At 39.2% G+C, this 132,645-nt stretch overlaps 9 protein-coding genes, 2 long non-coding RNA genes and 2 pseudogenes across 21 annotated transcripts; 4 read left to right on the top strand and 9 right to left on the bottom strand.

Annotated features, from left to right (window-relative positions):
• Positions 1–3,653: 3,653 nt before the first annotated feature.
• On the bottom strand, positions 3,654–7,809 carry LOC143885059 (proline-rich receptor-like protein kinase PERK9). Its single transcript, XM_077389014.1, has 4 exons — positions 7,068–7,809; positions 6,499–6,759; positions 5,046–5,918; positions 3,654–4,473 (listed from the first exon to the last, which is right to left on the bottom strand). The coding sequence occupies exons 1-4, from the start codon at positions 7,492–7,494 to the stop codon at positions 3,992–3,994; spliced, it is 2,043 nt and encodes a 680-aa protein (XP_077245129.1). The 5' UTR covers positions 7,495–7,809; the 3' UTR covers positions 3,654–3,991.
• A 16,573-nt stretch (positions 7,810–24,382) lies between these two features.
• LOC143883533 (putative calcium-binding protein CML13) lies at positions 24,383–25,249 on the bottom strand. Its single transcript, XM_077386872.1, has one exon. It carries the CDS (start codon positions 25,099–25,101, stop codon positions 24,658–24,660), a length of 444 nt encoding a protein of 147 aa, XP_077242987.1. The 5' UTR covers positions 25,102–25,249; the 3' UTR covers positions 24,383–24,657.
• Positions 25,250–26,969: 1,720 nt separating this feature from the next.
• Positions 26,970–33,837, top strand: LOC143885058 (small ribosomal subunit protein uS15). The gene is made up of 5 exons (XM_077389013.1): positions 26,970–27,129; positions 27,233–27,305; positions 27,397–27,535; positions 27,607–27,793; positions 33,502–33,837. The coding sequence occupies exons 1-5, from the start codon at positions 27,107–27,109 to the stop codon at positions 33,533–33,535; spliced, it is 456 nt and encodes a 151-aa protein (XP_077245128.1). The 5' UTR covers positions 26,970–27,106; the 3' UTR covers positions 33,536–33,837.
• A 2,498-nt stretch (positions 33,838–36,335) lies between these two features.
• On the top strand, positions 36,336–41,657 carry LOC143885056 (small ribosomal subunit protein uS10y-like). Of its 3 annotated transcripts, none has more exons than XM_077389010.1 (4): positions 36,336–36,487; positions 36,717–36,858; positions 36,992–37,105; positions 41,245–41,657. In XM_077389010.1, exons 2-4 carry the CDS (start codon positions 36,747–36,749, stop codon positions 41,385–41,387), a joined length of 369 nt encoding a protein of 122 aa, XP_077245125.1. In that variant the 5' UTR covers positions 36,336–36,487; positions 36,717–36,746; the 3' UTR covers positions 41,388–41,657. The 3 variants fall into 3 exon arrangements, with proteins under 3 accessions (XP_077245125.1, XP_077245127.1, XP_077245126.1); XM_077389012.1 differs by having other exon boundaries at positions 36,440–36,487; positions 36,740–36,858; XM_077389011.1 differs by having other exon boundaries at positions 36,455–36,541.
• Positions 41,658–43,149: 1,492 nt separating this feature from the next.
• LOC143885055 (UDP-glucuronate 4-epimerase 3 pseudogene) lies at positions 43,150–53,729 on the bottom strand (annotated as a pseudogene). 6 transcript variants are annotated; one of them, XR_013253128.1, is made up of 2 exons: positions 52,092–53,729; positions 43,150–43,445 (listed from the first exon to the last, which is right to left on the bottom strand). The product of XR_013253128.1 is annotated as a UDP-glucuronate 4-epimerase 3 pseudogene, transcript variant X2 (transcript). The 6 variants fall into 6 exon arrangements; XR_013253132.1 differs by having other exon boundaries at positions 43,150–43,494; positions 52,125–53,729; XR_013253131.1 differs by having other exon boundaries at positions 52,125–53,729.
• A 2,496-nt stretch (positions 53,730–56,225) lies between these two features.
• On the bottom strand, positions 56,226–63,432 carry LOC143885054 (3-phosphoshikimate 1-carboxyvinyltransferase 2-like). Its single transcript, XM_077389009.1, has 8 exons — positions 62,923–63,432; positions 60,292–60,536; positions 59,995–60,148; positions 57,896–58,110; positions 57,669–57,786; positions 57,231–57,441; positions 56,744–56,805; positions 56,226–56,653 (listed from the first exon to the last, which is right to left on the bottom strand). Exons 1-8 carry the CDS (start codon positions 63,256–63,258, stop codon positions 56,435–56,437), a joined length of 1,560 nt encoding a protein of 519 aa, XP_077245124.1. The 5' UTR covers positions 63,259–63,432; the 3' UTR covers positions 56,226–56,434.
• Positions 63,433–70,741: 7,309 nt separating this feature from the next.
• On the bottom strand, positions 70,742–74,521 carry LOC143883532 (geraniol 8-hydroxylase-like; annotated as a pseudogene). Its single transcript, XR_013252418.1, has 3 exons — positions 73,921–74,521; positions 72,047–72,552; positions 70,742–71,514 (listed from the first exon to the last, which is right to left on the bottom strand). The product of XR_013252418.1 is annotated as a geraniol 8-hydroxylase-like (transcript).
• Positions 74,522–76,341: 1,820 nt separating this feature from the next.
• LOC143885053 (uncharacterized) lies at positions 76,342–93,268 on the top strand. Its single transcript, XR_013253126.1, has 3 exons — positions 76,342–76,501; positions 86,253–86,363; positions 92,807–93,268. It is a non-coding gene; the product is annotated as an uncharacterized LOC143885053 (long non-coding RNA).
• Positions 84,917–93,414, bottom strand: LOC143885051 (geraniol 8-hydroxylase-like). Its single transcript, XM_077389007.1, has 3 exons — positions 92,812–93,414; positions 92,208–92,705; positions 84,917–85,684 (listed from the first exon to the last, which is right to left on the bottom strand). Exons 1-3 carry the CDS (start codon positions 93,328–93,330, stop codon positions 85,046–85,048), a joined length of 1,656 nt encoding a protein of 551 aa, XP_077245122.1. The 5' UTR covers positions 93,331–93,414; the 3' UTR covers positions 84,917–85,045.
• A 1,901-nt stretch (positions 93,415–95,315) lies between these two features.
• Positions 95,316–98,713, bottom strand: LOC143885052 (cytochrome P450 76M5-like). The gene is made up of 3 exons (XM_077389008.1): positions 98,134–98,713; positions 97,164–97,658; positions 95,316–96,082 (listed from the first exon to the last, which is right to left on the bottom strand). Exons 1-3 carry the CDS (start codon positions 98,608–98,610, stop codon positions 95,456–95,458), a joined length of 1,599 nt encoding a protein of 532 aa, XP_077245123.1. The 5' UTR covers positions 98,611–98,713; the 3' UTR covers positions 95,316–95,455.
• A 3,706-nt stretch (positions 98,714–102,419) lies between these two features.
• On the bottom strand, positions 102,420–106,404 carry LOC143885047 (cytochrome P450 76M5-like). The gene is made up of 3 exons (XM_077389005.1): positions 105,901–106,404; positions 103,580–104,083; positions 102,420–103,146 (listed from the first exon to the last, which is right to left on the bottom strand). The coding sequence occupies exons 1-3, from the start codon at positions 106,348–106,350 to the stop codon at positions 102,427–102,429; spliced, it is 1,674 nt and encodes a 557-aa protein (XP_077245120.1). The 5' UTR covers positions 106,351–106,404; the 3' UTR covers positions 102,420–102,426.
• LOC143885049 (uncharacterized) lies at positions 105,915–117,587 on the top strand. 2 transcript variants are annotated; one of them, XR_013253125.1, is made up of 4 exons: positions 105,915–106,190; positions 106,364–106,738; positions 114,957–115,053; positions 117,322–117,587. It is a non-coding gene; the product is annotated as an uncharacterized LOC143885049 (long non-coding RNA). The 2 variants fall into 2 exon arrangements; XR_013253124.1 differs by lacking the exon at positions 117,322–117,587 and adding an exon at positions 116,065–116,425 and having other exon boundaries at positions 105,916–106,190.
• An 8,782-nt stretch (positions 117,588–126,369) lies between these two features.
• LOC143885048 (labd-13Z-ene-9,15,16-triol synthase, chloroplastic-like) lies at positions 126,370–129,395 on the bottom strand. Its single transcript, XM_077389006.1, has 3 exons — positions 128,843–129,395; positions 128,100–128,594; positions 126,370–127,208 (listed from the first exon to the last, which is right to left on the bottom strand). Exons 1-3 carry the CDS (start codon positions 129,293–129,295, stop codon positions 126,582–126,584), a joined length of 1,575 nt encoding a protein of 524 aa, XP_077245121.1. The 5' UTR covers positions 129,296–129,395; the 3' UTR covers positions 126,370–126,581.
• Between the last annotated feature and the right edge of the window lie 3,250 nt (positions 129,396–132,645).

The following is a 132,645-nucleotide window of genomic DNA, read 5'->3' as shown; positions in this document are numbered from 1 at the left end:
TTCATAATTACCATTAGTACAGTTTTGTCCCTCAAATAGCATTTTATATTTTCTTTTACCCATAACCCATTTGGCATTGGCCCTCATTATATTAGTATATTACCAGAAATCCCTAAAATCTCTCCAAAGAACCATCACTGAAAGGCAAAATTAAATCCTTTGAAAATCTCCTTCCCTCAAATAAAAGCAACATCTCTCTATTGAGTGATGAGATTTTATATGGTATACGCTCATACAGTCCATTATTTTTCAAAAAGTAATGTATGGGCTACGGCTTAGGATGATCCAAACCGCAGTGGGTAGGAGAAGGGGAGGGGATGGGGATTAGATATTCCCCGCGGGGAAGGGAGGGAGATTCCCAACCATCCCCGCAGTGGGGAGGGGGGAAATTTCCCGCAGAGGAGAAAGGGTAGGGGACCCCAACATCCGGCCCCGACCCGCCCCGTTGCCAGCCCTAATTTTATCCGTGAGAGTGGGAAAAAATCAGTTCCCCAAAAAAAAAAAAAAAAAGCTCCTATTAAATATCGGAGTGACAATGTAGTGACGGCCTCAGTGTGTGGCATGACCGCATGAGTGACAATGTAGTGACGTCATTAGTGTGTGGCAGGGCGATTGGTAGCAAATCATTATGAATGCGAGCAGCTCCAAATCGATATAAAAATTGGGTAGGGGGTTTTGGGTATGGGTCCAAATTTCCCAAAACAAAACAAAAAACAAAAAAAAAATCAACCCATACGGGCAGGTCCACGGGTCATCCAAAACATTTTTGTCATTTATCTTGTGGCCATTTCTGGGTCCAGATACACAAATTTTACGTTCAGGCAGAGGGGCCTCTGTCTGTCTCACATGTTGCACACCAAGCCTTTTTGCTGTTTTGCAGCAAGAATCGATTTTAAACAAAACTGATCCCCTTGGGAATCCGTAGTTGCTTTGGCTGATAGTGTTTTCTCCCCTTAATCTCATCCAAAATTGGAAAGACAACTACTGAAAGTTTAACAAGAGTAGACCCAATCTTTCTACAAGAAAAAATAAGGGCTAGTGGTGTTGAAGTTTAAATGACAAACAGACATTCCACGTGTAAGCTAAACTGTAAAAATCAATGGTTTAGCTTTTCTTGGCAGAACCCTATATGTAAACATGGTTTAAAATTTCGACCGAAATCCGAAATTTCGGATACCGGTGGGGACCGAAAGCAGAATTTTCCGAAATTCCATTTTTCGCCCTTTACATTTCGGATTTCGGTCCGAAATTTTGGTTTAATGACATTATTTATTAAAAAAAAAAAGTGATACAAAATTTCGGAATTTGGGTCTGGAATTTCGAAATTTGGGTCCGGAATTTAGAACCAAATTACCAAATTCAGGATTGGTGGGGTCCGAAACAATTACCGAAACCGAAATTTTAAACCTTGTATGTAAATGCCCCTTGTGATCACAGTACAACGTGCATCACAAGCACAACAAGAACGAGTTCTCGTAAAAGGACATAATGCAAAAAAGAATCAAACATAGTTTCAGCTGCATCAGATTGTTAGTGATGATTCCATGGCCTTTTTCTCCATTGCCCATTTGCCTTGAAAAAAACTCGGCCATGGAGTCAAAGTCAGGAAAAATGCAACATAATATATAGAAATCATCAGTCAAAATGTGCCATGTGTGCAAAAAGTCACCCTTTGAGTAATTTTCTTAAACAAAAGTACTGGTTGTGATGTGGTGACAATAAACCATTCGTTCCTCCTCATCGTAAAACCAGCTTACCTAACATTAGTTTAGTTTGAGAAAATGCCAGCCAATTGTGAGTCCAAAACCAATTCATGGACTCAATGTAAAACGTAAATCTGAGTCAAATAATTGGTTTTTAACTCACAATCGGTTGGCATAATATTAAACTACCTCTTCGTTTGAGAGAATAACCAATGGGGAGCCCCAAACCGATTATTGGAATGTCCAATAATCGGTTTGGGGCTCCCCATTGGTAGGCATAATCTCAAACAAACAGGGCCTTAGTAATTTACTAGTACAACTATGATTTACGCCTAGTGATTAAAACCAAGCGGGTCCTATATTAATGAGTTGTCTAATAGTGGGGTCCAATGGCCAAGGAAATTAATGTATCCTACCTGTCTTCCATATCATTTCCCTTCGAGATTCTAAAAAACAAAAGTGATACTCTCTTTTAGGCGCCTTAAAAGGTCTTTCGTACTTTAAAAAAAATCCATTTTTCCATTACAACCAAACAGAAGAGTAGAAATTTGAAAATGGTTTTCATTTCCATCTACCAACCAAACAACTCCATGGTAAATAATCTAGTGTGAGGTTAGGTTGAATGATCTAGCTTCATAACTTCTTTTGGTCAATCATCTGTCGTCAATTTTATAAATATTTTGGGTATTGTATTCTTGTTCAATGTTGAATTGCTATTTTTGGAAAACTACACAAGAAATAAAATGGCCACCGACATCCGTACAACCATGTTTTCATAATGAGACAAAGTCACTTTGTCTTATACGCTTTAAGCACCTGGTTACAATACCAAAAAAATATAGAGGAGTGATAAATCGACTCCCCAAATTGATAAATCGACTCCCCATGTGTCTGTCTCTCTCTTCTAGGTTAGAGGAGAGAGACAGACACATGGGGAGTCGATTTATCACTGCCCAAAATATATTGTTTATTGGCAAGATCTAATTTAGAGAGAATTGGGCAATTTTTAATTGTATTCTTATAAAAGGTAACTCGATCATTAGTTTAGTGTAAAAGCAACAGAGAACTGTAATTATTTTTGGGGTAGGTAAACTGGGATTCAACAGCCGAGTTGAAGTGCAAAGTTTTGACCATTGAGCTGAGGATTAATCCAGCATATACCGTGAAGATCACAACTTGTGAGAAATGTAACTTTCCCAAGAAAGTCCACGGAGGAGTTTCTCATTACCATTAGTCAAGATCCGACGGCCGTAGGTGGACCCCAATCGATCCTATCCTCATCATTTTTTCAATATTTTCCAATTTACATGGAAATAAATGATAGTGTTCTAAATGCTCCAGCATCACCTGTAAATAGTACCGAAGAGAAATAATAAATAAAGACACCTCTAACCAGAAATTGTTATAACACAGTCCTGCCCACATGATTCAAATTCCAAAAATCTTGGTAAAAATAGCGAGGTCTACTGGTGTAACTGTCCATATTAGTGCAATTGGTAATAGGGAAATGATATCGCACGCCAGAAAATCCATAGATTGACCATTCCACATGGCGTAAAGACTCATGCAAAGAGCACTTGAATGAAAGATTACACATCAAGAGGTACCTGACCTCTTGGCATGATTGATGCTCATTTTAAGATACGGTATCAGTATGCAATGACCCTGTGTATCCATTGTCTCCAAATCCTGCAACTTCACTGAATGCTAGGGCCTTAACACCTAAGAGCCCAAAGAACCTCAACGGGTTGAGGATTTTTCCATGTCAAAAATGCAAAAAAGAAAACTGGTATTTTATTTCGGCCGACCGAAATTTAATATTGAATAAAATATTAGTTTCGTTTTTGTACCAGAATTTTGGAATATCATGGGTCCGAAACCAGTACCGAAACCAAAATTTTAAACCATGGTTATAACACAGCCCTGGCCACATGATTCAAATTCCAAATATCTAGGCAAAAATAGTAAGGGACACATATTAGTAAGTGTACCCCCACGTTCATTGATTGGAAATGCTCATTCTGATCACGTGAGAGCACAAGATTTGGTGCTCCCAGAACAAAATGCATCACATGCACAACAAGAACAAGTTCTCGTAAAAGTACATATTGCATAAGAAAATCAAAACTGGTGTCAGCTGCATCAGTAGTTGTTAGTGATGATTCCATGGCCTGTTTCTCTATTACCCATTTTCCTTAGGAAAAAACATAGCCAAAGAATCAAAGAAAAGAAAAAACAACTTTTTATGTAGAAATAGGAAAATAAAACAGCTAAAAAGAAGCAACTTATTAGCAACTGATGCTACATTTGCTTAGTTCTTGAATCACAACCTCCATTGTCGGCCTCAGATTTGGACTTTCATTAGTACAAATCAATGCGATCTTTGCCAATTTCAATGCCTCTGATTCGGAGAACTTCCCGTGAAGATTTTCATCAATGATGTCCTCAAATATGCCAGATTCAGCCCCGAGTCGGATTGAATGAGTGATTCTCCTCTTCCCACTGAGGATCTGAAAGAGGATCACTCCGAAAGAATAAACATCGCTCTTCTCTGTAAACCGGCCAGTCGTAGTGTATTCGGGAGCGAGGTAGCCCATAGCGGCACTGGCCTTGAGTGTTGAGAAGACCACATCATCGGCCAAGAGCTTGTGAAGGCCAGAATCAGAGAGCAAGGGATTGCAATGCTGGTCGATTAGGACCTTCTCCGCTGATAAGCTTTGATGAACCAGGGCGGCTTTATTCAATTTGTTGCTATGTAAATATTCAATGCCTGTATGAGAGTAAACATAATTGTTAAGATAAATTAAAAATTAAAAAAACCCAGTTAGTTCTCTACTCTGAAAACACCTTTAAGTTCCCTTGAAACCAAGATTAGTTTTTGAACACTGGATCCCAATACTTAAAGTTGGGTTCTTTTCATCTATTTGACTGAAATAGTAAATTCTCAGAAATCATTATCAGTATTCATGGAGAATACAACTGATGAAAACAAAAACACCAATAAGAACAAGTGAAAGAAACCATAAATGCTAAATAAAACGAAATCAAAATTAAAAACACCCAGTTGGTTCTCTGCTCTGAAAACACATAGGTCTTCCTAATAAGCTGCCTTCAAACCAGGATTTGATTTTGAAAAATGGATCCCATTACTTAAAGTTTGGTTCGTTTCATCTATTGACTGAGATGTAAATTCTCAGAAATCATTATCAGCATTCATGAAGAAAAAACTGATGAAAACAAGAACAAGTGAAAGAAACCATAAAAATATATTTTTAATTAAGCTTAAGCATATTCACACTCAGAAACAGAGAAATTGGATGAATAAGAAGAAAACAAATTGACCTTTGGCAATGCCATTGATGATGGATACTCTAGTAGACCAGTCGAGAACCCGATCCTTCTCAATACTCACATCTAAATACTGCAACAAACTCCCATTCGAGACGAAATCATAGATAAGGAAACATTCCCCCCTGTCTCTTGAACAGCAAAACCCCCTCAATCTGATTAGATTTTCATGTCGCAACGAAGTTAGTATCTGCAGCCCCTTCAAGAACTCAACCTCCTCCAACTTACAACTCGTATTGTTAATGCTCTTAACAGCAACCACAGAGCCATCTCTAAGAATCCCTCTATACACCGCAGAAAAATTACTCTTCCCCAACAAATTCACCGCCGAAAAGTACTGTGTCGCAGACTCCACCTCTTCTAGATTAAATCTAAAGCTCTGCAAAATCGCTTGAGAGAACCCAATGCCACTCCGTCCAACAGCCAATGGGTCCCATCCATTTGAGTACTCGAGACTGACTAATGGGGAAGAGCTCTTCCTACATAAGTCCTTGGCCTGATCAGTGCTTAAACGACTATCGGAAAGTTCGAACGCGCTACCAATCCTTTGTTTCCGGCGTCTGTACATTGTAAAAGCAAGAAGACCCGCCACGGTTCCTCCGACCAAAAATGCGATAATTCCACCTACAACAGCAACTTTTGGGGAATTTGAGGAATTGGAGCAATGGGTTTTATTGCAATGTGTCCCAATATTCGCAGACTCTGGAATTTCCTTCGGAGCGAAGCCAGTTGCTTCAGGTCCATAGGGTTCGGGTCTGTTAGGTTTCAGCTGATCAGAAGAGGTACAAACTCTTAAAGAAGAAAAGCCAGTTCCGCACAAACCCGAATTGCCTTCATACAGAAACCCTTCGGTCAATCGCTTCAAAGCTTCATCCAAGTAAAATAAAATAAAAATTCCATCAGTGCTGAACTATAAATGATTAAAGAACACCAAAACAGCTTAAGCTTTTGGAATAATTGGTTGTTTCACATGGCATCAGAGCCAGACACCATGATAAACAATGGAAATCTTCACTAATATTCTTGTAAAATAAAACTTTGTTCTGTAAATGTTGAACTATAAATGATTAATTAACACCAACTCAAACAGCTTAAGGTTTTGGACATGGCTCTGATACCATGATAAATAATGGAAATCTTCACTAATCTTACTTGTAATACAATTAGCCGCAAAGTGTGTTTAAATAGAACACTCAAGGGAGTAAACATAGAAAGAGATTAACATAATCAAGGGAGTTGATAAAGATAGAAACCCTAATCTAACCTAACTACCCCATCCAGCCTAGTTGTCTAATCTAGCACGATCTAAGATCAAATTTCATCAAATCTAATCTCACAAATCTAACATATTCTAATAGTCAGTTCATCATAGCAAATCAAAGTGGGTTTTTCACATCATCTCAAAAAAAGTAACAAAATAAAACACAGATTTAATAGAAAAGATTACCTGGAGGAACATAGCCGGAAAGGGTATTGTTTCTAACATCCAAGACTTTCAAATTAGGAACCCTTGACAGCTTTCCCGGAATCGAACCAAAGAGCTTATTGCTGCTCAAATCCACCCTCTCTAACATACCCAAATCTCCCAAACTCGCTGGAATCGCCCCATTTAATCCGTTATGTTGCAAAGCAAGAACACTCAGCTTCTTCAAAGACCCTATCTGAGTAGGTATGCCCCCATTCAAATTATTGTAGCAAAGCTGCAAAACTACAAAACCCCAGCAAAAAAAAAAAAAAGATAACCCAGAATAATACAAAGAGAGAAACTGATAGAACAACACTACTCTATCAAAACAAAAAATAGTGAAAAAAAAGATGTTAAAAATGAGGAGAATTGAGAAAACAGTGAGTTAATTCAAGGAAACTCACTCCTCCAATGTGCTAATAGCACTCTGTGTGACAATTCTCTTAAGAAATCAGTAAAATAAGATACATAAAGATGGAAACCTATTGCAACATAGAAACATATTCATAAGGAAACCAATCTAAATAACAAGAACCCAAAATCTATCTTACCCTGTAGACTAGCCATGTGGCTGATTTCAGGAGGGATGGTTCCAGAAAGGTTATTAAAACTGAGATAGAGGTCAGTAAGCTCGGTGAGATTTGAGATTTCTCTGGGAATTTGTCCGGTGAGAGAGTTGAAATGGAGGTAGAGAGCAGATAGGCATTTGAGTCCAGAAATAGCTGGAGGGACAGACCCTGAAAGCCCTTTGGCTTGGAGTGAGATGTTAGCTACTTTACCATACTGGTTGCATGATATTCCTTCAAATGAGCCGCTACAAGGGTTTCCATCAGTTGTCCATGAGGAGAGGAACTGGTTTTGGGGGTCTAAAGCTGATTTTATATCCATAAGTGCTTTCAGCTCGGCATTTCCACAAACAGGTATGAAAAGAGTAAGTGAAAGGATGGTTAAGAAGGAGAAGAGATGAATAAAACCCATGTTTTTTTCAAAAGCTCAGAGCAGATCTCTCTCTCTCTCTCTCTCTCTCTCTCTCCCTCTCTCTCTCTCTCTCTCTCTGTGTAAAATAACTAGTGTTTGAAAGAGAGGAGGGAGAAGAGAAATGAAGATAGACTAGGAAAAATGAGAATGGGGATATTTTCAATTTTCAAAAGAAGAAATTAAAAAGAGAAAAGTATGGGTTTTTCTTGGTAGGTGTTGCTCCCACAGAAGAAGGAGTGGAGGAGGGGATTTTGTTCCTTTCTCCTCTCTGTTTCAGTGTACTATTGACAGTAAAAACACATACAATTTGCCTCTATTTTTTTAAGTATGGATCTAATTCTACCCCCTTCTCCTTTCTCTAAAGTTAGATAAAATAAATCCCAACAGACCTTTAACCCTATGTGTCCTAAATATTACGAAAATGGTTTTTTTTTTTTTTTTTTCAAATTTTGAACAGAAGAGTCTGAAAGAGACAAATGCCTAATTTCTCGTAGACTTTTTCAGTGTTGATTTGAGAAATTAATCGTGAGTAGCGACCTTAATTGCCACGTGGCACTTTGATTTAAGTATTTTAGTTGTTGGTGGACTACTATTTTGACAGTTTTCTAACTTCTAAGCCTGATAAGTTAAGAAATAAGAAGTACATGGTTGAGAGTCTTTGGATTGGAAGAATTTTTTAGGAGAAGTTTGATAAGTAAAAAGGGGAAGTAAAGGGGGGCGAATTTATCACTTCGCATGGAAAAAATATTTCTAAAAGATCCTGGACTTTATAACGAAGTAGATAGAGAATGCGAGGCAAAGCTAAGCCAGCTAAGGTCTTAAAAGCCCATATGAAGCACACCTGCACTCCAGATAGCTACGGAGAGTGAAAGGCTTGGGTCTAAATCAAAGTACTCCCCTGTAGAAGAATCGGAACATGAAGATGGTGAAGAAGACAGAATTGGACAGTGCTCTTATTCATGCTATTGTATCATCTTAATTTCTTTATTTAATAATACACTGGTAGGGGTACGCTAAACCTCAGCTTACCCTTAAAAAAAATATTTCTAAAAAGTTGTAACTTATTTTTACACACACACACAAAAGATAACTTGAACCAACCCTACTAGGGACCTCTTATTTATGAAAATATCCCTCTAAATTAACCATAATCATATCATTTTTCCTCTAAATTGTGGGAAGAAATTTTTTCCCAAGAGAAAATTTTCCATCATAAATATTTTTCTTGCAATCCAGACAGCAACTTAGGGTGAGGATTATGTTGACCATGTTTGAAGTTTCTTGTGTGAAACAAACCAATTACTCCAAAAGCTTAAGCTGTGGAGTTGGTGTTATTTAATCATTTAAATTTGAGTCCTTTGCCATTCACAATCCGCTGTCATAATCTTAAATGAAAAAGGCCTCGTACTTCAACATTTCCCCTCAAGTGTGGCCCTCTTTTTTTAAATGGCCATACATGTGAATTTTTAACATCAAGGAGTTTGTTAGGTTTTGAACCTAGGACCTGCCGTGAGGCAAGATACCATGGGAAAATATGTACCAATTACTCCAAAAGCTTAAGTTGTCGGAGTTGGTATTATTTAATCATTTATACTTCAATATCTTGATTCTCTGATGACGGCCTATTCGTTAGAGTTGAGATCATTGACAAGTGTTATGTGACTCATAACCATGAGCAATGCCTCCAATTGGATGAGAAGATGGTTTATACAGCAAGTTTCAGTGTAAACTTTTGGGGTATGTGGAGGAGAGCTTGAAGAGAGATTGAAGAACACCATATTCAACATCGAACAAAATATATGAATCAATAAGGAGAACTTATATAGTGAATTCAAGCTCAAGCTCATTTCTCAGTTGGAAGGTGCTTTGTGTTGTAATTATAAGACTGTGGGTTTAATCTAGCTTACATCCAAAAAAATTTAGAGAATTCCTAAAAATCTCAAAATATATTACAAAAAATTTGAACTAGTGTTTGTAGAACGTATTATTTAGACTTGAGACTACAAAACCATAACTTACCCGAAATAGTAACCAAAAGAAATAATAAAATTATTAAAAATGGGAAAAAATAGTAGTTCGTTTAAAGCTCTCAATAAACACAATTCAGATAATCAAACATGGCCCTCCTCAATGAATCTGGACACAAAAGCCCAAAATTGTTTTACAAAAATTACTCAAAAAAGAAAGTTTGACTAAAAAAATTTAGAATTGGCCATCAAAATCACTTTTGTAATCACCAGGAAGCCTAATTGACTCTGTTGGTAGGGATGCAACTTGGGGCCGAACCCAAGCCCTATATGTTTAACCCAATTCTGGTTCAGGTTGGGTTGGTCTTCCTTCGAGTTGGGCAAAGCCAATCCAATTTAATTCTGGGTTTGGTTAGAGTTGAGGCCGTCCTTACCCGACTCGAATTAACCTATCAGGTCCCCTAATTTTATTGTGATTTTATTGCAACTTGAACCCAAACGAACCCAACTTGAAACAAAATATCCATTTTTTGTATTTGTTTTTCTCTTTTTGAATTGGGCCAACCTGAACCCAACCCGACCTGGTTGGAAAAATGAGTTAGACATGTTGGGTTAGGGTTGAGAGACTTAAAGGCAGGGTTAGGGTTGAGGTAATGCTACCTCGGGTTAGGTTAGGTAATTCAATTTATTTTCAAAAAAACAACTAAAATAATGAACTGGAAGTGATATTGACACTCTTAAAATTAGGGAGGGCACCATGTCAATGTAATTGTCCTGTCTAGAAAAATAAAAGCAAATAGAAAAAGACAAATAAGGTCGTTGGTAAATGCGTAATAATTAAATAATGGGTGATGCCACTTTTGTTTTTTTATGGGTGATGCCCTTCAGACTTGGCCCTTGGGGCTTTTGGAATAATCATTTCTCATCTTTGGTAGCCATAAAGAAAGTTTTTCGTACATCCAATATTATCATTATTTTGCCAACCAGGTTCTAATTCAATTTATTTTATAAAAAACAACTAAAATAATCAAATGGAAGTGATATTGACACTCTTAAAATTAGGTAGGGCACCATGTCAATGTAATTGTCCTGTCTAGAAAAATCAAAGCAAATAGAAAAAGACAAATAAGGTCGTTGGCAAATGCGTAGTAATTAAATGATGGGCGATGCCACTTTTCTTGGTGGTGAGAGGAAGGAAAAGAGAAAAGGGTGTTGGGGTGGGCCCCACTTGAGGAAAGAGAATGAGTTGGGGCAGGATTTCCATCAATGTTCGATACAAAAATTCAAAACTAATGAATGGTGTGTGCATGGCTAAAGGAGTTGATTTCGCCTCCATTTGAAATGTTGTGATAATCAAACGGTCATGATTGAATTCATGAATAAATGGAATGGGGTGATATATATTCTTCTTTGAATGAGAATGATGGATAACAAAAGTCTTTATTGAGAAGAACCTACCCTTGAAAGAGACTCCTCTTTCTTCTCAATTTTTTTCCCTTCTTTTTTTTGTTCTTCGGACACACTGGAGGCTAGTCTTTGGCCCAACTCTCACTACACTCTAGTGATGGAAATATGGGCAGATGAATCAGAATTTTAATGATATATATTCCCACTCCTTTTTCAGTTTTTCCATTTCCTAAAAGAGAAATTATATGATGCCTGACCGTGAGAATGTATAGGGCGGGTAGAGACAAAACCTGCTGCCTTGGTTTTTAAACCAAGGAAAAGTCAGAAAAAGGGCTTTCTCTTAGATTAAAAATCAAGGGAGAGATGGTTTTCTCTCTCCGTCCTTTATAATCTCACGGTCGGGCATCATATAAGTTCTCTTCTTAAAAATAGGCTCATTGCCACCACTTTTTGTTTGTCTTTTCCTTAAGATTAAGACGATTTAGGCCATGTTTGGCAACCATGAAATACTTTTCAAAGAATATTAGTTTACAAAGTGACAAGAGAGGAGTGGGAGATGGTCGCAAGAAGAGAGTAGGAGAGACTTGAGAGGGCACGAGTGAGGAGATGGTCCCTAATGGTTGAAAAAATAGGAGAAAACTGCTACTTTGATTAGAGTTTTTCTTGTCTATGTTTTTGAGCTACTTCTAACCCTCTCCCAACTAACCACGTCTCAATTCTCTTCATGTCCTGCCCTCCTGGCCCCTTTCAATCCGCTGGATAAACTAATACTCCTCTGCAACAATTTTCATGGCTGCCGAACGTGTCCTTCCAGAAAATTAAAACCAGGAGGAGTGGAAATATCATTTCACAAGTCAGAAACATCCGCTCATTAATTGCATGTAATTTTGTCGTAGTTGTTAATCTCCATTGACAACTTTTTCTAAATTTAAAAATCTTATCGACTATAGATCATCTTAGCTACTGTAACATGCTTATCACATACAATTGCGCCCTTTGTGGGGATGCGGGAGACTCAGTGGCCCACATGCTCTACTAATATTGCAAGTACACTCAGAGGCATGGAGCAATAATTTGACCCTCTTTAGATTATCTTGGGTCATTCTAGCTCGCTAGTTTTATCTTCAGGATAGTTTGACTTATGCGCCATGGCCTAAAAGGAGGAAGTTCTTATGGAGCTTAGCAATGTTAGTTTCCATCTGGGTCATTTGGAAAGAAAGAAATGCTTCCACATTTAAGAATGTGGTCAAAAGTGTCTCCTCCTCCTTCAGACATATCACTCTAGTGGTTTCTTGGGCAAAAGCCTTTCTTAAATTCTCAATATATTCAGCTTCCGGCATTAAAAGATATTGGAAAGAGATTTGCAATAGCAGGGAAAGCGAAGAGGTGGTAGCCTCTAGGTGGACTCCCCTGACAGGTTAAAGTTAAAGTTTGATGGATCTAGTTTGGAAAATCCTAAGCCCTCGAGTACAAGAGGTCTTCTAAGAGATGAGAATAATGTCATGGAGTGGGCTTTCTTAGGACTGATAGGCAATAAAATCTCCAATGAAGTAGAAGTGAGGTCCTTCCTTCAAGTCTTAGACTGATTTTGGTAAGAGATATGGAAAATCACATAGGGGCTGTTTGGATATGTGGATTTTAGAATTCAGGTTTTAGTTTGAAAGCGGTTCTGGAGTTTACAATCCATTATCATGGATTTTATGTAAGAAATCTAGGTTTTAGAAATCTTCCCCCAACCTGAGATTTCCAAAACCTGGAAACAAGAGACAATCTCCTCCTCTCTTGCTCAACAGAAAGAAGGGCGAGAAATCAAAAAAGGACGGACAGTCTCCTTCTCTCGTCTCCCACCAGGATTTTAACGAAATCTAGGATTCTAACATCCGCATATCCAAATGGCCTCATAGTGGAAGGAGATTCCCTAAACGCCAATAGGTGGTTGGAAGGCCGATCTCCTCACCCATATATGGAGATTTTCTGAGCTCTTTGATGAGATCACAGAAAGGGTTGAGGGCCACATGATGCGCTATCATCATGTTAGAAGGGGGCAAACGAAAAGGCGGATCGTCTTGCTCTCACAGGAGTCATAAGATCCGAGTTAGAGTTTTTCGATTTTCTTCCTCCCTGAGGAGATCTTTCTTATATTCATTTGTCTTTTATTATACTATTTTTGAGCTAAGCCCCATGACTACCTTGGTAATGGGCGTTGTTTAGTAATAAAAATTCCCCGGTTCAAAATAATAATAATAATTCATCGGCTAATATTAGAGATAAATCTGAGAGGAATGCTAAACTGTAGGGGGGCAGAAGAAAAACCAGCTAAAAGGGTGTCCCAATTGGACTATCTAGGTTTAAGCTGCTCATTTGGTTAAACTAGCTACAAGGCTGTTCCTTTGGTCGGGCACTGCTCAGCTAGGCTTAAGCAACGATGAGCATGACGCTTTTTTTTTTTTTTATAGCCCACATAGGTTACCACCAAAATGTTCTGTAAGCATTTAGAAATTATATACTTTAAATGCCTAAATCGTTATAAACTTTTTATATTCATCTTTGTCAATTCATGGCTACTCTGGCATATAAGTGTACGTTGGTTTGCTTGTTTTCAGACTTTTGCCAATGCCTTTGGAAGTGATAAGGCATCTCTACTTTCACACGTATTCCATACGCTTAGCACGCATGCTTTTAGAATCCAATGTCATCCATACAAAAGAGTCTCACCAGTGACATTTATTAATTTGTTAGAAACGTTTCCAAAAGGTGGCCCACATTTGCTTCCTCTACTTCATTGGGTTTAGTTGTTTTTCCAAACATGGTTTATGGCTAATTACCTTAATCCCTAATTAAGGTTTATCATTAGCAAGAGTTTTAATGTATGTGGGCGACCAACCTAGTCTCCTAATATATATAGACAAATGTTTATTTAATTGGAGCAACACTTGTATTAAAATGGCCCTTGAATCCACAAAGGAAAAAGAAGAAATCCTTGAATCCTCAAGGAAAAGATACAAACTGAAATTTTATTCCATAAAAGATCTGATCTTCAGTATACACATACACCCATACTTATAGAACTTCTTGTTTACTAATTTCTCACTATTATTACTATTTAATCCTAAGATTCTAACTTATCTAGAGTTAGAAATTCCAACTAAAAATGAAATCTACAAATATTAGAAAGTGTCCTACATCATATGGCTTCTCATCCACAAGGCAAAGCTCCATATTCCATTGATATGAGCATTCAGACATTGGTGGATTGGAAGATCTCTCCACTAATTGAAGAACGATATTCATGGGGAACTTCTTCAATGGTAAGATCGTATGCATCACCTGATATCACTCTAAGTCACAAATATCGTACTCGGGAATTTCTCAGCAAGGGTAATCCTCATAATATATTAATTTTTCTTTATTTTTTTGGCTTTATGTCGGAAAATGATAAACATAAAATTAGGGCAGTGATAAATCGACCCCCAAATATCTTAAATCAACCCCTATGTCTCTTTCTCTCTCCTTTGGGTTAGAGTGAGACAGAAGAGAGAAAAAGACACATATGGGATCGATTTATCACTCCGCTAAAATTATATCAACTCAACTCAACTAAGCCTTTGTCCCAAACTAGTTGGGGTCGGCATAAAAAAAAAATTTATATATTTTAAAAATATAATTAAGAAAAACATAAAGTAAAAATTATCATAAAACTTTCATAGAAAAATAATGATATTATAGCAGAAAATGAAAACATCCCTATATTTCTTACTCTCGGGATTATTTTAAGATTCTGTTGTTTTATCAAAATGTCCCGGTAAAATCACTATATTTTTAAACTTTGGGAGATATTTGTGACATAGGTTATAAGTATCACTGTAATGACAAATTGACAATTCGCTCTCGGCCTTAAAATTAAAGTTTTTTTTTTTTTTTTTTGACAGGAATGCTTCCTTTGTGCTATCAAATCAGTCATCTCACTTGAATGGACTATTCCTAAAAAGGCTTATCTAACAACTCACTATCCAAAAAAGTGAATAAAAAAGGTTTATCACACGCACACGCACACGCACACAGACACAAACTTAACTTTTCTTTTGCAACATCCAGTAATCTCTTAATTTGGTACATGGATGTGTCTCTGTCTCTTCTCTATTCTTGTAGTTTGTATTGTAGTGCAGCCTCTCCGTGTATCTTACTAGTTCCAATTCAGGGAAAACGACTTTTTGGGTCCTCTGAAAACCTCTGTTTGTATTGCAAGAGTTTTCTGAAAAAGTCTTCTTTATGCATATGGGGAAATCTAACTTGAGCCCACCCTATCATCTCTTTACTTAGAGAGTCCTTTCCTTTATGATAATATCCCTCTAAATTGAACATAATCAGATCATTTCTCTATAAATCATGGAAAGATAAAATTTTCAAGAGAAAATATTTTTCTTGCTCCAAACATGGCCTAAAGCTGCTTAGGGCCCTCGCAAGCATAGGATTCCATTGGAATAGGAAGGGTCGGGAGTCTTCTCTTGCCTAGCAGTGGACTAAAACAAGAATTCAACAAAATGAGCAAATTGGAAGGAGTTGGATTGTAGCAAAAAACACATGAGTTTATAGTCAAGGCTGTAGTTTGCATAGGTTGTATATGAACGGACTTCTTGGGCGTGCACTTGCAGAAAAATACAATAGGGCCCACATTGTTAGTGATCTAAACCATTCACTTGTTGAACCATGATATAGATTTTCCGTGCCCTGGAAATCTTCTCAGTAGGATGTTTCTAACCCTTCAATTTGTAGAGGTTTAAAATAGTCAAACAGTATATAAAGAACCACAGATCGGAGCGTAGGGTTGGGATCATCCTAGGGAGGATATTTTTGGGACACAGCCTATCTACACCAGGGGCACACCAATTGTATGGTTTAGATCACCTAATAATGTGGGCCACGCTATATTTTTATGCTGGACGCGCATGTAGGGCCCATTTACCATATAAAACCAAGTAGTTAGTGTTCTTTGTAGGACTTATATATTGGATTATGACACTGTCCACTCCTGGTCATCCGAAAATGCTATTACTCTTATTTAAAAACTATTACCGCATGTATTTTCTTATTATTTAACGAATGCCTGTATTTTTATTTATAACAAGATCATCGTATTTTCTAGTTAAAGTATAAATGATTAAATAACACCGACTCAAACAGCTTAAGCTTTTGGAGTAATTTGTTTTTCCACATGGTATTAATTAGAGCTATTTCTCCACGGCAGGTAATCATGGGTTCAATACCCAACAACTCCTTGATATTAAAATTCCACATGTATGTACGGCCAACCCAAAAAAGGTGACACATGTGCCAAATGTATGGTCAACACAAAAGAGGAGTCATATGTGCCACATGTACGGCTAACCCAAAAGGGAGGGGCCACATGTGATGGGGAGTGTTAAAGTATAAATGATTAAATCAAACCAACTCTAACAGCTTAAGCTTTGACACGCATTGCTATGTGAGGCGAGGATAAAGTCATGTACTTATTTTTTAATAGTTACAATAGGAGTGCAGATACCAATTCCACAAAAAAGTGACATTTGTCACATTTATATTGGTACCTTATATACCTTCTTATCTTCTTTTCCCTCCTGCCCTGTGAAAAAGTGACACGTGTCAGCTACCTCATACCAAGAAACCCAATTTGAGTTTGAGAATGGTGAGAGGCGTTTGGGGAGGTAAAAGGTCCTCTGCCACATGCTATAAATCTATAATATAGGTGGTTTATTGGCTAATGGGAAGAGATTTTCATTATAACTTTTGGGGAAGGTAAAAGACGTTTGAGAATGCTCAAAACAGTTGGCGCCTGTATCTATGACTTTACAATAAAAACAATTTTCATTTTCACACGCGGGTCAACCCGGCCCGGCCCAGTTTTTATGGGCCAGGTGGACCCGCGGGCCATTATAAAACGGGTCATGATTTAGTGACCCGGACCCAGAAATTACAGGCGGTCCGGGTCACTTTTTGCCGGTTCTGCTTTTCACTAAAGCTGCCGAGGGCCATCCTTTGATTGTGACCCATCATCATGTTAGGAGAGAATTCCAATGGAACAGGAAGAGTAGAGAATCTTTGCCTAACAGCGGGCTTACACAAGATTACAGCAAGGTTAGAGAATCTTTGCTGGAAATGACTGCCATTGTTAAATTATTCACTGTAATTAACATTGGAAAGACTTTCATACAAGTTGCTATGTGAGTTACTTTGTATAGTGTAAATATGATATCAAATGATATGCAAGAGGATTTTGATATAAAAGAGAAACATCTTATAAACTTGAATTCAAAAAACATTGCCAGTTGAGGACATCAAAATACGAGAATTTCCAATTGGGACACACTTTTGAAACATTGTTAGAGAGGGACAATATGGGGGTTATCAAGTCTCTAAAAAGGAGTTATCAACCCTCTAAATGGGGTTATCAAGCTCTCAAAAAGGGGGGTTATCAACCCTCTTTAACAATTTTTCAAAAAGTGAGTCCACCACCCCCCCCCCCCCCCCTCGGCAATTCTCGTATTTTGATGTCCCCCATTGGCAATTTTTCCTTTCCTTTAAGTTGGTCATTTTGTCTTTTCCGAATTTGACACTAGTTGCTCTGGGATGCGAGTAGGGATGGGAGTAATGATGACAAAGCCTCTAAGGCAAGCTCATCTTAACAGAGCATCTAAGGCAAGCTCAAATTGGTAAGTCGCTTTCTGGTCCTCGCTCTGGATGGGTTTTCTGTTAGGGCCCGTTTGGATGCCAAGACTATTTTGATATGGATTTCTCACATTTGCAGCCCTTTTTGCTTTATAATTTGGTTCAGATCAAATTCTTAGATTTCCAATTCAGCGACTAACAGTGGAAAAAATTACATTTCCAAATAAGTTGTGCAAATAAGAAATTGGAAATCCACAGATCTGGCAGTGTCCTTCACCCTCTTTGCTCCTCAACCTCTCCCCTCCACTAGGAGGTACCCTCTTCCCTCTGTGTCTCCCTCTACATGAGCTGCCGGATCTATTCAATTTGTATTCAAAACTCAATTCCAAATCCAAATACAATATATGAGGTATCCAAACGGGCCCTTCGGTTATTTGAAAGATGATATGATGGGATTGTATAAAGATCGTGTTTTTTTAACGTTTTTCTTTGCCTTTAAAACTTAACAAATGACGTTGGGGTGTGGAGGGAATATCATTCCCCTAAAATAACTATGAATAACTCGAGTAAAACCAAAATATAACCCCTATGAACAGGTAAGTAATCCTATAATAGGAGACACGAGCCAACCTTGAGGATATCTCTAAAGATGGACATGCCAGAGACCAGGACAATAGGTGTAGCCAGAAGCGTGACGAACGAGTCGAGGTTGAACAACGCCGACACCAATCGAAATAACCTTCATATCCACGAAGGTTGCTTTAGGAATCCACAAAGAACAAAGCAAACTAAGAAAGAAGTCGTTTCTTTCTTTTGAATTCACAAAATAATGTCAAAACATGCAAAACAACCCTTAGTCAGGGGCGGGGTGTCCCTGGTGATCAAAAGGGGCGTAAATATCACTTCCCTTTATAAACTATTAACTTTCTTCTCTAACTAGAACTCAATCCTTCACCATTGATTTGATCTAACGGTTGGTATTAACTCCTGACCAAATTAGACTTCCCTATATTCTAAAACTCTTAAACAGCAAATAAAAGTAAAAGCATATTTGGACTCTTCCTATGAAGCACAACGTTAAAAAAAGTAAAGGACGTGAGAGTATAAAGAAATGTTTGGATGCTTTATGCAAGGACGTGTAGTATTAAGAAATGTTTGGAAGTTTTATGCAAGAGACGTGCTGCTTGCTAATGTTTCTATGATTTGTTTCCTTTTTAGCATCAAATAGGAAAGATCCATGAACTACGTCAAGTACGAATATCTACATCAAGTACAAGGATAAACAGCAGCCAAGTTTACTAACAGTAGTCCAACACTCAAACTTATGCGTCATTAAGAATCATGCATTATCTACAAACCATTAAACGACTCTCACCATAGGGTAATATGATTTCAGTAGAAAGTTAAAGGCACTTGAAGCCACAAAGTAACAACATGGACTTCCATTCTTGCCTAATAATGATATTTGGGACAGTTCTATCAGGAAGCATGATAGATGTATGGTTGCCTGTAAAGGGTAAAAAGCTCTTATCTCATCAACTCTACCTGAATCTCAAGCTTAGGAGCACATTCAACTGCTGGAACATACCGATGCAGAGTAAATTATAAAGAACCCAAACAATTAGCAGGCCCAAGATTTTTTTCTATTTCCATTGAAGTTCAAATGACAACCACCATAATTGAAGGACTCTAAGCATCTTGTGACCTAGGTGCCTGTTAAAGGTTGCAAACCTCCTTATCCCAAAAAATGAAAAGGCACACCATTGAAGCAACAAAATAAAATAGTTTTCTCCTCGTGTCAAAGTGAATCAAAGTATTTCAAGATGACTCTTACCCCAAATAAAACAGATAAATCCACATCCCATCAATTGCATAAAGATTCAACGGCAGCCAAATTCCAGTAAACTGGCGAGAAAAGGAAATCCTCAAGACAGAAATGATAAGGTGGACGACTGTACATGCACGTGCAACCCCAAAATACAGTGGGCTCCACATTGTTTGGGTGATCCAAACCATTCATTTGTTGGGGCCTGACGTAGATAGGGTGTGCCCCGAAAATCTTCTCCATAGGATGATCCTATAGAGATCAATGAAGACCCAAAATATCCAGGAAGGAAGGGAAGAGAAAAAGCTGCGCAGAGTGCACAGTAGTGTTTCTTTCCCTATGCCATACACATGACACATCTATCCACCTCTTGGATCCATTTACTAGTTTACAATGAAGAAGCTTTTCCACCAATATGGCATACTTAGCCAATGACTAAGTGAATGATGGAGAACCTAACCAATCAATCCTCTACCACACTTGCCGAGTGCGAAGCCTACGCTGCTTTGCCTCAACAAGCAACACGACAAAGAAGCACGGTACATTGAAGTATTGAACAATACATCCATTCAAATCAACAAACCTGACCAAGGAATTACCGCCTACGGATATATGTCCTTGAAGCAAGGGGCATTTTTTTTGAAACATAACAGCTCCATTGATATGCTATAACTATATTACATCATGGAGATAAGGCGTCCCACTGGTGTATAAATAGTTACAACATCCCATGAGAGCAACGATATTTACTGGCCAAGGCGAAACCTCCACAAGATGGCAGACTGTTATCATCCCATGCACCACTTTAGCCTCCGTCTCCCCTCATTCTTCCTTTGCTACCGAGCTATTCCTTCCTTTTTTATAAAGATAACAAAGAAACTTTTATCAATATATAAAACCACCAGTTTGTAGCTGTCACCTTCTAGGGAACAAGGAGTTCCCCAAGTGGACTGTGGCATACAGGTTTACAGGTCACTGGAAATAACAATATGGACAGCATAAGCTCTAGCCATCAGCAGTACAGTAAACAATAACAGTGACAGCAGACCATGTAGTACTCCATCCCTTATCCTTCAACTTAAATAATCTGCATCTCGGCCCTTTCCGCTCCATTGCTAACTTGTCCGCATCTTCATTGGCTGATCTTCATTTGTGTTTGGAAATTAGGTGCAATCTGAGTAACCAGGTCCATTTATCTCATCAATAATATTCGACAGCTTCCATAGTCCTGAGGCTTTATTTGTTTCCCATGTTATGACTTTGGAAGTCATCTTCAATCATCAGCTGCCTGGAACCATGTGTCGCAAACCATTTCAGCCCCATAACAACACTCTTGATTCGGCCTCATTCACATCACAAACCCCAGCCGACCTTGAATATGAGAGGCGTGTTCGGCCATCTGGATTCCGAAACAATCCGCCTATGCCCACCGTACCACGGGTTTCATTTTGAGCTCCCGTATTCGATGCCTGATCGAGACTTGGAACCGCCTCATCCAATGGCCCAAGCATCATCTCGTTCCTCTGGAGCTGTTCTAGCCGCCAAACTTAAGATTCCGCCCTGGAAGCCAACGCTATACTCCTACGATCTGCCGCTTTCACCAGTTCCTCCCCTCTCTTTCCCCAACCACCATGTCTGCCTTTCCTTTTACAATTGTTTTAAAAGGGGCTGCAAAAGCGGAGTTCATTGACGAGATCTTGGACCACCCAGAGGGTCTTCCCGTTTGCTACCATCACATTCAGAGGTCGGCTAATGAAAAGGGCGGACCATCTAGCTCGCATTGTGGAGTTGGAGTGACTAGACTGGTTATAGAGATTTTTTATTGATGTTCTAGTAGTGGTGCTACTCTTGTTCTTGTTCTCTTTGTTTCCACGACCGAGAAGGTCGTGGCCTTGGCATTTTAATAAAATTGCATCATTTCACTAGCATATTTCATTCTGCTTCGTATTTGGGATTCATCTCAACCTTCAACACCGTTCACAGTATCTACTCAGCCCTTCAACAGTAGATTTGGCCCACACGTGAACGGTATGGAATCTCACCCAAATCGACCCAACGCCCATTATAAATGCAGTAATCCATGGTTTAACCTTAACAATCGATCATTGCATGCCCAAATTCCTTCCCTACTAACAGAGTTAGCTTGAGCTTCAAAAATAAAAAATGACTTTATTACTAATAAGTTTCCACAGTAAGGGAGATTTGGAATATCTTCTTCCACCTCCAAGCATTCCTTTATCACTCTTCCAATAAAATGGGATTTCAGAGTCCGAAACCGATCATCCACCTCTTTCCCAGAGAATGACGCCACATAGAAGTCTCTCTCCTCAACTTTCACAATTCCTTCATGAGGTCATTCCTCTAAAGCTCCTGATACTGGATTTCTTACTTCTTTCTTTGGATCTTTCCTAAGATTTTGCTTTCTCAGACACCATCATACAGAATTTCTTGCTTCTTTCTTTGGATCTTTCCTAAGACTTCGCTTTCTAAGACACCATCGCCATTCATGTCTTCTTCTGAAGTTAGGATATCCACAAATCTCACAAAACCAGTAAGATCTGGTTTCTACTTGGAGGCTTATAGATTCCACGGTTCCCTCTTCTTCTTTGACTCCATTTCCCATCTTCCTCCATATTTCATTCTTACGCTTTCTTCTGGTTCTTGTTGTCTCTCTTACTGTCTGCTTCCATTGATTTCTCCCCCATTTATGCTGTCGACCCTCCAAGCTCCATGATCATTCAACAACAACAACTCCTTGCACCGCAATGGAATCCAGTGCAACCTTCTCACTGTAATACGCATTTACGAGATCCTGAGAAAAGGGATGTAGGATACATTTAATAGTATATGAGATACCATGTTGCATGCTATAGTATATGAGATCACCAGATCTCACTATTGAATCATCAATGTAGGCAACAAAGTTAGATTACACAACTGGCTTAGATTAGGATAATCTCCTATCATACTTATAATTATATCTTTCTATGTTTATCGTTTAAGTTCCCTATATAAGCATTGCTTATTATTGAATTCAAATTCTAACATAGCATCATGTAGTTTGACTGGACCTACCCTCACACATCTCCCTGCTCTCTTCAAGATATCAAAACCTTCATCAACGAAAAGCTCTCCTTCCTCATTAAACTTCTTCTCTCAATTAGTCAAACCCCAATATAAACACCTCATCCACAATCCTTTCTTGTGGTGTCGTTCAACATGACACAAGCCTTCACGATGTTCATGCACCCATGTCACCTCCTCATCCTCCCGATCGATGATCATCAAATGATCGACCCTACAGCACTCGCAATCGAGTGTCCTCACTCCGCCATCGCCACTCTACATTGTTTGGGTCCATCAATATTCATGTCCCATTGAAACAGGTAGTTTCAATCTCTAATCTTTTTTACGTTTGCAGGAGAACAAAAAAATAACACATCCTCGTCTCAATCACGAGTCACGACCACACACTAATCTTCTCTGACGACGTATCTTCCAAAGATCACTTTCTGAAAGAGCTGCAATGAATCTTGCTCGAAGATTTCATTCCCCTGCACAACCGGACCGAAATGCCCACCTAGCCCCCTCATCTCCTCAATGCACATCTGCGAGGAGCTACACAAGCAATTTGGAGACGGAAATCTAGGAGAAGGCACAGGTTTCGTAGACGGTGTAGCTTTTGAAGAGATGAATCCATGTTGTGATAGTTTTGGCCGCGACTAGATCACAAAAGGAGAGAGGGGATGGTGACCCAAGATTAGTGAATTCAATTTCTACCACTTTCCAAATCCAAATTCAGAGACATATTTTTATTCTTCATTAGGGGGTATGCATGATAATTTCCATTTAAGTTATGAATGAAGCATCTCTCAAATTTCCTTCAGAAAAGAACATTTGAAGCCTATTAACTCACCTTCTTTGCTGATATGCTAAGAAACGAAAGTGAGAGCAACAACAATACCTCCTTTTGTGGAGACATAGCATGCACACACCTCATGGTCTAAGTCACTAAACAACAAAAACAAATGTCCCTGATCAAACCACTTTTTGGAGATCTTTTAAGAATAAACTATCATTGTTTTGATATTGACTGGAGCAACTCATATACAAATAGGGTCACTATTTCATCATTGAATGGATTATATAATGTTGAACTTAGGCTCGTGTGTATAGATTGGGGGTTGGGTCTACGAAAAAACCAGTAACCAGTTTACAAATGGCTTATACAAAAAGGGTCACTATTTCATTATTGAATGGTTAACTTATTGTTGAGCTTAGGCTCTTGGGCATAGATGGGGGCTGGGTCTACAAAAACACCAGTAACCAATTTACAAATATCATAAAGAATTAAACACATTAAAGTGCACATAATTAGGTAAGATAAGCCTGACTACATATATCTATTTTAATGCTAATAGAACAATAAAAGCCTGCCTAAGCATGTATCCATGCAACTCCAAACCTGCTATAACATCCAATTCAAACAAGGCGACTAGCACCATCTTCAACTAGCCCCAAAATTCCTTATTGGGTAGGAGCCCATCCTACCACCTAGAAAATCCATAAGCCATTGGGGTTGGCTTATGAGAATTTCACTCCAGATAGAAAAACCTTGGGTAAGAGTTCTTCTTTTATTAGCTAAATGATACTAATGCAATTCGGTTCACCATTGGAAACTTACAATTTCTTCTCTTAAATTCGACAAGGGCACTGTCAACCAATCCACCGTTCCAGATTTGTTTGAGCTTATAACATCTAGCAGTCCAACAGTTATCGAATAATCCATCACCATTTGGAGTAAAAATAAATAATAAAAGCTAACTAATAATTACATTTCTCAACAATATCAAGTTCAATGGCATCTGGAAAGTTATCAATACTGAATTCGTTGGTTTAAAGAAGGAACAGTAAACTCCATTTTACCAAAAGAGGAAAGAAAAAACACCCTTTAGATTTCCCAACTTCATCAACATCAACACATCCACAAAATTCTCAAATACTCTCAGAAAGATACCAATCAAAATCAAGAGAAAATCGCAGAAATTAGATAATAATACCATCATTCCATCAGAACAAAAGAAAAACAAAACACATGGATTCAAATGACATATATATGCACACAAACCCTAATAGAAGAAGAAATAACAACAAAAGAAAACCCCCAAAATTCAGACTAGTTCATCACCAAAACAACCAAATTCAACATCCATCAAACACAATCAAACCCTAAAAATTAGAGAAACAAAAAAAAAAGAAAAAGGATTAGGGTTCGATTTAGATATATGCCTTCTTTTTTTTTCATTTGGCGACCATCCTGAGAATGAAATCCTCATAACGAATCCTCCCATCGGATCCAACCTCAACCTCTCGGATCCACTCATCAAATTCAGAAGGTTCAAGCTTTTCCCCAATACTAGTGAGGACGTGGCGGAGATCAGAAACTGACACGTAGCCAGAAGATTCCTTATCAAGGACTTTGAAGGCGTCACGGAGCTGACGATCAAAGGGTTCGATTTTCATGTGTTTTTTCATAAGATCAACGAATCGAGGGAAATCAAAGGGGGTTGTGAGATTTTCTAGGGTTACGATCTCTTTGAGCTGGGCCTGGGTCGGATTCCCGCCCAGAGATCTCATTAGGATCCCCAGCTCCGATGCCGCGATCCGCCCATCTCCGTCAGAATCGAAGAGGGTGAAGGCTTCCTTCATGGATGATACCTGATCGTCCGTCAGATCTTTTCCCATCTCTTTTTTTTTTTTTCTTCTGTCTGGAGGCTTGAGAGAACCTCTGGTTTGGGCCTTGGGGCGTGATATGCAGCCCGATAATAAAATAAGCTCTACTCTCACCAATGAGGCCAAAATTTATAAAACGAAGGTAAAAAAGCCTTGGCTAGAGGCAGACGACGATAAGTACTAAGGCTCCATTTCTTTCGGTATAAAATGGGCTTAAAACAAATTTTAGGCCCATTTTGTAATTCAAGGAAAGAAATACGCCAAATAGATGTGTGGATGATGAAATATGCTCCCTAAGCTCTGTGTAAATGTTTATTAAGTATTTGTTATAATGTTTGATTAAGCACGAGAGCAAGCTTTTGCAACCAATTGAGATTAAAAAGTGGATGGCTCAGATCAATCTAATAAATAACTTATTATTGGATGTGTCCTATCACATTTGGTCGGTAGGACCTAGATTTAGATATTTTAGTAGGGCCCACAAATCCATGGGATCATAGTAAAAATTGATTATTAAAGCACTAGGCCTTCAAATTCATGTATTTGTTGATGACTAATGGGTGATTTCAATGTCTGCATGACTCTAAGAAGTCCCCGCTGGAGTCTCGAAAGTCCCAAGTGTCCGCACATTAAAGTCCAAGCCCCAGAGTGTCATGGACAATATAGAGAAGTCTGCACATTAATGTCCGCACGTTAAAATCCCGCACGACTAACCCCCCTTGAAGAGCTTTCCCATGGCGATACAAAATTGGGAAGCGGGGGCGCGGTCACCTTGCCTGAGATCGTTGGTGAGGAGAAATAATCATGAGGGACTCCGTTGATTAGAATAGAAAAGGAAGGACTACGTATACACTCTTTGTGCCATCCGCACCGTACTTCATTGAAGCCTATCTTTTGCACGAATTTGACTAGATTATCCCTATACAAAATGCGAAAGGCTTCTGCAAGATCCATATTGATGTACATTTTTGCCTTTGAGTCCCAATGGTGAAACTTGTGCAGGTCATGAGTTAGAAGATATTGTCTTGGATCAAGAGCCCATGAAGCTGACTGAGTAGGGCTAATGATTTTTCCTAACTACTTTTTTCAATCGCGTCTCCACAATCTTTGCGATCATTTTGTAGAAGGAGATACCCCTAAAAGCCAGTCATATCTGGAGTGTTCTTCAGATCCTACTTCCCGTGGCTCGGTCATGATCCATTTCAAATCGAACTATGCATCGGAGTGTCTTAGTAGGTCCTACTTACATCATTCAAGGATGAAATCCTAATAAATGGGTGCAGACAAGAGTGATTGGTAACTGCACAGTAGGTTAGGGATTTAGGGTCATGGTTAGAGAAGAAACAGAAGACGGTTACTTGAGAGAGATGAATGACAAAATACTAAAAATAGGAATCATTCAGAAAAAATGCATATGGTTTATTTAAACTAAAATACACTTCAAATAACACTTAAAGTTAAAACTAATTGGAATTTATATTCGTAAAATAGTATAATAAAATCAGATTTAGAACTGTCCTACGGGCTTTTGTTACTTGTTCGGATCCAATTGAAATAATTTAGGATCCTATGATAAGGATCCGAAACATGTCCATGGATCATGGTAATGTGTCTAGATCCTGTCTTTTAAGTTCGGATTCAAATAGTCCATCGGATCCTCCGGTCCATTGACATCCCTGAGTTTTGTATTCAAAATCATTTCTCAAAATCCAAGTCCAAGAAGGAAAAATCATATATTGATCCCTTTTGATCACCAAAAAAAAATACCCTACATGGGGGTGGCCCAGTGAGGAGAAGGGTGTGGACGTATCACTTCCCCAACTTAAAAGGACGGAAAAAACAAATAAAAAGGGTGAAGGAAGTAAAATTGGAGTTGGAAATTTCAGCCCCCTCCACAAAGAAAACAAAACCCTAATCAGGTTTGCATAACAGAGAGACGAGAAACCCTCACAAAAAAGAGAGTCGATAGAGGCGGATACATTAGAGAGAAGTAGAACCTCATTTATCCTAAGCTACAATGGGGCGAATGCACAGTCGTGGGTAATCTCTGCTCTCTCTCTCTCTCTCTCTTATCTGCTCTCTCTCTCTCTCTTATCTGCTCTCTCTCTCTCTCTCTCACTAACCCTTACTTTGTTGTATTCAGTAAGGGTATTTCCTCTTCGGCTCTACCCTACAAGAGGACACCTCCTAGCTGGCTCAAGATCTCATCTCAGGACGTTAGAACTCTCCCTCTTCTATACATCGTCTCATTTATATAAACACTCTTCAAACCCTAACTCTCTCCGATTTATATGGGCTTTGTTGTAGGTCGAGGAGAATATCTGCAAATTTGCGAAGAAGGGTTTGACTCCATCTCAGATCGGTGTTATTCTCCGTGATTCTCACGGTATTGCTCAAGTCAAGAGCGTCACCGGGAGCAAGATCTTACGTATTTTGAAGGCCCACGGTAAAATCAAGATCTAGTCCTTTCATTTTTTTTTCTCTCTTGTAAAACTTAGGGTATGGATTTTTTTTTAGCGCTTGCTCCTGAGATTCCGGAGGATTTGTACCATCTGATCAAGACGGCAGTGGCTATCCGAAAACATCTGGAGAGAAACAGGAAGGACAAGGATTCAAAGTTTAGGTTGATCCTTGTTGAGAGCAGGATCCATCGCTTGGCTCGATACTACAAGAGGACCAAGAAACTTCCTCCTGTCTGGAAATAGTCAGTTTTCTGATCTTATATTCATCGTCATTTTTATCTGCAAGTGCTTAGTTTTTTTTAATCTTTTTTCATTCTTCGGTGATAGTTTTTTATGGGTATTTAATGGAGTGAGCTTTATGTTATTAATAGTTGGTTTACCTTATGATTGTTCTCACCTGATTTTTCATGGATGCTTTGCTTCTTATGCTTAAAATTTAGTGGGTTACTATGCTTTACATATTTGTGGGTATTGTTTTCATTGTGGCTACGTTTCTTTTGACTTAAAATGGATGTAAAACAAATTTTATGCTCATTTTTAAGTGTAGAAATGGGCTTAAAATGTGTTTTTTCACCCATTTTACGTCGAAAGAAAAAGAGCCTAGTGGGAAAACGGTGTAAAATTTGTTTTATGCCCTTTTTACATCTAAAAGAATGGAGCCTGTGCCTAATTTCATCATGCTATATAATGTGGTTCCAACGTGTCTGTATATCTAGTATCCAGCTTGGTATCCGTGTAGCCAAAAAGTTATCAGGATAAAAGTTCGTAGCAAGTGAGTGATAATAGGATGGTTCATCTTCTTCTTCTTTTTATTGGATGTAGTGTTACTGTGCTAATTTGCTTCTTATAGATTCCATCTAAAGATGCTTGGATTATCAATTATTAGATGAGGTGGTCCGGTGGTTGACTCCGTCTCCCTGTTCACAAACACTGATTCAAGTTGTTTGGTGGCCTATGAAGATTTTTTTGTCCCCTTCCATTCTCAGTTTCGTCTAGCAACACTCTCTGAATCACAGCTTCAACGTATACCGTTTCCAGCCTTTTGTGAACAATTTCTTTGAATTAGATTGAGTCAAATATCTGTAGAGGAATGTTGAAGAGATGCATATGTATAGGACTGTGTGAAAATTCCATGTGTTGTCCTTTTGTGAGTAGAGGATGAGGACAAGTATTTCGATATGCCATTGGTATTGAAGTGAAGTTAATCTTCATGTTGAGTTCAAATTACTCTTCCCTCACATTTCCTCTACTTTATTTAGAGTATTTCTGCCTCCTGCATCACTTCTTTCATTCATTTCTCACTCTAGCTATTATAGTTGGGCTTACAAGCTAGCAGGCAGCAAGACCTTTTATCTTTGCCATGACTCGGCCACATGGGGCATAAACATAAATTAAGGTTGTCACAACCTATGTAATCCAAAGTTTGAGCGTTTTTGAAAAAAAAATTGTTTTCTGTACTTCATCCCCCCTCCAAATATATATATATATATATATATATATATATATATATATATATATATATGAGAGAGAGAGAGAGAGAGAGTTTCTACTCTATAAAGAAGATAACATATCTACTCCGTCGGCCCAAAATACAGGGGCCCACATTTTTCGGATGATCCAAACCATTCATTTGATAGGCCCTGACATTGCAGGAAAAAAAACAGAAGTTGAAAAAAAAAGAAGGTGCCGTTCTTGCTGTTCTTGGGGGCTTTTGTGACGCAAATAGAGGAAAGAAATTAGGGTTATGATGTTTTTTTGTGGACTTCGTTACCTTTCCTTTGAAATCATTGCTGGAAATCTCTTTTAGCCATTTTTTTAACCAGAAGAAAATAAATTGAACAAGTCGATGAAATGAAACTAGGTTCGGGTTGTATACAGAAGAGTCCTCTCAAAATGGTCGCATCAAAGACAAAAAAAGCAGAATATGCCTTACAAAAAGGTAAAGAGTAATTAATGGAGAAAGGACAAGTGGCTTGTTGATGAAAAGAAAATAAGAAGGGAAATATATTCGCCCCTCCTTTTTTAATTAAGGACATCCCCTTCTAGTGTAAATGAGTAGTCATAAAAACCCTAGTGGGGCTGTACTAAGTTAAAAAAGGTGACTATGTAACTTCCCAAGAGCAATTAATGCAGGGAATAGCTACTACGTGACGCTCGAGATGGTTTGGGGGTGCCATGCATGATTTGATCTGCCATCCTCTAGCTTTTAGTAAAAAACATTAAAAATCTGGGTTTTTTTGTCTTGGATCAGGTTGCCCTAAGCTCAACCTGAACCCGATCCGAAAGTTTCTCGGGTTCCCATTTCTTGACCTGAGCAGTCGCCAACCCAACCCAAGAAAAAATTAGGTTGAACCCAATGGGTTCAGGTTGAGCCCGACCCAAGTTGCACCCCTAACAAGATCAAGGGAAACAAGTGTCTTAAATCATCAAGTCACCATGAGTTCTTTTGTGAAATTTGAGAGGAGCTGAGCTGGGAGGGTCTAGTGTTGGATGTAGCAATGTTTCAAAATGTGTCTTGTGGGTCAAAATGCGGCCAAAGAAAATCCCAGTTGACTCGTTACGATGCGGTTGACTACTCTACTGATGTAGCTGAGTGCTCAGTTGGCACGGTCATAACTAGGGCAAGTTAAAGAGTTCTGATCGACTTTATAGGGCAAAATGTGGATTCTGACAAGGACACGACCAAGGTAAAAAGTAGTCGACTCAGGGAAGTCGGCAGTGACGAAAAAGCGAGGGGGGAGGGGGGGGGGGTTGAAGCTACGGGTTGTAGAATAGATATGCTGCTAGATGTTATGAGCTAGTGGTTGCTTACAAAAATAATCTAATTTTTTATCTATAAGCTCTAAGTGCATAAATTGGGTTATTTCTCTGCCGAATGTTGTGAAGCGTCAACATCAAGTTGTAAAGCTATAGATATGTGGCTGGATGATATGGGTTGGTGTCTGCCTACAAAAAAGATCTACTTTTTTTTGCCTATAAGCTCTAAAAGCCTAATTTGGGTTCTTTCTTAGCCCTCTGTAGCAAAGAGCCAACATTGAGGCGTGAAGCCTTCTCATCAATGTGGCATCTGTGCGATGCTTTCAAACTAATAGGTTTTATGTTAGGTCAATTTCAACCTACTCAAATTGTTTAATTATCCCAAAAATAAATGATTGATGTCATCAATAATATCAATGCAAAAAATATATATTTATTTCAAATGTAATTAGAAGTTAGAACACTTACTAATAATAACAATGACCCACACAAAACTACCCAAACCCAAAAACTAAAAACCAGAAAAATGGTCGATTCCATGCTTCTACTGTTTCCCCTGTGTTTCTTTGTGAATCACATTGGACAGAACTTTGAAGTGTGTCTTAGTAATATAACTCGTCAGTACTTTCCTCTTGCTTATGGCAACTTGTGTAGCCCTCAATTGCTTGATGTCTATGAACAGCAGCAACTCTGTGCAAAAGGTTTTAACAATTCCAAAATAACTGACTGGGCATATTTATCACTTAGCAGCCAGTTGTTGTGTAGGCTTTATTATCCGTGCTGCATCACAGCAAATTCTCCTTTCCAACTGCCACCACTATTTCAAATAACTTTGAAACAAACCATGCATGTGTGCTATTCAGTGCATCTAAAGTTTTTAATGAATGCCCTAGTGCAGTTCACCAAGTAAAAAACGCCCGTTTCCTCTTTGAACTGTCTAGTTATTTGACATGATAGCGCATGCGCATTTCTTTCTTTTTTTGGATGCCATCCATTTTCTTAGAAAAATAGAAAAGGAGACCACCTGTATTTCTTTCATTTTTGTTTTTTGACATTTAAGAGTTTTCGTCTATGTGATTCACTTTTGACAAAGGCTTTCTTAACTCGTGATAATTGGTAGGTCATATCTTGGGCTAAGTTTCTCATACCTTCTAGAAATATTCTATTTTTGTGGTATTCATGTTATCAGAAATAATCACTAAGCTAATCGATTAACTTAAAATGTTTGTTTTGTACTTGTTTGTCTGGCATCATTTCACTAGCAGGTCTAGCTCTTGGGCCCTTTTTGTTTTGGGTTTGAGAATAGATTTTGAATCCAAAACTGATGCTTGGCAAAACGAGGCGTTTGGTTCACCGTGTTGAATCAGTTTTGGACTCAAATTTATTCTACAACCAAGTAATATCTATATTTTTGCTGGGATTTAGAATTGATTTGAGTCTAAAATCAAATCTAGAGCTGCGAACCAAACACCCTATTTTGTGAAGAATCCTTTTTATCTCAAAATCAATTCTCAAAATCCAGGTGGGGTAGTGTTTTGAAGAGGTTTGGCATCTCTTGGGTTTTTCCTCAAGATTTTTTATAGCTGGTGAAGGGTTGGTTCTTTTCTCCTTGGTGGAGGAAGGGCAAAATTTTACGGCTCATTTCTTTCCTAGCGGTGATTTGGGTGCTTTGGAAGGAAAGAAATGCTATAATTTTAAAGTGAGTGAGGAAAAACACACTTTATTAATCTTCTAAGGTGACGGCGCTCACGATTTTTTGGTTAAATCCCTTCCAAGTTTCAATTTCGTCTCCGCCTTTTATCTTTGGAATGGGTGGATGGAAGTTTGCTCTAGTGCCGAATTTTCTATCCCTATTGTTCAAGTTTGGGAGCCGCCGGAGAAGGGATGAGGATGGAGTGGTTAGGTGCCTATGAGGGTGGACGGAAGTGTGCTCTAGTGCCGAATTTTGTTTCCCTATTCAAGTTTGGGAGCCGCGGGAGAAAGGATTTCTCGAGCTAAATTTCGATGGTTCTTGGCAACCCGGGGCCGGCTGGTATTGAGGGAGTGCTTAGGGATGATGATGGAGTGGTTAGGTGGGCCTATGAGGGTCCTTTGGGAGTTGCAGACTCTAGTGAGGCAGAAGTTCCGGTAGTTCATCATGGTGTTAAGCTATTCGAGGGGGAGGATCTCAACTGTGCTGTGATGGAAGGTGACTCTATCAATGTTATTCTGTGGGTTGTCTGGATCCCATAATTTTCCTTGGCGTTTTGCGGACCTCTTTAATGAGATTAATGACATTGTCAGCCCCTCTTCTATTTCTTTTCGCCATATTAGAAGATCGGCAAACGGAGTGGCGGACAAGTTAGCCAAAAGTGGAGTTCACTTGGAATCTTTGGAGCAATATGATTTCCTTCCTTGCTCTTTGTGTGGCTGTTTGTATTTTCTGTTCTTGTATTCTTTGTTCTTTTGACCATCTCAGTCCGTTCAATGAAATTTTACCTTTCAAAAAAAAAAAATCAATTCTCAAAATCCAAAACAAAACAGGGCTTTAGTGTATCCGCTTCTTAATCAGTGGGATGTGTTTCTCCAGAAGTACATGCTTCAAGCTCTTTTCTCGGTGCATTTCAACTCACATTTCTGAAAGTTTGCAACGATATTTCCTGGTTGAGTAAACTCTTTTGAGGCTTTGATTCTGAAGGTTGTGTTATTCTCCAGTTGGATTGACGATATTGATTTGGTCTCTAGTCTTCTGGGGTCTTGGTCACAACCACCAAATTAGATTAAATTTTGGCTTTTGAATTCATTTTAGAATGAATGCGTGCATGTTTTGGCATTTTGATGGAATGAAGTATCACAATGAGTGCATTTCCAGTTCTCTTTACTACATCTAAATAAAATGAATGTAAAAGGTCTGGATTTCCAGTTATCGTGATGGTCCTTTAGCACACTTACTCATATTGATTCATTCTATTGTTTATGCATCTCTAACATTTTTAGAATGCCATCTTTCTTTGTTAGGTTATCCATAATCACACATTAATTTGTTTGGTATCAATGTTTCTCTCTTGACGCAGTTCCCTGCTGCTGAATATATAACAATTACCTTTATTACGTATTATCATTTACAATGTGGTTAGAATTTAGTTGGTTGAGCGGAATTTGAACTGTGATGCTAACAACTTTTTTTTTTTTTTTTTTTTTTCAACTTGTGCAGCGAGTCTACCACCGCCAGCACTCTTGTGGCTTAGGTTAGTTTAAATCTCCTCTTAATTTTTGGTCACTCTGAAAGGGGGCATGGGAATGTTGAATTTTGAAGCTACATTGCAACTTTTTGATATTTCTTGATTTACTGGGAGCAAGTAATCTTTGAATTGAAATTTGATGAGGGTGTGGAAGAAAGTATAAACTGGTAGGAAATGAATGGTAGTGATGCCAATGACTGTCTTCTACATTGATGATGATTTGCTATTTCTAGAAGTCTATGTCAAGGGTAAAATTTGTTTAGATGGTAATTTTTAAGAGATTAAAGCTACATTGCAACTTTTTGATATTTCTTGATTTACTGGGAGCAAGTAATCTTTGAATTGAAATTTGATGGGGTGTGGAAGAAAGTATAAACTGGCAGGGAATGAATGGTAGTGATGCCAATGACTGTCCTCTACATTGATGATGATTTGCTATTTCTAGAAGTCTAAGTCAAGGGTAAAATTTGTTTAGATGGTAATTTTTAAGAGATTGAAAATAATCTTGCCCTTAATATGGTATTTACATGAGATTTCTCTTAATATTAACCCTGCCCTCCAGAGGACTTGGTTGATCCATGAGGAATGCTCAAGTAATGTGATGAGGCGAGTTCTTTTGTTCTTGGCTTGATTACTCCTATCGGAGTTTGTTTTGTACTTTGTTTTTCTGAATAATGAAGCCGATGCTATTGAAAAATAAAATAAAAATACAATGAAGCAGGCATGCGCCTTTTGAATACAATTTCTGATTAATCTGAACTGTTCACTTGATAGGCCATGCTGAGTATGTCGTATGCCCCAAACATCTAATCACCCAAAATTAACATCCTCTGGAAAAATATTGAATGATGAGAACTGATGAAATATTAGTCTCACTCACAAGCCAATTTATCTTCTCTCATTCAATTAGATCTACATCCAACCTTTGTTAAGGGAAGGTGATGTGGTGTAGAACTGGAAATAGGTCACAAGTGTTGCCTAGGGAGTTGAGATTAAGTTTCACAGAGCAAACAGTACATGCTTTTTTCTTTTAACCAGTCTCCCTCTCTCTCTCTCTCTCTCTCTCTCTCTGTTTTTGGAAATGGAGCGGCTTTATTAGAAAGGAGCACCCATGACCAAGATGATCTTGAGAAAATATGAGAACAGAACAGAGGAGGAAAAGGAACAAAAAGGAATGTTACTTAAGGTGGAAGATATGGCTCGATCCACCCTGCGCTGACCTCCAAACGTGATGAAAATAATGACCCCCTGCTCTGTCCAAGATCTCATCTAGGAGCTTTGAAAACCTCCAAGGATGTGAAGATTGGCCTTCCAACCATCTGAAGACGTTTAGTGAACATCGATTTGTGAATCAAACCCTTGCTTGGCTATAAAAAGAAGTAAAAAATGAAATAAAGAGAAAAAAATTCTCCCAAATCTCGTAATAGGACAAATTGGGAGCACGCCAATGAGCTTAAGAGAGAAAACAGGAATAGAAAGTTGCATTTAGGGATTTGCTAGCGTCCATTGCAAAAGGCATTTTGCGGATGGGCTGTTGCATGTGAGAGCAGTCACATTGGCTCACTTTCCAGCAGATTCTGTCTTCATTCACGAGGTGGCTGCTCTGACATGCAACAGCCCATCCACGAACTGCATTCTGCGAACAATGGAATTATTAGCAACAATCAGCAACCAAAAATTTACCCATTCCACACCTTTCTTGCGTTATTCTTTTTTGGTAACATGGGTTAAAATGGGGCACATGGTAATACTAACAGAGCCGTTCTCTGTGGCCAGAGTTTATTTTATCCTTGGGTAGACTTGCTATCCTCCGTTTTGAGAACAGCCTCATTGGGTAAGGTATATGCAAGCAAGGTAGTCAATCCTAGGGGTTTAATCAAGATAAAATTATCTAAGCGTGGTAGCCAATCCTAAGAACAGCTTATCAAAGGATTCTTGAACTCGTGGAGAACATCGTAATATGTCAGCCTCCATTGATCTTGGGGCGACTCCCTTAAACACCCGACATCTCTCTTGAAGGAACTTGGCAAAATAGCACGGTGACTTTGTGAGAAGGGGTGCCTCCTCACAAATGGGGTCATAGTGACCCAAAAACTCAAGTCTCTGCAAAGTTGTTAGACCATGTATGGGGCTGACGCTTGCCTAACGACGGAGAAGGTCAATCTTAAGAACAACTTATCTGAGGATTTTTATCTCCACGAAGAACAGCCTAATATGTTGATAAGCTCCATTGATCTTCGTACATAATAAGGTCGAGTATAGCAATCAACATTGGGTCTCACATGGGGGCCGTGGGTAATTTGGAACATTGATCCAGCCAACTACCTTAGTGGGTGCAACTTGGGTCAACATTGGGTCTCCATGGTTGAGCTTTTGCTGAAAAATGAATTGGAATCAACACAAACCTGACCTGTTTTTATGGTGAAAGCTCAACCCGAATTACAAAAAATGACCCTGGGTTGCGCCCCTAACTGGTCCTGGATATCCCATCCCCAAGTTTGAGGCCTAAAAAATCAACAGTTTTAGCTTCTCTTGATAGAACAGCCAAAAGCAAGGCGTAATATTTGGGCTAACATATAAATAATGGACTTCTCTACGCAAAGTACTGTGATTAAATAAGCCATTTCGTGTTAGCTACTGGAATTGGCACTTACCATGTTTTGATAATTGCCTTAACCCTTCTTGTCTTTTATTATTTAGACTTTGTTCTCTAACCTTCAGGTGAGAGGTTCGATCAATCTTACATTCTTACCTAAGGCCAAAAAAAAAAAGGGGGGTTATTACAGTCCCAGAAAGCTATTAAAAGCAAATTAAAAAAAATAAAAGACAAGCTGAGTTTGTGCCATTATAAAAACTTGGTAGTGCTAATATCCTTACCCTTTGGCTTTCCAGTTTCCACCAAACCCTAATCTCTCTCTCTCTCAAAAACAGAAGCAGCAGAGCCCATTCGCCGCTTAGGTTAATCTTTCTTCCTCTTCTTTCTAAGCTCTCTTCATTTCTTGAAATCTCCAAGTAGGGTTTTCGTTTTCTCTCTTATATTTCCGCTTTTTCTTTATATATGTTGGTACTAGGGTTAGGGTTTAGAGAGACAAACCACTACTACATCAATCTCTAATTTAGAGTTTTCTAATAAATGGACATTTTACTGGAAAAGCCTTTAAAATCTTGTGAATTTGATTCGAAACAGGTTCTTCAATTTTGCATTCACAGCTAAATCATGGCGTATGCTGCAATGAAACCCACTAAGCCTGGTTTGGAAGAAAGCCAGGAACAGTTACATCGCATTAGAATCACTCTCTCCTCTAAGAACGTCAAGAATCTAGAGAAAGGTGGGTTTTTTTTTTTCCAACTTTTTTGGTTCTCCATCCATTGTACAATACTACTTTTTTTTTTTTTTTTTGCAATTGACTATAGCATTTGATCTCTTTTTTTTTTTTTGTATACTATCTTTATAAACAACAGTGTGTGCGGATCTTGTCCGTGGCGCTAAGGATAAGCATCTCACGGTTAAGGGACCGGTGAGGATGCCGACCAAGGTCCTTCACATCACTACCAGGAAGTCCCCTTGTGGCGAAGGTAAAATTGTCCTTTATTCATTACTGGGTTTTGATTATTTTATGTGTTTTATCTGCTATTTTCAATTGCACCAAAGAGCATCACTATAAATTGAAGCCATGACACAATATGTAGGAATTATAGTGTTTTGTTAAGTGGGTAGAATGATTAAGTTGGTTCTTAGGAAGTGCATGAATTTACATGAATGATTTCAGACGCAAAATGAGACATTTTTTTCCCTTCTGTCACGATCTTGAGGATACCCTTGAACCCCATATTCGATCAGAAACTCTGTTCCTGCATTTTTGAAATCGTCTGACTCCCAAATTGTCATGAAAGGCTTTTTTTTTTTTTTGGGAACTTTGAAATTTTAAAGTCTTTTGAAGTGTAAATGCTGTACCCATGCGTAGCCGGGTAGACATCCGCCCTTGTCTGCTATTCTTTGCATTACCCCTCTCCTCTTTCCATTCTACGTTTATTGCTGATTGCGGGTCCCTATTCTGTTGCTTTGGTGTTGTACAGTGCAGATGTGCTAACTTTTACTATTGTTTTATCTTTGTTTCATTGTCATTAATGTGCTAGTTGTCATGCCTAGATCCATTGCATTATATAGCCCTACACAATACAAAATGTTTAGCCGACCCCAACTAGTTTGGGACAAAGGCGTAGTTGAGTTGAGTTGAGTTGACACAATACAAAACGTTTATCATGTTGCAACTTACACGAGATCTGTTAGGTCATTGACTACAGAGCTTTGCATGATTTCTGTGCAGATATAGTAGTTGTTATTGATGTTGAGAGCTGTTGCATCTATATTCAAACAAATAGAAAATAAAATTTTATAATAGTTACCATTCAAATTTTTTTTTTTTATAATAGTTATTATTGATGTTGAGATTTTTAGTTCTAAATGCTGACAGATTTTTAGTTGTGAAATATCTTCCGAGTATAGAGCTTCTCAGGAAGATGTGAACGTGTTTTTGCTAGTATATTGACAATAGCAATAGGTACCGAATTTTTGGACAATCTAAGAATTATAAGGGCATGTTTGGCAGACATGAAAAAAATTAACGGAATCCCTGCTGATCTAGTGTGAGAAATAGGGGTGCAACTCGGGTCGGGTTGAGGCCAAGTGGCCAACCCTAACCCAACCCGAGCCTCGGGTTGAGGTCAACCCCATGGTTTTAAATTTCGGCCGAAACGTTTTGTTTCGGCCGAAATATTTCGGTTTCGGTGGAAACCGAAACGAAATTCACTGTGAGTCGGAAAAGTACCAAACTTCGCCGAAACGTTTCGGAAATTTCGGTGAAACGTTTCGGAAATTTCGGTGAAACGTTTCGGTGAAGTACAAAATTTCGGTGAAATTTCGGAAATTTCGGTGAAACGTTTCGGAAATTTCCAAAATTTCACCGAAATTTCGGTGAAATTTTTACAAGATTTCGTCCGAAATTTCGTTCCGAAACCGAAACCGAGATTTAAAACCTTGGTCAACCCTAACCCAACCCACCTCCAAATCGGGTCGGGTCGAGTTGGGTTGGGTTCAGGTTCATCTAGGGCCGAACAGAAAAATAGAAGAAAAAAACATAACCCTAAGAAAGTCATGATAAAATTAGAGGACGGAGGTCGGGTCAGGTTGCCATTGCTCAACCCTAACCCAACCCGAAATTAAATCGGGTACTCTTTTCCCAACCCTAACCCAACCCAACCCAACCCAAGAAAATGCCAACGCAACCCAAGCCAAAATCGGGTTGAATTCGTCAGGTTCAGGTTGAGCCCGACCCAAGTTGCACGCCTATTGAGAAAGGGGCAAACAAGGCGAGTGAAAGAGAGATTTTTACTTCAAAATACTGTCAATTCTTAGTGCCATTTGTACATAATAGATAAATAGGAATTCCTTGGATATTTTTTCCAATTTCCAATGGTGCCCAAGTCTTCAGTGAGTTGTATTTGGCTCGTTTAAAAAACATTAAGGGGCTGCTTTTTAGGAAGTCTTGACCAGGGTTCATGCTATAACTTGAGATTGATAATATGTTGCTTAGTACACTGTCATTTCTGATTAACTTGGGCTTATGTGTGGTTATTTTGGTAAAACCAGTTGCTTGTTATCACTATTACATGAATTCTTCTAAATGGGCAAAGAATCTGTCGGACACGTCTCGTATTCCATTACTTCAAGATTCTCTGAGACACACTACCTTTTTTTTTTTGAGAAGTTCTCTGAGACACTACTAGATCTCTTTTTATGTTAATTCTGAATACTAGTACCACAACTTTACAATTACCGTATGTTTGACTTTTACCCATCCTAATATCAAGTTTCTTAAATTGAAATAAAGTATTATATCTACTTCAACTCAACTCAACTCAACTCAACTAAGCCTTTGTCCCAAACTAGTTGGGATCGGCTAATGAATCCTTTAGAAAATTTTCATGAAGAAGGTGAAAGAATCTACCTGGCTCAAATTGACCAAGTCTAATCTTGACACTAGTTGGGTTCGTCTACATGGATCATTTTCTTCCATTCTATGCTATCCAAGTTCATGTTTTCTGTTATGTTCCTAGCCCACCCAAGTTGTTTTCGGTCTACCCCTACCTCTTTTTACTCCATCAACTTGGCACGAGTCACTTCTTCTCACTGGAGCATCCAAAGGCCAAAGTTGGATATGCCCAAACCATCTTAAGCGGTGCTCTCTCATCTTCTCCTCAATTGGTGCCATGCCCACCTTTTTACGGTGTCTTCATTTTTAATTCAATCTAACCTTTTGTGGCTGCACATCCATCTAATCATTCACATCTCCGCTGTACTCATCTTATGCACGTGCTGCTTCTTAGTGGCCCAACATTGTGAGCCGTACAGCATGGCTAGCCTCACAATTGTCTTATAAAATATTATATCTACTTAAGCTATTAAAATATTCAATATATAATAACCATATTATTATGTAAGAGAATAAAATTTGAGAATTGATAAATATATTTTGGTGAATCCACGAATCATTCTTTCTGAGGTTTGCCAAAACCGACATTCGACGCCCGTGCCAGATTCCGGCGCATAGCTTGTTGTTAAAGAAAAGTGCCATTTTAGCACTTTGTCTTCTTCTGGTACCCTATACAGTGAAACTTTTGGGTCTTTCTAACTTGACTCTTCTGTTGTTTCCTGAATATTGTAGCTTCGTGGCCCAATTTTTTTTTATTAAAGAGCTCTTCATTGATAAATGGAAAATGGATAGTGTTGTTTCTGGTCCTATATAGAGTTATGTTCATGCCATCATTGCCCAGTAACCTTTAGTCTCTTTTGTTTAGTGAAGGTTATCTGTGTTACGATTATTCTGTGGCATGCTGCAACCTTTCTGAAAATGACAACTCTTGTCGTCAATGATCAGAACCAGATGCCAAAGGTGCCTGCTCTTTATTGGTAAATTCTTTGATTGAGCGTTGATACATGCCAGGGGCGGAGCTACATGTAGCAGAAGGGGGGCAGCTGCCCCTGTTAAGTTGGGCCAAACTCCTTGATAGGCCACACTCAATTGGGCCCAACCCCCTTTAAAATTTGAAGCCTGCTCCCCTTATATATAAATCCTGGCTCCGCCACTGTACGTGGCTATGACTAAACGATCATACCGTGGCATATAAGACTTATATACGGATAGAGGGAACGGTTCTGGAAAGCAGTTTGACTAAACCAGCTCCAATGTAAACGGTAATTAGGAATTCTCTTGAACCCGAGTTCTTTCTCAAGCAATACAAATCGTGGTCTGGTTCACACTCTTTGCTCCCTCATTTGCATTTGTACTCATAAGACGGGGACTCTTTAGTAGGAACTCATTTTAATTTCAGTAGTATTACTTAGAAGATGGAAATCCTTAATACGCAGGAATTCTCTTTTGTTAGTCAATGGCTGTATATGCCCCGGTTACTTAGCCGGCTTATCAATTTGTAAGGTGGGTTTGATCCTTTCACCTCTCAAGGTCTTTATGTCCTCACCACTTTGGCCCAGGTATCAACCAAACTACAACATATTCTTATCAAAACAAGATATACTATAGTTTCCATGATTGAATTCTTTGTGGGTCGTAGAAATATTTGTGCCATGCTGAATTTCGCACTGAATGTAGAAGTTCATTGTTGTGATGGCAAGCTTTTTTTTTGTCTTAATTCAGGAACAAATACCTGGGATCGGTTTGAGCTTCGTGTGCACAAGCGGGTAATAGATCTTGTTAGCTCTTCAGAGGTGGTGAAGCAGATTACCTCCATCACCATCGAACCCGGTGTGGAGGTTGAGGTTACAATTGCAGATCCATGATTTATCTTCCTTTTTCTTTCCCGCAATTTAGTGGTTTGTCTTCAGCAATGAAGAACTCCGAGGGGAATGCTATCATTTTTATTTTATTTTTTTGAAATGGGGGAATGCTACCATTCTTATGTGCAATCGGAGAAGGATGTGTGTTTTTATGTACAACTGGTATGACAGAAGAATAATTTTGCAGGTCATGTTATTATGGTAACTCTCCGTAAGTTTTAACTGCCAATTTAGACTTCTGATTATTATATTTTCGGGACGCCTTCTCTGTTACAGATTGAGTTCGTGTGTGATTATTGTGTGTGTACTTTCTCTCAACTTGCACAAATCTGTGATCTCTGCATGACTCTCCCGCACCCACAAGACGCTATGAATACAGTCTTCTTGTGGAAATTGTTGCCCATTTTAGTGGGAAATGATGTTAAATTTGTGGGAAGGGGGACGATATATCATTTCCTTTATTAGTGATGTTTCACAATTCTGACTGGAATCAGGAATTAGAATCGGCATCCTATACTGATTCCCTACAAACAGAGTGGAAAAATTTTAATTCTAAAAAATTCTAATAAAAAAATTCATTCTGATCCGGACGGAATCAGAAAACCACTTACCATTCCTGCATTTCCCCTTTTAATTCTGTCTTGCTGTTTCGTCTGCCTCTCCTGATTCTGTTTATGTTTTTTTTTCCTGAATCAAATGCTGGAATCGGGCAGTATCAGAGGATGTCGATGACTTAAGAATTGGAATCGGTATTCTAATCCAATTCTCTGGTAAACTGAATGGAATTAAATTTAAAATAAATATTAATTCATGAAACTCCAATGAAATTTCATTTCGAAGGGCAGAATCAGAATACCATCTCTTACGGTGGGAAACACATTTTGGCATTTCACCCCTTTAATTTATGTGTGGGGTAACCATTTATATGTGCTAGTCAATGGAAGTCTATTCCAGAATCGGAAAATGATTTGGGGACACTACAAGGGGATGCCATGGCCGGGGTGGCTTCTCGCCGAGCGCCCCTGCAGGTAGGGCCAGACTATCTGCTCACCTGTAGCACTATCGCCATCCCTGCACTGGCCTTCCACTACTGCGCCCAACTAGCACTTCTCTACGAAGTAATGGGACTCTTCTCTTAAGCCGCATTCAGTATGATTTGGTGGATCAAACTATGGGCAAGTCTCCATTTGAGATTTTCCAAGGAAAAAACCGAACCATAAGACCATGCCTGGCAGCCAGGATTTTTTTTTTTTTCATGCGTTGGGCGGGTGGGAGGAGGAAAGAGATTTGAGAGGCCACGATTGAGGTGAGGGTGAGAAGTAGCTAAAATTCAAGAAAAAGTCAATACTGAGTATAGTTTTTTGTTTCTTGATTTTTATCCACTTCTCACCACTTGGAGACACTAGTTTCCTGATTATTGTTTCTTGATTTTTAGCCACTTCTCACCCCTTGGAGACACTAGTTTCCTGATTTTTAGTAGGGGTGCAACTCCGGTCGATTTTTCGGAATTCGGGTTGAGCTTGTACCTTAAAATCAGGTCAGGTTCGGGTTGATTCCAATTCATTTTTTAGCAAAAGCTCAACCCAACCCGACCCAAGTTGCACCCCTAATTTTTAGCCACCTCACTTGCTCTACGCCCCTCTCACACCACTTGAAGACACTAGTTTATCATGGGGAAAAAAAAATCATGATAGGCAAACATGCCCTAACATTGGTCACAGAACTGAAAATTGATAACGTTTGAAAAGAAAACAGCAGCGCCATGAGCATTTGGGTGGTTTTTCATAACTCGGATAGACAAAAACTATTCTCCTATTCAAGTACATGTATCTGAAGCAAACGGGGCTAAAGCAAGAGCTTTGTTGTGGGGCCTTAGATGGTAAATATTGTACACAAGTAGATTTTGTTCTGTTGAATGTATGGTCTCTCTAATAACAACTAGGTGAATATCTCCAAGGCAGCAGCATTGTCGCTCAGCTAGCACTATTGCTACAAACATGGAACATAAAGACCATGACCACAGCTTCAATGTCCACGTCATAAATAAGTCCACAATGATTTCTGAACATGCAAATCATTTTCCACCTCAGAAATAATTCCACAATGATTTCTGAACATGCAAAAGCACATAGTAATTCGATAGTTTCAGAAGTTGGGTGAGCATCCAATCAATCAAGAACCTAATACAGTTGGTAAAGGATTCATTTAACTCGAGCATGATGAAGGGCAAAAAAAAAAAAACATTCTTATAAGCATAGGGAGATTTTTATAGTTTCACCCACAATAGCTGTCTAGCTTTAGCCCATTTTTTACCAAGTCCAATACCTGCAGGAGCTGTAAATAAGGTTAGAGCTTCAAATAATTAGAAGTTTCAGGTATGCACAATGGATTGGAGAGGTCTTCGCGAGTTATCAAAAGGCAATGAGTAAATTCTTACCCAACAAGTTCCTAAAACAGTATGCACTTATAATTTAAAAATTGGACGCTTGCCAAATTTATAAAACGGTAGGAAAATTTAGATTTTCAAGGATGTTAGAAGCGCATTATAACAGGAACAAATATTTTCAGAAATTAAGTTCTAAGCCAATGTAAGAATGGATAGATAAGTAATTAACTGGAAGCATATCAAACTAGTCAAGATGGGCGCTCAACCTTACAAAGAATACGTGTTCATATCATGACTACTGCTTCGAGTAATCCACCATTGCGCATCAAAAACTAGTTAAACATACAAGAAGTTGTGAATCACTTTATGAGGAGACTACACATTCAACAACTGGACCTTATCCAAATAGTTACTTCCCTCCCATGTTCTAACCGCTGCTATGATAAATATTTTTTTTTTAAAGGACAAAAGCTTCGACATTCGATGCAACTCTAAAGTGGTCAGGAAAAACATGCATTAGCGGCTCCTTACTGCTATGGTAATTTTTTTTTAAAGGACAAAAGCTTCAACATTCGATGCAACTCTAAAGAGGCCGGGAAAAACATGCATTAGTGGCTCTTACTGTTAATGGTAATTCAAGCAAGAAACAATCATTGAGATTTACCTTATTGTCTCCCAATCAGAAAATAACCCAACCAATCAAATAATCACTCACTTCAAGAATCAAACAATGTACTATACACCAATAATGCAGCAAGTTCATCTCCTTTCCATGAGGTCGATACATCATTCAAGTTTGGAAGGCAGACTAGATTGGAGTTGAAGATGTCATGCAGATATCCAGGAAAAATTTCTCCATTCAGGTGATAGGAATGCACCAGCAGGTCCCCCCCTAACCCCAACCTCTTATAATCAACTGAACACTGAAGAAAACCCGCAATCCCCCAGCAACCCCAACCTCACAGTATTTTTATGCTTTTATTTCAGAATTGGGTAGTTACTTTCTGTTTTCTTCCATTTAAAATTGAGAATGCAATACATGTTGGTACTTAATTTAGTGATATTTGAAGATCTTCAAGTTTTATATAGGGAAATGATATTTGCGCCAGAGTGTTTTGATAAACATGCGCTCCACTTGTCTGTTGTATAGTATTTAAAGAGCTTTAAGAGCTTTTTGAGAACCGTAATATCCTCTGACATCTCTTTAAGTACTACACGATAGACAAGTGGAGCGCATGTTTATCAAAACACTCTGGCACTGATATCATTTCCCTCTATATATTATGGATTGGAACTGGAATTTTTTATTTTAAATAGATATGAATGGCATACATGAGGTTTTTTTTATTTTCTTTACTAAATATATGTAGTATGGACCATAATTGCCAAGGTGGGAAATGGATACGGGAAGTGAAATAGGAAACATGAATGGGAAACGCAAGAAGAAAAAAAAGGGGAGGGGGGGGGAGGTGTGGGAACATGAAAACAATAAAATCATACGAGAAACATCTTAAGAAACACATTAGAAACGTTTCAAAAATGATAGAAAAACGTTAATGAAAATGCATGTGAAACACAAGGAAAACATAAAATATATGGTTTTGTAGATTTAAAGTTTGTTAAGTTCAAATTCCTATTTGGATATTTCTTACTTTTAGTTTTTATTGCGGTATATGTTGTTGTTGTCCTTTTTAATATCTATTCCACGGTTTTTTTTTTTCTATGTTTTTTTTTAAAATGATTTTCGTAAGTTTCACACATTTTCCACATGTTTCACATACGTTTTCTACTAGTTTTCCATTCGTTTCTCACGTGTTTCATATAAGTTTATTATATGTTTCCCATGCATTTCGGAAACAAGTTTCCCACCTTTCCGAAATGCGTTTTTTGTTTGGAGGTGTTTCTCATGCATTTCGGAAACGAGTTTCCCACCTTTCCGAAACACGTTTTCTGTTTGGGGGTACGTATGAGGATAACAAGCTTTATTTTCTGGGTAAGAAGAATATATGATGTCCAACGACCCATCATTCAGAGTCTGTTGATCATACCATTCAGGTGTACTTGTGACATTGTCACCTAGGACACATCTAGTTATAGTCTAAGAAGATGTTATTTCCAAATAAATTTGCTTTGAATAGTCAGTCAACGTTAGGTTGTGAGACACGCCAATTTTCTATGCATTATAGAACTCCCAATCCCTATAGCACCAACAGAAGTTCTACACCATTTTATTTATTTTTTTGAAAATTAAAATATATCTGAAATTGAAGAAGTTCTACTACATTTTAATTAATTAATTCAAATATAAGGGTTCCTTCCCCGCAGTGTCTGCTTCTGGCTTTCATTATTTTATATCTTTTATTGATGATTATTCTCGTGTTACTCGAATATATTGGATGAAACATCGTGATGAAATAAGCATTGTGATGAACTCAAACATAGAGTTAGGGCATTTCATAAAATGTTGCAAACTCAATTTGATGCTAAAGTTCGAGGTTTTTTTACTTAGACCAAGGCTGTGATTATCTATAGTTCTATACTATGGTTTGAGTGATATTTCCTCGACAAATGTACCAAAACTCAACTTTCTTGTGCATACATACAGCAACAAAATGGCGTATTTGAGCGACAAAACCACCACCTTTAGGAAGTGACTCAATCCCTTCTTATTGGGATAAAGAATCGAAAAATCTATTGGGATAAAGCAGTTTTAATTTGCTTCTTGATGATTAGCCTACTCTTGTACTGGATGGAATTATCTTCTAAAACTCCTCAGATATGATACTGAATATTCTCTCTTCCACCAAAGATCTCTGATTGTGTTTGCTTCATTCATATTATGGGTCCCACGAGAAACATGATAGATCCCCAATCCATTAAATGTGTATTCTTGGGATATTCCAATGGACCAATACTCATATGGGATACAAATGTTTTGTGTGGTCACTCGAAAATGATTTGTAAAAAAAGGAGTCAATTCTCCGAAGATGTTCTATATTTTTCTCTTTGAGTGATACTGTTGCAACTACTTCTTTAGAGGCTCACAAGCCTCTTCTAATTAGTGTTACAATTCAGCAAAATGTCCTCCTAACAAACTTAATAGATTTCACTTTCAAAAAGAAAAAACACACAAACTTAATAGATTTACATCAGGAGAATATCTCGAGTCCAGATAGCAGACTGATCCAAAGAATGCCTACAGTCACCTGATTCACCAGGCATTACTCTTGCTCCACCTTCGCTATTGCTCTCCATAAAGAAAAGAGTCATACTCGTCATCCAATAAATCGCTTTGTTTCCAATAGTTCATTGTCTCCTTCCTTTCGAGCATATCTTGCTTCTAATTCTTTTGTTTTTATTTCTACGAGGCTTGTAGATGCTCTGGCTCATCCCAAGTGGAAAAATGCTATGTCAGAGGAGATAAGACACTTTGAGAAACAGAGAACATAGGATCTAGTTGACTTACCAACGGGAAAACATGTTAGATGCAAGTGGGAGCACATATTGAAGTACAAACTAGATGGTGAACATTGATGGAGATAAGGCACACCTTGGGTCAAAAGATTTCATGCATTTGAGTGGTTACTGATTAGTTTCTCTCTATGGCTGCCAACTAGATCTTGATCTTTGCATCAATTAGATGTGAAGAATACCTTTCTTCGATGAGATCTCCAAGAGGAAATCTATATGGAATTACCTCCAAAGTTTCGTCCTCAGGCCGAGCAAGGAAGGGTGTGTATACTCTTCTCAAAGACCATTTACGGTTGGAAACAATCACCACGAGCATGGTTGCAACATCTTAGTACTACTCTTTCTCAAATGGTATTCGACAAACTGCTTATTGGCAATTCAGTTTTCATCAGAAATACATTAGGTACCACTACAATTTCAATAGTATATGCAGCTGCCATTGTCCTTACTAGGGATTTGGTCTTTGAATGGTGATGAATAGGGGTGTAAACGAGACGAGCCGAGCTTGGCCAGGCTCGGCTCGGCTCGTTAAGCTCAAAAGCTCGGCTCGGGCTAGAACCAGGCTCGGCTCGGCTCGGTCAGGCTTGGCCATGCTCGCGAGTCGCTCGCAAGCCTTACCGAGCTTGGGTTATATTAAGTTCACACCCCTCATCTTCCCTGGACAGACCTATATAGTGTAATTTCACTACTTGTTTTACACTATGGGGGGTGGTCCAACTAACAAATGGGGTTCCTAACAAACACAGAAACTCTACCACAAAAACCCCATTCAAACAAGTACAAAACAATAGATAGGGTTTTAAAAAATAAAAAAATAGCAGCCTTCATCTTCTCTGCTTAAAAACTCCTTCAAAAACCCATTCGAATAATCTCCACAGCAAACACTATAAAAAAACCAAAAGTGATGAATGAACTTACACAAATCTGGAGATTACGTCGTCAAAATCGCATGGGAGAGAGCTCTGCTTGAACAAGAAACCCTCCCGTGGAGAACAAGCCCTCGATCGGTGGTGAAGGAACCCTTGAAACCCTAGATTCTTTCGTTAGTGCAGAGGAGAAACCCTCGAGAGAAACCCTCGAAACCCTAGGTCTCTCTGTTTTGCCCAAATTTTCAAAAATGAATGTGTTTCGAGTTTCGACCTCTTTTCTATAGCATCTCAATCGACGGTCCAGATCACCACTATTGAACGACGCTCCTCTATTATGCGTTAACTGCTCACTAGTGCGGAGATAACTTGTCTACACCTGTGCATAAAAAGTAATATGATTTCGTTGGACTACTAGATTTAATATACATATATTAATACGATTTAATATATTTATTTAAATATATTAAATTCTTAACGAGCCTTAACGAGCCGAGCCGAGCCGAGCCGAGCCTGGCCTAAATCGGGCTCGGTTCGTTAAGCTTAACGAGCCTGGCGAGCCAGCTCGGCTCGGCTCATTAAGGATTCGAGCCGAGCTCGAGCGAGCTTCCGAGCCCGAGCAAAAATTGACACCCTTAGTGACGAATTTATTAATAACCTACATGGCAGAGATGGTCAAGCTACACAAAAATTGAAAAAAAAAAAAAAAAACAAAAAAAAATCAAGGAGGAAGGTAATCAAACATCTTCACCCTCAACTCCGGATCGAACAAGATGATTCACCTCACCTTTGGCTGAAAAAAAAAGCATGCTGAAAAATTGGGCCATGCACCTCAATAGCGCCACTGAATCTCCAAGGTTAAGGAGTGCCATCTCTAATTCCACCAGATCATGATCAACGATTCTGCCCCCCACCACCACCACCACCGCAGAGCCAAGCATGAACCTTCACCCCATTAAAATGGTAAACTCCAATCAGCCCCGAGTAAGCCCAACTAATCACAGGCCCCGCATTGCAAAGAAGACCGTCAACACCCGTAGGACCAATATTCCCTAAGCTCGACCGATTGAAATTCAACTTCAGGAATCTACCCCTGGGGGAGGGGGGCACCTATGGGTGGGACACTCCACCCAAATCAGGCCGTCTATTCTCCTCCCACTATCGACGAATGGTAGATTCACATGCACCTCTAAAAATGGAAAAGACCATTGCCCGATGCACTATAGAAGAGAAGATATGCTGCCTAACGACCCGAACCCCTTTTGGCACCCCTTTAAAAACCCTTCAAACTAGAAAATGAGAGGTCAAATCCCAAAGAGTGTGGCCCTGAGTAGACCAAGTCGCAAAGGCAGCGAGGTCAAACCCCAAAGAGTGTGGCCTTAGGAGACGAAGTTGCAGAGGCCCAAGAATCAAACAACTCAACAATGTGACCAGGAAGAAAAAATAAAAAAACAATGTGACCAGGAACAACTCGACTCACTCCAAACAATCTGAAATTTAAACCCCAAACCTCATGAAAGAAACTACAGTGGAGAGGCAAATGATCAATCGTTTCTCTCAAAGCAAGACACATGGTGCAATGATTAAATTTTATGCAAACAAGTGTACCAGCAAAGGCAATCATTCTGCGTAGAGTAGGCACCCCCATACCCTCCTAGCAGAGGAGATGGAAGAGCACGAGGGAAAGCTGGCGGTAAAAATGATCGCACTGAAAACACACCCTCCAACTTCCTTTTCTAAACCCATCTATTTTCATCTGGCATCTAATGAAAATCGAATTCAATCTGTCCATAAGAGAGGCAATCAAATCAATGTCCCAACTGAAAAAGGCATACAGAATTGCACCTTCCAATCGACTCTCCCATCCGACGATTGAAAAAGGCACTCATGTTCATCTCGTTTTTAGAGGCTACAAAGAAAAGTGAAGGAAAATCATCACTGAAAGACTTATTCCTGCAGCAAATGTCCTGTCAGAATTTGACTCACTGATAACAGCTTTGAATCAAATGTCTTTTTGAAGCAGGGCAAACACAGATAGAGTTGTGCCACAAGTTGTGATGCCCTACAACTTGTACCTATCCATAGAATACTATCCCCAAAACTAGAACCATAATTTTCATTGATGATAAGAGGTCATAAACGATACCTATCTTCACCAAACCACCGAATCCACTTGTTGAGAAGAGCGCTATTCATCTTCATCAAACCTCCAAATCCACTTGATTTTTTTATGACTTGGAGAGGTAAGAACATTGATACAGAGCTCATGAAAAATTGATCCAGTTCAAGCAAAACCCATAAAAAGAGAAGTTAAGTTCTAGATGGATGAAAAGAAGACCCCTAAACATCTCCATTGTAGATGGAAAAACCAAGAAGGAAAGAGCAACGCAAACTAGAGCTTGAACAAAAGAAAAGAGAAGATGAAGGCAGGCAGAGATACTTCTATGAGGACGATTTTAATAACACATGCTCCCATAACTTATGCATAGATGTTCATACCACTCAATATTTTTGTATTTTACATTTTTTTTTTTTTAAAAGACGAATATTTTTGTAAAATAATCTTTGACAATTCATTATTTCTGAATAAGCAATATCACCACCGATATTTTCAGCAGGAGTCAGGAGTGCATGTCCAATCTCTCACCAATTCAAGCTTGAAGAATTTGAATTGTACATCTAACAATGAAAATATAAGCAATGGCCTTTGTGACAAAACTAGAATAGCAAATTCATTTAATAGTCTACAATGAATATAATAGTTCAACAGCAAGCTCGCCACATGAACAGGGAAAAAGTACTCAACTCAACTAAGCTCAACAAAGCCTTTGTCCGAAACTAGTTGGGGTCGGCTAAATGAATCCTTTAGAAAAATTTCATGAAGAAGGTGAAAGGAATCTACCTGGCTCTAATCCTGGATGAACAGGGAAAAAGTAAAAAAAAAAAGTGTTTACTTTGTTCTCTATTTTTTTTTAATGGCTACTTTGTTCTATATTTTACTCACCAAATCACACATTAGACAGGAAACCACATCTAATATTGAACATTGAAACAACAAGTTATGGTGTAAACTAGAATGTCATGTTAGTTCAGCATGAGACATAACCACATATAGGTTTATTTTCTATACTAGTAAATGCATTATTAAAATAAACATTTACTTCAAAACTGGATTCTAAAGCATTTTGACATCTTGCAACTTTCTGCTTGCAATTGTGAAGCTGAAATCCAACTTCAACAGATAACCAAGTAGCCACTTCATTCTTATACAAATGCAATTGCTATGGAATAGATACCCACCCTCTCAACAGTACTGATGCCAGGCCTCAAAGAACAAAACTCGGAAATTACCCAAGAGTTCCAAAGCTCCACTACGATCTTGAAAAAATGGTAAATACCATCTAGATTAGCAGATTTTCACTCAACACGCAAATAGGAAAATGAGGAATATGTTGCCTTGGAGTTAGAAGTGAAATTTGACACCTGAATTCCCCTGTCCATCAAACTTTTGGTCAAAGACCCCTAAATTAACCAATTTCTATCAGGCTTATCAATGGCCACCAACATATCATATTAAACCTCATTGAAAATGATATAAATTTTTGTAGCCGGCCAGCTCGACATCCAAGAGCAAACAACATTCGCAATGAAATAAAATCAAATTGTTGCACAAAAAACAATTGTGAACTCAAAATACCAAGATATGTTTATTGAAATTGTGTCACGATAACAAGGTCCATCAACCAACATATGCTTCTAACAGTTTGCTGTGAATTATACAAAGCCGAAACTATGAATAAAACCACTAGAAGGGAAAAGAAACAGATGGAAGAGTATGAGAAAAAAGAGGCTTCTAGTTTTTGATATGGATCAAGGAAAGTATCAACAACGAAAACAATTCTTCCAGGACACAAATTTCATTCTTATATGACAATATAAAGATTTAAAAGAACATGCAAAAGGTAAATGAGAAAAAATCTTAACAAATAAAATGAAGAAGAATTCGACTGGGTCTACCAAACGATGTGTGACCGCCCACAATTCAGCTACTACTCGCCTTCTCAGAATCAGAATAGAATCCACGATACCACCTAACAAATCTCTCTAGCCCCGTTTGCAAATCAGTTGTGGGCTTGTATCCAAGCTCTCTCTGCGCCAAGCTTATGTTAGCGTGCGTGAATGGCACATCCCCATTTCTCGGCATCTTAAGTACCATCCTATTAGCTTTCTTACTTAACAACCTCTCCAATATACTAACAAGATCAGACACTGGCACCGGCGAGGTGTTCCCCAAATTAAAGACCCTCAATTGAGCATTCCCTTTCTTTTTCCCACCACTCCCAGTACTCTTCTCAGCCGTATCCAACGCCGCCAAACAACCCTTCACTATATCATCAATGTAAGTAAAATCCCTGGCAACAGTCTCATGATCAGCCCCTTCAAAAATTTTAACCTTCTTACCCTTCAATATATCTTTAGTAAAGAAAAAATACGCCATATCAGGCCTACCCCAAGGACCATAAACAGTAAAAAACCGCAACCCAGTAATCGAAAGACCATGAATATGATTATAAGTATGGGCAATCGCTTCCCCTGCCTTCTTAGTCGCCGCATAAAGACTCGCGGGTTGGTCAGTACGGTCAGTTTCCGAAAAGGGTACTTTAGAATTCAATCCATAAACAGAACTAGAACTAGCCCAAACAATAGAAGGCTGTGGATTCGCAGATTTACATACTTCTAACACACTAACAAGTCCAGCTATATTACTTTGAACATAAGAGGTAGGGTTCTGCATTGCATACCGAACTCCGGCCTGGGCCGCGAGGTGCATTACGTGGGTGAAGGGGACAATCTTGAAGAGCTTTCTGAGGAGCGTTTTGTCGTTAATGTCGCCCTCGACGATGAAGACTCCGGTGCGTTCTAGAAGTTTTTGGCGGGCGCGTTTTAGGGTGGGGTCATAGTAATGGTTGAAATTGTCTAGGCCAAGGACTCCATCCCCTCTATGTTTGAGGGCGGCGGAGACGTGGGTCCCGACGAAGCCGGCTGCGCCGGTGACGAGGACGGAGTGGGCGTGGTGGGACCGGGGACGGGCGGAGGAGCGGACGTTTTTTTCCCAGGCGGAGCCACCGTAGCCTATGCGGTGGGTGGTTTTGGTGCGCCGGGGGGAGGGGGGAGAGCGGAGGAGGACGAGGATGATAATGCCAAGAAAGAGAAAGGACCAGAAGGCAAGTTTTGGGAAGGAGGTTGGCCAGCGGGGGCGTGATTTTTCCACCTTGGATTTGCCTGTGGAGGGGTTGTTATCCATCATTGAGAAACAAAGACTGTATTGAAATTAGGGTTAGGGTTTTTGGAACAGAATGAGAGGAAAGGGAGGAGGAGATGTTACTGCTTTTCTGGTTTGGGGGAATCTTTGTGGGGTTTCTTGCAAGGGTTTTATTCTGCAACTTTTGATCTGTAAAAGATGGTGGGTATAAAAGAAAAGAAAGATCCGATTGAGTGGTGTTGTAGTGAGAAAATGAGATAAAAAGGAGGAGGGGAAAGATAAGAACAAAAGAGAGAGAGAGATAGAGATAGAGACGTTGAGAAACAGAAAAAATGGAAGAAGATGAGAATGGGAACGCTTTGGTTTCCAAGAAGAGTATAATAAATGAGGGGAAATGTTATCAGCACTACTATATTTTAATGAGGACACCCCTCACTTTATTAAATGTACGGTATTGCCCGCAACATAGGATGATCCAAACCGTCCATTAGAACCGTCTAACATTCAGATCGGAGTGTTAGGATCAACCTATAGAAATATTTTTTGGGGCACAACCTATTTAGGCTGTGACCCATCTAATGGACGGTTTAGATCATCCTACGGTGGGGGCATACCGCACTTCTAATAAAGCGAGGAGTACTCTCATCAAAATAAGTGCTGATAACATTTCCCTAGATGAGATGCTTTTTTTTTTTTGGTTGTATTCTTCATATCATATAGTTTAAAAATTTTGTTCATATCTTGATTTGATTTGAGTGATGGAAGGAGAGTGTGATTGGTCGGATGCCCCTTGAATATCAGCCCTTGATTTCACCCCCTCTGATTTTATGGGGCTTTATATGGCGCAAGAGGTGCTTAACCACTTGAAATATAAAATAAAATTTATGTGGATGAGACTGAGGTTTGAGAGAATTTTTGAAAAGATGGGAGTCTTTTGATTTTGGGTATGTATGAGAAAGATTTGAGGAACTCAATATTATATGTTGGTATTAGGGTAAGGTTTTTAATGTTTACAAGGGAGAGTGAGTGTTAAAATAGGGAGTGTGGGTATCATAATGTGTGTATGTGGTAAACACATCTGTATGGGTGTTGGATTGGGATGATGAATTGGTGATGGTTATGGAAGTTTGTTATTTGTTTTATGAGATTTTGTACTGGGTAACTCTATTTATCTACAAATAGACAAGTTGCAGGTGATGTGAGACACGCGGGTTTGGTGAGATTCATAAAAAGGGTATTACATAAACTAATTTAGTGCTGCTTTGGATAGTTTAAAACATTATTTGCACATAATTTTATATACATGTAGTCTGATTTGCATACAATCTTATGCAAATATGACTGTGTGATCAATATGCTTCTATCTTCGGATTAGTATATTCCAAACTATAATAGTGAAAGATTAGTGCTTTACATTTATAAGGTTTAAAATAACCTCGGGAGCCACTCATGTTTTTCAATTATGTATACAAAAGAAGCTAATCAAGACATTGTCACATGATCTGAATTGGAATTGCCTAGTCTGTGGCTAGCAACTACATTATCACTAGTCCAATCCCAAGCAATACTCCCCTAAACATGCAATAATTTCAAGGCCACTTGAAATAATAATTTTGTCTACTCTTTAATAATAATTAAAAAAAAAACCCTCTCCTTTAGACACTGGAGTCTTTAGAAAGTAAGAAGGCTGCAGTTTAAATTCTTCACTTAGCCCTGTTTGTTCTCAAAATCCAAAACAAACAAGGTCTGAAAGACACTTATTCGTAATGAGTTTCTTAACCAGTGCGACAAATTAAAAAAAACAATCTGCCCATGTGACAAAGTTAGACTCGAGACGGACCCAATTAGAATTCAAATGGACTCAATTACAATTGAGTCCGATGATAGCCCTACTATTTAGAAAGGCTCTTTTTGCTACACCCACCACATTGATTTAAGTCTTTACACCATGAAGCATGGGCCCCACTGACCCCTCCTGTACCCTTTGTAGCATGAAGCTAGTGGGCAATCTTGACCATCCATCTCACGTGCAGATTTTGCCCCTTGAACTTAGACCACCCTGCACTGTTTGGTCTAACCCTTTTGTTTTTTCACTCACTTAAGGTCACTGGTCAGATGGCTAAGATAGTCTGACCACTGACTATTTTCAAGGCTCATCAAACTCATGGTCACACAAAGAGAAATGATATTTGCTATTCCATTTTTTTGATAATGACACTCCTCACTTCATTCAACAAATTTCACATTGTCCTTCCATGACTTTTAGCTATATACAGAAAAAACGCAGAGAAAGAGAGCAGTGCCATTTTTAAAGCAAATGAAGGCAGATTTCATATTTTCCAGTAAGGGTAAATATAAGAGGGTGGGCAGTTTTGGAGGAATCTACTTTCCTTGCATAGTTAACTAATTACCGTTGTTGGGTATTTGATTTCCAATGTTACAGTGATCACAAATGTATAAATTTTCTGAACCACCCATTTTAAACCAAATAGATCAGAGTGCTATGATCATTTTCCTGAAAAGATTTTTGGGCCACAATCTATCTACAGGGAGGACCACTAAATAAATGGCTTAGATCATTGAACTAAGCAAGCCCCGTTGCATGATGTATGTGCCCCATTTTCAATTACTTCTCCAAAGATGTGATTTGGGCTGCTTTGAGTTACGACCACTACAACAACTACTTTTTCACAGGGGGATAAATGAATATTTTACCCCCCATTTAGACCCTAATTAAAATATCAACTATATAGTAATTAAACAAAAAGGATATTATTTCAGATTATGAGATTTCTAAACCAAACATGTCTGCGCATTTCCATGAATGCTTTCAGATTGTCATGCAACAAGGAGGATCATTTGCAAGTTTCAGTAACAAAGTAGATGATAATCGGATACATAAAACACAAAACAACTCCACAATAAAATTATTTAGTGTTCAAAATAATAGCCTTAATGGCAATGCTCAGCACATAATTGTACAAATGTAACAGAACGCTCTCCACCAAAGGTTACCTTCCTTTAAAATACTCAAACCTTTTTTTTTCGAAAAATTCGGAATCTCTCAGTGCTTTGTAAAGCGTTGGAGGACATCAAAGTAGTCGGGGAAGGTTTTTCGGGTGCAACCTGGATCCTTAATGGTGACCGGAACACCTGCGCAGGCAGCGAGTGAAAATGCCATGGCCATTCTGTGATCATCATATGTGTCGATTGCCGTTACATTCAATTTCTCTGGCGGGGTGATAATACAGTAGTCTGGGCCTTCTTCCACCGTTGCGCCGAGCTAAAAAATGGCAAAAGAAAGCAAGAGCAAACGTCAATAGTAAGCAAAACTAAACTGTTTGCAAATGTGGAAGAGATCACCAATACCAACCTTTCTTAGTTCCGTGCAAATGGCAATCATTCGTTCAGTCTCCTTCACTCTCCAACTTGCCACTGATAATAAATCAAGTTTCAGTCAGAGTGGTTATTGAGAAATCATAGGAGACTTGTGAAACAACCAATTACTCGAAAAGCTTAAGCTGTTGAGTCGGTCTTATTTAGTCATTTATACTTCAACACTACCCCTCACGTGTGGCCCCTCTTCTTTTTTGTTTGGGTTAGCCATACATGAATTTTTTTTAATATCAAGGAGTTGTTGGGTTTTGAACCCAGGACCTGACCTGGGGCAATAGTTCTGATACCATGTGAAACAGCCAATTACTCCAAAAGCTTAACCTCTTAGAGTTGGTGTTATTTAGTCATTTATACTTCAACAGGACTGGTGAAGATTACTCAGATAGAAGATGTGGGTACCAAAAGAGAGTTAGCAATGATGCAATTGATTTTAGAAACATATTTTCTCACAACACCAGACTCACCATCTCTTATGGATGTTGGGCCATCAGCAAAAAGCGCGACAACAGCCAGAGTCATGGCAACATCAGGCATTTTGTTCATGTCGACATCAACGGCACGCAAGCGTTTCTTCTTGGAAGGATCTAGTGATGGACCCGTAACCGTTACACTGTTCTCAGTCCATGCAACTGTAGCCCCCATCTTCTCAAGTACTTCTGCAAATTTCACATCCCCCTGCAATTCAGGTAATGATATTACATGGCTCAGTTCACGAAATTACTAAAATTGATAATAGTGGTGCAACTTGGGTCAGGCTGGGTTGAGCTTTTGTTAAAAAAATGAATTGGAATCAACTCGAACCCGACCCAATTTTATGGTAAAAGCTCAACCCAAATTTCCAAATATCGACGTGAGTTGCACCCCTAATTGATAAGGCTTCAGAAATGGCTATCTATTGTTACCTGTAAACTGCTAGTCCCACAACCTTCCACGGTAATGGTGCCACCTGTGACTGCAGCACCGGCTAGGAAATAGCTAGCGCTTGATGCATCGCCTTCTACGTAAGCTTTACCAGGTGACCTGTTAGAATTGTTCATTTTTATTACGGAGATTAGATTTGTCAAGAAATTCCTTTCCTGGTTCACCAAACATGCAGAGAGTGATGAAATTGTTATCATATCAAGCTTACTTGTACTTCTGACCACCCCTAATCAAGAATCTGTCCCAGCCACCATCATGCTCCACGGAAACCCCATAGCGTTCCATCAATTTGAGCGTCATCTCAACATAAGGAATAGAAATTAGCTTGTCGGCTATCACGATTTCCACATCTCCTAGAGCCAAAGGAGCTGACATGAGCAACGCGGTCAGGTATTGACTACTGACAGATCCAGAGAGTGTTACCTGCAAACAGAAATGAGAAGTGTGCATTAAGAATCATCAAGTGATTAGATGAACTTGGATGGCATTCCAAATTACTTGGCAATTCATAGATATAAGCAGCAATTTTTTTAGAAAGAATCTAATAAAGAAGTTTTCAACATATCACAGAGGAAAAGCTTAAGCAAAATGCAAGAAATAGATTTGCAAAAAAAATCATATGGAGAAAGATGAACTTCACTTTCTTTGGATCTGATTTTATTTTATTTTTTGATGACGTAGGGTATCCCCACCCCATTTAGGGCAGGACTAATCCCTACGGATGTACGCAAACCACGTCCATCGGGTAAGCCCGTGAGATTTGAACTCACGTTTATGTCTATAGGGAGCAAACCCATGACACCAGCCGACATGCCAGGGATGCGGAAATCGGTCTTCCAACCATCTGATGACGTTTAGGGAATCCCCCTTCACTATGAGAGATCATGGTCCTTGAGCCAAATTTACCATACAAGTGAAATTCCAAGTTCCAACTAGACTTTTGATGTGTTTTTTGGAAGAAAGCATGCCTTTTAGGCAGACTTAGTCAACTTTTATACAAAGAAGCAAAATATGAAAGCATAAATTAAATTAACCATTCAGAAAAAGAAAGAAAGCATAAATTAAACCTAAGAAGAGTTTATTACTCAATAAAAATGCATGTGATAGACCATGTGAATTGGGACGGCAAAGCCATGACAAAAAGCTAATCAAATCATCACAGAGAAATTTACTGCAACAAACAACCTCATGTTGACGGTAACGGAGTGACCCTTAAAAGAGGGGCACAACTACTGGTAGAAGTTTGATTCCTTGTGCCTAACATATCCTGTTGCCACCTCCCAAGCCTTTCGGAGAGAGTTGCAGATGGATGAAACGTGCTTCACCGAGTTTCCTAAGTTGTGGCAAAGATAGGCACGCATGATCAAAATATTGCTAAGACGAGATCATCTACCACTAGTCTTCAGCCAAAGGGATCAGTTTGACCTGGGCTCAAATCAGACTTCGCGGAGCAATGCATGGTTGTATGAACTTTTGAAGGTCAATAGGTGAATAACAGACAATTTCCAAAACATCTAGGATATAACCATAAACATTCAGGAAGAAAGCTTCGGCATTGCTCCCTGTAGCTCCCAGGTCCAGCAAGAAACTCAACTCCTAAGTCCTAATTCAGGCAACTCTACTGAAGAGTAGGTTAGCGACAGAAGAATAGTTGGGGGAACCGAGGCAATAATAAGAGTGGAACAAAAGGTGTAAGAGGTTAGACCATCTTCAAAAAAAAATATTCTTTCATTTTCTGCTAGGTAAGTTGGGATTGAACTGAACATACAACCTCAAGGTTCTTCCAATAGATTGACCTATGTGCTCAAATCCCAATCTCCAATGTTGCCTTCTAAAGGAAAATAGTCAAAGTAACCATTCAAAAGTAACCATTCAAAAAAAAAATATCAAAGTAAAAGTGGCATGCTGGTTGTAAGGCATTCCAAACTGTGGTAAGCGAAAGCATAAGACTCAAGGTTGTGAAACGTAAGGTCCGATATTTAATTGGACCATACCCGGTTGCCAGTACCTATAGCTAAAGTGAAAGGAGATTGCATTCATTTAACTCAGCTACTATATATATCACTAGTTAATTTTCAACCTTATGTGAAAATATTTCTTTTCGTTTCAAGTACAGAATAGAGGTCAAAGTGGTGTATATGGAAGCAATAATTTAATGAAAGAAAAACATTAGTTTAATGAAGAATTCAACAAGGCAAGACAACAACACTACCTACAAGTAATAGAAAAACCAAAAGGATATATCATCTTCATGATTTCCCGCCATTCAAAACAAAAGTAAAAGTAGCACTTCAACATAAGGCTCACCTTTCCCCCGGGAAGGCCTCCATTTGCATTTACACGAACAGGAGGGCAATTAGTGCCCAGGAAACAATCAACATCAGCACCAAGCTGCTTCAAACCAGCAACCAAGTCCCCTATTGGCCGTTCTCTCATCCTTGGAACCCCATCAAGTATATAGCTAATACAAATAAGACATAAATGATTCAGTTTAAAGAGTATGACAAGATATGAAATAAATTTGTCAGCATTTCTTTGTTTACAAAACTATAGAATAGAAGACCATTCACCAAAAAAAAAAAAGAAGCTATAGCATAGAAGGACCTTGATTTTCCACCAGCAGCAGTCACAGCAGCGGTCAATGGACGCATAGCAGTCCCGGCATTCCCTAGGAAAAGTTGAATTTCCCCACTCGAATCCTTTCCCACTGGGAACTGTCCGCCACAACCTTGTACAATTGCTCTTTTCATTGCAACCTCTTCGTCCACATGTAGTCCAAGTGTTCTCAGTGCACCAAGCATATAATGGACATCCTCACTACTTAACAAGTTGTCAACAACTGTAGTTCCCTAATAAAATATTGAAAGAACCTTCAATGTCTATTCAGATTGTCTAAAAGTAATATCGTGAAAATAGAGATATAAAGATATGAAAAATGAATACACGAGGCATATACTATAAATAAAAGAAACACCAGTGCTTGGTTCATGGAATGCGACGTCTCCTTAAAGATCTTTGAAGAAGCTTTAGTGGAAAAACATGACTATGACGCAGAGATTCAAATCGTCATAAGATCAAGAAACAGAAACCATAATTCAAAATCTAATGTTTTTGGAAATGCACCATTATATACACCTTAAAAGATAATAGGAAGAAATTAAAAAAAGTAGAAAAATAAATAATTGTTTCTGAAATTATTCAGCTTAATAGACACTTGTTCAAGGTATACATTACAGATCAAGCATTGGCAGCATGTGCACCAGCTGGGAAAGTGTGATATGATAGAGTCAAGGAGTGTAACTAAAATCACACAAAAGGGCGACCAATAAGCCTAACCACTAACGTCAGTCAATAAGAAGTATGATCATCCAGGATGTACAAACTCATAAGAAAATGACCAAATTAATCAAATCAGTCATCTGTTACACAAGAAATAACATTAGATCCACATGCCCTATTGAATTCAATGGGCAAAATGCTTTTCAGATTGTAGTAACTTCTTTTATTACTTCATAACGAATATAAAAGCGTCAACTTTCACCTACACCTATTGATGAGCTTCGTGCCATCTAAGGTTTATGCTTACAATCTATGATTTGTGGACACAGACACAAGTCTCGTGTGTCGACACGGACACGGAGTGTTGGACACGGCAAACCCCCAAAATTTAGAAACGGGGACACGGCTAAACCACAGAAAAACCGGTAGGATACAATGAATATAATATTGAAGAGTTTGTTTAGAGGTTTTAGGTTTAGGAGAGGGAATATACCAATAAATATTAGTCAAAGAAGAGCTAAAAGAAGAGTCTATAATAAAAGAAGAATTAATGATAAAAGAAGTAAACACAATATTTAATAATAAAACAGAATATCACACTTGAAATGGTACAAAAATGTGTCGACACACCTACGTTAAATCAGACACTTATAGCAGTGCATTTACAAGTGTCGAAAGGAGTGCAACACGTGTGGACATGGGTGTCATGTCGGACACGGCATGACACGTGTATCGGCAATAAATTCAAAGTGTTGGCTAAATCATAGCTTACAATGCTAAAAAAGGGCACCAAAACTGCCACTTTTATTCGTATCAGTAATACAGTTCCAAGAAATTAGTTGCAAGCACAATTACTTGTATTTCCATCAACTAAAAAATATATTGGTATAATGAAAAGAACCACTACGAGATGTTTCAAGTCCAGATGCACTTGGCGACAGAGCAGTGCTCTGATGGAACTTAAAAGTTCTGAACCGGTCTTGGGAGATTCTATATCACTGCAAAAGCAGGAAGGATATGGCAGAAAGACCCCTCACTGACATTTAAAATCAAGTTAAAGCAAATATCGGAAAAGCCCACGAAGTCATTCAGTTTTATGAGTTAAAAACCCCACAAATCATTATGAACAAATTCCGAAAAATTACTCTAGAAAGGTTTTAAGAAATTCCAAAATTGGGTTCAGTTACAAGGTAAACTTTTAATTTTCCAACATTAACCAACTCAACTATCAAACTTGATTATACTAAAAATAAACTATCAAACTTGATTCTACTAAAAATGCCAAAATTCACCAGTCGCATTCTATCAATCTTTGTCAGAATAATATCTGAATTACATGCATGCAAAATCAACTAACAACCCAAAACGTGCAATTCCATATAATCCACATATTATAAGAAAAAGAAAAGAAAACAGTGTAGATCTGGTTGAGCAAGCAAAGTAAAAGGAAAACCATTTTCCCTAGGCCCTGTTTGGATTGCAAGAAAAACGTTTCTGATAGAATTTTTTTCTAGGAATTTTTTTTTTTCTTTCCACAATTTCGAAGGAAATGATAAGGAAAACCATTTTCCCTGGGCCCTGTTTGGATTGCAAGAAAAACGTTTCTGATAAAAAAAATTTCTAGGAATTTTTTCTTTCTTTCCACAATTTCGAGGGAAATGATATGATTATGGTTAGTTTACAATGGGATTATCATAAACTGAAGGCAGCACTAAGTAAAATATATATATGGTTGGTCCAAATGATATTTTCAACATGTAAAGTAGGAACTTTTAGAAATATTTTTCCTTTCCAAACTTCTCCAGAAAATTCCTGCAACCCAAACAGGGCCTAATATGCCCAAAAAAAAAAACATATGAATTCCAAAAACAACCCAATTTACCCAACACAATTTATGAATCCTGATCAAATTCGAAAATAAAAAAGATAGAACAATCAAGGGAAAGCAAAATTCACCTCGGATAATGCTGCAAGAAGGAGAATTCGATTGGAAAGAGACTTAGAACCAGGAAGCTTAACAGTTCCTGAGATCTCCTTGATTGGTTGCAACACGATCTCCGGCACGGCCCGCGGCTTTTCGGCGGTGGCTAGAGAACCCAAAACCCTAACAGATATCTGAGAAAGAGAATGCCCATGAATTCTCCTTTCAGTCCTCAGACCCCCAAAACCCACAACTTTAGCTTCTGATCCTACCCACAAAGAAGAAAAGGGTTTGGGTTTGTTCTGGGTTTTGCTATGGTGTGCTGGGAAATGGCCGTTATTCAGGCCCTTGGCCATGCTAACTTGCGCCATCTCTGTTCTCTCTGAAATAAAACGTGTTTCAGAGAATAGGAAAAAGTTGGGGGGAGAATGAAGGGGGTTGAGTTTTGGGGGTTGGTTAGTTATCAATTTGCTCTTCTTACCAAACCCACCAGCCAAAAAAAAAGAGGGATGCGCACGTTAAGGGTTTGAAAATAAAAGAGAAGAATGCTCTGCTCCTAGTGCCGTCGTTCAAACTTGAAAGTTCCCAACAACCCGGGTGCGCAGGTTAGTGAAGAGGGTAAAGAAGTCTTTTGGAATTTAGATGGATCCTCACCTAACCCCCATTTTTGGGGTTTGGTGGGTTTGGACTTGAGAATGATTTGCCTTTTGTTTGGCTACTGTTATGCTCACCTTGATTTTTTTTACCGATCCTCACCTGATTTTTGAACTTGGTTAAACCCCATTTTTTGACTTCTCACTTAGATAGAAAATCAAAAGTCAGAGTTTACTCTGGCCTTGTTGTTTTCATAGTTGGCCACCATATAATTTCTCTATGTTCACCTACATGAAAAAAGATTTTGTTTCTTGGTGGTTTTGTTTTCACTGAAGTAAAATAAATTTTACACCCTTTTTTTCCACATAAAATTTGGTGGAAATTGGAAAAAATGGGTACACTCCTTGGATTCCCACATATTTCTGCAAAGGGAATTGCTACATGTCTCCATTCACGAGGTGGTTGGTCTGACATGCGACAGACCAGCTGCGAAATGCCTTTTGAGATGGACCCTAGCAAATCCCTTCTGCAAATTATTTTTCTCCACAAAGTTTCCTTCCCAAAATGCCATAGTCACTTGCCTGCGAGGGATTAGTTCTTTGTCGCAAAATTTTCCATCCCTGCTTGGTTGCCAAAAGTCTAGAAGAAAGGTAGGGTTTTGATGGAATTTGGAATCATTCCATGTTGGAATGGCTTTTAAGGGTAGAAAATGGCAATTGACCTGTTTTCAGATACAATAATTGCTTTTTTGCCCATGTGCCACTCATCTGGCACTCATGTCCCTCATTTGAGATTTTATTAATCTTGGTTACAATTCAATTAGCCTTAATGAGTGATTTTATATAACACTCAAAGGTTAAACATAGAAAGAGATAAACATAACCAAGGCAAGACATAAATCTAGAAATCCTACCTACTAAGATTAGCCTAATTGCTAATTTAATCTAGCTACCTAATATAGCTAGGTTACCCCATTCAAGCCACTTGCCTAATCTACTATAAAGATGATCCAATAGTGAGATCTACACTAAATTCAACGATTGGATCTTACAAATTCTAACACCTCATTCTCAAATCCAAATCAAATTCTACCAAAAACAGGTAGATTTTTTGTAGAAGAATAGTGGAAAAGGTCTTTTTTTTTTGGGCGCTGATTACCCCCCCACACACACACGACTGGCTAACGTTTTCCCACCATTTGACCTCTCTCTCTCTCTCCACACACACACACACACAACAGGAACAGTTAGTGGGCCCAACAGAAACCGTTGGTGGAATGGTGGGCCCATCTTTGAACAACGTAGGACCCGCCCATACCACATCATAGGATAATCCAAACCGTCCATTATGGGCCAAAAACATAAATAGGTTGCGTCCCAAAATTTTATTTCCATAGGCTAATCCTAGCCCTTCGATCTAAATAGAAACTACATCTTATGCAACCTCTATAGATTGTAGGGTTGTGATCATCCCACGTAAATGATTTTTGGGGCACAACCTATTTACATTGTGGCCCATCAAATGGACGGCTCGGATCATCCTATGGTCTGGACGGCACACTTCATTTTCAAAAATATGGGTGGGGCCTAAATTGGTATGAACCACACCATAGGATGATCCAAACCATGGACGGCTTGGATCATCCTATGTTGTGGACGGTACTCTTCAATTTGAAAAATATCGGTGGGGCCTACGATTGGGCCTTAATGTTAGTGTACGACCAACTCCATAGGATTATCCAAACCATGGACGGCTTGGATCATCCTATGTTGTGGACGGGCCTTAATGTTACTGTACGACCACAGGATGATCCAAACCATTCATTTGATGGGCCAACCCCTTTGGGGGCACAACCCATTTACGTTATGGCCCATCAAATGGACGGCTCAGATCATCATATGGTCTGGACGGTACACTTCATTTTCAAAAATATGGGTGGGGCCTAAATTGTGCCTTAATGTTACTGTACGAACCACACCATAGGATGATCCAAACCATGGACGGCTTGGATCATCCTATGTTGTGGACGGTACGCTTCAATTTGAAAAATATCGGTGGGGCCTATGATTGGGCCTTAATGTTACTGTACGACCAACTCCACAGGATTATCCAAACCATGAACGGCTTGGATCGTCCTATGTTGTGGACGGGCCTTAATGTTACTTTACGACCAACGCCATAGAATGATCCAAACCATTCATTTGATGGGCCACAATGTAAATAGGTTGTGCCCCAAAAATCATTTCCATAGGATGATCACAACCCTACAATCTATAGAGGTTGCATAAGATGTAGTTTCTATTTAGATCGGAGGGCTAGGATCAACCTATGGAAATGATATTTTGGGACGCAACCTATTTACGTTTATGGCCCATCAAATGGACGGTTTGGATTATCCTATGGTGTGGTATGGGTGGGGCCTACGTTGTTCAAAGATGGGCCCACCATTCCACCAACGGTTTCTGTTGGGCCCACCAACTGTTCCTATTGTGTGTGTGGAGAGAGAGAGAGAGAGAGAGAGAGAGAGAGAGAGAGAGAGAGAGAGAGAGAGAGAGAGAGAGAGAGGTCAAATGGTGGGAAAGTGACATATACGTTAAATCCTAACGTTTAACGTTAGCCAGCCGTCAAGGGGGGGAAAATAGCCGTCAAGGGGGGGGGGGGGAGAATATCAGCGCCCTTTTTTTATTTTATGATTAGTGGTGGAAAAGGTCCTGTCTTTTCTGTCTCTCCTATTTATCTTTTCACTCTCTATATTGGTAATGACACCCTTACCTTTTCTACTACTCTTCGAGAGGACTGGTGTTCAACCGAACAATACTTACCACTATTCCCTAATCGGTAATTCTACACAAATCAAATGCTTGTCGCATCCCCTTTGACTTCTTATTCTACTACTCTCGAGCCATCCCCGCACAATCAAACATAGCCATTTCACCAAGTACTTGAGCCTTTTACTTTCCAACTTCTGTTCTCACACAAGACAGGCTCTATTAATACCAAACTTGCGACTCCCTTTTATTCCTTAAATAAGTGGTATACCCTCTCTGTCATGTGTATCACACCTGCATCGCTTGTACCATGCACTAGTTGCGAGGATAGGCATGCTCAACGTTACTGAGCCCTACTAGATTAATTTAACTAAAAAATTGCAATTATCAATGCAAGTAAAGGGTGCCTTTCTCTTTTAGTTTTCCCTTTCTTCATGTTTCTATTGGTTTTTTTAACCCATCCTTTCGCGCTGCCGATGTGGAATTGCAAAATCCCCCAGTATATTATGAACTGCGGTTTGATTAAAAACTATTTGAAATGGGCCCAAGCCCAATTAAAACTACAGTTACCCGTGAAAGATAACACATGCATATAAATTAGAAGGAAGACATTGATAAAATCTCTGACTTACATCCACCTCCTCGAGTCTAAGACAATGTGGACAGAGAAGATGAGCTTCACCCATCATACTCATCTTCTCACGAGGAAGAGGCCATGGTTGAAAGGAGCAGGGAGTGCACAGGGTAAAAGGACACCCTACTAATTGTTGTTTGTGAGAGATGAAAAGGAGCGTTTTTCTGTCTCACTTTCTTGTCTTCCTCCTCTTCTTCCACAGTTCTACAAGAAAGTGAAAGGAGAGTGTCAAGACCCAATCAACTTCATCTTTCATTCTACCGTACACACGATGTCTGAGGTTCTGATCTGACAATTACTGCAGCACGACTTCTCCAAAAGCTTAAGCTATTGGAGTAATGTGTTATTTATCTTTTACACTTTAACACTCCCCCGCACGTGTCACGTGTGGCTCACTTGGCAAACACGTGATACATGTGGTCAAACTTTAGTCGGACCATCGCATGTGGATTTTTGCTATCCGGGAGGTTTTGAACTCGGGACCTTTGGCTCTGATACCATGTTAACTTACCAACTTCTCCAAAAGCTAGAAAGGCGTTATTTATATTTTACACTTTAACATGTGAAACGACCAATTACTCCAAAGCTTAAGCCATTGGAGGAGTTATTAAATCTTTTTATACTTTTAACACTCCCTCTCACGTGTGGCCCCCTTTCTAGGGTTGGCCTACACATGGAACATGTGGCTCGTCTTTCCCGGAAAAAAAGTCGGGTCAGGTTGAGTTGTCCCAACCTGGGTTGGGTTAGGTTTGGCCTCAACCGGGTCCAATCCGACCCGAGTTGCACCCCTAGATAAATCATATCAATACGTGCATGCTTTTCACTTTCAACAGCCTGAAAGAACGACGATCCATAACGAATCCCTGATCTTATTGTTGAGATCAAAGAATTATGTTTGAAGACTCTTTTTACATGGTGCAATCTAGGGTTGCAAATTGGGTCGGGTCGGATTGAGTTTTTGGTAAAAAAGTGAATTGGATTCAACCCGAGTTTGACCCAAATTTAAGGTAAAACCACAACCCGAATATCTTTTCAGAAAAATGATAATAAAAAACTTGATGGAGATGATTCATTAGGTGGTTCATGGTTGACACATATCCTAACAAGTCAGAGGAGGCGGTTACCTTAGGTGAGAGTGTGGTCGGTGGAGACTGGGGTATTAAATCTCAACCATTGATCCTGAAATTAATTGACCTAACTAACATTAATTCCACTAACCTCCTTTTTCCTCATTAAATCTCTCTCTCTCTCTCTCTCTCTCTCTCTCTCTTGATCATCTACAACCCTATTTTGAAAGGTAATCTTAAAAATTCTTAGTAAAAGTTAAAATGCTTGTAACATACCTCGCAAAGCATGTGCCAATGTGGACCGTAAGGAGACCACCCCACACTCTCACCACCATACGTTAGAACTCGGGGTGCAACCAGCACGTCACGGTTGGCAAAGGTGGTGTCATGGTCTTTGAGCACCTCTTTTGCCACTGTTGATGAACTCACTACCACACAGGGGTGATGCCAGAAATTTTGCACAAGGGGGGCAAAAATTATAGTAATTTTTTTATCTATCTTAAACTTAAGATAGAAAAAATTTCTATCTGAAATTTTGCACGGGGGGCAAAAATTATAGTAAATTTTGCACAAAAAAGGGAGATAAAAATGGTAAAATTAAAATTTTAAACTTATTTTCTATCTTAGGGATGATTGGAAAGGGGGCATATTTTTTTAAAAAAGGGGTAAAGATAAAAAAATATTAAAACATGAAGGTATATTTTTTTTTTCCAAAAAATTAAGGGGGGCAATTGCCCCCCTTTCCTCTCATGTGGCATCGCCCCTGGAGTACCACACAGAGCTTACTTCCAACTCGGAGGCTCATTATTGGACCATAGATTCGAGCTAATTTGGCAAAGTAGCGATGAAGTTCCTAGTCCATAAACAAAAGGTTCCCAACCAAGGGCAAGCCTCGAGGCCCTGGTGGTAATTCTACGCTTCCCTGCTTCCCTCTTTCCATTTCTTGATTAAACTAATATGCCAGGCAATTACTAGCACTGCAATTGAAACTGTGAGAATTGCTACTGCTAATTCGTCTTTAGGATTAAGGATCACCCACCACCATGAATAGTACCCTTGGAAATGGAGCCAATAATTTTATCAAAAGGATCAGAGTTAGCCATTTTTTTTTCTTTTTGCGGGAATTACGAAGAAAAGAGGATAGAAAGGGATCAGAAGGAAAGGGATAAGACAAAGAGGTAGTTCGATATGGGGTCAAGAAAGTATCATTACAAAGCTCAGACAGTCAAGAGATATTATTCAATTGGGAAATGATTTCTGCGCTCAAGTGTTTTGATAAACATGCGCTCCACTTGTATGTATGTCGTGTAGTATTTAAAGGGATGTAAGAGGATATTACGGTTCTCAAAAAGCTCTTAAAGCCCTTTAAATACTACACGACAAACAAGTGGAGCGCATGTTTATCAAAACACTTGAGCGTAAATAGAATCGAAAAAGCCAAACATCACCTACCCGACAGTCCATTTCATAAAGGTGTCGCAGCTGGAGCTGTTGGGGGTTCCACCCAAAAGCAAAGATCCCACATAGGAAATGTGGGGAGATGTGGATGGGCTTATAGGGGCTTAGACACCCTCTCCTTAAAGAGGGTGAAGCCAAGAATTTACACTTGGGGCTTGGGGGGCTAATTTACACTTGGCTGATGTATTCATCGAGTAATAGTCCTATAATTCTGATGGGTTACCAAAAGGGCCTAATTGGAAGGTGCCGTTTGGATACACGGGGTTTTTAGTTTGAAAACAGTGTAGAAGAGGGGTCATCATCAAGCTGTTGTATGCTGTCCTAACATCGTTTCTTGGATTTTAAGTGAGAAATTCAGGTTTTAAAAATCTCTCCTGCATCCTAAGATTTCTAAAACCTGAAAATATGAGAGGATCAGCTACTCTGGCGGAAAGAAGGGCGAGAAGTAAAAAACGATGGCTGGTCTGCTGCTTCTCTTGTCTCTTAGCTACAATTTTGAAGAAATCCCTGATTCTAAAATCTACGTATTAACGGCCCCGAAGTGTTTTTCCAAATCAAAGGCGAAAGGTTTCGAGTCTTTGTATTAAGATGGATGAATTTGGCGGTGCAAGTTGGAGGCCAACTCAATGGACACGTTATTGCAGCTGAATCAATGAACAAGATCGGATTGGAATGGTCATCTGATCGACACAACCATCCATTAGAAGTGGTCGTCCGATTGGAACAACCATCCATTAGATGTTATATTCTCTCCTAAATTAGTCCCAACTTTGATAGCCTAACTAATTCAAGTGGCTTAAAAGAACGGGGACAAGGAAAACGGAACCCAACCAAGAACTGTTTTTCTGCAGACTTTTGAAATGATTTTCTTGCCTTATTATTGTTCTTGCAGATTTATGGATTGGTTGCCTTCCACAGGTTGAATTTGGGTCGTGATCGATCTGGTTTTTCCGATATCTTCACGCCTATCTAGGTCGCATTCCGACAATGCGTGGTCTGAAGAAAAGTTCGGAATGAATGGATTGTGGTAAGGTGAATGCAATGGGAATGGTGGTCGGTTATGGGGTTGTGGGAGAGGGAGAGGGAGATAGAGATAGAGATAGAGATAGAGATGAAGTGGGGTTATGGAAAAAATAGATGCAGGGGGTGCGTGGGTGGTGTGTTCGGTTATGGAGGAGAAGTGAGACCCACTATACCACCATCTCTCACGCCTCTTGGCAAAACTGTTCCAAGAGTATTACCACCCACATATTAAATTTGATAAGGACACAATTTCAAGGTAATAATAATAATACATCTCAATTGATAAGGATACCCCATCTCAAGAAATAACTAATAAACTCTATTTTTGATAAAGATTGACCATTTCTAAGAAATAAACACAACGTGTGTGGTGTGCATGGGCCAGGTGTTACAACTTTCAATAAACATAGATCTTAAATTGGTTGCAAGCCCATTTTACTTCCAAAGAAATAGAGCTTAAGCGTAAAGCTCTGAGTTGGACAATCTTGGCGTGGGGATGGCAACAAGGGGTGTTTTCAACTTTAGAACGATTCCATATTTTTCAGATAGATCAACCTTTGTCCCTGCTGGCAAACGCCAGTCAAACGAATGCAAGAGTGAAGCCAATGTATACATTAGCAACCTCTCTGCCAAAGCCATCCCTGCACATATTCTCCTTCCTGACCCAAAGGGAAAATAACGAAGATCATTTCCATTGTAATCATATTTGGTAGTAGCCATCAAGAACCTCTCAGGCTGAAACTCCAAGGGCTTGTCCCAGGACTCTGGGTCCCTTTGTATTGCCCATGCGTTCACCATGACTTGAGCACCCTTGGGGACCATATATCCACCCACCACACATGACTGGCTTGGGGAATGAGGTAGCAACAGTGGTGCCCCCGGATGCAACCGCATGACTTCCTTTATCGCCGCGCTCAAATAGTGCAATTTAGACAAATGGGTCTCTTCTATTGTGGCGCTCAGCCCAACCACTTGCTCTAGTTCTTCTTGTGCTCTTCTCATTGCTTCTGGGTGGTCTATCATCTCCGCCATTGCCCACTCCACCATGGTTGCTGTTGTGTCATCTCCCGCGGACATAAGTTCCTGTTAGAACTTAATAACTGATCAATATGCAACTTGCTCTAGGTAAATCAAGGATCAAAACAACTTCCACTAATAAGAGTGTCAATAGGCAGGGCCCAAATATTGACTAATAAGAGTGCCAATAGGCAGGCACCAATTTACAAAAGTAGCTTTCATATTTTCGTACATTTATTGTTGAAGTATAAATGATTAGTAACACCATCTCTAACAGCTTAAGCTTTTGGAGTAATTGGTTGTTTCACATGTCATCAGAGCTATTGCCACACACGGCAAGTCCTGGTTTTAATACTCACAACTCCTCGACCAACCCAAAAGAAGGGTCACATGTGCCACGTGTACAGCCAACCCAAAAAAGAAGAGCCACATGGGAGGAGTGTTGAAGTATAGATGATTAAATAACACCAACTCTAACAGCTTAAGCTTTTGGAGTAATTGGTTCTTTCACATTTTAACCCTAGATTGAGCTATCCTGCAGGATAAGAGGCCTAAAAGTCATTTAAGACATGCATTTGGTTTTTCAAAAGAGAATTACCAAAAGTAAGGCCTTGATGTTGGTGGTGGTGAGATAGTGTCTCCGCGTTCTTTGCGTTGTAAAAGTAATTGTAGAAGGTCCTTTCTTTCTTCTCTATTTCCCCCCTCTTCTCTTCTATTCATTTCTAGCCGATGATCTATGATTCGTTCAAAGATCCGATCAATCCACAACACATGCTTCCTCATGCGACGTTCAACTCCTTGTATATCGAACCGGGCTAGAACAGGAAAAAAATCGGAAATGTTGGGTTTGCTGAAAAGTACAATAATATCTTCTACCACTTTCCTAAACTCAGCACTGGTAATGCTGCTCTCCCCACTTTCATCTGTGCCACCCCACAGCGTGCCTGTAATCGAGCTGAAAATGGTTTCAAAAATATGTCCACCCAATAAAATTGGGGTATCAACCTTAGTAAAAATGTTGTGCACCATCTGGCGAACCTTCTGTTGGCGGAGAGCCTTCAAAGCATCGAGGTTGATGTTGTTTATCATCTCTTTGACACAAACCTTGTTAGAAACAATTTGTACTTCTATCAATTAATATATCGTTAAACCTTATGGGCACGTTTGGCTACTATGCATTTTTTTTAATGATAAGCTAGTGTCTCCAAGTGGTGAGCGAAGGTAGACGGTGAAGTGAAAATCAGGAAACTAGTTGTGAGAAGTGGCTAAAAATTAGGAAACAAAAAACTCTACTCAAAATAGGATCGACTATATATATATATATATATATATATATATATATATATATATATATATAGCAGAAGAGAAAAGAAGAGAATTTTTTGAATTTTTTGAAAATTCTATGAGAATTACACATCAATTTTTTTGACTTTTTTAACAAATGCACCCATTCAACTCACATATTTTCAATCCTACCCCCACCTTTATGCTTTTTAACAAAGGCACCCATTAAAGCCATATAATTTCAATCTTACCCCCCTCATTTATGGTTTTTTAATAAAAAATTTATTGGGTGATCTTAACCATCCGATTTAAGAGGAATTATGGAAACTTCTATAGATTGGAGGGCTAGGATCAGCCTATGGAAATGATTTTTGGGGCACAACCTATTTATGTTGTGTTCCATCACATGGACGGTTTGGATCAACCTATGACGTGGTCCATACAGTTCTTTGTTGGCCCGATGCTTTTTACTAGTATATATGACAGAAATGGGCAGATTTGTGGACAGATAATGTCTGTCCATTTTGACCTCAAAAAATGGATGGGTTAGGATGATCTTATGGAGCTGATTTTTGGTACACACCCCATCTATGTGATTGGGGCTAAGTTTGGTGAGCTTAAGCTCACCAACACTTTCCTCATATATATATATATATATATATATATATATATATATATATATAGAGAGAGAGAGAGAGAGAGAGAGAGAGAGAGAGAGAGAGAGAGAGAGAGAGAAGGGTTGATGTGCTCGCTCGAGCACAGAAACAGTGGGGTGGGGCCATTGGAGGGGGGGTGATCCTAACCATTCATTTGGAAGGCCCCATCATGGATGGGTGGCCTACCAAAAATCAGCTCCATTGGATCACCAATGGATGTCCATTTGTGGGGCAAAAAATGGACAGATACTGTTTGTCCACAAATCTTTCCATTTTTGGCCTCACAAATGGACACCCTAAGGTGATCCAATGGAGCTGATTTTTGGTGAACACCCTACCCATGAAAGGGCCCATCAAATGAATGCTTTGGATCCCACCCAAAATGTGGCCCCACCCTGTTTCTGTACTCAGAGCGTAGCAACTCTATCCTATATATATACCTTTATTTCTTCTTATCATCAACAACCCAATTTTCAGTGGTAAACTTGAAAATCCTCTGTAGAAGTCGAACATAAAATTACTTGTAACATACCTTGCGAAGCATGCGCCAAAGTGGGCCGTAAGGTGACCACGACATACCATGGCCACCATATTGTAGAACTAGGGCTCCAACCAGCACGTCACGGTTGGCAAAGGTGGTGTCATGGTCCTTGAGGACCTCTTTTGCCACTGTTGAGGAACTCACTACCACACAAAGCTTGTTTCCAAGTCGGAGGCTCATGATTGGACCATAAGTTCGAGCTAATTTGGCGAAGTACCGATGAAGCTCCGGGTCTAGAAAGGGAAGGAACCCAACCAAGGGCAAGCCTCGTGGACCCGGCGGTAATTCTACACTTCCCTTGTTCCATTTCTTGATTAAGCTTATGTACCATGCAATTACTAGTACTGCAATCGAAACAGTAAGAACTGCTCTCGCGAATTCATCTTTAGGATTGAGGATCTCCCACCACCATGAACACCCTTTGGAAATGGAACCAATAATTTTATCAAAAGGATCAGTGTTAGCCATTTTTTGCAGGGTTAGGAAGAAGGTACGGGGAGAGATCAGACATGGGGATGTGAAGGAGAGGGATAATATAAATAGACAAGGTATAGGGACAAGTAAAGTAAGTCTCATTCCACAGCTCATATAGTCCTGAGATATTATTCAGTTTAGTGGATTGTTACGACTGACTAAATATAATAGAATAGAACAAGAAAAAGCCAAACCTCACCAACTTATATTGACATTTTGGACATGGACAGTCTATTTCTTTTGACGTGTTGCAGCTAAAGTAGTGTATATATAGTCTTAAGTGACGGCTATAACATTGGGAGCCCTAAACTTACAAAGACAGGAAAGAAGCTAACCTGGGGCTGTTTGGATGCCTGAAACATTTTCCATGGAAAATGAATTTTCAAGTCATTGTTTAACTCATTTTCCATCAATTTTTTTTAAATAGAAAATTAGCCTTAGGGTTATGATAAATTCACACCCCTATAATGTGAATTAAACGTCAAAAAGCGTTAAATGACACTTTTTTATGTCAATTCAGGTTAAAAGGGTGCGAATTATCGTACATGGGTGCGAATTTATCATCCCCCTTTTCTTTAGGGGAGTGATGAATCGACCCCCTATGTCTCTTTCTCTCTCTTTTGGCTTTTAAGATATTTGGGGGTCGGTTTATCACTGCCCTTTATCTTCAAAGAAAATTTTAGGCCTACTAGATCCTGGAATTAATTCAAAGGAGTCCATGGAAATTTTTTCTCCACCATAGATTCAAACAAACCCTAGAGGCCATGTTTGGCAACCAGGAATTTTTATTCGTGATAAACTAGTTACTCCTAGTGTTGAGACCTTGATAAACTAGTTACCCCTTTTTGAGTGGAGTTTTTTGGTTCATGTTTTTTTCAGGCTTTTCTTATCCTCTATTCCCTCAGTTCCTCTCATATCTATCCCTCTCCCACCCTCGAGAGGAAAAAAAAAAATCATGGTAGCCAAACGTGCCCTAGAAAGTAAGGTGTTTTACGGTGACATTTTAAATGATTAGTGGGCAAATCATGCCCCCCCAAAAAAGTAAAGTGGCCCCACCTATTTAGATGATCTAGCCCTCTCATTAACAGCTTTAGCCTTTAGTTCATCAAGATTATTAGGTATAGGATGGGTAACCTCCTAGGAAGTCCTCGTGTTGCACTTATGTTGCTTGTAAACCCACACAGGTGTGGCTCTTTGGCTTAAGGTCTTGGGTATGCTACCAAGAGACGAGAGGTCGAATCCCTCGGGCTTACCTGATGCGCATGGTTTACGGGTGATTGCGCGCATCCGGAGGGAATTAGTCCCACTCTACAAAGTGGGGTGGGGACACCCTACGTCATAAAAAAAAAAAAGAAAAAGAAAAAAAGAAGAAGATTATTAGGTATAGATGACCAGCCCCATATAGGGGTGTCAATTTTGGCTCGGGTTCGGAGGCTCGGCAAATCGAAATTAATTTTTTCCTGTAATTGTCATAACTTTCAACATTTTTTGGTATTTTTTTATTAATTGTCATAACATACTACCCTTTCTTCGTAATTTTTCATTTTAAACTATATAAATCAAATAGCTATTTTACTTTTCTGTGTGTGTGTAATGATTACTTTTTTTTTGTGCTTTTGCTACCGAGCTTTGACATGTGCGAAACTCGATAAACCCATGCCCATAAAGCTCGCGAGCGGCTCGTGAGCCTGGCCGAGCCTGACCGAGCCGAGCCGAGCCCGAGCCTGGTTCGAGCCCGAGCCAAGCCCGAGCCTAGTCTTTGAGCTTAACGAGCCGAGCCGAGCCTGGCCAAGCTCGGCTCGGCTCGGCTCGTTTACACCCCTAGCCCCATAGATCCTAAAGCTGTAAATGACCTAAACACCCATAAAATGTTGACTTGTTCTTTTACCGTGAGAGGCTCTTGAAAGTGGGGGTGCAACTTGGCCACTTGGGTCGAGTTTTGGGAATTCGGGTTGAGCTTTTATTGAAAAGTGGGGTCGGGTTCTGATTGATTTTAATTCATATTTTTTTTAGCAAAAGCTCAACCTGGGACAACCCAAATTGACTCTGTACATGAAAGGAAGGATGTCTGAAGAGAAATCTCCGGAAACGCAAAGGGGTGTGTTTCTCTTTCCTTTTAATTCTGATGGGTTATGTGTTTCTATTGATTTTGAAAGGCTTGATTCTAGGTTTTTTGTTGTAGTGTCACTTGTTTCTTAGCGTTTTATGGTTTTGAAACGGTTTGAGTTTGTGTATGCGTTGAAAAAGCTCTTTCGCCCAACTTTAAGGGCATTAGGTCTGTTATTGGATCATGAATTTTGGCTATTCGTTCTTTCCTTTTGGGTTTGGGGGTTTTGTTGATGGGTTGTAGGTGCTATTGATTTTGAAGCTTGGGTTCCAGGATTTTGGTTCTTTTAAGGGTTATAGCTAACCTGGTTCTGTTGGGTTATGAGACCTGTGGGTTTTACCTGTAAAGGGTTTTACAATGTTCATAGCATTATAGTTCCAAAACTCTGCTAGTTGTGATAGCAGACAATTAATGTATCCTGCTAATCCCCCAATACCCAATGCCACCTGTTGAACGAGCTCCTTACTGAGCAAGAAAAAGAACAGCTTCTGAAGGAGTTCGAAGAATAACTCAGCACCCAAACACCAGATCAAACATGAGTGCAACTTTTGAAGGAGATCGAAGAAGAACTATGCCCACATACTCCAATTTCAAAACGATCCTCGATCCCTAAATAAAGCAGTTCTTCTAAAAATATAAAAAAAATAAAAAAAAATGAAAAGGAAGTGACACAATTCAATGGCTCCCCTACACCGAGACGTTGCAGAAGACGAGCTCGAATTTCGTAGTCTCGGCCTCTTCATTCCCCTGATCTCAAGAAGCGCTTAACTAGCAGACAACAGGATGCCCACTCGGTCATAATCGTTGAGCCATCTCAAAAAGATGATCCATCTAGTACCACACCTCCAGCCATCTCAAAAAGATGATCCATCTAGTACCACACCTCCAGCCACCGCCTCTAGGTCAACAACACATGCAACTCCAGGCCTCCCTTCGCCCAATTTGGAAAGCAACACCCAACGAATTGGAAATCTGTTAGCCACAAGTGGCTCTTCTGACCTTGGGGGAAATCTCGAACGGGCAGAAATGAAAAAATAAACTGGGAGCGTTAAAGACCCTCTCCAAGCACCTTTTGCAAGGAAAAAGAAGAAAGAGTTACAAAAGTCTCGTTTCCTGCACACCCCCATTCAAACATTCTCAAATGCTAGGAGGAATAGAACCTCCATGTGGAGGTATCCACCCCCGAAACATCCGGGATAAAATAAAAAACACCACACTCGCAAATCAGGCTAAGAAATGGACTCATCTATTCGACCAACCAAAGAAATGGAACCATCTGCTTGGGAAAAACTCCGGCCACTCCCCAAGCACAAAACTCGACTTCGTTACCCCTTCAGAAGAGGAAGAAGAAGAATCAAAAGTGATCTTTAATGAAGAGGAAGTTGGGGAGGCTGAAAGCAAATGGGCAAATTGCATAGTTGGTTACTTCCTAGGTAGACGACCCTACTTCATAGCCCTCAGGGGTCAACTCGCAAAGAAATAAAGCTTAAAATGAGAGATTCAGCTCTTCGCTTTGAACAACAGATTCGTCTTGTTCAAATTCACCAACTGCGCTCACGCTCTGGAAACAACAACCCACAACTATGAAGGCAGACCATTGATACTATAAAGATGATCCGTAGAGATTTCCTTTGAGAGTTTAAGCCTAACAATGATACCCGTTTGGATTCGACTCCCCGATCTTCATCTCTAATTTTGGACTCCTCATAACCTAGGCAAAATAGCCAATAAAATCAGGAAGCCCCCTCTATATGGACACCCCTAAAGCATAATCGTTAAGCTAAGCTGCGCAAGATTTTGCATAGAAATTGATGCTCGGAAAAACCTCTCAGATTCCATCAAACTCACCACTACTATTGGGTTCACGTGCAAAATGTCGAGCGCCAAAATCCTACAACAATTATTAAGATTTCAGCCATTCGATTGACACATGCCATAAAAATTAGCAATGTCGAGAAAAAATTCAAAATCAAGAATGGAGACCGGTGAACCAAAAGAAACCTCAGGACAGATAAATCATCCCAGCCATCCCAACTGCATCTGAAAGTATGCAAAAGGAGACATAAATTGCAATTGGAATAAAAAATCCGAAGAGGACGAGAAAATATGAGGTCCATGCAGTGCCACGCCAAAAGACCCAACTAGTAAACATATTTTGAGCCCCCGAAACTGTAGAAGAAGAAGGTCCCGTCAAAGACCACAGTCAGAGGTGCTGCTGGAAGTATTGCCCCTCAAGTTATTAAAATGAAAATTTTCTATTCGATATTTGAGGACTGTGAAGGAGAGAGGGCCTAGGATTGGAGGAATCCAATGTATCATACATAGAATTACAGGAAAAGGGCAAAGAAAAGGATAAGAGGAGCGGAGTCACCCTCCTAAGTAGGTGAACCATGACAGAAGGTCCCAAAGAAGAACTGACTAAGACTCTCCCAAAGGGTCCAACCTGCTCCCATTAAGCTAGCCGATTATGTAACTCAAGAGTATTGAGCAATTTGAACTGTTAGGTTTAGTGTTTAGTTTTTGTCTATCCCGAGTTTTTGGATCTCCCTCTCATGTGCTCCGAGTTAGGGATGGTGTCTTATACCCATGAATGCAGCATCTTTCTCTTTATCTAATAAACCGGTAGGGGTCCCCGCCAAACCTTAGCTTACCTACCAAAAAAAGGATGATCTAACCTTTAGCCATATTTATGGTGTAAAATAGACAGCTCAGAAAGTTACAAAAATGACAGTATAAAAAATATCTCCACAATTGAAGGATAAGGATCATGTGGTGCCTCCCTCTGTTCTCTCTCCCTGCTTGCTACAAAGTTGGTGAGCATAGGATGATCCTAATCGTTTGATTTGTGTAGGTTTAAAATGGATACTAACGTCCACAAATTGAAGGGTTAAGATCATCTTATCGCCACCATTTTTGGGGCACGACCTATATATCTATGATGTGGACCAACAAATGAATGGCTTAAATCATACATTCATATGAGGCCTTAATGTACTTTTCGTGCTACACAAGCATTGCATGGTTCGAGCACCGTATAAAACATTTTTTTGGTAGGTAAGCTGTGGTTTGGCTGGGACCACTACCAGTTTATTAGATAAAAAGAAAGATGTTATATTCATGGGAACAAGACACCATCCCTAACTCAGAAACATAAGAGAGGGAGATCCAAAACTTGGGAAAGACAAAAAATAGAGCACTAAACCTAAGAGTTCAAACTGTTCAATATTTTTGAGTTACAAAATCGGCTAGCTTGATGGGAGCATCTTAGGCAAGGAATGCAGAGGTATTCCTTCTTTGGAACTGTCTGCCATGGTTTACCTTTGGAGTCGGTTTCCAAATGTGTTTGAGGATCCCTTTTCGACTTGGTTCCGTTTGGTGTGGGTTGGTTCTTGCCTAACATGGGCTTCTTCTTCTAATTGCTTAAGGACTGAAAGAGTTTTTACTAGTTGGGGAGTGAAGCACTTCGTTTCTTACATTCTCCAGATTTTTCCCCTCGGTTGCAATATCTCCCTCCTTTTGCCTTCTTTGCAAGTGGCTGGAATGGGTTTTCTATCATGGAGCTTCTTTTGGTTCGCTGACCTCTATTCTTGCGCAATAATTTTTTTCTCAACATTGTTAATTTTTGTGGCATATGTCGGTTGAATGGCTAAAGTCTTAACAGTGGCTGCAGGCTTTGGCCTTCTAGTCATACTCGACTTTTTGAAAGTGAGCCCCCATAAGAGTGGTGAGCTTGATGGTATCTGAGAGGTTCTTCAATACATCAATTCTATGTAAAACCTTGCGTAGCGTAGCCTTGACGTCTCTGCTTTAGGAGTATCCATATAGAGGGGCTTCCAACTATTTTGCTAAGATTATGAGGTGTCCAGAACTGGAGATGGAGGCTTGGGAGCTGAACCCAAATGGGTATCACAATTAGGCTTAGACGTTCAAGTGAATATCAATGGTCTGCCTCCAAAGTTGTGGTTGTTATTTCTAGAGTGTGCGCGCAGTCTTCTAAGTTTGTGAACTTGAACAAGAAGAATTCATTGTTCAAGGCGAAGAGCTGAAGTTCCCCTCTTAGGCTCGTTTTCCTTGCAAGGGGGAGTCCCTGATTGCAATGAAGTAGGTCCGTCTACCTAGGAAGTTGTTAACTAGGCAGTGTGTCCTTTTGCTTTCAGCCCCCCGACGTCCTCTTTGTTGAAGATCACTTCTGAGTCTCCATCTTCCTCCTTTGAAGGGATGTGGTCCAGTTTTATGTGAGGGGTAAGGCCAGAGTTTGTCCCAAGCGAGTGGTTTCTTTCCTTTGGCTGGACAGAGTTATTCTTGAATAAGTGAGTCCATTTTTCTGTTTAGATGGGGAGTGGTATTGGTTATTTCGCCCTAAATGTTTGCAAGGTGAAAACCTCCACGTGGAGGTGTGGTTCCGTTACCATGAAAATTTTCTTGCGTATCAAGGGGCCGAGGGATATTTTCCCGTTCATTGTCTAATTTCAAACTTTCCTTTCAGTGTACTAAAAAGGGTGGTGGGTTTTACCTTCTCCTTTGTGAGGCTTTCCTTTCTCAGACTAATAAAAAGCTTCCTGTGATTCTACTTTTTTCTCTAAATTTACTAGGTCAGGTAAGATATCTTCTTCAGTGGTTTTGATGCTGATTTTGGGCAGCCTTCCTTGAAGGAGCGAGAGGATGTTGACCGAGGCTTCTGTTGTTGAGGGACTTTTTTTATTTGTGAAAGAACCTGCATCCTAGGGAGAATCAATGTGGTCGGCTGAACAGTCTTCAATTGGAAGAGTTTCCTTTTCCTGGCTATCGCACATTTCGTTTGATGCCATGTCGATTTTTACCAAATCGGGGATGGAGATTTTCTAGGTAGTTTTTGATCCCGAACGTTTGTTTTCCGACTCGATGGTAGTTTTTCGGTGGCGTTTTCCGAGTGGAGAACTAACTCATCTTCTTCAATGTCTTGTCATGGATTAACCTTTGATTGATGCAGGTTGTTACTTTTCTTCTTTGAAGAACTGTTGATTTAGTGCCCAATGGTCATAGTGCCCAAGGGTCATTTTGGATCCGATGTATGTTGGCTGAGTTCTTCATTCTCCTTCAAAAGTTGCATTTGGTTTGGATCCGGCTTCTTCGATCTCCTTTAGGATCTGTCCTTGTTCTTGTTCAGATAGGAGTTTGTTCAACAGGCGGTGATGGGTGTTGGGGGTATGAGCGGGGTCCATATTGATGTTGAAGGGGCCCTGACAGATTTTTTATTTTTGATATTCTTTTCAAAAAAAATATTGATGTTGAAGGGACTCTGCTATACAGAGGCCAAGCACTCTGGTGCACTCTAGTATGCGGAAATTCAAGATCAGATGAAGGCCAAGCACTTCGGAATGCGTAGAATTGATACAGATGAAGGCAAAACATCAAAGATGGTCTAGACCAATCTTCCCCACGAAAGAGTATTCCCCATTCTCCCTCATGATTCCCTGATGCTCCCTCTTCATCTCTCTCTTATGATCTTCATAGCAGAAAAGATAGTGAAGAGATGCATATATCACTCTTATTCCTCTAGCTCGAGGGAAATCGGGAATGTTCAAAGGGAGGTGAGTATATAACCAATAAGCTTCCAGAAGAGAAAGCGATTCGGGACACAAACCTTCTATGTTTTGATCTTCAAAACAAATGCCTTTTTCCTTTTTTTTACCCTCTCTATGCTTCCTCCTTAAGTTTCTTTGCTGTGCTCAGTCTCTCTCTTGGCGGCGTCTTCTTGAGAGAGAGAAAATTTCCCTTTGGTTAGCTTCCTTGGCTTCGCACTCCTTAATCTGCCATAATATTCCTTCAAACTTCACACCTCTCAAATCCCTAAATTTCCCTTTGGATTGCCTCCTCTCTCTTCTTTTTTATTCTCCTGCCTCTACTCGCTTCAAAATCATAGAATCCTCAAACCCCTCTCTACTTTATCCTTTATGCCCTGAAGAACCACTTTTACCTAGCCCTCACTAACTCAATTCTATTTTTGCTGTTATTTTTCAACTGGCCTGGTCGACGAGAGATTCAACTCATAGATCTTATAAGCTAGAAACCATTGAAGGGATCAATGCTAAATGAAAAACTGTCAGGTCAAATTTCTAAAATATGTGGTTACATACTAAGCTCATTAAGCATGCAATGAGACCAAGAGTCATGACCCTGATAAGTAAGATGTATTACTCTGCTAGAAAAAAAAATGAATTACAGGAATAGGAAACGTGTTACTCCGATAGGCCCTTTTTTATTGCTGGAATAACCAATCGGAATCGGAATCGGAATCGGAATGCTATTCTTATTCATATAATTACAGTGTTTGGTTCTACTTTTGAATGTAATGAAGTGAGGAATTAAAGCTGGGGTGGAATAAATCCTGAAAATAATTGCACCACATCTTACCGGCCGAAGGTGCTATTCTCAATCGGGGAATCAAAATTAAAACGACCCCAACCTTCTCCTCGTCACACCACCCTGCCCCGGCGGAAGGTTCTCTCACCTCTCCTCTCAATGGAAGAAAATCTCGCTGGGAGCAAAGACTATGCAGATTCTGCTCTGCTATAGGGGACAAAAATCGACCGATCACCAGAAAACCCAACCCTCACCTAAAACAAAAATCCTTTGGATCATATACTAAAATCTCGCTGGGAGCAAAGACTGCAGATTTTGCTCTGCGATAGGAGACAAAAATCGATCGATCACCAGAAACCCAACCTGCACTTGAAAACAAAAATCCTTTTGATCGCATACGTCAACTGCACCGAGATTTTCTTTTTCTTTTTCCTAGGTTTTAATGGCTGCGTGCGCTGATTTATTCGGCCCCAACATTTTCCTATGCGCCCCCTCTGACCGTAATGTGCACGTGGATTAGCGAATTCATTATCACAAAAATTGACCTTCAGTTATGCTGCCTTGGTCGGAGTTATGTCATTGGAGACTCACACATGTTTCCCTAGCTCTTGCTCCGCATCGTTTATTATATGAGCTTGTCTCTTAATCGCTGACCCAACCGGCTTTCTTTCCCTGTTCACTTCCATACTTGATTTCTCATGCTGTCTTGCTGTTTATTTAAAGTCAAATGCCAGAATTTGTTGTCGTCCGGAGGAATTTGACAGTATGTTGATGATCGTATCGTCTTTTTGTTTTCTGGTAAAACAAATAAATATTACAACACTTGAGAAATTTTGGTTCCTAGCCTCTCTCTGTCTCTGTTATTCGTCATTTTTCTTAAAATATTGTGTTACATTTATTATTTATTATTTATTGTTTTATATCAGCTGCCTCCACTGAAAGCAAAGGATTTTTTTTGTCAGAGAACTGGCTGACTTTAACTCAGTTCAAGTTGTGATTTTCTGGTCAATGAGTAATGTGTTTTTTTTTCTTTCCAAACATCGGTTTCAATTGTTGGGTTTTCGATGAATTTGTCTTATTCCTTCATCTTTTGCATAATTATATGGACTCGCTGTTTCGATGAATTTGTCTTTACCAGTGAGTAAAGTCTGCATAAGTTTCAAGGTATTGGTGAAACTCTGTATCTTTGGATATTCCGGATTAGAAATTGTAGAGTGATTTGATTTAGAAATTGTAGAGTTATATATATATATATATATATATAACCTTGCATTATGCTAATTATAAAATTATTTGCATTTGGGACTGATTAGTCAATTATAGTATTCTAGTTTCTTCTTTTATATTTGGATTTGTTAATATTCACTAGGTTTCTTTATTCTACCAGTGAATTTTCATCACTTTTAATTTTGTTCAGTGGAATGCAGAATTTTTAACTTTTGAGACGTTGTATGATGAATGTTTACATTTTTAAGAAGAGTTTCAGAATGTCGATGACTGTTATGGATGCACCTCAGTAAGGTAATAAGTCTTTTGTTTTTGAGTGGTCAAGGTCTTAATAAGTCTTATTCATGCTTATCAAACAAAACCAAGTCTTATTGATTGAGGATAATATAGAAAATTTAGTGAAAATTTGTATCCATTCCATTGTTCTCGATGATATATACCAAACGGCAACATTGGAATAATGACTGATTCCCTTGAAGAATTCGCTTACCTAAACACTAGAATCGGAATTGCCACTCCGTTTACATGAGGAATTGGAATAGGATTGGAATGTGTTGTCAATACTGACTTTCGTTGTCCTCTCTTGATTGCTTTTTATCTCTTGCTGGTTTCCCTGATTGCTACTTAAATGGAGGTTTCAGAATAAATTTTTTCTAAATAGCGATTCGACAAAGGTAGTTATTATAAAGAGTCCCCATATCATTTTCCATTTGAGAATTGTAACACCTTCAAACAACCAATCCGGATATTGTAACATAAATATGTGAGTTCTAATATTTAAAAAGAGTGTGAATATATATGACCAGTTCACCACCATAAAAAAATGCCTCATCAACATGATTAACCTATCTATATGGTAGGTAGCGCCATAGCTCATTTATTTATGAAATTTTCAAGTTTTAAAATATCGGTTACATACTACTTTCAATACATTATAGATCATAAATTTGGGTGACAGAGAGGCTTTCAGTTTTGTTCGTAATCATAAAGTTCTGACTTGGATAATCTTGGTGTGGGAATGGCAATGAGTGGTGTCTTCATCTTTAGAATGATACCAAATTTATCAGAGAGATCTACCTTTGTCCCCTCCGGCAAACGCCAGCTGAACGAATGCAAGAGTGATGCCAGTGTATACATTACCAACTTCTCTGCCAAGGCCATCCCTGCACATATTCTCCTCCCCGACCCGAAGGGAATATAACGAAGATCATTTCCACTGTAATCATATTTGGTAGTTGCCATCAAGAACCTCTCTGGCTTGAAATCCAAGGGCTTGTCCCATGCCTCCTGGTCTCTTTGTATCGCCCATGCGTTCACCAAGACTTGAGCACCCTTGGGGACCATATATCCACCCACCACACATGACTGGCTTGGGCAATGTGGTACCAACAGTGGGGCCACCGGATGCAATCGCATGACTTCCTTCATCGCCGCGCTCAAATAGTGCAATTTAGACAAATGGGCCTCTTCTACTGTAGCACTCAGCCCAACCACTTGCTCTAGTTCCTCCTGGGCACTTTTCATTGCTTCTGGATGGTCTATCATCTCGGCCATTGCCCACTCTAGCGTGGTCGATGTTGTGTCATTTCCCGCATACACAAAGTCCTGTTAGAACTTACAATCAGAACTGTAAGCAACTTGTTAAGCAACATATGAGAAAAGAGAAGCTCTCTATGCACTACTTCCCACTTAACGCCTAAACACTATCTAGATTGATCCAAGCCGTCCCTCGATTTAAACAAAAAAAGGAGAATGCGTTATGTGCTTTCCCAAAATCGTGAATCTAGGGCTTCGGCAACAGAAAAAAACCTACGAAGGAGGAGAAGAAAAAACGAGGGTTTCTGGTTTTCACCCCCAAATCGGTCCCATTCCCCATTTGTTCCCATCCCCCTCCACTTGCGCCTCTCTCTCTCTCTCTCTCTCTATATATATATATATATATATATATATATATATATATATATATATATATGTAAACAGAAGTTTTTTGGGGTTTTCATGAGAAAAAAATGCATGCAATGGTCTGGTTTTTCTGAGAAGTAAGTCCTTTCCTTCAATCAATTTTCTAATCGATTCCAACATGCTCAGGTTTTTCTGAGAAGAGTTTTTCTAATCCCATTAAGGTTTTTTTTTCTGCTATATTGAGAGTTTGTGTTTTCTTCAACTTTGATAGGTTTAAGAGTTTGGTTTCTGTGCATTTGAACTCCAGATTTCCACTCAACCCTAGGCTATAATGTGGGTTTGTGCTACAATAATCCGAGAACCTGACGAAGGAGGTTTACAGGTAATCTCCTCTCATGTTGTGCTACAATATAAAATGTGCAATTAAAGGTGCATGAAATTTTTTTCGCTATTTTTAGTGGTTTGCTGGTGCTCTCTTTTAGTGTTTTTTAAGATGAGACTAACATGTTGAGACTAACTTTTTCGGATTTAAAAGGCCCTTTAAATACTGGATTATTATTGGATTTAAAGAAGCCCTTTAACATGGATTTAAACAGGCCCTTTAATCTGGATTCTTGGCTAAAATCTGGGCTTTTTCTTTTGGGCTAAACAATCTGAACAAGGCCTATTTCAAGAATCAAGGGTTTTTATTTTGTTGGTATTCACAGGCAATTATTGTTGTTTTATCTTTTCACGTTCTTATCATTTTGACCTTCTTTCTTTCTTTCTTTTTTTTCATTCAAAGGGATTGGAGTTGTTTTGAGTTATGGAACCGTTGTCGCTATCTATCGATGAGGCCGACACAAATAGATTAATTACAGTTGATGATACGTTGTCGCATGTTGATGGGATTTATGAAGCTCATAAGAATAGATTACTGTTGGTTAATGAGGAAGAATGTTAGGATGATTTACTTTGTGTTGATAACGATGAGGGTGGAGACGCATAGTAACAATGATTGTAAGATCATTGCAACTAACAAACCTTTTGAAGGGCGGGTTTTTGATAACTGTGAAGCTGCCTACAAATTCTATAATCATTATGCGTTGGCTACAGGATTCGGAATACGGAAATGGAGGACCAATAAGTCGATGAAAACAGGGGAAGCTATACGGAATACTTATGTATGTGATAGACAGGGGTATAAAAATACGAATGACAAAAGACAGATTGGTAAGGAAGTGAATCGGCGTCGCATTGTAGGAGAGGATGTGAAGCAAAGATGGAGATCAAGTCTACAAAAGATGGGAAGTGGGAAGTAAGAAAGCGTCGTTGTCACAATCTTACATCTCCACATAAAACACGATTGCACCATTCACATAGTACATTACATAAGAAAGCGTCATGTAAGAATTTGATGGAGAAACTACACAGTGAAAGGTTTGGGCCTTCTAGCATTGCAAGGGCAATTAATGCTGCAAACAAAGGTTCAACGAGTGCTCTCACACCAACTCAGGTGAAAGGACATTTGAGAGCACAAAGGGCTAACAATATGGGGAAAGAAGTGTGACAATAGCCCAACAGTTTATGAAAAAACGATAAGACCCGGAAGCCATGGAGTTAGATGTTGAGGGTAACTTGAGATTGATGTTTTGGGCAGATTCAAGAGCAAGAGAAGCATACCTAACCTTCAATGATGTAATTGTATTTGACGTCACATACAAGACAAATACAATGGGGACCAGACTAGCATAAAATACAGTGGGGACCACATTGTTTGGGTGATCCAAAGCATTCATTTGATGGGCCCTCACATAGATAGGGTGTGCCCAAAAAATCAGCTCCATAGGATTATCCCAACCCTACGATTTGTGGAGGCAAAAAATGGACTTGTATAAACCTTCACAAATCTGTCCATTTTTTGCACATGTCCATTTTTTGCCTCCACAAATCGTAGGGTTGGGATGATCCTATGGAGCTGATTTTTTGGGCACACCCTATCTATGTGAGGGCCCATCAAATGAATGCTTTGGATCCCCCAAACAATGTGGCCCCCATTGTATTTTAAGCTAGTGTGTAGATAAGTTATCTATACCAGCCACCACGGTTTAGAAACTCTTCTCTCTCTCTCTCTCTATATATATATATATATATATATAGAGAGAGAGAGAGAGATATATATATATATATATATATATATATATATAGAGAGAGAGAGAGAGAGAGAGAGAGAGAGAGAGAGAGAGATAAGGGTTCCTACGCTCGAGCGCAGATAGCTTATCTGTACTCGAGTGCAGGAAACAAGGGTGGGGCCACATTGTTGGGGTGATCCTAAGCATTCATTTGAAAGGTCCCATCATGGATGGGGTGTGTACCAAAAATCAGCTTCATTGGATCATCATAGGGTGTCCATTTGTTGGGGTGGAAATGGATAGATACTGTTTGTCCACTAATCTGCCCATTTTCACCCCACAAATGGACACCCTAAGATGATCCAATGGAGCTGATTTTTGGTGGACACCCTATCCATGAAAGGGCCTTCCAAATGAATGCTTTGGATCCCCCCCAACAATGTGGGCCCACGCCTGTTTGTGCACTCAAGCACAGATAAGCTTATTTGCGCTCGAGCGCAGAAACCCTTTACTCATATATATATATATATATATATATATATATATATATATATATATATATATATATATATATATGAGAAAACGGTTCCTACACATATGTGTAGATAAGTTATCTACACACTAGCTTAAAATACAGTGGGGGCCACATTATTTGGGTGATCCAAACCATTCATTTTTAAGGCCCTCACATAGATAGGGTGTCCACAAAAAATCAGATCCATAGGATCATCCTAACCATTCGAACTGTGGAGGCAAAAAATGGACTAATCTGTGAAGGTTTAAAGACATCCATTTTACCTCCACAAATTGTAGGGTTGGGATGATCCTATGGATCTGATTTTTTGTAGACACCCTATCTATGTGAGGGCCTTTAAAATGGATGGCTTGGATCACCCAAACAATGTGGGCCCCCACTGTATTTTAAGCTAGTGTGTAGAGAACTCTCTACACATATGTGTAGGAACCGTTTTCTCTCTCTCTCTCTCTCTCTCTCTCTATATATATATATATATATATATATATATATATATATATATATATATATATATATATATATATATATATATATATATACTATGCAGCTAACTTTCCAAAATGTCATTCGTCTTTTCCAGGAAAAAAATTTTGGAAAAGTTTTTCTGATCTACTAGCCACCTTCTCCGAAGGTTACGTCTCGCCCGTCCTTTATGATTGTATATGTTCAGAGATTTGTCTTATTAGCCGTGTTGAAAAACCTCACAGAAATACTATGTCTGGAAAGGTGGCTAGCAATAATAACTGCCAAAAAAAGCTACCGATAATAATCATTACGTATTAAAGTTTTGTAGGGAAATTACGGACCATGGGTGCCTGTATATGACAATTACGAAAAAAAACTACCGAGAGGATGTATCGAAATATGACAATTACGAACAAGCTACTTTTCCTTATGATTTTTTGGAGATACTAAGACTCCGGCGCACCTTGCAAAATATTTACGAACTCCGGGCACCTGAAGAGGAACACCATATTATGGAAACCTCTATAGATTGGATGGCTAGGATCAGCCTATGGAAATGATTTTACGGGCACCACTTATTGATGTTGTGTTCCATCACATGGACGGTTTGGATCAACCTATGATGGAAACCTCTACAGATTGGACGCCTAGGATCAGCCTATGGAAATGATTTTACGGGCACAACCTCTTCATGTTGTGTTCCATCACATCGATGGTTTGGATCAACCGATGATGTCGTCCGGTTCTTCGTCGGCCCGTGCATCGCACGGGTTTTTTACTAGTATATATATATATATATATATATATATATGAGAAAAGTATATCTACTCGATCGAGTAGATAACTTATCCACTCCGTCAGCTTAAAATACAGTGGGGGCCTACATTGTTTGGATGATCTAAAGCATTCATTTGATCGTCCATTTTAACCTCCACAAATCGAAGGGTTGGGATGATCCTATGGAGCTAATTTTTTGGGCACACCCTATATATGTGAGGGCCCATCAAATAAATGGTTTGCATCACCCAAACAATGTGGGCCCACTGTGTTTCTTGCCGACGGAGTAGATAAGTTATCTATTCAATCGAATAGATACACCTCTCTCTCTCTCTCTCTCTCTATATATATATATATATATATATATATATATATATATATATATAGAGAGAGAGAGAGAGAGAGAGAGAGAGAGAAAAGGGTTCCTAAGGGTGCCCTCATATAGCTTATATGAGGTGGCTCTTTCAAAACATAAGGGCCCCACATTGTTAGGATGATCCGAAGCATTCATTTGAAAGGCCACATCATAGATATGGTGTGTACAAAAAATCAGCTCCATTGGATCATCCTAACACCTCCAAAAGTAGGGGCAAAAATGGATAGACACATTTTGTCCACAAATCTGCCCATTTTTGCCCCCACTTTTGGAGGGGTTAGGATGATCCAATGGAGCTGATTTTTTGTACACACCCTATCTATGATGTGGCCTTTCAAATGAATGCTTCAGATCATCCTAACAATGTGGGCCCCCTATGTTTTGAAAGAGCCACCGCAGGTAAGCTTATATGAGGGCACCCGCAAGAACTGTATTCTCATATATATATATATATATATATATATATATATATATATATATATATATATATATATATATATATATATATATATATATATATCTTCGGAGCACAAATGTCATAGCATCCTTCAAATGTGAAAGGTTCATAGGTGAATATTCATTATGACCATGATAAGTTATGTTCCTATTCTAATGCAGGCCATAACCCGCAAATAAAATCACAAATAGGAATTGCTCAAATAACAAGAATAAATAGAAAGATATAGCTAGGAATCGCTCGACCGATCTATAGCGGAATCACTCGCCGGGTAGGATACTGGGAATCACTCGACTAGCAAGGCGGGATCACTCAACACCAAAGGGAAATCACTCAACCCTTGGGAGGAATCACTGAACTCTAGATTACAGCAATTTGATATTGAGAAATTCATTCAAAAGTTCCATCTTTTGTTGCTCATTCTCATTGATATGTATAGAGATACAAAATAGTTAATGAGATGCATTGAAAATTAATCAATAATAACTTCCACGCCTATTCTCAAGACCCTATAATAACTTTTAAGTCAGCTTTCAAGATGCTACCAATTCCTAGTAGCCACACAGGCTCACTTGTTAGCAGATTTATTTACTCAAGAAGTGGCTTCTCTCACATGCAACAACCCATCCGCGAAATGCCTTCTGGCTTTTGTGATGGATGCTAGCAAATCCCATATATGTGTGTGTGCGCGCGCGCGTGCGTGCGTGCCGCCATGTTTTGCACTAACCCACCTTGTGTTTTGTTTTTTAATTGTGGGATTTGCTAGGCAATTTCAGCTCACTTTTTAGCAGATTTTGTCTTACTCGTTTAATTCTTCTGAGGTAGCTATTCTCTAATACAAAAGTGGGCCATGAAGTGGCTTGAATTTTCGCTAAATCAAACTCTCATGATTGGATAACCTTATCTGCGAAATACCAGGATACCTCAGTCATAGGATAGACCGATTATTTTTAAAATAATGACACACAATTATCCTGTATATTGTAGCCACTGTTGGGAAAGTTGCCTTGTTTCCCAAGGCTTACGTGGGAAGAAAAAATAGAAAGAAGTTTTTTAGGTTTTCCCAAAACCTAAGTGTAAAAGCTATCCTCTTTGCAGGACCATTGTGTGGCGGCAACAGTAGAGGCTTGGGGCTAGAGGAAGAGAAAAAGAGAAGGGAGAGTGTTTCTTCTCTCCTCTTGGGTTTTCTCTCGGGTGTTCTTGTGTTACTCTCAGTGTACGGTCTTCGTTGAGAAGCAAGGAAAAGGTTGCGGGTTTGTGAGTTTCGTGTTTAATCCATTGTAATCCTTGTGTATTGTTTTTCTCATAGTGGAACATTGTGTTCTTGCCCGTGGATGTAGGCATTGGCCGAACCATGTAAAGTATCGGTGTTCATTTTGTGGCTATTGTTTATCTTTACTTTTCTGTTTATTTGTGCACAATTGGAACGGATTTGCCTCGTGGATTTTCTCAACACACACTCCTAAAAAGCCTTAGAAGCATTTCATTCTTCAAAAGAGAATTACCAGAAGTAAGGCCTTGATGTGGGACGTGGTCAATGGCTCTCCTTGTTCTTTGCGCTGCAAAAGTAATTGCAGAAAGTCCTTTCTTTCGTGCCTGTTTCCCTTCTCTTCTTTTCTACCCAATTCTAGACGTTGATCTATGATTCGGTCAACGAATCGATCATGCCACAACACACGCTTCCTTATCTGTCGTTCCACTCCTTGTATATCGAACCGGGCCAGAATAGGAAAAATATCAGAAATGTTGGGATTGCTGAAAAGTACAGCAACTTCCTCTACCACTTGGCGAAACTCAGCAATACTTTTGCTGCCACTTTCGTGCCTCCCACCCCACAGCATGCTTGTAATCGTGCTAAAAGTGGTTTCAAAAATGTGCTCACCCACTGAAATTGGGGTACCAACCTTGGTATAGATGGCGTGCACCATCTGGCGAACCTTATGTTGGCGGAGGGCTTTGAAAGCATCAAGGTTTGTGTTGTTTAGCAAATCTCCTACACATACCTTGTTAGAAACAATGTGGACTTCGATCAATTAATCTGTTAAACCTTAAATTACGGCTTAGAGAAGTGTTGTAATCTTGAAAATTCATTGTATACTTGCAGCATACCTTGCGGAGCATGCGCCAGAGTGAACCGTTGGGAGACCACACAATGTCATGGCTACCGTGTGGTAGGGCTCGCGCTGCAGCAGGCACGTCACGGTTGGCAAAGGTGGTGTCATGGTCTTTGAGGATCTCTTTTTCCACCGTTGAGGAACTCACTACCACACAAAGCTTGTTTCCAAGTTGAAGTCTCATGATCGGACCATAGGTTCGAGCTAATTTGGCGAAGTATCGATGGAGCTCCGAGTCGAGAAAGAGAAGGTTCCCAACCAAAGGCAAGCCTTGTGGGCCCGGTGGTAATTCTACGCTTCCCTTTTTCCATTTCCTGATTAAACTTATATACCAGCCAATTACTAGTACTGCTATTGAAACCGTGAGAACTTTCATGAATTTGTCGTTAGGATTGGGGATCTCCCACGACCATGAACACCTTTTGGAAATGGAACCAATAATTTTACCAAAACTATCAGAGATAGCCATTTTTTCCAGGGAATTAGGAAGAAGGTATCTAAAACGAACAGACATGAGGAATTGAAGCAGAGGGATAAGATAAAAGAGGTCAAGAAAGTGTCAGTCCAAAGCTCTGAAAGTCCACAGATATTATTTCACCTCCAATAGCAGAATTGTCACGACAGGAATATAATCCAAAAATCCAAACATCAAGCACCTGATTTTTCAATCCATGGACAATGTGTGGGTCCATATGGAATTGGACAATCTTTTTCAGGACAGCTATAACTTGTACATTTTTCGTTGAAGTACGTACTAATGATCTTACAATTAGGGAGCCTCAGACTAATTAAGACGCGAAGGAAGCTAACCACCAAAAACTTTGTGTGGTTCACTGCTTTCCTCCTACGCGGCCCCAAGGAACCTCCTCAATTTGGGCCCTCCTTATTAAGAAAACACTAGTGGATAACCCGTGCGATGCACGGGGCAAAAAATAAATAATTTGCCAAAATGTTGCTAATATGCGTAGGATATTGAGAGATAGAAGCAATTTTACTAAAATCATGGGACATAGTGGAGATTTTTTCTCCGATACATAGAAATAATTTTGCTAATATACGTAGGATATTGAGTAATAGAAACAATTTTGCTAAAAATGTAGGATATGGTGATTTTTTTTCTACAATCCAAATATATCACCTTATAGAGAGAGTTTTATGTTTTTTGAGGAGGGGTGCCATGTGGTGCACCCACGTCGTCCAGGATTCTGTTTTGCATATATATAATATATGATTTCACTTTCTTTGTATTTTCATTGCATCAGGTGTTGTTTCTACGGTTTCTTATTGGTCGAGTTTTTATTTATCAGCCCTACGTTGTTTCTAAGGATTCTTACTGGTAAAGCTTTTCACTGTCATTAGCTTGTGGGCTCATATAATGTGTTCTCCCTGCTTTGGTACCTGCTGTCATGACCTCCCTAAAGTCATATTTTTAACTTTTTTAAAAAAATTAGAGAAATTTAGGTCATTATTGGTAGTCTGGACCCCCTGCTAAAGACTTTTTTTCTTTAAAAAAAAAAACTTAAAATTAAAAAAATATACCGGCAGATATAAAATAGATATACTTGCTACTTTTATTGGCAGCCATGATGGACAAGAAAGCCCTTTTTTTTTTTGCTTGTAGTTAGAAACTTAGAATTAGAATTTTTTATATCTTCTTCAATAGTGTTACCATGATACCCCAATAGGACATTACCCTAGAGATCATGCATGCCCCGATAGAAAAATGCTATTGTCTCCTTAGTTTCTCTTTTTCTCTCCCCCGCCGTCCTGATGTTGAGTCATCGCCGACCCTCCACAGAGTCGGAGGGGCCTGGCCGATGCGGTGCGGGTCTACATATGGATCAATTTAGAAGTTTCTAATCTTTTTTAGGAGTCTTAGTTTAGTAGTTAAGAGTCTTGTTGAATAAGTTTTTAATAATATGGTTAGTTTCTAATTAATAAATAAAACTTTAATTAGTTTTTAATTAGTCTTTAGAAAGTAGTTATTTTTTGGAAAGTAGTTTCTTAATGTTGTTTGACTTAGTGTAGGAAAGTGGTTTCTAATTTAGAGTTTTACTTTTTTTTTATTTTGTTTGATTTTTTCTTTGTAAAAAGCGTTAACACAGGAGAAAAACGATAGTGTGTGTACCATAGTGCAAAACGTTGAGAAGAGGGTGGTGGTGCATGGTTTTCATGTTTTTGAAATAAAGAAAGATCTCTCTCTCTCTCTCTCTCTCTCTCTCTCTCTCTCTCTCGATATGTTGTGGTGTTGTTTGGACTTTGACTAATATATTCAAAAAGAAATTCTCTCACCATCCTTTTGTGTTTGAGGTTCTTGGCTTTGTTTTCTACAATTGGTTTCAGAGCTTTTGTGCTTTGATCTTTATTTTCAACACCTGATTGCTACTTAAGTGGAGGTTTCAAAATGACGTTTTCTACATAGCCATTTTGCAACGGGAAGGAATAGAAGAGGTCCGCATATCATTTTTCATTCGAGAATAAAAACAGCTTCAAACGGTATTGTAAGATAAAGAAAGAGGTGAGCTAGTTACATTATTTATGGAAATTTCAAGTTCTATAACATTGCTCACCCACTACTTCCAATACAATACAGATCATAAATTTTGGTGTACAGGAGACACAGGCTTACCATTTTGTTTCTAAGCGTAAAGCTCCGAGTTGGATAATCTCGGCGTGGGGATGGCAACAAGTGGTGTCTTCATCTTTAGAGTCATTCCAAATTTATCAGATAGATCAACCTTTGTCCCCTCTGGCAAACGCCAATCGAACGAATGCAAGAGTGATGCCAAGGTATACATAATCAACCTCTCTGCCAAAGCCATCCCTGCACAGATCCTCCTCCCTGACCCGAAGGGAATATAACAAAGATCATTCCCACTGTAATCATATTTGGTAGTAGCCATCAAGAACCTCTCAGGCTGAAACTCCAAGGGCTTGTCCCAGGCCTCAGGGTCCCTTTGTATTGCCCATGCATTCACCAAGACTTGAGTGTCCTTGGGGACCATATATCCACCCACCACACATGATTGGCTTGGCGAATGGGGTAGCAACAGTGGTGCAATCGGATGCAATCGCATGACTTCCTTCACCGCCGCGCTCAAATAGTGCAATTTAGACAAATGAGCCTCTTCTACTGTACCACTCAGCCCGACTACTTGGTCTAGTTCCTCTTGGGCTCTTCTCATTGCTTCTGGGTGGTCCATCAACTTGGCCATTGCCCACTCCAGGACAGTTGTTACTGAGTCATTTCCCGCATACACAAAGTCCTGTTATACCTTACAAACAGAACTGTAAGCAACTTATTATAGGATATTGACAAAAGTATCGAAACAACTTCAAAGCAATAAGGGTGTCAATAGGCCGGACTCAAATAATTAGTTGCTGAAAATAGAAGTGACCAGAATCCGATCTAGTCCAGTTACAAGGTAAACTTTGGGTCCAATAAGGCTTTCGTTCCCATGTCATTCAGGTGAATGGAATCCAAAACTGGATCTTGTGCGCATTTGATTGCAGTATTTTCAATGTCCATTTGTCCGACCAAATTGTGTGCCCCTTCTTTTTTTCTTTTCTTTCTTTCTCTGAAAGCTAGATTCACAGGCGTCCTGGCCAAAAAGGTAGCAAAGGGTGTTGGGGTTCCATGCAAAAGCAAATAGTCTCACATCGGATAAGTGAATTGGATGGGGATGTGTTATAACTTATAAGTGAATGGGCACCTTCCTTCTAATGGCTAGCTTTTAGGGGTGCTATGAGTTCTAGCACAGAAATTACAATCATAACTGTCTTTAATGGAATTTGACCAATGGGGGCACCCTTTGCCCCGTTTTTGTAAGGGCATCTTTGAGGCTAGCATTCCTCTTTGGGGTACTTATGACTACTCTTTTACACTAGAGGGGATGTCGCAAGTAAAAGAAGGAGCCAGTATATTATTTCCCTATATATGTGCTATTGATATTGGCACTACCATGTTTAGGTAAGTGCACTGATTCACCTTCCATTTTCTTTTTTAATTGGCTTATGTGAGCATTGTCATAAATTTCGCAGCTCACTTGTGCAGGAGAGAACAGGCACACAGGCTCACGTTTTCACAATTTTGTCTTACTCATTTAATTCATCTGAGGTGGCTGTTCTCTCTTGCAAAAGTGAGCCCCAAAATGGCTTTCCTCAGAATCAAACTCATATCCTTACATAACCTTATCCACTAAAAACCATGTTAGCTTAATCATGGATGGGATAGACCGATTTGTTGTTAAGAACTAACCTTTATCCTCGATTAAGTCAGTGGAAGGCAGAGTTATCCTGCAGCCAAAAAAAATACTGCATGCATTTCATTCTTCAAGAGATAATTACCATGAGTAAGGCCTTGATCTGGGCAGTTGTCATAGGGTCTCCTTGTTCATTGCGCTTCAAAAGTAATTGTAGAAAGTCCTTTATTTCTGGCCTGTTCTCCTCCTCTCCTCTTCTACCCAATTCTAGACGTTGATCTATAATTTGGTTAAAGAACTCATCATGCCACAACACAACCTTCCTGAATTGCCTTACGACTCCTTGTATGTCGAACCGGGCTAGAATTGGAAAAATATCGGAAATGTTGGGTTTGCTGAAAAGTCTAACAACTTCATTCATCACTTGGCGAAACTCAGCACTGCTCTCCCCAGCTTCGTGCGTGCCACCCCACAGCATGCTTGTCATCGTACCAAAAATGGTTTCAAAAATGTGCTCACCCACTACAATTGGGGTCCCACGCTTTGTATAGATGTTGTGAACCATCTGGTTAACCTTTCGTTGGCGGAGAGATTTGAAAGCATCAAGGTTTGTGTTGTTTAGCAACTCTCCTACACATACCTTGTTAGAAACAATATGAACTTCCATCAATTTTTCTGTTAATCTTAAATCAAGGCCTAGACAAGTGTTGCAATCTTGAAAATTCTTTGGGCCACGTTTGGATACCCACAAGATTTAGATTTGGATTTCTCACATTTGCAGTTGAGATTTGGAACTAGATCAGATCCTTAGATTTCCAAATCAGCTACAACGGTGATAAATACGACCACAGCATAGGATGATTCCAACTGTCCATTTGATGGGCCACAACGTAAATAGATTGTGCCCCCATCACTTTCATAGGATGATCCTAGCCCTCCGATCTATAGAGGAACTGCATGTTCTGAAAATCTCTATACAGATAGGAGGGTTGGGATCATCCTATGGAAAAGATTTTTTAAGGCCACAACCTATTTACCTTGTGGCCGACACAATACTTTTTGAAATATACGGAACTATACGAGTTTACACCATATAAAAACTCAAAGTTACTAACCTTGCGGAGCATGCGCCAGTGTGGCCCGTACGGAGACCACACAATGTCATGGTTACCATATGATAGGGCCCGGGCTGCAACAGGCACATCACGGTTGGCAAAAATGGTGTCATGGTCTTTGAGGATCTCTTTTGCCACTGTTGAGGAACTCACTACCACGCAAAGCTTACTTCCGAGTCGGAGGCTCATGATTGGACCATAGGTTCGAGCTAATTTGGCAAAGTGCCGATGGAGCTCCAAGTCGAGAGACAGAAGGTTCCCAACCAAAGGCAAACCTCGTGGCCCCGGCGGCAATTCTACACTTTCCTTTTTCCATTTCCTGATTAAAAATGTATAGCAGACGATTATTAGAACCGCAATAGAAACTGTGAGAATTGCCTTTGTGAATTCGTCTCTTGAACTGGGGATCTCCCACCACCATGAACACCTTTTGGAAATGAAACCAATAATTTTACCAAAAAGATCAGAGATCACCATTTTTTTTAGCAGGAATCAGGAAGAAGAAGGTCTGTAAAAAGACCAGACATTAGTGATGGGGAGGGATAAGATAAAGTAGTAGGTATTGGGACAAGAAAGTCTAATTTCAGAGCACATCAAGTCCATGGTTATTTATTTTTGAATGGACAAGTCAAGAGATATTATTCTATGTCCAATAGGAAAATGGACAAATTTTTTTTTTTTTTTTTTAAGAAGATAAGCTGAGGCCGTTTGTCACGACTAAATAGAATCGAAAAATCCAAACATCACCGACCTTACTTTCAATTTATGGAAATCTATTGATATGGGATTGGATATTGGACAGTCGTCTTAAGAGAAAAGTTGGGCTAGACTAGTGCATACTCATACATGGCAGGTGTAACTTTGACGATCTTAAAATTGAGTTTTTATATGGTGTAAGCCCTTATGGTCCAGTATTTTTCAAAAAGTACTGTACCACTAACGCCATGATCCAAACCATCCATTTGAAAGGCACCATGTAAATAGGTTGTACTCCAAAAACATCTGCATAGGGTGATCCCATCCTTCCAATCTCTGGAGGTTTCTGTAACAACCAGTTCTTCTGTAGATCGGAAGGCTGGGGTCATCCTTTGGAAATGATCGCATCCTTCTTACTTTTAAACCAAATTCTTCTAAAAGCAAGGAATTTTGGTTGAATTTTTTCTAGGGAATTAATGATACTCTCTCTTCCTCTGCATACTCCTAGTATATATAAAATTTGATCGAAGAGGGCTTTTAAGGCACCGACAATTGGAATCTACCCAAATTACCAAAAAATTGACATCCCCCTCCCCACCCATTTCTTTCTTTTTCTTTCGGTCATATGTTGGACATTGTTGGTATGCTACTAAAAGGGTAAAATCGGAATTTAAAAAATAACAATAATAAAGGCTAATGAAGGGTGGGCTTCAAGGGATGTTTGGAGAATTATTTCCTAAATCAACACTATTTAGTCTATTTACAAAACAAGTGTTCAACGACAAATGGGAAGATCTTTTTCTAAAGTAGACTTATTACCAAAAAATCCCATTTAAGAGTGCCAATATCACTTTTCTTGATTAATGGATTTATGAACTGTTTGAGTCTGTAAAATCATATAGGGCCTGTTTGATTCGGGGTTTAGTTTTCCCGGATAACACTAAACTCCAAATAAATCGTAATTCGTTATTTGGTGGGCCTTTGTCCCGTATCCTAACAATCCTCGTTCGCGGTTTTATCCCAAAAAGTAAGCACAAATGAAATTCCAGCAGGGAGGCGGAATTTCACTTACGCTGGATTGTAGTTATTTGGGATAAATATCATGTCCCTAATTTTTAGCCTCTCTAATATTCTCAACGGTTTCTTTAGCCACGTCTAAAGAAATGTAAGACAATTTTTATAAACAGTGGACAAATATAATTCAGGATGAAAAACAAATGTTTACAAACAAAGGATAGAAATAATGCAGAACAGGCTATTCCTGTCAGCAAGGGTGCGAGACAAGTGCTTATCCCACGTAAAACCAATCCTCAAATCAAACAGGGTCATAGAATCCTACAGAAAACATGCATTAACTTGATAGGAGATGTGCATTGCCCTCATAAGATGAGAAAGATACATTATATACTCCGAGAGAAAATATGAATCACAAGAATAGGAAACATGTGTTACTTGATAGGACATTACCCTAATAGAAATCATGCATTGCCCTGGTAGAAAATATTGCCCTCTCCGGATTGCTCTTTTTCACTCCCTGATCTTCGGGATTTCTACTTAAGTTGGATGATGCTTTTCTAAATCTCTATTGTACAAAGGGAGTTACTATAAGGAGTCTCCATATAACTTTCCATTTGAGAATTGTAACACCCTCAAATAACAATCCGAAAATTGAAACATAAAGATGTGAGTTGTATTATTTAAAAATAGTGTGAATATCACCACCTTAAAAAAAATGCCACATCTACATGATTATCCTCCAGTTGGGGCCCTAATAATTATTATTATTGGTGGCCGGATTTTATATAATGTATTAAAGAGTATTAATTACGAGATAGGTGGTGTCGATCCCCCTAGCCACGTGGGACTTCCTTCATCTAACTCTTTGGCCTTGCTTTGCTTACATTTTTGGTGCACCGGGTTTTATGTGTGTGTCTTGCAAGAAAATATGACTGGACAGGACTAAGACAGAGTATATGGAATGCAACTTTAGTAATGTAAGGAGGTGGGGCGATGATGTATATATGATAGGACAGGGGGTTCCTAAGAGGGATATCTTTCGATATCTTGGTTCAATCCTACATAAGGAAGGAGAGATTGAAGAGAATGTTAACCACAGAATAAGAGCAGGTTAGTTGAAGTGGAAGCATGCTTCAGGAGTTCTGTGTGATCGTAAAATACCTACCAAGTTGAAGGGACAATTTTATAAGACAACCTGTGAGGCTATCAATGACGTACGCCTCAGAATGTTAGGCCACCAAGAAGCAGCATGTGCATAAGATGAGTGTAGTGGAGATGTGAATGCTTAGATGGATGTGTGGCCACACAAGGTTTGATAGAATTAAAAGTGAAGACATCTGTAAAAAGGTGGGCGTGGCACCAATTGAGGAGAAGATGAGAAAACACCACTTAAGATGTTTTGGGCATAACCAACGTAGGTCTTTGGATGCTCTAGTGAGAAGAAGTGACTCGTGCCAGGTTGATGGAGTAAAAAGAGGTAGGGGCAGACCGAAAACAACTTGGGTAGAAACCGTGAGGAAAGACTTGAGGGCTAGGAACATAACAGAGAACATGACATTGGATAGGATAAAATGGAAGAAAATGATCCATGTAGACAAGCCCAACTACTGTTAGGATTAGAATTAGACAATTTGAGCCGGGTAGATCCTTTCACCTTCTTCATGAAAATTTCCTAAAGGATTCATTAGCTGACACCAACTAGTTTGGGACAAAGGCTTAGTTGAGTTGAGTTGAGTTGTCTTGCAAGAAAATAAAATGTGTTGACCTCTTAGTGTTATTGCCAACTGGGAGTATGGTGCGGTTGCCCTGCCTACATCTGTCATTGGTTTTATTGCCACTATCACGAAAGAATCAATGTATGCATCAATGACAATGACAACAACAAATTCCACTGAAGAGACTAAAGAGTGTTTCCTATGTACCTAAATAAAATATGTGCTTTGAACAACAATATTGCTCATGTGTATGTACTTTAAATAGCATTTCCTAAGAGAGATTGGCTAACGTTCATTGCAGAAGGCATTTCATAGATGGCCTGTTGCATGTGAGAGCAACCATACATGCTCACTTTTCAGCAGAGTTTGTCTTGATACATGAAGTGGTTGCTCTCACATGCAACAGGTCATCCACGAAATGCCTTTTGCGATGGACACTAGCAAATCCCTTCCTAAGAAGTTACTCTCTTATATCTTATGTCACTAGATTTTTGTATTAAGAATTATTTGTGAGAGAGTATAAATTATTAGCATTGGAGCAATGTTGGTTCCTGGTCTAAGGCCCTATTTGTTTTAAATTGTGAGAACCGATTGTAAGTCCAAATCTAATTATTGGACTCAAAATTCTATATAAATTAAGAGATTATAATTATCGGAGCATTAATTATTAGAGCTCCAAATGTACCTATATGATAGGGCCATATCTCCTTTATTTATGAAAATTTCAAGTTCTAAAATATCTGTTACATACTACTTTCAATACATTATAGTATCATAAGTATATTTTGGTGTGTGTGTGTGCGAGAGAGAGAGAGAGAGAGAGAGAGAGAGAGAGAGAGAGAGAGAGAGGCTTTCAGTTTTGTTCCTAGGCATAAAGCTCTGACTTGAATAATCTCGGAGTGGGAGCATAAAGCTCTGACTTGAATAATCTCGGAGTGGGAGCGGCTTTCAGTTTTGTTCCTAGGCATAAAGCTGACTTAAATAATCTCGGCGTGGGAATTGCAACAAGTGGTGTCTTCATCTTTAGAATGATACCAGACTTATCAGAGAGATCAACCTTTGTTCCCTGTGGCAAACGCCAGTCAAATGAATGCAAGAGTGATGCCAATGTATACATTACCAACCTCTCTGCCAAAGCCATACCTACACATATCCTCCTTCCTGACCCGAAGGGAAGATAACGAAGATTATTACCACTGTAGTCGAATTTGGTACTAGTCATCAAGAATCTCTCAGGCTGAAACTCCAAGGGCTTGTCCCAAGCCTCTGGGTCCCTTTGTATTGCCCATGCGTTCACCAAGACTTGAGCACCCTTGGGGACCATATATCCACCCACCACACATGATTGGCTTGAGCAATGTGGTACTAACAGTGGGGCCGCAGGATGCAATCGCATGACTTCCTTCATTGCCGCGCTCAAATAGTGCAATTTAGACAAATGGGCCTCTTCTACTGTAGCACTCAGCCCCACTACTTGGTCTAGTTCTTCTTGGGCTCTTCTCATTGCTTTTGGGTGGTCTATCATCTCAGCCATTGCCCACTCCAGCGTGGTCGCTGTTGACTCATTTCCCGCATACACAAAGTCCTGTTAGAACTTACAAATAGAAGTGTAAGCAACTTGCTATAGGGTATCAAACCTAATATAGAAACAATTTCAACTAATTGGTGTTAATAGGCCGGACCCAAATAATTACTTTGCTCAAAATACAAGTGACCAAAATCAAGTTATTGGGATTTGATGGAAATTTAGTGGAAAGGCATTTCACGGCTCACTTTTGCAGGAGAGAACAGCTACCTCAGAAGAACTAAATGAATGAGACAAAATATGCTAAAAAAGTGAGGCTGTGAGCCCCAAAATGGCTTTCCCCAAAATTGCCTAGCAAATTCCCAAGAAGGTAAACTTTGGGTCCAATAAGCCTTTCCTTCCATGTCATTGGGGTGAATGGAATCCAAAACAAGGTAATCCACAACAGTCCTAAAAAGCATTAGAGGCATTTCATTCTTCAAAAGAGAATTACCATGAATAAGGCCTTTATGTCCGTAGTGGTCAAAGGCTCTCCTTGTTCTTTGCAGTGCAATAGTAATTGTAGAAAGTCTTTTCTTTCTTGCCCGTTTCCCTTCAATTCTGTTCTACCCAATTCTAGCCGTTGATCTATGATTCGGTCAAAGAACCGATCATGCCACATCATAAGCTTCCTCACATGTCGTGAGACTCCTTGTATATCAAACCGGGCTACAATTGGAAAAATATCCGAAATGCTGGGTTTGTTGAAAAGTATAAGAACTTCCTTTACCACTTGTAGAAACTCAGCACTAGTTGTGCTGCTCTCCCTACTTTCGTGCGTGCCACCCCACAGCATGCTTGTAATTGTGTTGAAAATGGTTTCAAAAATATGCTCACCCACTAAAATTGGGGTCCCAACCTTGGTATAGATGTTGTGAACCATCTGGCGAACCTTGTGTTGGCGGAGAGCTTTGAAAGCATCAAGGTTTGTGTTGTTTAGCAAATCTCTTACACATACCTTGTTAGAAACAATACAAACTTCGACCAATTAATCTGTAGCCTTAAATCACAGCTTATAGAAGTGTTGAAATCTCGAAACATTTTCTAAAAGTTTATACTTGTAACCAAGGTTTAAAATTTCGGTTTCGGTACCGGTTTCGGACCCTGAAATTTCGAAATTTCGGTCAAAATCTGGTACAAAAATCTAAACCAATATTTTATTCAATATTAAATTTCGGCCGAAATTACTGAAATTTCGATGAAATATTAAATTAATTAAAACAAAAACAGATTTTTTGGGAAAGACACATGTCTCGAGCTGTCTATTTTTTTTTTGGTAGGCAACATTAGCTGTCTACTCCCTGCATTAGGAAAGGCACATGTCTCGAGCTTCAGGCTAGCATGTCAGAAAAGCTATATTTTATTAAATTTAAAACTAAAACAGCTCTGTTTGGTTGCCAGGTTTTTTTTGTTTCTGGGAGTTATCTGGGAGAAAAAAAATACCCTGGGAGATAGGTGGGAAAAAAGAGTCCTAGAAGTATCCTGGTAAAATAAAAATCCCATGTTTGGTTGACCGGATTATGGTGGGAAAAAAAAACACCTTTGTTTGGTTGCTTGAACTGTTGGGTAGAAAAAAATTCTTCTCAAGCTTATTTTTGGTTCTGAGTTTATTTTTGTTCCTGGGGTTATCTTGGGATGGGATGAAAAGGCAATCATTACAAAAGTGGGATTAAAAAATTCTCCCCACAAGCAATCATTACAAGAGTGGGATTAAAATAAACCTAGTGCTAAAAGGCAACCAAACATGGGATGGGACCAAAATTTAACTAACTCTTCCTGGGACAAAAATTTAACCGGCAACCAAATGGAGCAGGGTTTTTGAGTTGCTTTTTAAAAAAATAAGAAAAAGCCTGATGCGACAGATGCACAGCTTGGAGTGACACATGCGCTGAAAGGAAAAGATGTAAGTCCAGTTAACCAAAAGAGTCTTCACTTTTTATTAATGTCAGATGTTGGAGTTTTCAAACAATTAAGACCATGGAGTAAGCCAACGACCCCTACATAGTACGATGCCCATGAAAAAAAACACCACTACTCTTTGAAGGTACAAAGGCCGAGTCATAGCGCCATGATCCTCAGTTCAAACCCGTATTAGTTGATTTCATTTCCCAAGAAACAATTGCTAAAACATATGAAAATAGAAATGATATTTGAATTTCAACCGAAATTTCGGCCGAAATAAATGAACATTTCGGTTTTTTGTGGTTTCGGTGTCGATCTCCACCGAAATCCGAAATTCGGTCGAAATTTAAAACCATGCTTGTAACATAGGAAATTATATGATTGTTGGCCGTATAAACCCATGTTTTTCAAAAAGTACCGCCAACTCCATAGAATGATCCAAATAGTCCATTTGTTGGGCCACAACGTAAACAGGTTGTGCCCCAAAAATCATTTCCGTAGGAAAATCCCGAGACTCTATCTATAGAGGGACTGCACATTTCTAGAAACCTCAATAGATCCCACACTACGGCCTACCCCATAGGATGATACAAACCGACCATTTGTTGGGCCAGAAGGTAAATAGGTTGTGCCCCAAAAATCATGTCTAGAGGGACTGCACATTATGAAAACTTCAATAGATGGGAGGGTTAGGATCATCATGTGGAAATGATTTTTTTTTTTGTGGCAGAACCTATTTACGTTGTGGCCCAACAAATGAACGGTTTGCATCATCCTACGGATTGGGCAGTGCCAACGTTTTTTTTTGAAAAAAATATGGGGTATTGACTACACCCATGACCCACCCATGATAAATTTCTCCTTGTAAGATACCTTGCGGAGCATGCGCCAGTGTGGGCCATAGGCAGACCACACAATATCCTGGGTACCGTACGAAAGCACTCGGGCTGCAATCGGCACGTCTCGGTTAGCAAAAATGGTGTCATGGTCTTTGAGGATCTCTTTTGCCACTGTTGAGGAACTCACAACCACACAAAGCCTGTTTCCAAGTCGAAGGCTCATGATCGGACCATAGGTTCGAGCTAATTTGGCAAAGTAACGGTGTAGCTCAGAGTCGATAGACAGAAGGTTCCCAACCAAAGGCAATCCTCGTGGACCTGGAGGTAATTCTAGACCCCCTTCTCTCCATTTCCTGATTATTAAACATATATACCAAGCAATTACTAGCACTGCAACTGAAAATGTGAAAACTGCTATCGTGAATTCGTCTTTAGGTTTGGAAATGGAACCAAAAATTCTACAAAAAGGGTCAGAGATTGCCATATTTTTTTTGCAGGAGAGTCAATGTAATGAAAGAGTTGAGAAATGAGGAAGTGAAGGAGAGGGGTGAAATATAGACCCAGGTAAGTAGGTAACGGTCAAGAAGGTAGGTCAAGAGTCATTCCATCTCCAATGGAAGAATTGTTACGGTACCAACATGACTGCCATGACTTGTATTTTTTCTACAAAAAGTGTACCAACATGACTTCCATGACTTGGTTTTGCTATCGTGAACTCGTCTATAGCTTTGGAAATGGAACCAAAAATTCTACAAAAAGGGTCAGAGATTGCCATTTTTTTTTTTTGCAGGAGAGTCAACGTTTTGAAAGAGTTGAGTCGTGGGGAAGTGAAGGAGAGGGATAAAATATAGACCCAGGTAACGGTCAAGAAGGTAAGTCAAGAGTCATTCCATCTCCAATGGAAGAATTGTTACGGTACCAACATGACTTCCATGGCGTGTTTTTTCTTTCTAAGTGCTGACGATGTCTTTATTGTATGTGCTGAAGATCCTCACGTCAAAGTACGTAGAGACTTATTGAAGGCGATTTCCTAGGCTATTTTCGTTTGAACCCAATTCATGTTTAAACCCCTACTGAACCAAGCACGCCTACTGTTTGTGGAAATGCCGTAGTGGCTTCCTACTAATGGCCCAACCTCTGGCGGATGGTCCACCCCAAATCATACGTAGATTACATAGTGAAGGGACAAGGAGTCCCTTAATAAGTACATCATATGATGACTTAGGAGATAACTCCAGGCCCCTGAAGGAACAAAAAACAAAAACTATTCCCCATTCCCTTTAAATGTTTCGCACCCCAGCAGTATTTCCAATTTTACGATCTTCCCAGAAGATCCCTCCTCTAAAAACCTTTTTATACTTCCACCAAAATCTTTGTGATCTTCACTCTTGAATACAGAAAAGAAGTTCCTATCACCATGATAGGCCTTCCTCGAAGACCCTGATGACACCCTACCAAAAAGCTTGATTATTTACAGAAGACCCAGGACCAATTCCCCTATGAATTCATCATCAAGCGGAACATTTTTCCAGAATCCCTAAGAGAGATTCAATTTCAAATTCCAGCTCGTCTTCTTCTGAGATGAAGGCAGGAGGGTCCTCGGTGACTACTTCCATGATTCCGGAAACCTTTTTTCTAGCAATCCTTTCTTCCAGTTTCTTGATCCCCACTGCCTTATCTGCCTCCCACCTAATACATCTCAATCTCCTCTCATCTATTAGCGATTTGTTACAGAAAGGGTGCTTGTGCATAGGTGAGTGGGTCTTCTTTATGCTGTGTGACCCAGTTAAGCGAAATAACTCATTAGCGTTTCGATTGGCCTCATTCTTAAAAAGTTTCCATTGCCTTCTAAGGAAATCCTTGATAATTTCCCTTGGAGTAGGGTCAAGTTTAGAAGCCTTCTCTTCATTATAAACCATTGCCTTCACCCTGAAGAGAACCTCCTCCAACTCTGTGAGGTTCGTATATCGTTTCCTTTTCCGACTAGTAGAGCTGGAGGAAGGGGAAGAGATAACTTCCTGCTCCATTTTTGGTATAGCTGAAAAGACAGGAACTTCTCTCTTTTAAATCTCCCGGGTAAGAGGCGCCTTTTTAAGAGAGAGACTGCTAATGATATCCAATATTAAAACCCCACTTGTCCACAGAAACGTGTGGGGCAAGGTGAGCATTAATGAGGTCAGATTTATTTCTATTTTTTTCTGATAGATCTCTTGGGAAATACTGCTCCACGCCGCCTTTATAAATTTTAAAATATCTGATCATGATTACCGTCCCATTCAGGGATGCCACCGCTTACAATTACCATTTTCAATGATAAATTAAATTCCCAGAAGCCCTTTTCCATCCAATTGTCACTTCAGACAGTTTTGATTTGTTAAAAGAACACCTTCTTCTCTCTAATTCCCCCTCTTACAGTGGGGTCCCCCTCCCTAAACCAACAAACCTTTCAACTTAACACTAATAGTAATACTAAGACAGTCAAAGATACCATTAACGCTCCCAATCTCCGAAAAACAACCGTGCATCTAGCTTCCATCGAGACAGAAGAAGGAGGGATTCAAGAACTTCAAATCACCCCAGGGCGAGGCAAGCCCTAGAAAAAGATAGGGAAATATTCGGTACATTAGGAATCCACTCAACCTCTTTTTCCTTCAAATGGCTTCCTGAGGAAGGCTTTGTAGAGAAATCCAGATTGCTAACGAAAGGGCGCGATCCGGAGGTCCCTTTCTTGATAATGCCCAGAGCCTTCTTTGACTTTGGATTCTGCCTGAAAGCCCCTTTTGGTGTTAATACATATCCCAAGAGATTTCCATCAATCCCTGAGGGATCCATAACCTTGGTAGCCTTGGACCACCGCCTTTTTCTTTGATGGGGATTTGAAATTTGAATTTGAATGGATGGATCCCAAGGAGTCAACGGTCTTCCTGCAGGGCTTCCTCCACTCAATCGGCAACCCATTGTCCACTGCCGGGATCACCGGCAGCCCTCTACCCTGAGCTTGGCCCACAAGCGGGTCAGCCACTGGAGCCAGAACCGGTGGAACCAACGGAATCATCGGGTTCGAACGACCCGATTTTTTGGGGGCAATGTTATGCAAACCCAATTGGGACTCGATGCTTTCAAAAGATTAGGAGAGTTCGATTCCAATGGTGAAGCAATCACCCAGTATCCGAATCTGGGTAGAAGGACGATATAATTTCCATCCAGGGGTTAGGATTTTAGCTGACACAAAGCTCATACAATGACTGGCTTTCCTTCCATCCGTACTTCCAAAACCGTGCCAAAGATTTTTCCTAAAGCTTCCACCGCGGAGGTAGCCCAAGCATGTAATGGGATTCCATAGAAATTAACCCAAATTTCTTCCGCTCCCTGCACAAAATCCTTATGCCAAGCAAAAAGAGATAGCAACTGGCTTCCACATGCCTCAGGACCTTTTGCCAGAACTCTTGTAGCCAAGTCCATGGAATCAAACATGAAAAGAACTTCATCCTTTGCTAGAGCACAGGGTTTGCTGAGAGAAGGAATGTTCCAGAAGCTTTTAGCCCATTTCCAAAGATCATCCAGGGTCCCATTGCTATCCCTTCTCCTACCAATCAGACACGGCTTTAAAATGTCAGTCCGCATTTCCATTTCCTTCCCTAAAATAGATAAAGTCAGAATCCATTCCTCAATAGATGTCAGGATCTTTCCGGAATCAGGCCATCCCTTGCCCTCATCCTCGGCACTAGACGATGGCTTCTGAGGTTGGGAGAAGATAGGAGTAACGACTGGAAGATGAGCAGTTTTCTATTTGCTCTGGTGACATCACTGACATCGATTCCTTCATCTAAAGTTAAAGTAGTCACAAATTGGGCAAAGCCAATCCCCAGGCCATCTTTCTGATGCTACCCATTTAGCTTTCGATTCTGCCATCTTAACCGACCCTCCTTTTCCTTTTAACTTTCCCACAAAATCCAATTTCCTTGTCATTTCCTAAAGCCTAACTATAAAAACTAATGGAAGATTAACTTCCCGTTATCAGAAGAAAGAAGAATGCTAAACTGAGGGGCACCCTTCCAAAAAGAGGATGAAAGGGCGCCCCCGTTGGATCCATTTCAGCACAGTGCATTTAACATCCTTTTGACTTTTATGCTATTTTAAATGCACTATGGTGATGTGGATCCAATTGGGGCGCCCTTTCATCCCCTTTTTGCAAGGGCGCCCCTCAGTTTAGCATTCCTCCGGAATGAATTCCTGGAGAAAAAAGAAAGGCCGCCGAGAATCTGATGTAAGGTAAGAACTTCACTGAGAATGAGTCTATCTTCCTTCGATTTGCGAGCATATTCGTGTTTAGTGTTTTTCTTCAAAAAGGGGTATGATTTTGCCATATTTCCGTCTCCGATCGTCAACCTGGCATGAATCCATCCATTTATTTGTATCCTTTGGAATCTCCCTGCTGTTAGGATTCCATTGAGTCCGGGTTAAATTCTTTTTGACATCCGGTGAGGAAAATATGGAGGTTTGAAGATTTTACCCTTGTTTCTCCACTGTCGACATCCAGAAACTTTCCGGTGACCGGATTTGACCCGATGGAATCCCCTCATCATGAGGATTCCAACAGATCCAACCACGATCAATTCTGACATATGCTGAGAGAGTTATAGCCACTTAGGCTTTATTTGGATACAGACGGTTACAGTGTAGATTAGTGGTATAAGTAGTCAATAGGGAGGAGACAAACTTTTGTAATGTTTGTGTTAGAAGGGTTGTAATCCCTGGGCGAAATCGCTACGCGTAGGGAAATTAAAAATCACATAGAACAAAATTTTTACATCAATTTTGTCCATAGCCCAGGAATCCTCGGGTCTAGATGATCTGATGTTGATCAAAATAAAACATAGAAAATATAAATTACCTCAGTTGTTGTTGTGAAGTGGAACCTCTGCGTGATCTACTCCTCGAACGGCCATGAACAATCTAATCGCAGAGGCACCGCAAGTTGATCTGATGGAATCCTTTGTTTTGCATAAAAGGTTGGGAACAACTCTTGTTCTCTGATATAATCTGATCTAAATCAGATCCTTGGATGGGAATATCAATTTATTTTGATGGAGATTTGGTAGTTTTCACAAAACTAGAAGAGAGAAAATAAGAACTAGAAGAAGAGAGAAATTGGAGAATTTTGGGCTTTTTTTTTGCAAGGTTGGGAATCCTTAGAAAACATGCCATATTTATTTAAATAGAGTTTGCTTTATAGTAAAAAATTTACCCTAAAGTTTCTCTCACATTCCTCTTTATTTTGGAAGACTAGTCAATCAACTTTTTCAAAATAGAAACTAGCTTTGTAGAGATTCCTTTTAGAAAATCACCACACGTTTTTGCTTCTCAGTTGGGCATGTTTTCTTTTAGGGAATAAAGTGGTTGCTATTTGGTTTCAAAAAGATCTCCTTAAAGATCCCCATTTTATTCTCTTTCTCTCTCCCAATCAAATATTTCTTTTTGACGTTTTCTCCAACAAGAATAGAAAATAAGATTTTTATTTAATTCAAATAACCAAATCAAATTGCTGATTCCCTATGGGGAGTTTTTGCATGTGGCCCACTAGGATTTCGTCCTATGTGTTTTCCCACTAAGATTTGTACTTAAATCAAAATCTCCATTTAATTCTACAATTAAATAATATGCAAAAGCTCATATCCAATAGGATTAAAACTCCATCCAAATAATATTTAATTCCCAAAATACCCATTTGGTTAACACTTAACCGACTTGGTATACCAATTGTGTCATGGAGTGCACATACACCATTAGAACTAGGGGTGCAAGTTTGGCCCTGTCAGCCCTGACCCGCCCTGATCCGCCTTGAGCCCGAACAGGGTCAGGGCTGGATTTTCCAACCCTGAGGGCGGGTCAGGGTTCATTTTTTTAGACCCTGACTTAGGTCGGGTCGGGTTCTAGGTTAATGCCTCGGGTACCGACCCTGCCCGACCCTAAGTTTTCTATTATAGAATTGAACCATCTATGCATGTTTCTTTTGCTAATGTTTTCTATTATCTTGGATTGGTGTTTCTTTAGATTATTATTATTAATTGTCTCTGTTGCCCGTCATGTTGTTGAATTCATATTGTCTTATTTTGTTCCCTTTCTCTGTTTATTGATCATTTTGTTCTATATGATAAGTGGTTGCTTTATTTTTGGCACTCTTAACAGGTATTTGCACTAGGATCAATTAGGGCCGGGCCGGCCCTGCCCAATCAGGGCGGGCCAGGGCCAGCATTGAGCCCTGTAGGACGGGCCATGTGTTGAGGTTTTTCAGCCCTGACTCAGGGTCAGGGCAGGGCAGGTCCGAGATATTGGGATCCAGGGTTGGGCTAGGGTTTTGAAAAACCCGACCCAACCCGACCCTGTTGCAGCCCTAATTAGAACTACATATAGCTATCCCTTTGCGTCAAATGCGACGAAACTAGTTCGTTCCTACAATCCAATAAATGCAGGACCCCTATCTAATACATATAAACTAGTCATTCGAGTTGTGAGTGGGATCATTGTAGGGATTTAATGGTCGATCCTGCAGAACCCAATGGTGGGCCCACTGCGATCTTGCTTCGTAGTTAAAACTACAATTGCATTGGATCAGTGGCCTCCATCGAGACATAATTCTGAAGATAACCGTCAAATCATCATACCCATAATCACATCTAATATGTGCAAGTCTCTTTTCCATTTCCACATCTACTGAGTTTGGTCCTACGGAGGGTGGACATAGACTACCTCCTTAGCCTACTCGTGGGATACCTTTTAGTCAAGCAGTTTGGGCCTGCAAATGCATTTGCTAAAAACATTTCAAAACATACTTTGTAAAATTTTGATAAACCTTTTTATCAAATCCACCTGGCCAGATAATTTTATAGCCTACTGCTCTGACCAAAATTGTAAATATTGTCCCAATAACCGAGCGAAGAATTCCATGTAGGGTATCCTTATTAACCTCGTAGGTTTGTCCAACATTCCAGTATAGGTGATCCTTATTAGAACTACTGTTAGATAGACTAAGACGGAAAGACGAGCCCACATACCAACATGTCCCCTCAGGTCGAAGGACATGTAAAGGGTCTTGTCTGGTAGAATAGCCTTACTATCTCCTGCCCACAGGCTATTCTAATGTGATCATGTTCAGTGCGCGATCACATCGCCGCACCCACTCTTCTTGCTTAGGTTCCACTACCCAAGTGACTTAGATAAGCCACCCCACTCCACGTGCATGTAGGCAAGACTAGTGCTAGTTGTGTACAGGAGGAGATTTCCAATCTTGACCCCAACTATGAACTTTTAAGGTCTGCAAAGAACCGAAATTCTATATCTTCTTGCTCCCTAGGATCTGTGAATCCTTGAGCATGAGATTCCTACTTTGCTCCCTAAGGACAAATATGTGTGAAATAATAAGCACATCCCACATATTAATTTAAATAACACCCAAGAATGTTATGAAATGAATCATTTTATTAATTAATAGGCAACGCACACTGGTTTTTAGGGCAGTAACTCTAACAATTTGATTAATAAGGATTTACCTGATAGAATAGTGATAAGTGGTGTTTGGTTGCCAATCTCGTAAGTAATGGGAGGGGTTGTCATTACCAATATATATATATAGAGAGAGAGAGAGAAAGAAAGGGAAGAGAGAGAAAGAGAGAAAAAGCAGAGGGTGTTTGGTACCAATCTACTTGAAGAATTTTACCATTTTGGAGAAATGAGGCATGGAGGATATAAGGAGAGCTCATGGGTGCCACATCACCAAGCAATAATTAGCTATGATTCTTGTCTGGCAGTCTCCATGGATTGTGATGCTAAATTGGCAAACAAACACCAAAAAGTGCATTATTTTGCTTGGGGATTGCTTAAGGCTCCCTTGCAATTGGCATCCAAACAGGGCCTTAAAGTTGTGTAAAAAAGATGAAAATCGCATTCTAGGAAAAACCCAGAACGCCCTGATCGGTCGACCGAGGGATGGGTTGGTCGACCGACTGGGAGAATTTGTTTCAAGGATTATCCGGACAGTTAGTTGGTCTACCGATCGACCGGGGTTTTAGGCGATGGGTTCATATTTTGGTGATTTCTCCATTTTGCGTGCGTTTCTTGCACTCGGTTTTGAGGCGTACACCCTATAGGCTCTTCTAACTATAAGGTGATCTTAAATGATAGGTGAATTGGATTTCGAGCCCAAAAAATTTAAAGTTTCAGTCTAGGTAAGTGATATGATGGGTCCCCAGTACTTTTGATTTCCTGAACTAGCTTATCCACACTTGTTTTTGAAAAATATGATAATACCCTTGTATTTGACAAATTAGGGCCTGGCATGCCCTGTATTTAGACTTTTGGTTTACATTGATGATCGTGCATGAGATTTTGGATACTTAATGAATACTGTTCATGAATTGCAAATGCATGAAAGTTCCTGTATTGCTACTGTGCATATTGATGATGCATTATATTAGAATGGAGCCTTGCATGGGTTTTACTATCATGCTGCTCACGCATGAGATTTGTATTATCATACTCCATCATGCATGGGAATTCTTGTCTTGCTCATCATACATGGGTTTTATGAAAATGATTGTTTTGGGGACTGCATCTCATAAGTCTAAAGTCTGAGCAGATCCCGCCAATGAGAGGGAAAACGTTGGTCCTGTCGACTTGTATCTTGAGGAGTGCCTCTAACACCGACTACCATCGGTGATCTGTAGTGGTTTTCCATGTTTCATACTTATGTATCCCCTACTATTGGCTACAGTAGTTGAAAGATAGGAAAGGTAGGAATGACGACTCCAAAAAGAATCCCCCTTGCTGCCAGTTAAAGCAGTGGGTTCCTAAGACATACAACCTGGGTACATGAGATAGTCATGGATTGCATTGTACATTTCCACCATTCTTGGTTTTGAAAACTGGAAGTTTTGATGAAAGGCTGATTCCTTTTCTTCTAATTTTCTAGCTATGTTTTAATTTGAATATCCTGCATAACCTCTTGGATTTTTGGCATGCTTAGACCCGTCAGGGAACTTCATATGACTTGATGAGCATTGAGCTCACCCCGTTATTATTTATATATTTCAGATCCCGAAGTCTGACCTTGCACTGGATTGTGGGAGCATCCGCGTGGATTAGCAAGGACCATTGAGTTGTAGCTTATTATTATTCCCTTATTGATTCAGTGAGTAGTCTTAATAGACAGATGAATCTTGTATAGGTCTTTTATTTTATTTTATTTTATGGGAAGGGGGTGAGATGACCTTCATGGTTAATTTGACTAGTTATTCTTTTATGACAAAATTGAAGACTAAGAATTTTTGTTTGGGTTGAACAAGTTATTTGTTGGGTTAAAGGAATTGAAAACTGCTTGATATTCTAGCCTTGCATGTCTGCGGGTTTTACTGGCAGGTGTGCGGCACTGTCACATGCCTGGCCAGGCCCTTAGTTCGGGGTGTGACATTACTTAATTGTAGAAGATATCCAAAGTGGTTCAACCCCTTTCCGTTCGTCACTCATACCATATCTAAGATGTAAATCCTCCCTGTATCTTATACAGTGGATCTAATCCACCCGTCCAATCTATAAATCTGGGATCTTGATCCTCCAAGGATCGTAATGGGTCAAACGAGCTGGGCTAGATCTACTGCGAATGATGTGAACTGATCTCATTGTAGCTAATATGCGGGGGTCTTGCTAGATCTACTGCAACACTATTTACAACTACATTTGCTGTGCGAAGACAAAATTACTGGCATAGGTGCCTGCACATATATACATGTTTCCATTGAGGGGCATTGATTGTTTTCATTGAGGGGCATTGCATGCTTTTTTATGAAACTTTGTTTGCTTTTATAAACGTAGGCCAAGAATAAATGCATATTTCTTTTCAAACAGTAATTGGATGCGTTAACTTCTCTGTTAATAATATGCACATGATGCTTATGTGCTCCCCTGTTTATTTTCTGAAATGGCTTTATGCTGAGACATATTATGTCCTTGGATACAAACTCATGAAATTGTACCATGTTAGTTGCTACGAGTTTTATCTATAATCATGGATTCTCTTTTCTAGTGATTGCCGTGCCTGAATACCAGACCCTGTCTCATACTCAAGATTGTACCATGTTAGGTGTATAAAAGCTGCAACATGGTGTGTGCCTATTTGACACTTACATTTTTATATCAAACTCAGGTAAATGAGCTGTGATCTACATGGTAAACAAATGCGAACTATGTCTGGTGCTGGAGTCACTCGGTGATGCATTAGGAGACCTGAGAGAGGAGCAGTGTTTTCAACTGAACCTGCATATTTAAATACCTAGAGAGCTATCATAATATTTTTTGCATATGTGATATGTCTTGCATACCACTGATCTAATTTCTTTGTGGTACTATGTAATCTAGTACTTGATCTAGAACCTTGCTGCCTCCCTAAGGTTCCTCAGTTTCTAATTATTTGGCAGCAACGAAATTAGATACACAACTCAAATGCCTTGCTGATATGCAAGTGTGTTAACCAATAAATCATCAAAAAGAAAGCTAGGTACACACCACATCTATCAATTGCTAAAGCAACCTCAGCTGTTGCGTAGTCCACTTCCACCAATGGCAACAAGTTCTCCAAATCACACACAATTGCTCTAAATGTAATGCTACATGTGGTAACTACTATGTTGCTTTACTAAATAAGGTAACTAGGGATCTTTCTACTTGGTTTGATGTGTAGGGCTCTAAGATGGACAACCTTGAAGCTTTATAGTAGGATGTCTGGATATCTTGATAAAATTGTATTCTTTTATGACTTTTAGGCCAAATCAATTTGGTAACCACTAAGTTGCTTTAGTTATGATTTCTGGCAACACTTGACTATAATATTTTTGCTGTTGGTTGGTATTGTAACCTTTCCAGTCTTTTCTTTAATACTCAGTGTAATATCAGCTTCTATCTTTCTCTGATGCTTGTCGTAGCTCTAGCTTATGTTTTTTTATATGAATTTGTTTCATTTTTGCATATGCTAAACCCTTTTCTATGCTGTTTTCCCCATTTCTCCCAATTTTATTTGTTACAAATCTGGTTACTTGAAACCCCTTTCCTATATAACCTGTTGTCCAGTTATTTTCCATTTGCTGTTGGTTGGTATTGTAACCTTTCCAGTCTGTTCTTTAATACTCAGTGTAATATCAGCTTCTATCTTTCTCTGATGCTTGTCGTAGCTCTAGCTTATGTTTTTTTTTATGAATTTGTTTCATTTTTGCATATGCTAAACCCTTTTCCATGCTGTTTTTCCCATTTCTCTTAATTTTATTTGTTACAAATCTGGTGACTTGAAACCCCTTTCCTATATAACCTGTTGTCTAGTTATTTTCCATTTGTTTGTATGCATTTTTTTTTCCAATTTTGCAGATATGAAAACCAACTCATAAATTTAGTTTGTAACTTTGTATTGCAGCTAAGTATTCACAGCCTGAAACGCCACTCGAGTTTTTTTGGCCTTTGTAACGAATATTCTAATAGTAAGAGCCCTTGTTTGATTTCGAGGCAATGTGGTAGTAAGGATGAGAGAATTTGGCGGCAAGGCATTTGGTAGGTGGTTAGAACTTAGAAGATATATGTCAAACACTTTTTATACACTTCCATTAAAGTCATAACGTGTTAAAGTAGGTAGAATACTGTAAAGCATATCCTGATGTTCTTTTTATGTTTATGCTTATGGCTAAGTTCTAAAACTTACCCTATGTTCTTGTTATTTAAAATTTTTCCATTTCTTTATCTTTTCAAAAAGAAAATTGGAGGTTTATTGAGTTTTTCGTTATGCATTCTCTGTATTTATCTCCACCTTAATTTAACAAGTTGAAACTCGAGGTAGTCAAGCAACTACTAGTACCACCAAGTTAATGCAAATCCATTTCACCTGAAATACTTTAGGATGCTGAGTTTTTCATCATGGCATCTCTGGAATCTTATGCTTTTTAGAGGCTGATACCATGTAATTCTCATTCATATGAGTGCTACTGCAAAAAGATTCTGGGTTCTGTCTACTGTTGTAGTTGGAAAAGGTGGTTTTGTCGACTAAAAACAATATTAAGATCACATAAGAACGGTCCAAATAGAACAGTATATATTTATATGCATAGTGGGAACTGGCAAGGACAGGGGAATCCCTATCTTTTGATGCATTCTAATAGTGGGAGATGCACAGGGTCATCATCCCAAGACCAGCTTGTTCTTCAGCCTCTTGTAGTTAGTAGAAAAATATTGAGTGCAATTCCAACCCTACAAATATACAAACACTAAACCAACCTTTGGGCTCATACAAAAGTCACAGTAAGCTATTAAGACTTGGGTCTGGAATTGTTACATACTTACAGAGTAGGGAAATGGGCATCGAATTAAATACCTAAAAGGGGCATATTTTGGTTAAAGTACCTATGAAATTGTAATTAAATTTAAAGTGGGAAAACTTGACCAAATATCATCCTCCAATGTGTTGTTATAAATCATCTTTCAAACATAAATAATACATCTCTTAGCCAACAAAATTTCAGGAGCCTTCTTTCGAACATTTTTATTTTTATAATGCACACAAACATGACCCTTCTTTCGATTGTCTTAGATTGTTTTCATATTACTTAGGAAATAAAATTTCAGTCTGCACAACACAAGCCTATGATTAAGATTTACAATCCCGCCTACTAAGCGTTACCAAGACATCCATCCAATTTTTTTTTTTTTTCCATCAGTTAAATGTATCACCTTGTCACAAGTGTCTAGAGCACCAGCTAACTCCACTGTCGGGACAAAAAAAGAGAGCATGTCAGGGAACTATCATGCTGCTGATAAAAATTAAAGGAAAAAAAAACAACCACAACCACAAACTAAAAGTAAATAGTTCATCTATATTCTTCTTCTAAAGCAAATAACAATGTACATAGTTCATCTGTGTTGTTCTTTTAATGCAAATAACTATATATATTTCAGAATGGTATTCAAGAGAGACCTTAAACTCAAATCCAGACAAAGAGCGAGAATGATTAACATGAAGTGGTGAAATTACAGTGACATGATAAAGCAGTTTTGGACTAACGTGCACGACCACGAGAACTTGCAACTGTTCTTCCTTCCCTTACTGATGAAAATTTTGGAAACCCCCTCGCCTCAATTTCTCAACATCTGTTTTTTGGATTCCCAAGTTTGATTCAATGGAACTAATGGGCAACTCATAAGAAAAAAACCTCTGAAACCCTAACTAATGTTGTACAAAAAATGGCCCATTGATGCTATGACTCTGGTTATCTTTATGTCTAAAGGTTCTGAGTATTATACCTAATCATTTTTGTGGTTTAGGTCTAACAGATTCTCCGAATCAATGTTTATCTCTCGAGTGTAATCTGCCTTTGTATGGTGTTAGATGTTGTTGAGTTGTAAAGCAAAAGGTCCTGTTTTCAGGACCCCAGCAGGATTAAGCAGTGGGTATCTCTCTGCAGAGGTTTTTTTAATAATAATGACAATAAATTTTAAAAATATATATATTTTTAAATAAGTTTTTAACAGCGGTCAATACCGCCGGTAAATACCTTTTTCTTTTGCTAAAAAATATTAAAAAATAAAAATGACTACGCTGACAGAATAAATAAGACATAGAGCAATCTTTACCCTCCAGTAAAAGCTTTACTGTGCAATTACCGGAAGATTCATGAGCTCCGGTGTAGGCTATACATGGGGTTTTTGTTAGCTTCACCAGCTAAACCCCTGATTTCTTGTAGTGAGATGTGACAGTGGAGTGGTTTTCTAAATGTTCTTAATCATGGTTTTCTCCTCATCGATTTGTAATCATAATAATATAACAATACATTGTTTACATAGATGCGTAGTAAGCTACGTCAACTACAAGGATAGGTTTACAATGAGAGAGAGAGAGAGAGAGAGAGAGAGAGAGAGAGAGAGATTGAAGTATAAATGATTAAATAACAGCAAATCTACGAGCTTAAACTTTAATTTGGAGTAATTGGTTGTTTCTCACACACACACACACACACAGAGAGAGAGAGAGAGAGAGAGAGAGAGAGAGAGAGAGAGAGAGAGAGAGAGAGATTCCTTTTAGAACAGTTTCTTAATTTTCCCTGTTTTCCAACCCCATCACATGCCTCTCACTCACCACCCCCTCAAATCTCCCTTTCTTTGCAGCCCATTTGCCCCTCTCAGGCTAGGTAAATCAAAATCCCATGCAATTTATTTTCACGCTGACCAAACATGCTCAATGTACGCAGCACAAAGAAATTAGACAAAATCTGAAAGTAAAATAGCCGAAAAGGGCCAACACCATATTCCTTTTATTATTTGTAAGAAACTAGACTGTCCAAATTGAAGATATCTTTTGAAGGAACTTCATACCAACTAAAAAAAGACATGGAGAATCTAAAGCAACCATATCGAGACGTACAATGAGACAAATACAACCAAGATAAGAAAAAAAATTAGCAGCCCATTAAACATTTTACAAATAGAGCTCTGGTTTGGACAATCGTGGTGTGGGGATGGCAAGAAGTGGTATGGCTTCTTTAGCACAAGTCCAAACTTGTTGGAAACTTCGAGCTTCGTTCCCTCGCGCAATCGCCAATCTAATGAATGCAACAGAGAAGCTAGTATAAGCATAAGCATCCTCTCTTCCATAGGGATCTCAGCACCATTCTCCGGCCAGATCCAAATGGAAGGTTACGAAAATCGTGACCTCTAAAATCCCATTTGCCAGAGTCCCCCAAGAACCTTTCTGGTATGAACTCTAAGGGATTGTTCCAAACCTCAAGGTCCGTATGTATTGCCCACACATTGACAATGAATTTGGTTTCTTTGGGGATCATATAACCACCTATGGCACATGATTCACTTGATTTTTGTGGGACTAAAAAGGGTCCTGCTGGGTGCAATCTTTGGGCTTCTTTCAAGACAGCTTCCAAATATGGCGGTTTTGGTATATGTGACTCTTCAACCAAGTTATTTAAACCTACTACTTCCTTTAGGGCCTGTTTGGATGCCGAGAAGATTTTGATTTGGATTTCTCACATTTGCAGCCCTTTTTGTGTTGTGATTTGGATCTGGATCAAATCCTTTGATTTCCAAATCAGCGACTGACAGTGAAAAAAAATCAGATTTCCAAATACGCTATGGAAATAAGTAATTAGAAATCCACAGATCTTATAATTTCCTTCACCCACTCTGCTCCTCCAGTAGGAAGTGCCCTTTTCCCTCTCTGTCTCCCTCAACATGAGTGGGCGGAGCTATTCATTTTGTATTCGGATTCAAAACTCAATTCCAAATCCAAATACAAAATATGAGGTGTCCAAACGGGCCCTTAATTCCTCTTGGACTTTCTTCATAATCTCAGAATGGTGGATTATCTCTGTCATTGCCCACTCCACCGATGTCGAAGGTGTGTCGGTCCCACCAATCACCACATCCTGTTAACATATATAAATCACCATGTAATATGTTTAAGTACATGAAAAGACTCATAAAATGGAGGAGACTGCTTATAATTGCCTCATTCCCTAATTGGTTCTGTTCTAAAGTAATTAGGAGCAGTATTGTATAATGGTGTCCACAAAAATGACCAAAAATGACCCTTGCTTTTGGATTAATTTTCGAACTAATACCAAGTCATCTCCCACAGCCTAATGCCACAGAGTTGACCGAGGTGCCTCTGCCCACCCAATACGCCATCAGAAGTATGATAACGGATTGTAAGTCCAACATTGAATATTTGACTCATAATTAATCGTAATTTTGAGTCCAACAATCAGTTTTGGATTAAAATCAATTCTCAATCTACTATTTTGGCCCTGTTTGTTTTGGATTTTGGAGAACGTATGGAAATCCAATAATCAGTTTTGGACTCGGAATTTGCTAGCGTCGCGGATGGGCTGTTGCATGTGAGAACAGCCACATTGGCTCACTTTTCAGCAGATTTTGTCATCATTCATGATGTGACTACTCACATGCAACAGCCCATCCGCGAAATGCCTTTTGCAGACGCTAGCAAATCCCTAAATGTAATTCAGTCCAATAATCAGTTTTGGACTCTCAATCAGTTCTCAAAATCCAAAATATATTGGGCCAAAACAATACATTGAGAATTGATTTTGAATCCAAAACTGATTATTGGTCTCAACATTGAATTTAATTTTAAGCCCAGTTACCAATTTTGAACTCAAAACCACCCTGGGTTGGTCTACTTGGTAGTAATTGTTAACCATAACCAAGGTGACCAGAGTTCAAATCTTGGGTAGGGATGTTTAATTTAATAAATACCCTTCCAAAAAAAAAAATCAATTCTAATTCTAAAAATCCAAAACCAACAGGGCATAAGTATTGACTGTATTCAATTTCATAATAAAACTGACATGAATTCTTAAGCCAGAGATTGAAGAGAACCCCTTTTAAGTTGGTCGCATTGTGGTCTGAGTACCCGTTTTGCCCTAAGAGTTGGTCAAAACTCCTCTATTCTCCCCAAGAGTTAGTCAAAACTCCTCTATTCTCCTGCGCCAACCAAGTTTTGACTCCTCTATTCAAGAGAATCTCTTTTAAGTTGGTCGCATTGTAGTCTGAGTACGCGTTTGGCACTACAAAGTTAGTCAAAACTCTTTCATTCTTCCAAGTTATGACCTACTTACCACGTCATGCCCACTCAACTATGATTTGCTTTGCCCACGTTTTGATTGCATCAGAGTTTTTAAAAATTAGTTTGGTTACATGGTTTGTGGCTTTAATATGAGAGAGAGACAACGCCCTTCTACGCGTTTTGCACTACAAAGTTAGTCAAAACTCTTATCATTCTCCCAAGTTATGACCTACTTACCATGTCATGCCCACTCAACTATGATTTGCATTGCCTGCGTTTTTAACCCATCAGGGTTTTTAAACATTAGTTTGGTAACATGGATTGTGGTTTTTATATGTGACAGAGAGAGTACTGTTCTCTGTCTTTATTTAGTTAGTAGAGAGAGAGAGAGTACTGTTCTTTGTCTTTATTTAGTTAGTAGCCTAGCTTGCTCCAATGCTCCAGCCTGTCTTAGACTAGTAGGACAAGAGAAAATTGGGGAAAGTGAGTCGCTTTTTTGGTGGCATTAGGCCAATAGGCCATACCAAATGGCCACATAAAACAAGAAATAGGTGGCGGAATCAAAGGCCATGGGCTCCACTTATGATGGAGACAAAGGTCAATGTAGGCCCCATCACCACCTGCCGGTGGTAGGTTAAACCCTAAACTTAATGAAGACCCTAAACTTAATTAAGACCCTAAACTTAATGCTAAACTCTGCGGCGCCCTTGCAACAACCAGATGAAAGGATGCCCTGTTGGTGGAGCGCGTGCATTTGTAACCTTTAAAAGTCAAAACATTAAATGCACTTTGGTGACAATCCACAGCACAATTGGGTGCGCCCTTTCATCTGGTATTTGCAAGTGTGCCCTTGAGTTTAGCATTCCTCTAACCTTTTATAAAAAAATTTCACACAAAATAGACCAAGAACGAAATATCTCTTAACAAAAACATGGCCTTAATTTTTGTCACAGTCAGTATTCCTCACTTGGTGAGGAGCGGTAAACTGCACAAAATATCTATGCTAAGCCTGGCATTAACTTCTATTGGAATCGGACTTATCTTACATTAAACGAGTGAAAATATTGATTTTAATGAGGTCCCAAGCTTCCCAACTAGTGCAATCCGAGGATAGAGAGGTAGTCTTTCTAGTAAGTCATCACATGCCATAATGTCTTGCTAGTAAGACCGGCCGTGTGATAGAACAAAGAACACTATCGCACGACATAACAAAGAACATTAAGTTATTCATAAAAGTGGAGATATAGAAATGCAATGAAAAAAATATCAAAGTTCGAAGCTAAGACAAAAGAAAGATCCATTTGTTATTAAAAAAAGAAAAAGAAACTATGGAAATTTGGAGGAAATGGAGAATGTAATAGAAAAAAATGGGTGGAAGAGTTTGGAAAGATCCAATTGGAATCATTTATGTTTTCCTCTGAGGATGATAGAAATATAAAATTTTTCTTGCTAAATCATGGGAAATTTTTTTAAAAGTTTGGAAAGGAAAATTTTAATTTTTACCTATGATAATATCCCTCTAAATTAACCAAAATCATTCCGTTTCTCTCTAAATCATGGAAAGAAAGAAAAATTCAATTATTGATTAATTAAAAGATTTATAATTTTTAGGAAGTCTTTTGTATAATTTTTTTTCATAAGAAATATCCTTCTAAATTGTGGAAAGAAATTTTTTTCCAAAAAAAGTTTTTCCATCACAAATGTTTTTCTTGCAATCTAAACAGGGGTGGAAAAGTTTGGAAAAGCAAAAAATTCTAAAATTTGGTACTCTTTTTGCACACAATATAACATAAGTTGAACCACCCCTATTCACATATATTAGATAGAGGGACATTCAATTGAGGAAAATATCACTCAAAATTAATCATAATGTTATCATTCTCCTTTGAAATGTGGAAAGAACAAATTTTTCCAAGAAAAAAATTTCATCCAAAATGTTTCTCTAGCAATCCAAAACGAGATACTAATTTCCCCAAAACCATTTTTTCTTTAGTATTTTAGAGGAATTATAATTTTTCCCAAGAAAATTTTCCATAAGAAATGTTGTTCTTGCAATCTAAACAGAGCTGGAAAAGTTGAAAAAAATCTTAAATTTCGTACTTATTTACACAAAAAAATATAACTTCAACTACTCCTATCCACGTATTAGTTAGAGGGACATTCAATTGAGGAAAATAACACTCCAAATTAATGATAGTGTTATCATTTTCCTTTGAACTGTGGGAATAAAATCTTCCAAGAAAAATGTTTCATTTGAAATGTTTTTCTTTCAATCCAAAACGCACCAACATTACAGAAAGAGGGAGGAAACTGATTATTAAAAGATTCATGAATCTACAAAGGGAAATGATTTCAGCGCTCCATAGTTTTGATAAAATGCGCTCCACTTGTTTGTCGTTAGTATTTAAAGGTCTTTAATAGCTTTCTGAAAACTATAATATTCCTCTGACAGCCCTTTAGAGCACCTGTTTATCAAAACGTTGGAGTGCAGAAATCATTTCCCATCTATAAAATGTTGGGGTGTCTTCATAAAAATATAGCCGTGCAAATTAGAAAAAGAAAGAAATACGTTTTTGGGTTTCATTGAAGTGGTAAGAGAGTGACAGGGGTATTATGTTATCTTGTATATTAATAAACTAAGATATGTCAAAGAGAAATAATAATATAACCACAGGGGGTCTACTTGTAACCACATCGGGTCTACTTGTAACTTTTTAAACTTTAGGGGTTAAGTTGAATGTGTCAGAAACCACAGGGGGTCTAAGTGTATTTTTCCCTATTATATATTTTAAGATCTCTGACATTGTAATTATACTATATCATATTATATTATGGGAAATGATATTTACGTCCCTTTCATCACCAGGGACACCCATTTGCCAGTGTACTTTGCAATCAAAGCCACTGGATTTTTTTGACATAAAGTACATCATCTCCCTTTTTGCCATTGATACACTGACGTTGGGTGTCCATGGTGATCAAAAGGGGCGTAAATATCACTTCCCTCTATTATGGGTCCCTTATATTATATTATATTATATTATATTATGCTTGAGAGAGAAGAGATGAGTATATTAACCCAGAAGGGTGTTACTCTTTGGCGTAAAGTCATGGGTTTGCTCCCCAGTGACGAGCGTTCGAATCCCCCCTTGTTTAACCGATATGCGTGGTCTTCCGGGTGCCTGTGTGCATCCCTAGGGAATAGTCCCGCCCTACAAACTGGGGTGGGGATATCCTATGGCACAAAAAAAAAAGAAAAAAAAGAGATGAGTATATTATATTATATTATAGCAATCGGTGTATGCGTGGAAGGAGGAGGGCTGGCAAAAAAGGTCATATTATATTATATATCTGATTGAGAGGGAGAGAGAAAAAGAGTGAGAGGCTATTATATTATATTATCTGATATTATACTTGAGAGAGAAGCGATGATTATATTATTATATTATAGCAATCGGTGTATGCGTGGAAGGAGTCAAGGAGGAGGGCCCTGATTGAGAGGGAGAGAGAAAAGGAGTGAGAGTTATATTATATTATACGTGAGAGAGAAGAGATGAGTTATAGCAATCGGTGTACCCTCGAATCACCGATTTTTTCGACATCGTACTTCGATTGGGAGGGATTGACAGAGAGATGCATGAAACTAAAAACCTGGATTCTAAAATTCGCGTATCCCAACCGGGCTCTTAATGTTTTCCTTTTCCCTGTTCTCCAATCCCATCACATGCCTCTCACTCACGACCCGCTCAAATCTCCCATTCTCTCCACGCTCCAGGCCATTTGCCCCTTTCCCAGGCTAGGTAAATCAAAATTCCATGCAATTTATTTTCACGATGGCCAAACATGCCCAGTGTACGCAGTACAAAGAAATTAGACAAAATCTGAAAGTAAAATAGCCCAAAAGGGCCAACACCAATCATATTCCTTTTATTATGTTAAGGAACTAGACTGTCTAAATTGAAGATTTCTTTTGAAGGAACTTCATACAAACAAAAAAAGAGACATGGAGAATCTAAAGCAACCATAGAGACTTATAAAGATACAAATACAACCAAAGAAAGGAAAAAAATAAAATAAAAGCCCAAAGAAACATTTTACAAATAGAGCTCTGGTTTCGATAATCGTGGTGTTGGGATGGCAATAAGTGGTATGGCTTTCTTTAGCACAAGTCCAAACTTGTCGGAAACTTCGAGCTTCGTCCCCTCTGGCAATCGCCAATCAAATGAATGCAAAAGAGAAGCTAGGATAAGCATAAGCATCCTCTCTGCCAAAGGGATCCCAGCACACATTCTCCGACCGGACCCAAACGGAAGGTAACGAAAATCGTGGCCTCTAAAATCCCATTTGCCAGAGTCCCCCAAGAACCTTTCTGGTATGAACTCTAAGGGATTGTTCCAAACTTCAGGGTCTGTATGTATTGCCCACACATTCACCATGACTTTGGTGTCTTTGGGGATCATGTACCCACCTATGGCACATGATTCACTTGGTCTTTGTGGGACTAAGAAGGGTCCTGCTGGGTGCAATCGTTGGGCTTCCTTTAAGACAGCTTCTAAATAAGGCAGTTCTGGTATATGAGATTCTTCAACTAAGTTATTTAGCCCCACTACTTCCTTTAATTCTTCTTGGACTTTCTTCATAATCTCTGGATGGCGAATTATCTCTGTCATTGCCCACTCCACCGAGGTTGAGGTTGTGTCGGTCCCACCAATAACCACATCCTGTTAAGAAAGTTCATCATTTTATGTGTTAAGTAGATGAAAAGAATCATAAAATGGGGCAGACTGCTTGTAATTGCATCCCTCATTGGTTCTGTTCTAATGTACTAATTAGCAGCAGTAGCCGATTGGACAATGGGGCCCACAAAATGACAAAAAATAACCCTAGTTTAGGGATTAAATTTAAAAGTAATACCTTATGGTCTCCCACAGCCTGATGCCACAGAGGTGACCTCTCCGCCCACCCAATGCAGCATCAGAAGTATGAGAACGGATTGTAAGTCCAAAACTGACTATTTAACTCAAAATTGGGTTAATTTTGAGTCAAATAATCAGTTTTGGACTTTCAATGGGTTCTCGAAATCCAAAACAAATAGGGCTAAGTGATTCAAGAGAATCCCTTTTTAAGTTGCCTGCGGTGTAGTCAGAGTACGCGTTTTGACCACAAAGTTAGTCAAAACTCCTGTGACTCTACCGTGTTATGACCATGTCAACCGAGTTCTTACCAAATCATGACCAAGTCAACTAGGATCGTTCTGACCGGATTCCAAGTTTTGAAACATTAATTTGGAAACATTGGTTATGGTTTTCAGAAGAGAGAGAGAGCGAGAGTACTATTCTTTGTCTTTATCAAATGAGTAGCTTAGCTTGCTCCAGCCTGTCTTAGACGAGTAGGACAAGAGAAAAGTGGGGAAAGTGGGTGCTTTTTTCGGTGGCTTTAGGCCATACCAAACGCCCAGATAAAACAAGAAACAGGCGGTGCAAATATAGGCCATGGGCTCCACTAATAATGGAGCAAGGTTCATGTATACGCATCATTATCCCTAATAAAGACCATAACCATTTAAAAATTATTTTCACACCAAATGGATCAAAGAAAGAAAGACCTCTTACCAGAAACATAGCCTTAATGTTTGTCACAGTCAATTCTCCTCGCTTGGTAAGCTGCAGTAAAAACTGAAGTAAATCTTTGTTTCCTTCTTTATCTCCTTCCTCGCTGTCCATCTTCATATGCTGATCGATAACAGAGTCGAAAATATGATCTAACCAAACGGACATCTTCTTCATATTACGCACCACGCCTTGCAAATCCAAGGGTGCAAGAGAAGGAAAAAACTCGGAAACATTGGGTTTTCCAAACAGTTCCATAATCTTATCAATAACTTCTCGAAACTCAGCACCCACTTTACCCCTCTCCTCTCCGCTCATTGTTCCTCCCCATAATATGCTCGAAATCACGTTGAGAGCAGTTATAAAAGCCAACTCACCAATATTGATCTGGTTTCCGATCTTGCCATACACGTCGGTCACCATATGATGAACCTCCCGTCTCCGAAAAACATAGTAACCCTCTAGGCAGGTGTTGCTCATCATCTCCCGGACGAATACCTGTTCAAGTATAAATGATTAAATAACACCTACACCGGTAGCTTAAGCTTTTGGAGTAATTGGGTCCTGGGTCCAAAACTCAACAACTTTTTAATATTTAAAATCTAAGTGTACGGCCAACCCAAAAGAGGGGCAACATGTGCAAAATAAGAGGGTCAGCCCTGAGGGGAGTGTTGAAGTATAAATGATTAAATAACACCAACTCGAACAGGCTTAAGCTTTTTGAGTAAATTGTTGTTTAACAATACCTTCCGGAGAGCTCGCCAATGAGAACCATAAGTACTCCATGTGACGCCTTTCCCTTCGTATAAGGCTCGGGCGGATTCGGGCACGTCACGGTTGGCGAATATTGTGTCCTTATCTTTTAGAATTTCTTTGGCTAAGGACGGGGTGGAGACTACAACACATAGCTTGGTACCAAACCAGAGCTTCATGATTGGGCCATGGGTTTTGGCTAAGTTTGTGAATTGGTGGTGGAGCTCTGAGTTTAGAAACGGGAGATAGCCAAGAATAGGGAACCCAAGTGGCCCTGGGGGGAGTGGTAACTTCCCCTTTTTCGATCCCTTTGTTCTCCATGCGTACCATGCTAGCGCGAATAATGCAACAAAAACAGTGAAAATGGTTTCAGATTTCAGATTGATTGTCTCAGACCATGAAGAAACTCTGAATCTAAGCTTTGCTGCAACATCTGATGAATCCATAGCTTATTCTAACCGTGGCTTCTGAGTATCCGAGAGAGAGTATAAATAGAACTACGCGTGAGAAGGAGTCAAAGTTTATGGGCAGAAATTATATTTTTATAAACCACTAGTTGAATGGAGCCACGATTTACGCATTTTTTATTGGTGAGGCCTGCCATTTTAAACCTAATGATTTGAGGTCCAAACTAATGCACAGGAAGGGCCCACCATTTTATACTTACGTTCTGATAGAGTGGGGCCCACCATTTTAAATGTGAACATGTCGACTGAGTCCTTTTTCTTTTAGGTTTTCTTTTCTTTGAGTGTTAGGTAGATATTAGATAGAGTTTTGACTTTTATTAGGACTCTTGGACAGTGGGTTAAAAGAGATGAGGTAGAGGTGTTTTTAGTCATCTAGGATACTAGAAATAGCTTGTAGTAGTTATCATAAGGTTTTTGGTTTTATTCAAACTTCATGCATACATTGAAAGCCAAAGACGTGAATAAGATTGGAGTGCTTCTTTCGACGTTTTCTTTTTTCACAGAGTGCAGTTTTTAGCGTTTTCTTCTTGGGTACTTTTCACGGTTCGGCAATAGTACTCTTTCACTTTATTTTTTTTATAGCAATTCTTCATAAAGTCATTCCATAGGTTCGGTTTCTCATGATATATATGCTCTTAATTCTAGAAGCATTGTAAAATTCACACCCCAAAGCATCTTTCATTCTCATGGTGCATGCTCTTAATTCTAGAAGCATTTATAAATCACACCGAGAAATGTAGTTTCAATGCATCTTTCATTCTTGGGGGTAGGTGACGAGTTAGGTTTAAGAAGGGTAAATTTGTAATCTAATAACGGTCACAAGGGATTTGCTAACGTCCATCGCGGAAGGCATTTCACGGATGGTCTGTTGCATCTGAGAGCAGCCACCTCATGAATGAAGACAAAATCTGCTGGAAACTGAGCCTCTGTGCCTCTCTGCGAAATGTTTTCCACGATGGATGCTAGCAAATCCCTAATTACAAATGATAGATAGTTTGAGGGATATAATGGTAATTAAAATCTAAAATCACAACATTTTAGACAATTTTGAATTTCCAATGACTCGTTAGGATATATTTTGGGGAAGTGATATATGCGCTGCCTTTTCTTCCTCGGGCTAGTGATATATCCTAACCCAGAGTTAATACTAAGCTAATGAAAATGCCACTTATTCGAACACAAGATTCCCATCGGCACCTGAATCAATCGGACCTAGAGTAGGTCCTACATAGATGATACTAAAAATCCTTTTTTATGTCGTATCCATTAAAAAAATGGTGTCATCTAATCTAATCTAATCTAATTATAAGTAAAGCTGAATGTGGGACAACGTGGTGCTGCCATGTGTCCCCCTCTATACACGCAGCTTCTGTGTATAGCTCCTTTCAAGAGAAAGAAAAATATACACCACAATTCTGTGTATAGGAAAGGAATTCCGCAAGTTTAAATTGGAAGAGATTAATTTGGGAAGATCGTCTTTAAAGACGTTTCCTAAAAAAACAAAAACTCTTTAGTAGAATCCCCTTCTTTAAAGACGTTTCTTAAAAAACAGATATTCTTTTGATTAATCTGAACCATTCATTTGATAGCCCTCTCCAAAAAGATTATTTTGGGAAGATAATCTTTATAAATACTAGAATCCTCCATTCTTTAAAGACTTTTCCTGAAAAATAGATACTCTTTTCATTGATTATTTTTGATGCACTATGATATTTTCACTTCCTAAATTTATTGTCATATTTTATTCTTTTACATTCAATGCTCTCTTAGTAGGGGATGAGGTATTATCAGTCAATGGGAGACATTTGTGACTATTGAGGCTGCGTAGGATGTTCTCAGACATATGGAGCATTAACATGCATGAGTCGACCCGATCACTATTGCTAAAATCTGTGTTGGAATAAACATAAATCCGACCCAATTTTAAGGTAAAATCTCAACCCCAGTTGCACCGTTAATTATCTCTCTTAATATTTGATCCATATGATTTATCTTAATTTCTTCTAATATGACCCGGCTTTCCACATCGATAACAATAAAAGTTACGTTTTTCTTGTGATTTTTCATATTCATTAGCCCGATGATCTCTCTTATAACCATCCTTCGGCTTTTTATTTTTCTGCCACTTCCGCTTGCTATTCACCGCAAGCGCTTCCTCACATTTTTTCACAGACAATCCGGCCATCTGCCTTGCCAACATCTCTCGATTAATCAAGAGATTCTCCAACTCCATGAGAGACGGTTGAGTTGGTCAATCACGTATAGCGGTGATAAATCGCTAAATTCGGGCCTCAAGCCGCGGATAATCATTCTTCGCATACGGCTTTCACTAATCTTAGACTCCTCGTCTAATTGAGATATCTCATTACACAAGTTTTTAGCTTTCATAAAATAATTAGATACAGATAAATTACCTTGTGTTAATGAGCCAATCTCGTTTTCCAAGAACTGCAACCGTGCATCGTTCGCTCGTGAAAAGAGAGACGAGAGTGCCTCCTACGCTTCTTTCGGAGTTTTCACATCTCTAATATGCTCAATCAACTCCTTCTGTATTGATGCCTTCAATACATACGACGCTTTTCCGGACGCTTTTCCGGCACGGATCTTCTACTTCCGTAGCGTATCCACTCCTCCCTCTACTTGTGTTTCGGTGTCGTTGCCATTCACTATCTCCTATAGGTCCTGGCCTTGAAGATACGACTCCAAGCACGACCTACAATAGATGTAATTGGTATTGTTGAGCTTTTCAATCCCCGCTAGCATACCAACGCTTTCCGCCCTCTCTTCTTCCAACCTCGATATCGCCTCGAAGCAACCAAAGAACAAACCAGTATTCCTACTTCGATATCCCCCTCGAAGCAAATCCAAGAACAAACCAGTATTTCGATCGCACACCTGCTCTGATACCACTTGTAAACCTTCTTTGGTATATTTGGAGAAGAAACACTATTGGAACAGACCATCCGTGAAATTTACCCTTCTTAAACCTAACTCGTCACCTACCCCAAGAATGAAAGATGCATTGAAACTACATTTCTCGGTGTGATTTATAAATGCTTCTAGAATTAAGAGCATGCACCATGAGAATGAAAGATGCTTGGCAACTAGGTGTGATTTATAAATGCTTCTAGAATTAAGAGCATGCACCATGAGAATGAAAGATGCTTGGCAACTAAATTCCAGGGAGTGAATTTTACAATGCTTCTAGAATTAAGAGCATATATCATGAGAAACCGAACCTATGGAATGACTTTATGAAGTCTAGATATTTAAAGTAATTTCGCGGATTGGCTGATCTCAGATGCAACAGACCATCCGTGAAATGCCTT

This window comes from Tasmannia lanceolata, unplaced genomic scaffold (genome assembly GCF_043159265.1).
Source record: "Tasmannia lanceolata isolate RefF3 unplaced genomic scaffold, GAP_Taslan_0.1 ptg000008l, whole genome shotgun sequence".
Taxonomy (NCBI): Eukaryota; Viridiplantae; Streptophyta; class Magnoliopsida; order Canellales; family Winteraceae; genus Tasmannia; species Tasmannia lanceolata.
Note: the sequence above shows the minus strand (reverse complement) of the source record. Positions and strands in the feature narration are given on the sequence as shown.

What these genes read in the sequence shown, in the direction of transcription:
- LOC143885059 (XM_077389014.1), bottom strand. Translation starts at nt 7,494, where the DNA reads ATGGGTTTTATTCATCTCTTCTCCTTCTTAACCATCCTTTCACTTACT. An exon ending in TTCCGGCTATGTTCCTCCAG is followed by an intron (nt 5,919 to 6,498) that starts GTAATCTTTTCT and finishes ACTTGGATGAAG; the next exon opens with CTTTGAAGCGATTGACCGAA. An exon ending in CATCAATGGCATTGCCAAAG is followed by an intron (nt 4,474 to 5,045) that starts GTCAATTTGTTT and finishes ACTCTCATACAG; the next exon opens with GCATTGAATATTTACATAGC.
- LOC143885051 (XM_077389007.1), bottom strand. Translation starts at nt 93,330, where the DNA reads ATGTCTGTTCGTTTTAGATACCTTCTTCCTAATTCCCTGGAAAAAATG. An exon ending in TCTGGCGCATGCTCCGCAAG is followed by an intron (nt 92,706 to 92,811) that starts GTATGCTGCAAG and finishes GTTTCTAACAAG; the next exon opens with GTATGTGTAGGAGATTTGCT. An exon ending in ACATCAAGGCCTTACTTCTG is followed by an intron (nt 85,685 to 92,207) that starts GTAATTCTCTTT and finishes AAGTTCTAACAG; the next exon opens with GACTTTGTGTATGCGGGAAA.
- LOC143885047 (XM_077389005.1), bottom strand. Translation starts at nt 106,350, where the DNA reads ATGGCAATCTCTGACCCTTTTTGTAGAATTTTTGGTTCCATTTCCAAA. An exon ending in ACTGGCGCATGCTCCGCAAG is followed by an intron (nt 104,084 to 105,900) that starts GTATCTTACAAG and finishes GTTTCTAACAAG; the next exon opens with GTATGTGTAAGAGATTTGCT. An exon ending in ACATAAAGGCCTTATTCATG is followed by an intron (nt 103,147 to 103,579) that starts GTAATTCTCTTT and finishes AAGTTCTAACAG; the next exon opens with GACTTTGTGTATGCGGGAAA.
- LOC143885052 (XM_077389008.1), bottom strand. Translation starts at nt 98,610, where the DNA reads ATGGTGATCTCTGATCTTTTTGGTAAAATTATTGGTTTCATTTCCAAA. An exon ending in ACTGGCGCATGCTCCGCAAG is followed by an intron (nt 97,659 to 98,133) that starts GTTAGTAACTTT and finishes GTTTCTAACAAG; the next exon opens with GTATGTGTAGGAGAGTTGCT. An exon ending in AGATCAAGGCCTTACTCATG is followed by an intron (nt 96,083 to 97,163) that starts GTAATTATCTCT and finishes AAGGTATAACAG; the next exon opens with GACTTTGTGTATGCGGGAAA.
- LOC143885048 (XM_077389006.1), bottom strand. Translation starts at nt 129,295, where the DNA reads ATGGATTCATCAGATGTTGCAGCAAAGCTTAGATTCAGAGTTTCTTCA. An exon ending in ATTGGCGAGCTCTCCGGAAG is followed by an intron (nt 128,595 to 128,842) that starts GTATTGTTAAAC and finishes ATACTTGAACAG; the next exon opens with GTATTCGTCCGGGAGATGAT. An exon ending in ACATTAAGGCTATGTTTCTG is followed by an intron (nt 127,209 to 128,099) that starts GTAAGAGGTCTT and finishes CTTTCTTAACAG; the next exon opens with GATGTGGTTATTGGTGGGAC.
- LOC143885058 (XM_077389013.1), top strand. Translation starts at nt 27,107, where the DNA reads ATGGGGCGAATGCACAGTCGTGG. An exon ending in TCAAGATCTCATCTCAGGAC is followed by an intron (nt 27,306 to 27,396) that starts GTTAGAACTCTC and finishes GCTTTGTTGTAG; the next exon opens with GTCGAGGAGAATATCTGCAA. An exon ending in ACGTATTTTGAAGGCCCACG is followed by an intron (nt 27,536 to 27,606) that starts GTAAAATCAAGA and finishes ATTTTTTTTTAG; the next exon opens with CGCTTGCTCCTGAGATTCCG.
- LOC143885056 (XM_077389010.1), top strand. Translation starts at nt 36,747, where the DNA reads ATGGCGTATGCTGCAATGAAACCCACTAAGCCTGGTTTGGAAGAAAGC. An exon ending in CGTCAAGAATCTAGAGAAAG is followed by an intron (nt 36,859 to 36,991) that starts GTGGGTTTTTTT and finishes TATAAACAACAG; the next exon opens with TGTGTGCGGATCTTGTCCGT. An exon ending in GAAGTCCCCTTGTGGCGAAG is followed by an intron (nt 37,106 to 41,244) that starts GTAAAATTGTCC and finishes GTCTTAATTCAG; the next exon opens with GAACAAATACCTGGGATCGG.
- LOC143885054 (XM_077389009.1), bottom strand. Translation starts at nt 63,258, where the DNA reads ATGGCGCAAGTTAGCATGGCCAAGGGCCTGAATAACGGCCATTTCCCA. An exon ending in GAGGCCTTCCCGGGGGAAAG is followed by an intron (nt 58,111 to 59,994) that starts GTGAGCCTTATG and finishes TTCTGTTTGCAG; the next exon opens with GTAACACTCTCTGGATCTGT. An exon ending in GTGGGACTAGCAGTTTACAG is followed by an intron (nt 57,442 to 57,668) that starts GTAACAATAGAT and finishes CCTGAATTGCAG; the next exon opens with GGGGATGTGAAATTTGCAGA.
- LOC143883533 (XM_077386872.1), bottom strand. Translation starts at nt 25,101, where the DNA reads ATGGGAAAAGATCTGACGGACGATCAGGTATCATCCATGAAGGAAGCC.